Source organism: Castor canadensis, chromosome 1 (genome assembly GCF_047511655.1).
Source record: "Castor canadensis chromosome 1, mCasCan1.hap1v2, whole genome shotgun sequence".
Taxonomy (NCBI): Eukaryota; Metazoa; Chordata; class Mammalia; order Rodentia; family Castoridae; genus Castor; species Castor canadensis.
This window is the reverse complement of record NC_133386.1, coordinates 84,292,425-84,436,603: the sequence shown is the minus strand read 5'-3', so window position 1 is coordinate 84,436,603 and position 144,179 is coordinate 84,292,425.

Sequence of the window (144,179 nt, the reverse complement as noted above, 5' to 3'; positions counted from 1 at the left end):
CAATCATTCACACTCCCGCACCCAAGCACCAACGCCCACTCAATCCCAAACTCACTGACACACTCACTTGCAAACGCCTGCCCATTCTCACACACCTCCCCACACCAAAACACAATGTCACACACTAACTCATTCACACTAACTCTCGCACCCATGAACAAAGTAATTCATGTTCAAATACACATGTACACACAGATGCCGTCACACATTCACTCACATACACCCACCAACACCCCAAAACTCACACTCACACTCACCCACACATGACTCCCTTGCAATCACATGCACACCTACAGAGAAAAAAATTCCAGACGCTCGCACACTCACATTTACACTCCCGCACAGTCACTTACACACACATTCAAAACTCACACGCTCATACACCTACACGTTTACACATTTACTCTGTCTCGCACTCACACACAAACACCCTCCAAAGCATTTGAATCCATACTCAGACACACATGCCAACCCACTAAGACACATCACACAAATACACACACTCACCCCTCACATACACATTCAAACACACATAGACACACAAGCCAACTCACAAAAACAAAATTCTCACATTGACTCTGTCACTCACACTCACACACTCAACACCACATGCAATCACACACACACAGAAACACAAACACACACGGGAATACGCTCTCTCGCATTCACTGAAACACACATTTATACACCCTCTTACACACCCACACACACAGAAATACAGACTCACAAACATGTGCCCATACAATCACACATATGCACCCCGTCATTCACTCACACATTCATACTCACTCACACTCAAAAACAGACTCACACACACACACACACACACAGAAATACATACTCACAAATATACGCACATACAGTCACACCTATGTCCCCACTCTTACTCCGACTCACACACTCATACCCCCTTACTCAAAAATAGACTCACACCTCTACACACACAAAAATACACACTCACAAACAGGTACATACAATATCACATATGTACCCCCTTTCAATCACTCAAACATTTATACTCACTCACACTCAAAAAGAGATTCAAACACCTACCCACACACAAATACCCACTCACAAGCATATACACCTACAAACACAAATGCCCACATGCACAGATGACAACACACACTCACGCACACCCATACAAACCCATGAACACAAACACTCACACACCCACCCTCACACCAAACGCATTCACATGCTTTCACACTCACACACACACACCCTTGAATTCATACTCTGACCCATAAGCCAACCCACTAAGACCCATCAGTCACACACACCCACACAAAACTCACACACATTGAAATACGTACTGAAACACAGAAGCCAACTCCCACGAATAAAACTCTCACGCAGACTGTCAGTGACACACACTCACCGACACATGCTATCAAACGTACACACACAAACACACACACTCTCACACATTCCCTCAAACTCAGATACAAACACCCACACTTACACACTCACACACACAGAAGTACACACTCACAAGTAAACACACATACAATCACACATAGGTACCCACTCTCACTCTCACTCACACAGTCATACTCACTTACTTAAAAATAGACTCACACCTATACACACACAAAAAGGCACACTCACAAGCATATACACGTCAAAACACAAACACACATGCCAACACACAGTCACACATTACACACGTATAGAAATACACACTCACATATATACGCTCCTACAATCACACATTATGCACACCTGTCACTCACTCACACATTCGTACTCACTCACACTCAAAAATAGACTCACACACCTACACACACACAGAAATACACACTCACAAATATACACACATACAATCACACAATTTACCCACTCTAACTCTGACTCACACAGTCATACTCACTCACTCAAACATAGACTCACACCTACACACACACAAGAATATACACTCCCAGGCATATACACATGCAAACACAAACACACATGCACCGATGCCAACAGTCACACACACCTTTACACACTTAGAAACACAGAAGTCACACACTCACCTCACAAACCTATGTACATGCCATATCACATATGTACCCCCTTTCAGTCACTCACACATTTATACTCACTCACACTCAAAAATAATCTCAAACACCTACACACACAAATACGCACTCACAAGCCTATACACATACAAACATAAACACACACATACGCAGATGCCAACACACCTGCACACACCCATACACACACTCAAAAGCACACACACATTCACCCTCACACACATATGAACATACACGTACACACAAATGCACGCGTACAAACACAACACACCGACACATAACGCAAAACACAGTATTGTACACATCACACACCAGCACACACAAAAACCCTTACACAAAATCATTCATATACATACACCCTTGGACACAAGCACTCACACACCTGCATACACACTTACACAGTAAGTCACAAACACTCACACTCATAAATAGGCTCACACACCTACACACACAGAAATACACACTCAACACTATACGCACATACAATCACACATATGTACCTACTCTCGCTCTCACTCACATACTCATACGTACTCAAAAGTGGACTCACACCTATACACACACAAAAATACACACTCACAAGCATATACACATGAAAACACAAACACACATACACAGATGCCAACACACAGTCACACACACCCTTACACACTTATAACCACACAAGTCACACACTCACCCTCACACACACTTCCACACCTATGAACATACAAATGCAGACATTCACACTCTCTCACACACACACTCACCCACAAACTCACCCACAATATTGAATCGATACTCAAACCCGAGCCAACACACTGACACACATCACAAACGCACACCCGTTCCCATCTCACACACACACACGTACACACCCATACACACACACACTGACTCATTCACAAACACTCACAGCCATACACACTCAGATATGTACACGGACACACACCCAAACGTCCACAATCACAAACATATATGCACACGCTCATTCATGCACATATTTACAAATTCACGCTCAAATGTAATCAGACACATACAAACACAGAAACACACACAGATATAAACAAACACTAACACACATGTGAACACACAAAGGAGACAACACACACAAACCCTACCCTCACATTCACACACTCACAGAAAAACACAATCACACTTAGAAAACACACGTGCATACGCAGACATGTGAATACACCCAAGCCAACACAGTAACATACAAATGCACTCATTCACTGACTCTCATACTCACCCACATATCTCCCACTGCATGCACTCACACTCATACACACACACACGCACACACTCACACCAACGCACACAAGAACCAACCTCACACAATCATTCACACTCCCGCACCCAAGCACCAACGCCCACTCAATCCCAAACTCACTGACACACTCACTTGCAAACGCCTGCACATTCTCACACACCTCCCCACACCAAAACACAATGTCACACACTAACTCATTCACACTAACTCTCGCACCCATGAACAAAGAAATTCATGTTCAAATACACATGTACACACAGATGCAGTCACACATTCACTCACATACACCCACCAACACCCAAAAACTCACACTCACCCACACATGACTCCCTTGCAATCACATGCACACCTATAGAGAAAAAATTCCAGACGCTCGCACACTCACATTTACACTCCCGCACAGTCACTTACACACACATTCAAAACTCACACGCTCATACACCTACACGTTTACACATTTACTCTGTCTCGCACTCACACACAAACACCCTCCAAAGCATTTGAATCCATACTCAGACACACATGCCAACCCACTAAGACACATCACACAAATACACACACTCACCGCTCACATACACTTTCAAACACACACAAACACACAAGCCAACTCACAAAAACAAAATTCTCACATTGACTCTGTCACTCACACTCACACACTCAACACCACATGCAATCACACACACACAGAAACACAAACACACACGGGAATACGCTCTCTCGCATTCACTGAAACACACATTTATGCACCCTCTTACACACCCACACACACAGAAATACGGACTCACAAACATAGGCCCGTACAATCACACCTATGTACCCCGTCATTCACTCACACATCCATACTCACTCACACTCAAAAACAGACTCACACACCCACACCCACACACAGAAATACATACTCACAAATATACGCACATACAGTCACACCTATGTCCCCACTCTTACTCCGACTCACACACTCATACCCACTTACTCAAAAGTAGACTCACACCTATACACACACAAAAATACACACTCACAAACAGGTACATACAACATCACATATGTACCCCCTTTCAGTCACTCAAACATTTATACTCACTCACACTCAAAAATAGATTCAAACACCTACACACACACAAATACCCACTCACAAGCATATACACATACAAACACAAATGCCCACATGCACAGATGACAACACACACTCATGCACACCCATACAAACCCATGAACACCAACACTCACACACCCACCCTCACACCAAACGCATTCACATGCTTTCACACTCACACACACAAACACACACACACCCTTGAATTCATACTCTGACCCATAAGCCAACCCACTAAGACCCATCAGTCACACACACCCACACATAACTCACACACATTGAAATACGTACTGAAACACAGAAGCCAACTCCCACGAATAAAACTCTCACGCAGACTGTCACTGACACACACTCACCGACACATGCTATCAAACGTACACACACAAACACAGACACACTCTCTCACATTCCCTCAAACTCAGATACAAACACCCACACTTACACACTCACACACGCAGAAATACGCACTCACAAGTAAACACACATACAATCACACATAGGTACCCACTCTCACTCTCACTCACACAGTCATACGCACTTACTTAAAAATTGACTCACACCTATACACACACAAAAAGGCACACTCACAAGCATATACACGTAAAAACACAAGCACACATGCCAACACACAGTCACACATTACACACGTACAGAAATACACACTCACATATATACGCACATACAATCACACATTATGCACACCTGTCACTCACTCACACCTTCGTACTCACTCGCACTCAAAAGTAGACTCACACACCTACACACACACAGAAATACACACTCACAAATATACACACATACAATCACACAATTTACCCACTCTAACTCTGACTCACACAGTCATACTCACTCAAAGATAGACTCACACCTATACACACACAAGAATATACACTCCCAGGCATATACACATGAAAACACAAACACACATGCACCGATGCCCACAGTCACACACACCTTTACACACTTATAAACACAGAAGTCACACACTCACCTCACAAACATATGTACATGCCATATCACATATGTACCCCCTTTCAGTCACTCACACATTTATACTCACTCACACTCAAAAATAATCTCAAACACCTACACACACAAATACGCACTCACAAGCCTATGCACAACATACAAACGTAAACACACACATACACAGATGCCAACACACCTGCACACACCCATACACACACTCAAAAGCACACACACATTCACCCTCACACACATATGAACCTACACGTACACACAAATGCACGAGTACAAACACAAACACAACACACAGACACATAACGCAAAACACAATATTGTACACATCACACACCAGCACACACAAAAACCCTTACACAAAAACATTCATATACATACACCCTTGGACACAAGCACTCACACACCAACATACACACTTACACAGTAAGTCACAAACACTCACACTCAAAAATAGGCTCACACACCTACACACACACAGAAATACACACTCAACACTATACGCACATACAATCACACATATGTACCTACTCTCGCTCTCACTCACATATTCATACGTACTCAAAAATGGACTCGCACCTATACACACACAAAATTACACACTCACAAGCATATACACATGAAAACACAAACACACATACACAGATGCCAACACACAGTCACACACACCCTTACACACTTATAACCACACAAGTCACACACTCACCCTCACACACACTTACACACATATGAACATACACATGCAGACATTCACACTCTCTCACACACACACTCACCCACAAACTCACCCACAATATTGAATCGATACTCAAACCCGAGCCAACACACTGACACACATCACAAACGCACACCCGTTCCCATCTCACACACACACACGTACACACCCATACACACACACACTGACTCATTCACAAACACTCACAGCCATACACACTCAGATATGTACACGTACACACACCCAAACGTCCACAATCACAAACATAGATGCACACGCTCATTCAGGCACATATTTACAAATTCACACTCAAATGTAATCAGACACGTACAAACACAGAAACACACACAGATATAAACAAACACTAACACACATGCGAACACACACAGGAGACAACACACACACCCCTACCCTCACATTCACACACTCACAGAAAAACACAATCACACTTAAAAAACACACGTGCATACGGAGACATGTGAATACACCCAAGCCAACACAGTAACATACAAATGCACTCATTCACTGACTCTCATACTCACCCACATATCTCCCACTGCATGCACTCACACACATACACACACACGCACACACTCACACCAACGCACACAATAACCAACCTCACACAATCATTCACACTCCCGCACCCAAGTACCAATGCACACTCAATCCCAAACTCACTGACACACTCACTTGCAAACGCCTGCACATTCTCACACACCTCCCCACACCAAAACACAATGTCACACACTAACTCATTCACACTAACTCTCGCACCCATGAACAAAGAAATTCATGTTCAAATACACATGTACACACAGATGCAGTCACACATTCACTCACATACACCCACCAACACCCCAAAACTCACACTCACCCACACAAGACTCCCTTGCAATCACATGCACACCTACAGAGAAAAAATTCCAGACGCTCGCACACTCACATTTACACTCCCGCACAGTCACTTACACACACATTCAAAACTCACACGCTCATACACCTACACGTTTACACATTTACTCTGTCTCGCACTCACACACAAACACCCTCCAAAGCATTTGAATCCATACTCAGACACACATGCCAACCCACTAAGACACATCACACAAATACACACACTCACCGCTCACATACACTTTCAAACACACACAAACACACAAGCCAACTCACAAAAACAAAATTCTCACATTGACTCTGTCACTCACACTCACACACTCAACACCACATGCAATCACACACACACAGAAACACAAACACACACGGGAATACGCTCCCTCGCATTCACTGAAACACACATTTATGCACCCTCTTACACACCCACACACACAGAAATACGGACTCACAAACCAGGCCCGTACAATCACACCTATGTACCCCGTCATTCACTCACACATCCATACTCACTCACACTCAAAAACAGACTCACACACCCACACCCACACACAGAAATACATACTCACAAATATACGCACATACAGTCACACCTATGTCCCCACTCTTACTCCGACTCACACACTCATACCCACTTACTCAAAAGTAGACTCACACCTATACACACACAAAAATACACACTCACAAACAGGTACATACAACATCACATATGTACCCCCTTTCAGTCACTCAAACATTTATACTCACTCACACTCAAAAATAGATTCAAACACCTACACACACACAAATACCCACTCACAAGCATATACACATACAAACACAAATGCCCACATGCACAGATGACAACACACACTCATGCACACCCATACAAACCCATGAACACCAACACTCACACACCCACCCTCACACCAAACGCATTCACATGCTTTCACACTCACACACACAAACACACACACACTCTTGAATTCATACTCTGACCCATAAGCCAACCCACTAAGACCCATCAGTCACACACACCCACACATAACTCACACACATTGAAATACGTACTGAAACACAGAAGCCAACTCCCACGAATAAAACTCTCACGCAGACTGTCACTGACACACACTCACCGACACATGCTATCAAACGTACACACACAAACACAGACACACTCTCTCACATTCCCTCAAACTCAGATACAAACACCCACACTTACACACTCACACACGCAGAAATACGCACTCACAAGTAAACACACATACAATCACACATAGGTACCCACTCTCACTCTCACTCACACAGTCATACGCACTTACTTAAAAATTGACTCACACCTATACACACACAAAAAGGCACACTCACAAGCATATACACGTAAAAACACAAGCACACATGCCAACACACAGTCACACATTACACACGTACAGAAATACACACTCACATATATACGCACATACAATCACACATTATGCACACCTGTCACTCACTCACACCTTCGTACTCACTCGCACTCAAAAGTAGACTCACACACCTACACACACACAGAAATACACACTCACAAATATACACACATACAATCACACAATTTACCCACTCTAACTCTGACTCACACAGTCATACTCACTCAAAGATAGACTCACACCTATACACACACACAAGAATATACACTCCCAGGCATATACACATGAAAACACAAACACACATGCACCGATGCCCACAGTCACACACACCTTTACACACTTATAAACACAGAAGTCACACACTCACCTCACAAACATATGTACATGCCATATCACATATGTACCCCCTTTCAGTCACTCACACATTTATACTCACTCACACTCAAAATTAATCTCAAACACCTACACACACAAATACGCACTCACAAGCCTATGCACAACATACAAACGTAAACACACACATACACAGATGCCAACACACCTGCACACACCCATACACACACTCAAAAGCACACACACATTCACCCTCACACACATATGAACCTACACGTACACACAAATGCACGAGTACAAACACAAACACAACACACAGACACATAACGCAAAACACAATATTGTACACATCACACACCAGCACACACAAAAACCCTTACACAAAAACATTCATATACATACACCCTTGGACACAAGCACTCACACACCAACATACACACTTACACAGTAAGTCACAAACACTCACACTCAAAAATAGGCTCACACACCTACACACACACAGAAATACACACTCAACACTATACGCACATACAATCACACATATGTACCTACTCTCGCTCTCACTCACATATTCATACGTACTCAAAAATGGACTCGCACCTATACACACACAAAATTACACACTCACAAGCATATACACATGAAAACACAAACACACATACACAGATGCCAACACACAGTCACACACACCCTTACACACTTATAACCACACAAGTCACACACTCACCCTCACACACACTTACACACATATGAACATACACATGCAGACATTCACACTCTCTCACACACACACTCACCCACAAACTCACCCACAATATTGAATCGATACTCAAACCCGAGCCAACACACTGACACACATCACAAACGCACACCCGTTCCCATCTCACACACACACACGTACACACCCATACACACACACACTGACTCATTCACAAACACTCACAGCCATACACACTCAGATATGTACACGTACACACACCCAAACGTCCACAATCACAAACATAGATGCACACGCTCATTCAGGCACATATTTACAAATTCACACTCAAATGTAATCAGACACGTACAAACACAGAAACACACACAGATATAAACAAACACTAACACACATGCGAACACACACAGGAGACAACACACACACCCCTACCCTCACATTCACACACTCACAGAAAAACACAATCACACTTAAAAAACACACGTGCATACGGAGACATGTGAATACACCCAAGCCAACACAGTAACATACAAATGCACTCATTCACTGACTCTCATACTCACCCACATATCTCCCACTGCATGCACTCACACACATACACACACACGCACACACTCACACCAACGCACACAATAACCAACCTCACACAATCATTCACACTCCCGCACCCAAGTACCAATGCACACTCAATCCCAAACTCACTGACACGCTCACTTGCAAACGCCTGCACATTCTCACACACCTCCCCACACCAAAACACAATGTCACACACTAACTCATTCACACTAACTCTCGCACCCATGAACAAAGAAATTCATGTTCAAATACACATGTACACACAGATGCAGTCACACATTCACTCACATACACCCACCAACACCCCAAAACTCACACTCACCCACACAAGACTCCCTTGCAATCACATGCACACCTACAGAGAAAAAATTCCAGACGCTCGCACACTCACATTTACACTCCCGCACAGTCACTTACACACACATTCAAAACTCACACGCTCATACACCTACACGTTTACACATTTACTCTGTCTCGCACTCACACACAAACACCCTCCAAAGCATTTGAATCCATACTCAGACACACATGCCAACCCACTAAGACACATCACACAAATACACACACTCACCCCTCACATACACATTCAAACACACATAGACACACAAGCCAACTCACAAAAACAAAATTCTCACATTGACTCTGTCACTCACACTCACACACTCAACACCACATGCAATCACACACACACAGAAACACAAACACACACGGGAATACGCTCTCTCGCATTCACTGAAACACACATTTATACACCCTCTTACACACCCACACACACAGAAATACAGACTCACAAACATGTGCCCATACAATCACACATATGCACCCCGTCATTCACTCACACATTCATACTCACTCACACTCAAAAACAGACTCACACACACACACACACACACAGAAATACATACTCACAAATATACGCACATACAGTCACACCTATGTCCCCACTCTTACTCCGACTCACACACTCATACCCCCTTACTCAAAAATAGACTCACACCTCTACACACACAAAAATACACACTCACAAACAGGTACATACAATATCACATATGTACCCCCTTTCAATCACTCAAACATTTATACTCACTCACACTCAAAAAGAGATTCAAACACCTACCCACACACAAATACCCACTCACAAGCATATACACCTACAAACACAAATGCCCACATGCACAGATGACAACACACACTCACGCACACCCATACAAACCCATGAACACAAACACTCACACACCCACCCTCACACCAAACGCATTCACATGCTTTCACACTCACACACACACACCCTTGAATTCATACTCTGACCCATAAGCCAACCCACTAAGACCCATCAGTCACACACACCCACACAAAACTCACACACATTGAAATACGTACTGAAACACAGAAGCCAACTCCCACGAATAAAACTCTCACGCAGACTGTCAGTGACACACACTCACCGACACATGCTATCAAACGTACACACACAAACACACACACTCTCACACATTCCCTCAAACTCAGATACAAACACCCACACTTACACACTCACACACACAGAAGTACACACTCACAAGTAAACACACATACAATCACACATAGGTACCCACTCTCACTCTCACTCACACAGTCATACTCACTTACTTAAAAATAGACTCACACCTATACACACACAAAAAGGCACACTCACAAGCATATACACGTCAAAACACAAACACACATGCCAACACACAGTCACACATTACACACGTATAGAAATACACACTCACATATATACGCTCCTACAATCACACATTATGCACACCTGTCACTCACTCACACATTCGTACTCACTCACACTCAAAAATAGACTCACACACCTACACACACACAGAAATACACACTCACAAATATACACACATACAATCACACAATTTACCCACTCTAACTCTGACTCACACAGTCATACTCACTCACTCAAACATAGACTCACACCTACACACACACAAGAATATACACTCCCAGGCATATACACATGCAAACACAAACACACATGCACCGATGCCAACAGTCACACACACCTTTACACACTTAGAAACACAGAAGTCACACACTCACCTCACAAACCTATGTACATGCCATATCACATATGTACCCCCTTTCAGTCACTCACACATTTATACTCACTCACACTCAAAAATAATCTCAAACACCTACACACACAAATACGCACTCACAAGCCTATACACATACAAACATAAACACACACATACGCAGATGCCAACACACCTGCACACACCCATACACACACTCAAAAGCACACACACATTCACCCTCACACACATATGAACATACACGTACACACAAATGCACGCGTACAAACACAACACACCGACACATAACGCAAAACACAGTATTGTACACATCACACACCAGCACACACAAAAACCCTTGCACAAAATCATTCATATACATACACCCTTGGACACAAGCACTCACACACCTGCATACACACTTACACAGTAAGTCACAAACACTCACACTCAAAAATAGGCTCACACACCTACACACACACAGAAATACACACTCAACACTATACGCACATACAATCACACATATGTACCTACTCTCGCTCTCACTCACATATTCATACGTACTCAAAAATGGACTCGCACCTATACACACACAAAATTACACACTCACAAGCATATACACATGAAAACACAAACACACATACACAGATGCCAACACACAGTCACACACACCCTTACACACTTATAACCACACAAGTCACACACTCACCCTCACACACACTTACACACATATGAACATACACATGCAGACATTCACACTCTCTCACACACACACTCACCCACAAACTCACCCACAATATTGAATCGATACTCAAACCCGAGCCAACACACTGACACACATCACAAACGCACACCCGTTCCCATCTCACACACACACACGTACACACCCATACACACACACACTGACTCATTCACAAACACTCACAGCCATACACACTCAGATATGTACACGTACACACACCCAAACGTCCACAATCACAAACATAGATGCACACGCTCATTCAGGCACATATTTACAAATTCACACTCAAATGTAATCAGACACGTACAAACACAGAAACACACACAGATATAAACAAACACTAACACACATGCGAACACACACAGGAGACAACACACACACCCCTACCCTCACATTCACACACTCACAGAAAAACACAATCACACTTAAAAAACACACGTGCATACGGAGACATGTGAATACACCCAAGCCAACACAGTAACATACAAATGCACTCATTCACTGACTCTCATACTCACCCACATATCTCCCACTGCATGCACTCACACACATACACACACACGCACACACTCACACCAACGCACACAATAACCAACCTCACACAATCATTCACACTCCCGCACCCAAGTACCAATGCACACTCAATCCCAAACTCACTGACACACTCACTTGCAAACGCCTGCACATTCTCACACACCTCCCCACACCAAAACACAATGTCACACACTAACTCATTCACACTAACTCTCGCACCCATGAACAAAGAAATTCATGTTCAAATACACATGTACACACAGATGCAGTCACACATTCACTCACATACACCCACCAACACCCCAAAACTCACACTCACCCACACAAGACTCCCTTGCAATCACATGCACACCTACAGAGAAAAAATTCCAGACGCTCGCACACTCACATTTACACTCCCGCACAGTCACTTACACACACATTCAAAACTCACACGCTCATACACCTACACGTTTACACATTTACTCTGTCTCGCACTCACACACAAACACCCTCCAAAGCATTTGAATCCATACTCAGACACACATGCCAACCCACTAAGACACATCACACAAATACACACACTCACCGCTCACATACACTTTCAAACACACACAAACACACAAGCCAACTCACAAAAACAAAATTCTCACATTGACTCTGTCACTCACACTCACACACTCAACACCACATGCAATCACACACACACAGAAACACAAACACACACGGGAATACGCTCCCTCGCATTCACTGAAACACACATTTATGCACCCTCTTACACACCCACACACACAGAAATACGGACTCACAAACCAGGCCCGTACAATCACACCTATGTACCCCGTCATTCACTCACACATCCATACTCACTCACACTCAAAAACAGACTCACACACCCACACCCACACACAGAAATACATACTCACAAATATACGCACATACAGTCACACCTATGTCCCCACTCTTACTCCGACTCACACACTCATACCCACTTACTCAAAAGTAGACTCACACCTATACACACACAAAAATACACACTCACAAACAGGTACATACAACATCACATATGTACCCCCTTTCAGTCACTCAAACATTTATACTCACTCACACTCAAAAATAGATTCAAACACCTACACACACACAAATACCCACTCACAAGCATATACACATACAAACACAAATGCCCACATGCACAGATGACAACACACACTCATGCACACCCATACAAACCCATGAACACCAACACTCACACACCCACCCTCACACCAAACGCATTCACATGCTTTCACACTCACACACACAAACACACACACACTCTTGAATTCATACTCTGACCCATAAGCCAACCCACTAAGACCCATCAGTCACACACACCCACACATAACTCACACACATTGAAATACGTACTGAAACACAGAAGCCAACTCCCACGAATAAAACTCTCACGCAGACTGTCACTGACACACACTCACCGACACATGCTCTCAAACGTACACACACAAACACAGACACACTCTCTCACATTCCCTCAAACTCAGATACAAACACCCACACTTACACACTCACACACGCAGAAATACGCACTCACAAGTAAACACACATACAATCACACATAGGTACCCACTCTCACTCTCACTCACACAGTCATACGCACTTACTTAAAAATTGACTCACACCTATACACACACAAAAAGGCACACTCACAAGCATATACACGTAAAAACACAAGCACACATGCCAACACACAGTCACACATTACACACGTACAGAAATACACACTCACATATATACGCACATACAATCACACATTATGCACACCTGTCACTCACTCACACCTTCGTACTCACTCGCACTCAAAAGTAGACTCACACACCTACACACACACAGAAATACACACTCACAAATATACACACATACAATCACACAATTTACCCACTCTAACTCTGACTCACACAGTCATACTCACTCAAAGATAGACTCACACCTATACACACACACAAGAATATACACTCCCAGGCATATACACATGAAAACACAAACACACATGCACCGATGCCCACAGTCACACACACCTTTACACACTTATAAACACAGAAGTCACACACTCACCTCACAAACATATGTACATGCCATATCACATATGTACCCCCTTTCAGTCACTCACACATTTATACTCACTCACACTCAAAATTAATCTCAAACACCTACACACACAAATACGCACTCACAAGCCTATGCACAACATACAAACGTAAACACACACATACACAGATGCCAACACACCTGCACACACCCATACACACACTCAAAAGCACACACACATTCACCCTCACACACATATGAACCTACACGTACACACAAATGCACGAGTACAAACACAAACACAACACACAGACACATAACGCAAAACACAATATTGTACACATCACACACCAGCACACACAAAAACCCTTACACAAAAACATTCATATACATACACCCTTGGACACAAGCACTCACACACCAACATACACACTTACACAGTAAGTCACAAACACTCACACTCAAAAATAGGCTCACACACCTACACACACACAGAAATACACACTCAACACTATACGCACATACAATCACACATATGTACCTACTCTCGCTCTCACTCACATATTCATACGTACTCAAAAATGGACTCGCACCTATACACACACAAAATTACACACTCACAAGCATATACACATGAAAACACAAACACACATACACAGATGCCAACACACAGTCACACACACCCTTACACACTTATAACCACACAAGTCACACACTCACCCTCACACACACTTACACACATATGAACATACACATGCAGACATTCACACTCTCTCACACACACACTCACCCACAAACTCACCCACAATATTGAATCGATACTCAAACCCGAGCCAACACACTGACACACATCACAAACGCACACCCGTTCCCATCTCACACACACACACGTACACACCCATACACACACACACTGACTCATTCACAAACACTCACAGCCATACACACTCAGATATGTACACGTACACACACCCAAACGTCCACAATCACAAACATAGATGCACACGCTCATTCAGGCACATATTTACAAATTCACACTCAAATGTAATCAGACACGTACAAACACAGAAACACACACAGATATAAACAAACACTAACACACATGCGAACACACACAGGAGACAACACACACACCCCTACCCTCACATTCACACACTCACAGAAAAACACAATCACACTTAAAAAACACACGTGCATACGGAGACATGTGAATACACCCAAGCCAACACAGTAACATACAAATGCACTCATTCACTGACTCTCATACTCACCCACATATCTCCCACTGCATGCACTCACACACATACACACACACGCACACACTCACACCAACGCACACAATAACCAACCTCACACAATCATTCACACTCCCGCACCCAAGTACCAATGCACACTCAATCCCAAACTCACTGACACGCTCACTTGCAAACGCCTGCACATTCTCACACACCTCCCCACACCAAAACACAATGTCACACACTAACTCATTCACACTAACTCTCGCACCCATGAACAAAGAAATTCATGTTCAAATACACATGTACACACAGATGCAGTCACACATTCACTCACATACACCCACCAACACCCCAAAACTCACACTCACCCACACAAGACTCCCTTGCAATCACATGCACACCTACAGAGAAAAAATTCCAGACGCTCGCACACTCACATTTACACTCCCGCACAGTCACTTACACACACATTCAAAACTCACACGCTCATACACCTACACGTTTACACATTTACTCTGTCTCGCACTCACACACAAACACCCTCCAAAGCATTTGAATCCATACTCAGACACACATGCCAACCCACTAAGACACATCACACAAATACACACACTCACCCCTCACATACACATTCAAACACACATAGACACACAAGCCAACTCACAAAAACAAAATTCTCACATTGACTCTGTCACTCACACTCACACACTCAACACCACATGCAATCACACACACACAGAAACACAAACACACACGGGAATACGCTCTCTCGCATTCACTGAAACACACATTTATACACCCTCTTACACACCCACACACACAGAAATACAGACTCACAAACATGTGCCCATACAATCACACATATGCACCCCGTCATTCACTCACACATTCATACTCACTCACACTCAAAAACAGACTCACACACACACACACACACACAGAAATACATACTCACAAATATACGCACATACAGTCACACCTATGTCCCCACTCTTACTCCGACTCACACACTCATACCCCCTTACTCAAAAATAGACTCACACCTCTACACACACAAAAATACACACTCACAAACAGGTACATACAATATCACATATGTACCCCCTTTCAATCACTCAAACATTTATACTCACTCACACTCAAAAAGAGATTCAAACACCTACCCACACACAAATACCCACTCACAAGCATATACACCTACAAACACAAATGCCCACATGCACAGATGACAACACACACTCACGCACACCCATACAAACCCATGAACACAAACACTCACACACCCACCCTCACACCAAACGCATTCACATGCTTTCACACTCACACACACACACCCTTGAATTCATACTCTGACCCATAAGCCAACCCACTAAGACCCATCAGTCACACACACCCACACAAAACTCACACACATTGAAATACGTACTGAAACACAGAAGCCAACTCCCACGAATAAAACTCTCACGCAGACTGTCAGTGACACACACTCACCGACACATGCTATCAAACGTACACACACAAACACACACACTCTCACACATTCCCTCAAACTCAGATACAAACACCCACACTTACACACTCACACACACAGAAGTACACACTCACAAGTAAACACACATACAATCACACATAGGTACCCACTCTCACTCTCACTCACACAGTCATACTCACTTACTTAAAAATAGACTCACACCTATACACACACAAAAAGGCACACTCACAAGCATATACACGTCAAAACACAAACACACATGCCAACACACAGTCACACATTACACACGTATAGAAATACACACTCACATATATACGCTCCTACAATCACACATTATGCACACCTGTCACTCACTCACACATTCGTACTCACTCACACTCAAAAATAGACTCACACACCTACACACACACAGAAATACACACTCACAAATATACACACATACAATCACACAATTTACCCACTCTAACTCTGACTCACACAGTCATACTCACTCACTCAAACATAGACTCACACCTACACACACACAAGAATATACACTCCCAGGCATATACACATGCAAACACAAACACACATGCACCGATGCCAACAGTCACACACACCTTTACACACTTAGAAACACAGAAGTCACACACTCACCTCACAAACCTATGTACATGCCATATCACATATGTACCCCCTTTCAGTCACTCACACATTTATACTCACTCACACTCAAAAATAATCTCAAACACCTACACACACAAATACGCACTCACAAGCCTATACACATACAAACATAAACACACACATACGCAGATGCCAACACACCTGCACACACCCATACACACACTCAAAAGCACACACACATTCACCCTCACACACATATGAACATACACGTACACACAAATGCACGCGTACAAACACAACACACCGACACATAACGCAAAACACAGTATTGTACACATCACACACCAGCACACACAAAAACCCTTGCACAAAATCATTCATATACATACACCCTTGGACACAAGCACTCACACACCTGCATACACACTTACACAGTAAGTCACAAACACTCACACTCATAAATAGGCTCACACACCTACACACACAGAAATACACACTCAACACTATACGCACATACAATCACACATATGTACCTACTCTCGCTCTCACTCACATACTCATACGTACTCAAAAGTGGACTCACACCTATACACACACAAAAATACACACTCACAAGCATATACACATGAAAACACAAACACACATACACAGATGCCAACACACAGTCACACACACCCTTACACACTTATAACCACACAAGTCACACACTCACCCTCACACACACTTCCACACCTATGAACATACAAATGCAGACATTCACACTCTCTCACACACACACTCACCCACAAACTCACCCACAATATTGAATCGATACTCAAACCCGAGCCAACACACTGACACACATCACAAACGCACACCCGTTCCCATCTCACACACACACACGTACACACCCATACACACACACACTGACTCATTCACAAACACTCACAGCCATACACACTCAGATATGTACACGGACACACACCCAAACGTCCACAATCACAAACATATATGCACACGCTCATTCATGCACATATTTACAAATTCACGCTCAAATGTAATCAGACACATACAAACACAGAAACACACACAGATATAAACAAACACTAACACACATGTGAACACACAAAGGAGACAACACACACAAACCCTACCCTCACATTCACACACTCACAGAAAAACACAATCACACTTAGAAAACACACGTGCATACGCAGACATGTGAATACACCCAAGCCAACACAGTAACATACAAATGCACTCATTCACTGACTCTCATACTCACCCACATATCTCCCACTGCATGCACTCACACACATACACACACACACGCACACACTCACACCAACGCACACAAGAACCAACCTCACACAATCATTCACACTCCCGCACCCAAGCACCAACGCACACTCAATCCCAAACTCACTGACACACTCACTTGCAAACGCCTGCACATTCTCACACACCTCCCCACACCAAAACACAATGTCACACACTAACTCATTCACACTAACTCTCGCACCCATGAACAAAGAAATTCATGTTCAAATACACATGTACACACAGATGCAGTCACACATTCACTCACATACACCCACCAACACCCAAAAACTCACACTCACCCACACATGACTCCCTTGCAATCACATGCACACCTACAGAGAAAAAAATTCCAGACGCTCGCACACTCACATTTACACTCCCGCACAGTCACTTACACACACATTCAAAACTCACACGCTCATACACCTACACGTTTACACATTTACTCTGTCTCGCACTCACACACAAACACCCTCCAAAGCATTTGAATCCATACTCAGACACACATGCCAACCCACTAAGACACATCACACAAATACACACACTCACCCCTCACATACACATTCAAACACACATAGACACACAAGCCAACTCACAAAAACAAAATTCTCACATTGACTCTGTCACTCACACTCACACACTCAACACCACATGCAATCACACACACACAGAAACACAAACACACACGGGAATACGCTCTCTCGCATTCACTGAAACACACATTTATACACCCTCTTACACACCCACACACACAGAAATACAGACTCACAAACATGTGCCCATACAATCACACATATGCACCCCGTCATTCACTCACACATTCATACTCACTCACACTCAAAAACAGACTCACACACACACACACACACACAGAAATACATACTCACAAATATACGCACATACAGTCACACCTATGTCCCCACTCTTACTCCGACTCACACACTCATACCCCCTTACTCAAAAATAGACTCACACCTCTACACACACAAAAATACACACTCACAAACAGGTACATACAATATCACATATGTACCCCCTTTCAATCACTCAAACATTTATACTCACTCACACTCAAAAAGAGATTCAAACACCTACCCACACACAAATACCCACTCACAAGCATATACACCTACAAACACAAATGCCCACATGCACAGATGACAACACACACTCACGCACACCCATACAAACCCATGAACACAAACACTCACACACCCACCCTCACACCAAACGCATTCACATGCTTTCACACTCACACACACACACCCTTGAATTCATACTCTGACCCATAAGCCAACCCACTAAGACCCATCAGTCACACACACCCACACAAAACTCACACACATTGAAATACGTACTGAAACACAGAAGCCAACTCCCACGAATAAAACTCTCACGCAGACTGTCAGTGACACACACTCACCGACACATGCTATCAAACGTACACACACAAACACACACACTCTCACACATTCCCTCAAACTCAGATACAAACACCCACACTTACACACTCACACACACAGAAGTACACACTCACAAGTAAACACACATACAATCACACATAGGTACCCACTCTCACTCTCACTCACACAGTCATACGCACTTACTTAAAAATTGACTCACACCTATACACACACAAAAAGGCACACTCACAAGCATATACACGTAAAAACACAAGCACACATGCCAACACACAGTCACACATTACACACGTACAGAAATACACACTCACATATATACGCACATACAATCACACATTATGCACACCTGTCACTCACTCACACCTTCGTACTCACTCGCACTCAAAAGTAGACTCACACACCTACACACACACAGAAATACACACTCACAAATATACACACATACAATCACACAATTTACCCACTCTAACTCTGACTCACACAGTCATACTCACTCAAAGATAGACTCACACCTATACACACACACAAGAATATACACTCCCAGGCATATACACATGAAAACACAAACACACATGCACCGATGCCCACAGTCACACACACCTTTACACACTTAGAAACACAGAAGTCACACACTCACCTCACAAACATATGTACATGCCATATCACATATGTACCCCCTTTCAGTCACTCACACATTTATACTCACTCACACTCAAAAATAATCTCAAACACCTACACACACAAATACGCACTCACAAGCCTATGCACAACATACAAACGTAAACACACACATACACAGATGCCAACACACCTGCACACACCCATACACACACTCAAAAGCACACACACATTCACCCTCACACACATATGAACCTACACGTACACACAAATGCACGAGTACAAACACAAACACAACACACAGACACATAACGCAAAACACAGTATTGTACACATCACACACCAGCACACACAAAAACCCTTACACAAAAACATTCATATACATACACCCTTGGACACAAACACTCACACACCAACATACACACTTACACAGTAAGTCACAAACACTCACACTCAAAAATAGGCTCACACACCTACACACACACAGAAATACACACTCAACACTATACGCACATACAATCACACATATGTACCTACTCTCGCTCTCACTCACATATTCATACGTACTCAAAAATGGACTCGCACCTATACACACACAAAAATACACACTCACAAGCATATACACATGAAAACACAAACACACATACACAGATGCCAACACACAGTCACACACACCCTTACACACTTATAACCACACAAGTCACACACTCACCCTCACACACACTTCCACACCTATGAACATACACATGCAGACATTCACACTCTCTCACACACACACTCACCCACAAACTCACCCACAATATTGAATCGATACTCAAACCCGAGGCAACACACTGACACACATCACAAACGCACACCCGTTCCCATCTCACACACACACACGTACACACCCATACACACACACACTGACTCATTCACAAACACTCACTGCCATACACACTCAGATATGTACACGTACACACACCCAAACGTCCACAATCACAAACATATATGCACACGCTCATTCATGCACATATTTACAAATTCACGCTCAAATGTAATCAGACACGTACAAACACAGAAACACACACAGATATAAACAAACACTAACACACATGTGAACACACACAGGAGACAACACACACACCCCTACCCTCACATTCACACACTCACAGAAAAACACAATCACACTTAAAAAACACACGTGCATACGCAGACATGTGAATACACCCAAGCCAACACAGTAACATACAAATGCACTCATTCACTGACTCTCATACTCACCCACATATCTCCCACTGCATGCACTCACACACATACACACACACACGCACACACTCACACCAACGCACACAAGAACCAACCTCACACAATCATTCACACTCCCGCACCCAAGCACCAACGCCCACTCAATCCCAAACTCACTGACACACTCACTTGCAAACGCCTGCCCATTCTCACACACCTCCCCACACCAAAACACAATGTCACACACTAACTCATTCACACTAACTCTCGCACCCATGAACAAAGTAATTCATGTTCAAATACACATGTACACACAGATGCCGTCACACATTCACTCACATACACCCACCAACACCCCAAAACTCACACTCACACTCACCCACACATGACTCCCTTGCAATCACATGCACACCTACAGAGAAAAAAATTCCAGACGCTCGCACACTCACATTTACACTCCCGCACAGTCACTTACACACACATTCAAAACTCACACGCTCATACACCTACACGTTTACACATTTACTCTGTCTCGCACTCACACACAAACACCCTCCAAAGCATTTGAATCCATACTCAGACACACATGCCAACCCACTAAGACACATCACACAAATACACACACTCACCCCTCACATACACATTCAAACACACATAGACACACAAGCCAACTCACAAAAACAAAATTCTCACATTGACTCTGTCACTCACACTCACACACTCAACACCACATGCAATCACACACACACAGAAACACAAACACACACGGGAATACGCTCTCTCGCATTCACTGAAACACACATTTATACACCCTCTTACACACCCACACACACAGAAATACAGACTCACAAACATGTGCCCATACAATCACACATATGCACCCCGTCATTCACTCACACATTCATACTCACTCACACTCAAAAACAGACTCACACACACACACACACACACAGAAATACATACTCACAAATATACGCACATACAGTCACACCTATGTCCCCACTCTTACTCCGACTCACACACTCATACCCCCTTACTCAAAAATAGACTCACACCTCTACACACACAAAAATACACACTCACAAACAGGTACATACAATATCACATATGTACCCCCTTTCAATCACTCAAACATTTATACTCACTCACACTCAAAAAGAGATTCAAACACCTACCCACACACAAATACCCACTCACAAGCATATACACCTACAAACACAAATGCCCACATGCACAGATGACAACACACACTCACGCACACCCATACAAACCCATGAACACAAACACTCACACACCCACCCTCACACCAAACGCATTCACATGCTTTCACACTCACACACACACACCCTTGAATTCATACTCTGACCCATAAGCCAACCCACTAAGACCCATCAGTCACACACACCCACACAAAACTCACACACATTGAAATACGTACTGAAACACAGAAGCCAACTCCCACGAATAAAACTCTCACGCAGACTGTCAGTGACACACACTCACCGACACATGCTATCAAACGTACACACACAAACACACACACTCTCACACATTCCCTCAAACTCAGATACAAACACCCACACTTACACACTCACACACACAGAAGTACACACTCACAAGTAAACACACATACAATCACACATAGGTACCCACTCTCACTCTCACTCACACAGTCATACTCACTTACTTAAAAATAGACTCACACCTATACACACACAAAAAGGCACACTCACAAGCATATACACGTCAAAACACAAACACACATGCCAACACACAGTCACACATTACACACGTATAGAAATACACACTCACATATATACGCTCCTACAATCACACATTATGCACACCTGTCACTCACTCACACATTCGTACTCACTCACACTCAAAAATAGACTCACACACCTACACACACACAGAAATACACACTCACAAATATACACACATACAATCACACAATTTACCCACTCTAACTCTGACTCACACAGTCATACTCACTCAAAGATAGACTCACACCTATACACACACAAGAATATACACTCCCAGGCATATACACATGAAAACACAAACACACATGCACCGATGCCCACAGTCACACACACCTTTACACACTTATAAACACAGAAGTCACACACTCACCTCACAAACATATGTACATGCCATATCACATATGTACCCCTTTCAGTCACTCACACATTTATACTCACTCACACTCAAAAATAATCTCAAACACCTACACACACAAATACGCACTCACAAGCCTATGCACAACATACAAACGTAAACACACACATACACAGATGCCAACACACCTGCACACACCCATACACACACTCAAAAGCACACACACATTCACCCTCACACACATATGAACCTACACGTACACACAAATGCACGAGTACAAACACAAACACAACACACAGACACATAACGCAAAACACAATATTGTACACATCACACACCAGCACACACAAAAACCCTTACACAAAAACATTCATATACATACACCCTTGGACACAAGCACTCACACACCAACATACACACTTACACAGTAAGTCACAAACACTCACACTCAAAAATAGGCTCACACACCTACACACACACAGAAATACACACTCAACACTATACGCACATACAATCACACATATGTACCTACTCTCGCTCTCACTCACATATTCATACGTACTCAAAAATGGACTCGCACCTATACACACACAAAATTACACACTCACAAGCATATACACATGAAAACACAAACACACATACACAGATGCCAACACACAGTCACACACACCCTTACACACTTATAACCACACAAGTCACACACTCACCCTCACACACACTTACACACATATGAACATACACATGCAGACATTCACACTCTCTCACACACACACTCACCCACAAACTCACCCACAATATTGAATCGATACTCAAACCCGAGCCAACACACTGACACACATCACAAACGCACACCCGTTCCCATCTCACACACACACACGTACACACCCATACACACACACACTGACTCATTCACAAACACTCACAGCCATACACACTCAGATATGTACACGTACACACACCCAAACGTCCACAATCACAAACATAGATGCACACGCTCATTCAGGCACATATTTACAAATTCACACTCAAATGTAATCAGACACGTACAAACACAGAAACACACACAGATATAAACAAACACTAACACACATGCGAACACACACAGGAGACAACACACACAAACCCTACCCTCACATTCACACACTCACAGAAAAACACAATCACACTTAAAAAACACACGTGCATACGGAGACATGTGAATACACCCAAGCCAACACAGTAACATACAAATGCACACATTCACTGACTCTCATACTCACCCACATATCTCCCACTGCATGCACTCACACACATACACACACACGCACACACTCACACCAACGCACACAATAACCAACCTCACACAATCATTCACACTCCCGCACCCAAGTACCAATGCACACTCAATCCCAAACTCACTGACACGCTCACTTGCAAACGCCTGCACATTCTCACACACCTCCCCACACCAAAACACAATGTCACACACTAACTCATTCACACTAACTCTCGCACCCATGAACAAAGAAATTCATGTTCAAATACACATGTACACACAGATGCAGTCACACATTCACTCACATACACCCACCAACACCCCAAAACTCACACTCACCCACACAAGACTCCCTTGCAATCACATGCACACCTACAGAGAAAAAATTCCAGACGCTCGCACACTCACATTTACACTCCCGCACAGTCACTTACACACACATTCAAAACTCACACGCTCATACACCTACACGTTTACACATTTACTCTGTCTCGCACTCACACACAAACACCCTCCAAAGCATTTGAATCCATACTCAGACACACATGCCAACCCACTAAGACACATCACACAAATACACACACTCACCGCTCACATACACTTTCAAACACACACAAACACACAAGCCAACTCACAAAAACAAAATTCTCACATTGACTCTGTCACTCACACTCACACACTCAACACCACATGCAATCACACACACACAGAAACACAAACACACACGGGAATACGCTCCCTCGCATTCACTGAAACACACATTTATGCACCCTCTTACACACCCACACACACAGAAATACGGACTCACAAACCAGGCCCGTACAATCACACCTATGTACCCCGTCATTCACTCACACATCCATACTCACTCACACTCAAAAACAGACTCACACACCCACACCCACACACAGAAATACATACTCACAAATATACGCACATACAGTCACACCTATGTCCCCACTCTTACTCCGACTCACACACTCATACCCACTTACTCAAAAGTAGACTCACACCTATACACACACAAAAATACACACTCACAAACAGGTACATACAACATCACATATGTACCCCCTTTCAGTCACTCAAACATTTATACTCACTCACACTCAAAAATAGATTCAAACACCTACACACACACAAATACCCACTCACAAGCATATACACATACAAACACAAATGCCCACATGCACAGATGACAACACACACTCATGCACACCCATACAAACCCATGAACACCAACACTCACACACCCACCCTCACACCAAACGCATTCACATGCTTTCACACTCACACACACAAACACACACACACTCTTGAATTCATACTCTGACCCATAAGCCAACCCACTAAGACCCATCAGTCACACACACCCACACATAACTCACACACATTGAAATACGTACTGAAACACAGAAGCCAACTCCCACGAATAAAACTCTCACGCAGACTGTCACTGACACACACTCACCGACACATGCTATCAAACGTACACACACAAACACAGACACACTCTCTCACATTCCCTCAAACTCAGATACAAACACCCACACTTACACACTCACACACGCAGAAATACGCACTCACAAGTAAACACACATACAATCACACATAGGTACCCACTCTCACTCTCACTCACACAGTCATACGCACTTACTTAAAAATTGACTCACACCTATACACACACAAAAAGGCACACTCACAAGCATATACACGTAAAAACACAAGCACACATGCCAACACACAGTCACACATTACACACGTACAGAAATACACACTCACATATATACGCACATACAATCACACATTATGCACACCTGTCACTCACTCACACCTTCGTACTCACTCGCACTCAAAAGTAGACTCACACACCTACACACACACAGAAATACACACTCACAAATATACACACATACAATCACACAATTTACCCACTCTAACTCTGACTCACACAGTCATACTCACTCAAAGATAGACTCACACCTATACACACACACAAGAATATACACTCCCAGGCATATACACATGAAAACACAAACACACATGCACCGATGCCCACAGTCACACACACCTTTACACACTTAGAAACACAGAAGTCACACACTCACCTCACAAACATATGTACATGCCATATCACATATGTACCCCCTTTCAGTCACTCACACATTTATACTCACTCACACTCAAAAATAATCTCAAACACCTACACACACAAATACGCACTCACAAGCCTATGCACAACATACAAACGTAAACACACACATACACAGATGCCAACACACCTGCACACACCCATACACACACTCAAAAGCACACACACATTCACCCTCACACACATATGAACCTACACGTACACACAAATGCACGAGTACAAACACAAACACAACACACAGACACATAACGCAAAACACAGTATTGTACACATCACACACCAGCACACACAAAAACCCTTACACAAAAACATTCATATACATACACCCTTGGACACAAACACTCACACACCAACATACACACTTACACAGTAAGTCACAAACACTCACACTCAAAAATAGGCTCACACACCTACACACACACAGAAATACACACTCAACACTATACGCACATACAATCACACATATGTACCTACTCTCGCTCTCACTCACATATTCATACGTACTCAAAAATGGACTCGCACCTATACACACACAAAATTACACACTCACAAGCATATACACATGAAAACACAAACACACATACACAGATGCCAACACACAGTCACACACACCCTTACACACTTATAACCACACAAGTCACACACTCACCCTCACACACACTTACACACATATGAACATACACATGCAGACATTCACACTCTCTCACACACACACTCACCCACAAACTCACCCACAATATTGAATCGATACTCAAACCCGAGGCAACACACTGACACACATCACAAACGCACACCCGTTCCCATCTCACACACACACACGTACACACCCATACACACACACACTGACTCATTCACAAACACTCACTGCCATACACACTCAGATATGTACACGTACACACACCCAAACGTCCACAATCACAAACATAGATGCACACGCTCATTCATGCACATATTTACAAATTCACAATCAAATGTAATCAGACACGTACAAACACAGAAACACACACAGATATAAACAAACACTAACACACATGTGAACACACACAGGAGACAACACACACACCCCTACCCTCACATTCACACACTCACAGAAAAACACAATCACACTTAAAAAACACACGTGCATACGCAGACATGTGAATACACCCAAGCCAACACAGTAACATACAAATGCACTCATTCACTGACTCTCATACTCACCCACATATCTCCCACTGCATGCACTCACACACATACACACACACACGCACACACTCACACCAACGCACACAAGAACCAACCTCACACAATCATTCACACTCCCGCACCCAAGCACCAATGCACACTCAATCCCAAACTCACTGACACACTCACTTGCAAACGCCTGCCCATTCTCACACACCTCCCCACACCAAAACACAATGTCACACACTAACTCATTCACACTAACTCTCGCACCCATGAACAAAGTAATTCATGTTCAAATACACATGTACACACAGATGCAGTCACACATTCACTCACATACACCCACCAACACCCCAAAACTCACACTCACACTCACCCACACATGACTCCCTTGCAATCACATGCACACCTACAGAGAAAAAAATTCCAGACGCTCGCACACTCACATTTACACTCCCGCACAGTCACTTACACACACATTCAAAACTCACACGCTCATACACCTACACGTTTACACATTTACTCTGTCTCGCACTCACACACAAACACCCTCCAAAGCATTTGAATCCATACTCAGACACACATGCCAACCCACTAAGACACATCACACAAATACACACACTCACCCCTCACATACACATTCAAACACACATAGACACACAAGCCAACTCACAAAAACAAAATTCTCACATTGACTCTGTCACTCACACTCACACACTCAACACCACATGCAATCACACACACACAGAAACACAAACACACACGGGAATACGCTCTCTCGCATTCACTGAAACACACATTTATACACCCTCTTACACACCCACACACACAGAAATACAGACTCACAAACATGTGCCCATACAATCACACATATGCACCCCGTCATTCACTCACACATTCATACTCACTCACACTCAAAAACAGACTCACACACACACACACACACACACAGAAATACATACTCACAAATATACGCACATACAGTCACACCTATGTCCCCACTCTTACTCCGACTCACACACTCATACCCCCTTACTCAAAAATAGACTCACACCTCTACACACACAAAAATACACACTCACAAACAGGTACATACAATATCACATATGTACCCCCTTTCAATCACTCAAACATTTATACTCACTCACACTCAAAAAGAGATTCAAACACCTACCCACACACAAATACCCACTCACAAGCATATACACCTACAAACACAAATGCCCACATGCACAGATGACAACACACACTCACGCACACCCATACAAACCCATGAACACAAACACTCACACACCCACCCTCACACCAAACGCATTCACATGCTTTCACACTCACACACACACACCCTTGAATTCATACTCTGACCCATAAGCCAACCCACTAAGACCCATCAGTCACACACACCCACACAAAACTCACACACATTGAAATACGTACTGAAACACAGAAGCCAACTCCCACGAATAAAACTCTCACGCAGACTGTCAGTGACACACACTCACCGACACATGCTATCAAACGTACACACACAAACACACACACTCTCACACATTCCCTCAAACTCAGATACAAACACCCACACTTACACACTCACACACACAGAAGTACACACTCACAAGTAAACACACATACAATCACACATAGCTACCCACTCTCACTCTCACTCACACAGTCATACTCACTTACTTAAAAATAGACTCACACCTATACACACACAAAAAGGCACACTCACAAGCATATACACGTCAAAACACAAACACACATGCCAACACACAGTCACACATTACACACGTATAGAAATACACACTCACATATATACGCTCCTACAATCACACATTATGCACACCTGTCACTCACTCACACATTCGTACTCACTCACACTCAAAAATAGACTCACACACCTACACACACACAGAAATACACACTCACAAATATACACACATACAATCACACAATTTACCCACTCTAACTCTGACTCACACAGTCATACTCACTCACTCAAACATAGACTCACACCTACACACACACAAGAATATACACTCCCAGGCATATACACATGCAAACACAAACACACATGCACCGATGCCAACAGTCACACACACCTTTACACACTTAGAAACACAGAAGTCACACACTCACCTCACAAACCTATGTACATGCCATATCACATATGTACCCCCTTTCAGTCACTCACACATTTATACTCACTCACACTCAAAAATAATCTCAAACACCTACACACACAAATACGCACTCACAAGCCTATACACATACAAACATAAACACACACATACGCAGATGCCAACACACCTGCACACACCCATACACACACTCAAAAGCACACACACATTCACCCTCACACACATATGAACATACACGTACACACAAATGCACGCGTACAAACACAACACACCGACACATAACGCAAAACACAGTATTGTACACATCACACACCAGCACACACAAAAACCCTTACACAAAATCATTCATATACATACACCCTTGGACACAAGCACTCACACACCTGCATACACACTTACACAGTAAGTCACAAACACTCACACTCATAAATAGGCTCACACACCTACACACACAGAAATACACACTCAACACTATACGCACATACAATCACACATATGTACCTACTCTCGCTCTCACTCACATACTCATACGTACTCAAAAGTGGACTCACACCTATACACACACAAAAATACACACTCACAAGCATATACACATGAAAACACAAACACACATACACAGATGCCAACACACAGTCACACACACCCTTACACACTTATAACCACACAAGTCACACACTCACCCTCACACACACTTCCACACCTATGAACATACAAATGCAGACATTCACACTCTCTCACACACACACTCACCCACAAACTCACCCACAATATTGAATCGATACTCAAACCCGAGCCAACACACTGACACACATCACAAACGCACACCCGTTCCCATCTCACACACACACACGTACACACCCATACACACACACACTGACTCATTCACAAACACTCACAGCCATACACACTCAGATATGTACACGGACACACACCCAAACGTCCACAATCACAAACATATATGCACACGCTCATTCATGCACATATTTACAAATTCACGCTCAAATGTAATCAGACACATACAAACACAGAAACACACACAGATATAAACAAACACTAACACACATGTGAACACACAAAGGATACAACACACACAAACCCTACCCTCACATTCACACACTCACAGAAAAACACAATCACACTTAGAAAACACACGTGCATACGCAGACATGTGAATACACCCAAGCCAACACAGTAACATACAAATGCACTCATTCACTGACTCTCATACTCACCCACATATCTCCCACTGCATGCACTCACACACATACACACACACACGCACACACTCACACCAACGCACACAAGAACCAACCTCACACAATCATTCACACTCCCGCACCCAAGCACCAACGCCCACTCAATCCCAAACTCACTGACACACTCACTTGCAAACGCCTGCCCATTCTCACACACCTCCCCACACCAAAACACAATGTCACACACTAACTCATTCACACTAACTCTCGCACCCATGAACAAAGAAATTCATGTTCAAATACACATGTACACACAGATGCAGTCACACATTCACTCACATACACCCACCAACACCCAAAAACTCACACTCACCCACACATGACTCCCTTGCAATCACATGCACACCTATAGAGAAAAAATTCCAGACGCTCGCACACTCACATTTACACTCCCGCACAGTCACTTACACACACATTCAAAACTCACACGCTCATACACCTACACGTTTACACATTTACTCTGTCTCGCACTCACACACAAACACCCTCCAAAGCATTTGAATCCATACTCAGACACACATGCCAACCCACTAAGACACATCACACAAATACACACACTCACCGCTCACATACACTTTCAAACACACACAAACACACAAGCCAACTCACAAAAACAAAATTCTCACATTGACTCTGTCACTCACACTCACACACTCAACACCACATGCAATCACACACACACAGAAACACAAACACACACGGGAATACGCTCTCTCGCATTCACTGAAACACACATTTATGCACCCTCTTACACACCCACACACACAGAAATACGGACTCACAAACATAGGCCCGTACAATCACACCTATGTACCCCGTCATTCACTCACACATCCATACTCACTCACACTCAAAAACAGACTCACACACCCACACCCACACACAGAAATACATACTCACAAATATACGCACATACAGTCACACCTATGTCCCCACTCTTACTCCGACTCACACACTCATACCCACTTACTCAAAAGTAGACTCACACCTATACACACACAAAAATACACACTCACAAACAGGTACATACAACATCACATATGTACCCCCTTTCAGTCACTCAAACATTTATACTCACTCACACTCAAAAATAGATTCAAACACCTACACACACACAAATACCCACTCACAAGCATATACACATACAAACACAAATGCCCACATGCACAGATGACAACACACACTCATGCACACCCATACAAACCCATGAACACCAACACTCACACACCCACCCTCACACCAAACGCATTCACATGCTTTCACACTCACACACACAAACACACACACACCCTTGAATTCATACTCTGACCCATAAGCCAACCCACTAAGACCCATCAGTCACACACACCCACACATAACTCACACACATTGAAATACGTACTGAAACACAGAAGCCAACTCCCACGAATAAAACTCTCACGCAGACTGTCACTGACACACACTCACCGACACATGCTATCAAACGTACACACACAAACACAGACACACTCTCTCACATTCCCTCAAACTCAGATACAAACACCCACACTTACACACTCACACACGCAGAAATATGCACTCACAAGTATACACACATACAATCACACATAGGTACCCACTCTCACTCTCACTCACACAGTCATACGCACTTACTTAAAAATTGACTCACACCTATACACACACAAAAAGGCACACTCACAAGCATATACACGTAAAAACACAAGCACACATGCCAACACACAGTCACACATTACACACGTACAGAAATACACACTCACATATATACGCACATACAATCACACATTATGCACACCTGTCACTCACTCACACCTTCGTACTCACTCGCACTCAAAAGTAGACTCACACACCTACACACACACAGAAATACACACTCACAAATATACACACATACAATCACACAATTTACCCACTCTAACTCTGACTCACACAGTCATACTCACTCAAAGATAGACTCACACCTATACACACACACAAGAATATACACTCCCAGGCATATACACATGAAAACACAAACACACATGCACCGATGCCCACAGTCACACACACCTTTACACACTTAGAAACACAGAAGTCACACACTCACCTCACAAACATATGTACATGCCATATCACATATGTACCCCCTTTCAGTCACTCACACATTTATACTCACTCACACTCAAAAATAATCTCAAACAGCTACACACACAAATACGCACTCAGAAGCCTATGCACATACAAACATAATCACACACATACACAGATGCCAACACACCTGCACACACCCATACACACACTCAAAAGCACACACACATTCACCCTCACACACATATGAACCTACACGTACACACAAATGCACGAGTACAAACACAAACACAACACACAGACACATAACGCAAAACACAGTATTGTACACATCACACACCAGCACACACAAAAACCCTTACACAAAAACATTCATATACATACACCCTTGGACACAAGCACTCACACACCAACATACACACTTACACAGTAAGTCACAAACACTCACACTCAAAAATAGGCTCACACACCTACACACACACAGAAATACACACTCAACACTATACGCACATACAATCACACATATGTACCTACTCTCGCTCTCACTCACATATTCATACGTACTCAAAAATGGACTCGCACCTATACACACACAAAATTACACACTCACAAGCATATACACATGAAAACACAAACACACATACACAGATGCCAACACACAGTCACACACACCCTTACACACTTATAACCACACAAGTCACACACTCACCCTCACACACACTTACACACATATGAACATACACATGCAGACATTCACACTCTCTCACACACACACTCACCCACAAACTCACCCACAATATTGAATCGATACTCAAACCCGAGGCAACACACTGACACACATCACAAACGCACACCCATTCCCATCTCACACACACACACGTACACACCCATACACACACACACTGACTCATTCACAAACACTCACTGCCATACACACTCAGATATGTACACGTACACACACCCAAACGTCCACAATCACAAACATAGATGCACACGCTCATTCATGCACATATTTACAAATTCACACTCAAATGTAATCAGACACGTACAAACACAGAAACACACACAGATATAAACAAACACTAACACACATGTGAACACACACAGGAGACAACACACACACCCCTACCCTCACATTCACACACTCACAGAAAAACACAATCACACTTAAAAAACACACGTGCATACGCAGACATGTGAATACACCCAAGCCAACACAGTAACATACAAATGCACTCATTCACTGACTCTCATACTCACCCACATATCTCCCACTGCATGCACTCACACACATACACACACACACGCACACACTCACACCAACGCACACAAGAACCAACCTCACACAATCATTCACACTCCCGCACCCAAGCACCAACGCCCACTCAATCCCAAACTCACTGACACACTCACTTGCAAACGCCTGCCCATTCTCACACACCTCCCCACACCAAAACACAATGTCACACACTAACTCATTCACACTAACTCTCGCACCCATGAACAAAGAAATTCATGTTCAAATACACATGTACACACAGATGCAGTCACACATTCACTCACATACACCCACCAACACCCCAAAACTCACACTCACACTCACCCACACATGACTCCCTTGCAATCACATGCACACCTACAGAGAAAAAAATTCCAGACGCTCGCACACTCACATTTACACTCCCGCACAGTCACTTACACACACATTCAAAACTCACACGCTCATACACCTACACGTTTACACATTTACTCTGTCTCGCACTCACACACAAACACCCTCCAAAGCATTTGAATCCATACTCAGACACACATGCCAACCCACTAAGACACATCACACAAATACACACACTCACCCCTCACATACACATTCAAACACACATAGACACACAAGCCAACTCACAAAAACAAAATTCTCACATTGACTCTGTCACTCACACTCACACACTCAACACCACATGCAATCACACACACACAGAAACACAAACACACACGGGAATACGCTCTCTCGCATTCACTGAAACACACATTTATACACCCTCTTACACACCCACACACACAGAAATACAGACTCACAAACATGTGCCCATACAATCACACATATGCACCCCGTCATTCACTCACACATTCATACTCACTCACACTCAAAAACAGACTCACACACACACACACACACACACAGAAATACATACTCACAAATATACGCACATACAGTCACACCTATGTCCCCACTCTTACTCCGACTCACACACTCATACCCCCTTACTCAAAAATAGACTCACACCTCTACACACACAAAAATACACACTCACAAACAGGTACATACAATATCACATATGTACCCCCTTTCAATCACTCAAACATTTATACTCACTCACACTCAAAAAGAGATTCAAACACCTACCCACACACAAATACCCACTCACAAGCATATACACCTACAAACACAAATGCCCACATGCACAGATGACAACACACACTCACGCACACCCATACAAACCCATGAACACAAACACTCACACACCCACCCTCACACCAAACGCATTCACATGCTTTCACACTCACACACACACACCCTTGAATTCATACTCTGACCCATAAGCCAACCCACTAAGACCCATCAGTCACACACACCCACACAAAACTCACACACATTGAAATACGTACTGAAACACAGAAGCCAACTCCCACGAATAAAACTCTCACGCAGACTGTCAGTGACACACACTCACCGACACATGCTATCAAACGTACACACACAAACACACACACTCTCACACATTCCCTCAAACTCAGATACAAACACCCACACTTACACACTCACACACACAGAAGTACACACTCACAAGTAAACACACATACAATCACACATAGGTACCCACTCTCACTCTCACTCACACAGTCATACTCACTTACTTAAAAATAGACTCACACCTATACACACACAAAAAGGCACACTCACAAGCATATACACGTCAAAACACAAACACACATGCCAACACACAGTCACACATTACACACGTATAGAAATACACACTCACATATATACGCTCCTACAATCACACATTATGCACACCTGTCACTCACTCACACATTCGTACTCACTCACACTCAAAAATAGACTCACACACCTACACACACACAGAAATACACACTCACAAATATACACACATACAATCACACAATTTACCCACTCTAACTCTGACTCACACAGTCATACTCACTCACTCAAACATAGACTCACACCTACACACACACAAGAATATACACTCCCAGGCATATACACATGCAAACACAAACACACATGCACCGATGCCAACAGTCACACACACCTTTACACACTTAGAAACACAGAAGTCACACACTCACCTCACAAACCTATGTACATGCCATATCACATATGTACCCCCTTTCAGTCACTCACACATTTATACTCACTCACACTCAAAAATAATCTCAAACACCTACACACACAAATACGCACTCACAAGCCTATACACATACAAACATAAACACACACATACGCAGATGCCAACACACCTGCACACACCCATACACACACTCAAAAGCACACACACATTCACCCTCACACACATATGAACATACACGTACACACAAATGCACGCGTACAAACACAACACACCGACACATAACGCAAAACACAGTATTGTACACATCACACACCAGCACACACAAAAACCCTTACACAAAATCATTCATATACATACACCCTTGGACACAAGCACTCACACACCTGCATACACACTTACACAGTAAGTCACAAACACTCACACTCATAAATAGGCTCACACACCTACACACACAGAAATACACACTCAACACTATACGCACATACAATCACACATATGTACCTACTCTCGCTCTCACTCACATACTCATACGTACTCAAAAGTGGACTCACACCTATACACACACAAAAATACACACTCACAAGCATATACACATGAAAACACAAACACACATACACAGATGCCAACACACAGTCACACACACCCTTACACACTTATAACCACACAAGTCACACACTCACCCTCACACACACTTCCACACCTATGAACATACAAATGCACACATTCACACTCTCTCACACACACACTCACCCACAAACTCACCCACAATATTGAATCGATACTCAAACCCGAGCCAACACACTGACACACATCACAAACGCACACCCGTTCCCATCTCACACACACACACGTACACACCCATACACACACACACTGACTCATTCACAAACACTCACAGCCATACACACTCAGATATGTACACGTACACACACCCAAACGTCCACAATCACAAACATAGATGCACACGCTCATTCAGGCACATATTTACAAATTCACGCTCAAATGTAATCAGACACGTACAAACACAGAAACACACACAGATATAAACAAACACTAACACACATGCGAACACACACAGGAGACAACACACACAAACCCTACCCTCACATTCACACACTCACAGAAAAACACAATCACACTTAGAAAACACACGTGCATACGGAGACATGTGAATACACCCAAGCCAACACAGTAACATACAAATGCACTCATTCACTGACTCTCATACTCACCCACATATCTCCCACTGCATGCACTCACACACATACACACACACACGCACACACTCACACCAACGCACACAAGAACCAACCTCACACAATCATTCACACTCCCGCACCCAAGTACCAATGCACACTCAATCCCAAACTCACTGACACACTCACTTGCAAACGCCTGCACATTCTCACACACCTCCCCACACCAAAACACAATGTCACACACTAACTCATTCACACTAACTCTCGCACCCATGAACAAAGAAATTCATGTTCAAATACACATGTACACACAGATGCAGTCACACATTCACTCACATACACCCACCAACACCCAAAAACTCACACTCACCCACACATGACTCCCTTGCAATCACATGCACACCTACAGAGAAAAAATTCCAGACGCTCGCACACTCACATTTACACTCCCGCACAGTCACTTACACACACATTCAAAACTCACACGCTCATACACCTACACGTTTACACATTTACTCTGTCTCGCACTCACACACAAACACCCTCCAAAGCATTTGAATCCATACTCAGACACACATGCCAACCCACTAAGACACATCACACAAATACACACACTCACCGCTCACATACACTTTCAAACACACACAAACACACAAGCCAACTCACAAAAACAAAATTCTCACATTGACTCTGTCACTCACACTCACACACTCAACACCACATGCAATCACACACACACAGAAACACAAACACACACGGGAATACGCTCCCTCGCATTCACTGAAACACACATTTATGCACCCTCTTACACACCCACACACACAGAAATACGGACTCACAAACCAGGCCCGTACAATCACACCTATGTACCCCGTCATTCACTCACACATCCATACTCACTCACACTCAAAAACAGACTCACACACCCACACCCACACACAGAAATACATACTCACAAATATACGCACATACAGTCACACCTATGTCCCCACTCTTACTCCGACTCACACACTCATACCCACTTACTCAAAAGTAGACTCACACCTATACACACACAAAAATACACACTCACAAACAGGTACATACAACATCACATATGTACCCCCTTTCAGTCACTCAAACATTTATACTCACTCACACTCAAAAATAGATTCAAACACCTACACACACACAAATACCCACTCACAAGCATATACACATACAAACACAAATGCCCACATGCACAGATGACAACACACACTCATGCACACCCATACAAACCCATGAACACCAACACTCACACACCCACCCTCACACCAAACGCATTCACATGCTTTCACACTCACACACACAAACACACACACACTCTTGAATTCATACTCTGACCCATAAGCCAACCCACTAAGACCCATCAGTCACACACACCCACACATAACTCACACACATTGAAATACGTACTGAAACACAGAAGCCAACTCCCACGAATAAAACTCTCACGCAGACTGTCACTGACACACACTCACCGACACATGCTATCAAACGTACACACACAAACACAGACACACTCTCTCACATTCCCTCAAACTCAGATACAAACACCCACACTTACACACTCACACACGCAGAAATACGCACTCACAAGTAAACACACATACAATCACACATAGGTACCCACTCTCACTCTCACTCACACAGTCATACGCACTTACTTAAAAATTGACTCACACCTATACACACACAAAAAGGCACACTCACAAGCATATACACGTAAAAACACAAGCACACATGCCAACACACAGTCACACATTACACACGTACAGAAATACACACTCACATATATACGCACATACAATCACACATTATGCACACCTGTCACTCACTCACACCTTCGTACTCACTCGCACTCAAAAGTAGACTCACACACCTACACACACACAGAAATACACACTCACAAATATACACACATACAATCACACAATTTACCCACTCTAACTCTGACTCACACAGTCATACTCACTCAAAGATAGACTCACACCTATACACACACACAAGAATATACACTCCCAGGCATATACACATGAAAACACAAACACACATGCACCGATGCCCACAGTCACACACACCTTTACACACTTAGAAACACAGAAGTCACACACTCACCTCACAAACATATGTACATGCCATATCACATATGTACCCCCTTTCAGTCACTCACACATTTATACTCACTCACACTCAAAATTAATCTCAAACACCTACACACACAAATACGCACTCACAAGCCTATGCACAACATACAAACGTAAACACACACATACACAGATGCCAACACACCTGCACACACCCATACACACACTCAAAAGCACACACACATTCACCCTCACACACATATGAACCTACACGTACACACAAATGCACGAGTACAAACACAAACACAACACACAGACACATAACGCAAAACACAATATTGTACACATCACACACCAGCACACACAAAAACCCTTACACAAAAACATTCATATACATACACCCTTGGACACAAGCACTCACACACCAACATACACACTTACACAGTAAGTCACAAACACTCACACTCAAAAATAGGCTCACACACCTACACACACACAGAAATACACACTCAACACTATACGCACATACAATCACACATATGTACCTACTCTCGCTCTCACTCACATATTCATACGTACTCAAAAATGGACTCGCACCTATACACACACAAAATTACACACTCACAAGCATATACACATGAAAACACAAACACACATACACAGATGCCAACACACAGTCACACACACCCTTACACACTTATAACCACACAAGTCACACACTCACCCTCACACACACTTACACACATATGAACATACACATGCAGACATTCACACTCTCTCACACACACACTCACCCACAAACTCACCCACAATATTGAATCGATACTCAAACCCGAGCCAACACACTGACACACATCACAAACGCACACCCGTTCCCATCTCACACACACACACGTACACACCCATACACACACACACTGACTCATTCACAAACACTCACAGCCATACACACTCAGATATGTACACGTACACACACCCAAACGTCCACAATCACAAACATAGATGCACACGCTCATTCAGGCACATATTTACAAATTCACACTCAAATGTAATCAGACACGTACAAACACAGAAACACACACAGATATAAACAAACACTAACACACATGCGAACACACACAGGAGACAACACACACACCCCTACCCTCACATTCACACACTCACAGAAAAACACAATCACACTTAAAAAACACACGTGCATACGGAGACATGTGAATACACCCAAGCCAACACAGTAACATACAAATGCACTCATTCACTGACTCTCATACTCACCCACATATCTCCCACTGCATGCACTCACACACATACACACACACGCACACACTCACACCAACGCACACAATAACCAACCTCACACAATCATTCACACTCCCGCACCCAAGTACCAATGCACACTCAATCCCAAACTCACTGACACGCTCACTTGCAAACGCCTGCACATTCTCACACACCTCCCCACACCAAAACACAATGTCACACACTAACTCATTCACACTAACTCTCGCACCCATGAACAAAGAAATTCATGTTCAAATACACATGTACACACAGATGCAGTCACACATTCACTCACATACACCCACCAACACCCCAAAACTCACACTCACCCACACAAGACTCCCTTGCAATCACATGCACACCTACAGAGAAAAAATTCCAGACGCTCGCACACTCACATTTACACTCCCGCACAGTCACTTACACACACATTCAAAACTCACACGCTCATACACCTACACGTTTACACATTTACTCTGTCTCGCACTCACACACAAACACCCTCCAAAGCATTTGAATCCATACTCAGACACACATGCCAACCCACTAAGACACATCACACAAATACACACACTCACCCCTCACATACACATTCAAACACACATAGACACACAAGCCAACTCACAAAAACAAAATTCTCACATTGACTCTGTCACTCACACTCACACACTCAACACCACATGCAATCACACACACACAGAAACACAAACACACACGGGAATACGCTCTCTCGCATTCACTGAAACACACATTTATACACCCTCTTACACACCCACACACACAGAAATACAGACTCACAAACATGTGCCCATACAATCACACATATGCACCCCGTCATTCACTCACACATTCATACTCACTCACACTCAAAAACAGACTCACACACACACACACACACACAGAAATACATACTCACAAATATACGCACATACAGTCACACCTATGTCCCCACTCTTACTCCGACTCACACACTCATACCCCCTTACTCAAAAATAGACTCACACCTCTACACACACAAAAATACACACTCACAAACAGGTACATACAATATCACATATGTACCCCCTTTCAATCACTCAAACATTTATACTCACTCACACTCAAAAAGAGATTCAAACACCTACCCACACACAAATACCCACTCACAAGCATATACACCTACAAACACAAATGCCCACATGCACAGATGACAACACACACTCACGCACACCCATACAAACCCATGAACACAAACACTCACACACCCACCCTCACACCAAACGCATTCACATGCTTTCACACTCACACACACACACCCTTGAATTCATACTCTGACCCATAAGCCAACCCACTAAGACCCATCAGTCACACACACCCACACAAAACTCACACACATTGAAATACGTACTGAAACACAGAAGCCAACTCCCACGAATAAAACTCTCACGCAGACTGTCAGTGACACACACTCACCGACACATGCTATCAAACGTACACACACAAACACACACACTCTCACACATTCCCTCAAACTCAGATACAAACACCCACACTTACACACTCACACACACAGAAGTACACACTCACAAGTAAACACACATACAATCACACATAGGTACCCACTCTCACTCTCACTCACACAGTCATACTCACTTACTTAAAAATAGACTCACACCTATACACACACAAAAAGGCACACTCACAAGCATATACACGTCAAAACACAAACACACATGCCAACACACAGTCACACATTACACACGTATAGAAATACACACTCACATATATACGCTCCTACAATCACACATTATGCACACCTGTCACTCACTCACACATTCGTACTCACTCACACTCAAAAATAGACTCACACACCTACACACACACAGAAATACACACTCACAAATATACACACATACAATCACACAATTTACCCACTCTAACTCTGACTCACACAGTCATACTCACTCACTCAAACATAGACTCACACCTACACACACACAAGAATATACACTCCCAGGCATATACACATGCAAACACAAACACACATGCACCGATGCCAACAGTCACACACACCTTTACACACTTAGAAACACAGAAGTCACACACTCACCTCACAAACCTATGTACATGCCATATCACATATGTACCCCCTTTCAGTCACTCACACATTTATACTCACTCACACTCAAAAATAATCTCAAACACCTACACACACAAATACGCACTCACAAGCCTATACACATACAAACATAAACACACACATACGCAGATGCCAACACACCTGCACACACCCATACACACACTCAAAAGCACACACACATTCACCCTCACACACATATGAACGTACACGTACACACAAATGCACGCGTACAAACACAACACACCGACACATAACGCAAAACACAGTATTGTACACATCACACACCAGCACACACAAAAACCCTTGCACAAAATCATTCATATACATACACCCTTGGACACAAGCACTCACACACCTGCATACACACTTACACAGTAAGTCACAAACACTCACACTCATAAATAGGCTCACACACCTACACACACAGAAATACACACTCAACACTATACGCACATACAATCACACATATGTACCTACTCTCGCTCTCACTCACATACTCATACGTACTCAAAAGTGGACTCACACCTATACACACACAAAAATACACACTCACAAGCATATACACATGAAAACACAAACACACATACACAGATGCCAACACACAGTCACACACACCCTTACACACTTATAACCACACAAGTCACACACTCACCCTCACACACACTTCCACACATATGAACATACAAATGCAGACATTCACACTCTCTCACACACACACTCACCCACAAACTCACCCACAATATTGAATCGATACTCAAACCCGAGCCAACACACTGACACACATCACAAACGCACACCCGTTCCCATCTCACACACACACACGTACACACCCATACACACACACACTGACTCATTCACAAACACTCACAGCCATACACACTCAGATATGTACACGGACACACACCCAAACGTCCACAATCACAAACATATATGCACACGCTCATTCATGCACATATTTACAAATTCACGCTCAAATGTAATCAGACACATACAAACACAGAAACACACACAGATATAAACAAACACTAACACACATGTGAACACACAAAGGAGACAACACACACAAACCCTACCCTCACATTCACACACTCACAGAAAAACACAATCACACTTAGAAAACACACGTGCATACGCAGACATGTGAATACACCCAAGCCAACACAGTAACATACAAATGCACTCATTCACTGACTCTCATACTCACCCACATATCTCCCACTGCATGCACTCACACACATACACACACACACGCACACACTCACACCAACGCACACAAGAACCAACCTCACACAATCATTCACACTCCCGCACCCAAGCACCAACGCACACTCAATCCCAAACTCACTGACACACTCACTTGCAAACGCCTGCACATTCTCACACACCTCCCCACACCAAAACACAATGTCACACACTAACTCATTCACACTAACTCTCGCACCCATGAACAAAGAAATTCATGTTCAAATACACATGTACACAAAGATGCAGTCACACATTCACTCACATACACCCACCAACACCCAAAAACTCACACTCACCCACACATGACTCCCTTGCAATCACATGCACACCTACAGAGAAAAAAATTCCAGACGCTCGCACACTCACATTTACACTCCCGCACAGTCACTTACACACACATTCAAAACTCACACGCTCATACACCTACACGTTTACACATTTACTCTGTCTCGCACTCACACACAAACACCCTCCAAAGCATTTGAATCCATACTCAGACACACATGCCAACCCACTAAGACACATCACACAAATACACACACTCACCCCTCACATACACATTCAAACACACATAGACACACAAGCCAACTCACAAAAACAAAATTCTCACATTGACTCTGTCACTCACACTCACACACTCAACACCACATGCAATCACACACACACAGAAACACAAACACACACGGGAATACGCTCTCTCGCATTCACTGAAACACACATTTATACACCCTCTTACACACCCACACACACAGAAATACAGACTCACAAACATGTGCCCATACAATCACACATATGCACCCCGTCATTCACTCACACATTCATACTCACTCACACTCAAAAACAGACTCACACACACACACACACACACAGAAATACATACTCACAAATATACGCACATACAGTCACACCTATGTCCCCACTCTTACTCCGACTCACACACTCATACCCCCTTACTCAAAAATAGACTCACACCTCTACACACACAAAAATACACACTCACAAACAGGTACATACAATATCACATATGTACCCCCTTTCAATCACTCAAACATTTATACTCACTCACACTCAAAAAGAGATTCAAACACCTACCCACACACAAATACCCACTCACAAGCATATACACCTACAAACACAAATGCCCACATGCACAGATGACAACACACACTCACGCACACCCATACAAACCCATGAACACAAACACTCACACACCCACCCTCACACCAAACGCATTCACATGCTTTCACACTCACACACACACACCCTTGAATTCATACTCTGACCCATAAGCCAACCCACTAAGACCCATCAGTCACACACACCCACACAAAACTCACACACATTGAAATACGTACTGAAACACAGAAGCCAACTCCCACGAATAAAACTCTCACGCAGACTGTCAGTGACACACACTCACCGACACATGCTATCAAACGTACACACACAAACACACACACTCTCACACATTCCCTCAAACTCAGATACAAACACCCACACTTACACACTCACACACACAGAAGTACACACTCACAAGTAAACACACATACAATCACACATAGGTACCCACTCTCACTCTCACTCACACAGTCATACGCACTTACTTAAAAATTGACTCACACCTATACACACACAAAAAGGCACACTCACAAGCATATACACGTAAAAACACAAGCACACATGCCAACACACAGTCACACATTACACACGTACAGAAATACACACTCACATATATACGCACATACAATCACACATTATGCACACCTGTCACTCACTCACACCTTCGTACTCACTCGCACTCAAAAGTAGACTCACACACCTACACACACACAGAAATACACACTCACAAATATACACACATACAATCACACAATTTACCCACTCTAACTCTGACTCACACAGTCATACTCACTCAAAGATAGACTCACACCTATACACACACACAAGAATATACACTCCCAGGCATATACACATGAAAACACAAACACACATGCACCGATGCCCACAGTCACACACACCTTTACACACTTAGAAACACAGAAGTCACACACTCACCTCACAAACATATGTACATGCCATATCACATATGTACCCCCTTTCAGTCACTCACACATTTATACTCACTCACACTCAAAAATAATCTCAAACACCTACACACACAAATACGCACTCACAAGCCTATGCACAACATACAAACGTAAACACACACATACACAGATGCCAACACACCTGCACACACCCATACACACACTCAAAAGCACACACACATTCACCCTCACACACATATGAACCTACACGTACACACAAATGCACGAGTACAAACACAAACACAACACACAGACACATAACGCAAAACACAGTATTGTACACATCACACACCAGCACACACAAAAACCCTTACACAAAAACATTCATATACATACACCCTTGGACACAAACACTCACACACCAACATACACACTTACACAGTAAGTCACAAACACTCACACTCAAAAATAGGCTCACACACCTACACACACACAGAAATACACACTCAACACTATACGCACATACAATCACACATATGTACCTACTCTCGCTCTCACTCACATATTCATACGTACTCAAAAATGGACTCGCACCTATACACACACAAAAATACACACTCACAAGCATATACACATGAAAACACAAACACACATACACAGATGCCAACACACAGTCACACACACCCTTACACACTTATAACCACACAAGTCACACACTCACCCTCACACACACTTCCACACCTATGAACATACACATGCAGACATTCACACTCTCTCACACACACACTCACCCACAAACTCACCCACAATATTGAATCGATACTCAAACCCGAGGCAACACACTGACACACATCACAAACGCACACCCGTTCCCATCTCACACACACACACGTACACACCCATACACACACACACTGACTCATTCACAAACACTCACTGCCATACACACTCAGATATGTACACGTACACACACCCAAACGTCCACAATCACAAACATATATGCACACGCTCATTCATGCACATATTTACAAATTCACGCTCAAATGTAATCAGACACGTACAAACACAGAAACACACACAGATATAAACAAACACTAACACACATGTGAACACACACAGGAGACAACACACACACCCCTACCCTCACATTCACACACTCACAGAAAAACACAATCACACTTAAAAAACACACGTGCATACGCAGACATGTGAATACACCCAAGCCAACACAGTAACATACAAATGCACTCATTCACTGACTCTCATACTCACCCACATATCTCCCACTGCATGCACTCACACACATACACACACACACGCACACACTCACACCAACGCACACAAGAACCAACCTCACACAATCATTCACACTCCCGCACCCAAGCACCAACGCCCACTCAATCCCAAACTCACTGACACACTCACTTGCAAACGCCTGCCCATTCTCACACACCTCCCCACACCAAAACACAATGTCACACACTAACTCATTCACACTAACTCTCGCACCCATGAACAAAGTAATTCATGTTCAAATACACATGTACACACAGATGCCGTCACACATTCACTCACATACACCCACCAACACCCCAAAACTCACACTCACACTCACCCACACATGACTCCCTTGCAATCACATGCACACCTACAGAGAAAAAAATTCCAGACGCTCGCACACTCACATTTACACTCCCGCACAGTCACTTACACACACATTCAAAACTCACACGCTCATACACCTACACGTTTACACATTTACTCTGTCTCGCACTCACACACAAACACCCTCCAAAGCATTTGAATCCATACTCAGACACACATGCCAACCCACTAAGACACATCACACAAATACACACACTCACCCCTCACATACACATTCAAACACACATAGACACACAAGCCAACTCACAAAAACAAAATTCTCACATTGACTCTGTCACTCACACTCACACACTCAACACCACATGCAATCACACACACACAGAAACACAAACACACACGGGAATACGCTCTCTCGCATTCACTGAAACACACATTTATACACCCTCTTACACACCCACACACACAGAAATACAGACTCACAAACATGTGCCCATACAATCACACATATGCACCCCGTCATTCACTCACACATTCATACTCACTCACACTCAAAAACAGACTCACACACACACACACACACACAGAAATACATACTCACAAATATACGCACATACAGTCACACCTATGTCCCCACTCTTACTCCGACTCACACACTCATACCCCCTTACTCAAAAATAGACTCACACCTCTACACACACAAAAATACACACTCACAAACAGGTACATACAATATCACATATGTACCCCCTTTCAATCACTCAAACATTTATACTCACTCACACTCAAAAAGAGATTCAAACACCTACCCACACACAAATACCCACTCACAAGCATATACACCTACAAACACAAATGCCCACATGCACAGATGACAACACACACTCACGCACACCCATACAAACCCATGAACACAAACACTCACACACCCACCCTCACACCAAACGCATTCACATGCTTTCACACTCACACACACACACCCTTGAATTCATACTCTGACCCATAAGCCAACCCACTAAGACCCATCAGTCACACACACCCACACAAAACTCACACACATTGAAATACGTACTGAAACACAGAAGCCAACTCCCACGAATAAAACTCTCACGCAGACTGTCAGTGACACACACTCACCGACACATGCTATCAAACGTACACACACAAACACACACACTCTCACACATTCCCTCAAACTCAGATACAAACACCCACACTTACACACTCACACACACAGAAGTACACACTCACAAGTAAACACACATACAATCACACATAGGTACCCACTCTCACTCTCACTCACACAGTCATACTCACTTACTTAAAAATAGACTCACACCTATACACACACAAAAAGGCACACTCACAAGCATATACACGTCAAAACACAAACACACATGCCAACACACAGTCACACATTACACACGTATAGAAATACACACTCACATATATACGCTCCTACAATCACACATTATGCACACCTGTCACTCACTCACACATTCGTACTCACTCACACTCAAAAATAGACTCACACACCTACACACACACAGAAATACACACTCACAAATATACACACATACAATCACACAATTTACCCACTCTAACTCTGACTCACACAGTCATACTCACTCACTCAAACATAGACTCACACCTACACACACACAAGAATATACACTCCCAGGCATATACACATGCAAACACAAACACACATGCACCGATGCCAACAGTCACACACACCTTTACACACTTAGAAACACAGAAGTCACACACTCACCTCACAAACCTATGTACATGCCATATCACATATGTACCCCCTTTCAGTCACTCACACATTTATACTCACTCACACTCAAAAATAATCTCAAACACCTACACACACAAATACGCACTCACAAGCCTATACACATACAAACATAAACACACACATACGCAGATGCCAACACACCTGCACACACCCATACACACACTCAAAAGCACACACACATTCACCCTCACACACATATGAACATACACGTACACACAAATGCACGCGTACAAACACAACACACCGACACATAACGCAAAACACAGTATTGTACACATCACACACCAGCACACACAAAAACCCTTACACAAAATCATTCATATACATACACCCTTGGACACAAGCACTCACACACCTGCATACACACTTACACAGTAAGTCACAAACACTCACACTCATAAATAGGCTCACACACCTACACACACAGAAATACACACTCAACACTATACGCACATACAATCACACATATGTACCTACTCTCGCTCTCACTCACATACTCATACGTACTCAAAAGTGGACTCACACCTATACACACACAAAAATACACACTCACAAGCATATACACATGAAAACACAAACACACATACACAGATGCCAACACACAGTCACACACACCCTTACACACTTATAACCACACAAGTCACACACTCACCCTCACACACACTTCCACACCTATGAACATACAAATGCAGACATTCACACTCTCTCACACACACACTCACCCACAAACTCACCCACAATATTGAATCGATACTCAAACCCGAGCCAACACACTGACACACATCACAAACGCACACCCGTTCCCATCTCACACACACACACGTACACACCCATACACACACACACTGACTCATTCACAAACACTCACAGCCATACACACTCAGATATGTACACGGACACACACCCAAACGTCCACAATCACAAACATATATGCACACGCTCATTCATGCACATATTTACAAATTCACGCTCAAATGTAATCAGACACATACAAACACAGAAACACACACAGATATAAACAAACACTAACACACATGTGAACACACAAAGGAGACAACACACACAAACCCTACCCTCACATTCACACACTCACAGAAAAACACAATCACACTTAGAAAACACACGTGCATACGCAGACATGTGAATACACCCAAGCCAACACAGTAACATACAAATGCACTCATTCACTGACTCTCATACTCACCCACATATCTCCCACTGCATGCACTCACACTCATACACACACACACGCACACACTCACACCAACGCACACAAGAACCAACCTCACACAATCATTCACACTCCCGCACCCAAGCACCAACGCCCACTCAATCCCAAACTCACTGACACACTCACTTGCAAACGCCTGCACATTCTCACACACCTCCCCACACCAAAACACAATGTCACACACTAACTCATTCACACTAACTCTCGCACCCATGAACAAAGAAATTCATGTTCAAATACACATGTACACACAGATGCAGTCACACATTCACTCACATACACCCACCAACACCCAAAAACTCACACTCACCCACACATGACTCCCTTGCAATCACATGCACACCTATAGAGAAAAAATTCCAGACGCTCGCACACTCACATTTACACTCCCGCACAGTCACTTACACACACATTCAAAACTCACACGCTCATACACCTACACGTTTACACATTTACTCTGTCTCGCACTCACACACAAACACCCTCCAAAGCATTTGAATCCATACTCAGACACACATGCCAACCCACTAAGACACATCACACAAATACACACACTCACCGCTCACATACACTTTCAAACACACACAAACACACAAGCCAACTCACAAAAACAAAATTCTCACATTGACTCTGTCACTCACACTCACACACTCAACACCACATGCAATCACACACACACAGAAACACAAACACACACGGGAATACGCTCTCTCGCATTCACTGAAACACACATTTATGCACCCTCTTACACACCCACACACACAGAAATACGGACTCACAAACATAGGCCCGTACAATCACACCTATGTACCCCGTCATTCACTCACACATCCATACTCACTCACACTCAAAAACAGACTCACACACCCACACCCACACACAGAAATACATACTCACAAATATACGCACATACAGTCACACCTATGTCCCCACTCTTACTCCGACTCACACACTCATACCCACTTACTCAAAAGTAGACTCACACCTATACACACACAAAAATACACACTCACAAACAGGTACATACAACATCACATATGTACCCCCTTTCAGTCACTCAAACATTTATACTCACTCACACTCAAAAATAGATTCAAACACCTACACACACACAAATACCCACTCACAAGCATATACACATACAAACACAAATGCCCACATGCACAGATGACAACACACACTCATGCACACCCATACAAACCCATGAACACCAACACTCACACACCCACCCTCACACCAAACGCATTCACATGCTTTCACACTCACACACACAAACACACACACACCCTTGAATTCATACTCTGACCCATAAGCCAACCCACTAAGACCCATCAGTCACACACACCCACACATAACTCACACACATTGAAATACGTACTGAAACACAGAAGCCAACTCCCACGAATAAAACTCTCACGCAGACTGTCACTGACACACACTCACCGACACATGCTATCAAACGTACACACACAAACACAGACACACTCTCTCACATTCCCTCAAACTCAGATACAAACACCCACACTTACACACTCACACACGCAGAAATACGCACTCACAAGTAAACACACATACAATCACACATAGGTACCCACTCTCACTCTCACTCACACAGTCATACGCACTTACTTAAAAATTGACTCACACCTATACACACACAAAAAGGCACACTCACAAGCATATACACGTAAAAACACAAGCACACATGCCAACACACAGTCACACATTACACACGTACAGAAATACACACTCACATATATACGCACATACAATCACACATTATGCACACCTGTCACTCACTCACACCTTCGTACTCACTCGCACTCAAAAGTAGACTCACACACCTACACACACACAGAAATACACACTCACAAATATACACACATACAATCACACAATTTACCCACTCTAACTCTGACTCACACAGTCATACTCACTCAAAGATAGACTCACACCTATACACACACAAGAATATACACTCCCAGGCATATACACATGAAAACACAAACACACATGCACCGATGCCCACAGTCACACACACCTTTACACACTTAGAAACACAGAAGTCACACACTCACCTCACAAACATATGTACATGCCATATCACATATGTACCCCCTTTCAGTCACTCACACATTTATACTCACTCACACTCAAAAATAATCTCAAACACCTACACACACAAATACGCACTCACAAGCCTATGCACAACATACAAACGTAAACACACACATACACAGATGCCAACACACCTGCACACACCCATACACACACTCAAAAGCACACACACATTCACCCTCACACACATATGAACCTACACGTACACACAAATGCACGAGTACAAACACAAACACAACACACAGACACATAACGCAAAACACAATATTGTACACATCACACACCAGCACACACAAAAACCCTTACACAAAAACATTCATATACATACACCCTTGGACACAAGCACTCACACACCAACATACACACTTACACAGTAAGTCACAAACACTCACACTCAAAAATAGGCTCACACACCTACACACACACAGAAATACACACTCAACACTATACGCACATACAATCACACATATGTACCTACTCTCGCTCTCACTCACATATTCATACGTACTCAAAAATGGACTCGCACCTATACACACACAAAATTACACACTCACAAGCATATACACATGAAAACACAAACACACATACACAGATGCCAACACACAGTCACACACACCCTTACACACTTATAACCACACAAGTCACACACTCACCCTCACACACACTTACACACATATGAACATACACATGCAGACATTCACACTCTCTCACACACACACTCACCCACAAACTCACCCACAATATTGAATCGATACTCAAACCCGAGCCAACACACTGACACACATCACAAACGCACACCCGTTCCCATCTCACACACACACACGTACACACCCATACACACACACACTGACTCATTCACAAACACTCACAGCCATACACACTCAGATATGTACACGTACACACACCCAAACGTCCACAATCACAAACATAGATGCACACGCTCATTCAGGCACATATTTACAAATTCACACTCAAATGTAATCAGACACGTACAAACACAGAAACACACACAGATATAAACAAACACTAACACACATGCGAACACACACAGGAGACAACACACACACCCCTACCCTCACATTCACACACTCACAGAAAAACACAATCACACTTAAAAAACACACGTGCATACGGAGACATGTGAATACACCCAAGCCAACACAGTAACATACAAATGCACTCATTCACTGACTCTCATACTCACCCACATATCTCCCACTGCATGCACTCACACACATACACACACACGCACACACTCACACCAACGCACACAATAACCAACCTCACACAATCATTCACACTCCCGCACCCAAGTACCAATGCACACTCAATCCCAAACTCACTGACACACTCACTTGCAAACGCCTGCACATTCTCACACACCTCCCCACACCAAAACACAATGTCACACACTAACTCATTCACACTAACTCTCGCACCCATGAACAAAGAAATTCATGTTCAAATACACATGTACACACAGATGCAGTCACACATTCACTCACATACACCCACCAACACCCCAAAACTCACACTCACCCACACAAGACTCCCTTGCAATCACATGCACACCTACAGAGAAAAAATTCCAGACGCTCGCACACTCACATTTACACTCCCGCACAGTCACTTACACACACATTCAAAACTCACACGCTCATACACCTACACGTTTACACATTTACTCTGTCTCGCACTCACACACAAACACCCTCCAAAGCATTTGAATCCATACTCAGACACACATGCCAACCCACTAAGACACATCACACAAATACACACACTCACCGCTCACATACACTTTCAAACACACACAAACACACAAGCCAACTCACAAAAACAAAATTCTCACATTGACTCTGTCACTCACACTCACACACTCAACACCACATGCAATCACACACACACAGAAACACAAACACACACGGGAATACGCTCCCTCGCATTCACTGAAACACACATTTATGCACCCTCTTACACACCCACACACACAGAAATACGGACTCACAAACCAGGCCCGTACAATCACACCTATGTACCCCGTCATTCACTCACACATCCATACTCACTCACACTCAAAAACAGACTCACACACCCACACCCACACACAGAAATACATACTCACAAATATACGCACATACAGTCACACCTATGTCCCCACTCTTACTCCGACTCACACACTCATACCCACTTACTCAAAAGTAGACTCACACCTATACACACACAAAAATACACACTCACAAACAGGTACATACAACATCACATATGTACCCCCTTTCAGTCACTCAAACATTTATACTCACTCACACTCAAAAATAGATTCAAACACCTACACACACACAAATACCCACTCACAAGCATATACACATACAAACACAAATGCCCACATGCACAGATGACAACACACACTCATGCACACCCATACAAACCCATGAACACCAACACTCACACACCCACCCTCACACCAAACGCATTCACATGCTTTCACACTCACACACACAAACACACACACACTCTTGAATTCATACTCTGACCCATAAGCCAACCCACTAAGACCCATCAGTCACACACACCCACACATAACTCACACACATTGAAATACGTACTGAAACACAGAAGCCAACTCCCACGAATAAAACTCTCACGCAGACTGTCACTGACACACACTCACCGACACATGCTATCAAACGTACACACACAAACACAGACACACTCTCTCACATTCCCTCAAACTCAGATACAAACACCCACACTTACACACTCACACACGCAGAAATACGCACTCACAAGTAAACACACATACAATCACACATAGGTACCCACTCTCACTCTCACTCACACAGTCATACGCACTTACTTAAAAATTGACTCACACCTATACACACACAAAAAGGCACACTCACAAGCATATACACGTAAAAACACAAGCACACATGCCAACACACAGTCACACATTACACACGTACAGAAATACACACTCACATATATACGCACATACAATCACACATTATGCACACCTGTCACTCACTCACACCTTCGTACTCACTCGCACTCAAAAGTAGACTCACACACCTACACACACACAGAAATACACACTCACAAATATACACACATACAATCACACAATTTACCCACTCTAACTCTGACTCACACAGTCATACTCACTCAAAGATAGACTCACACCTATACACACACACAAGAATATACACTCCCAGGCATATACACATGAAAACACAAACACACATGCACCGATGCCCACAGTCACACACACCTTTACACACTTATAAACACAGAAGTCACACACTCACCTCACAAACATATGTACATGCCATATCACATATGTACCCCCTTTCAGTCACTCACACATTTATACTCACTCACACTCAAAATTAATCTCAAACACCTACACACACAAATACGCACTCACAAGCCTATGCACAACATACAAACGTAAACACACACATACACAGATGCCAACACACCTGCACACACCCATACACACACTCAAAAGCACACACACATTCACCCTCACACACATATGAACCTACACGTACACACAAATGCACGAGTACAAACACAAACACAACACACAGACACATAACGCAAAACACAATATTGTACACATCACACACCAGCACACACAAAAACCCTTACACAAAAACATTCATATACATACACCCTTGGACACAAGCACTCACACACCAACATACACACTTACACAGTAAGTCACAAACACTCACACTCAAAAATAGGCTCACACACCTACACACACACAGAAATACACACTCAACACTATACGCACATACAATCACACATATGTACCTACTCTCGCTCTCACTCACATATTCATACGTACTCAAAAATGGACTCGCACCTATACACACACAAAATTACACACTCACAAGCATATACACATGAAAACACAAACACACATACACAGATGCCAACACACAGTCACACACACCCTTACACACTTATAACCACACAAGTCACACACTCACCCTCACACACACTTACACACATATGAACATACACATGCAGACATTCACACTCTCTCACACACACACTCACCCACAAACTCACCCACAATATTGAATCGATACTCAAACCCGAGCCAACACACTGACACACATCACAAACGCACACCCGTTCCCATCTCACACACACACACGTACACACCCATACACACACACACTGACTCATTCACAAACACTCACAGCCATACACACTCAGATATGTACACGTACACACACCCAAACGTCCACAATCACAAACATAGATGCACACGCTCATTCAGGCACATATTTACAAATTCACACTCAAATGTAATCAGACACGTACAAACACAGAAACACACACAGATATAAACAAACACTAACACACATGCGAACACACACAGGAGACAACACACACACCCCTACCCTCACATTCACACACTCACAGAAAAACACAATCACACTTAAAAAACACACGTGCATACGGAGACATGTGAATACACCCAAGCCAACACAGTAACATACAAATGCACTCATTCACTGACTCTCATACTCACCCACATATCTCCCACTGCATGCACTCACACACATACACACACACGCACACACTCACACCAACGCACACAATAACCAACCTCACACAATCATTCACACTCCCGCACCCAAGTACCAATGCACACTCAATCCCAAACTCACTGACACGCTCACTTGCAAACGCCTGCACATTCTCACACACCTCCCCACACCAAAACACAATGTCACACACTAACTCATTCACACTAACTCTCGCACCCATGAACAAAGAAATTCATGTTCAAATACACATGTACACACAGATGCAGTCACACATTCACTCACATACACCCACCAACACCCCAAAACTCACACTCACCCACACAAGACTCCCTTGCAATCACATGCACACCTACAGAGAAAAAATTCCAGACGCTCGCACACTCACATTTACACTCCCGCACAGTCACTTACACACACATTCAAAACTCACACGCTCATACACCTACACGTTTACACATTTACTCTGTCTCGCACTCACACACAAACACCCTCCAAAGCATTTGAATCCATACTCAGACACACATGCCAACCCACTAAGACACATCACACAAATACACACACTCACCGCTCACATACACTTTCAAACACACACAAACACACAAGCCAACTCACAAAAACAAAATTCTCACATTGACTCTGTCACTCACACTCACACACTCAACACCACATGCAATCACACACACACAGAAACACAAACACACACGGGAATACGCTCTCGCATTCACTGAAACACACATTTATGCACCCTCTTACACACCCACACACACAGAAATACGGACTCACAAACATAGGCCCGTACAATCACACCTATGTACCCCGTCATTCACTCACACATCCATACTCACTCACACTCAAAAACAGACTCACACACCCACACCCACACACAGAAATACATACTCACAAATATACGCACATACAGTCACACCTATGTCCCCACTCTTACTCCGACTCACACACTCATACCCACTTACTCAAAAGTAGACTCACATCTATACACACACAAAAATACACACTCACAAACAGGTACATACAACATCACATATGTACCCCCTTTCAGTCACTCAAACATTTATACTCACTCACACTCAAAAATAGATTCAAACACCTACACACACACAAATACCCACTCACAAGCATATACACATACAAACACAAATGCCCACATGCACAGATGACAACACACACTCATGCACACCCATACAAACCCATGAACACCAACACTCACACACCCACCCTCACACCAAACGCATTCACATGCTTTCACACTCACACACACAAACACACACACACCCTTGAATTCATACTCTGACCCATAAGCCAACCCACTAAGACCCATCAGTCACACACACCCACACATAACTCACACACATTGAAATACGTACTGAAACACAGAAGCCAACTCCCACGAATAAAACTCTCACGCAGACTGTCACTGACACACACTCACCGACACATGCTATCAAACGTACACACACAAACACAGACACACTCTCTCACATTCCCTCAAACTCAGATACAAACACCCACACTTACACACTCACACACGCAGAAATACGCACTCACAAGTAAACACACATACAATCACACATAGGTACCCACTCTCACTCTCACTCACACAGTCATACGCACTTACTTAAAAATTGACTCACACCTATACACACACAAAAAGGCACACTCACAAGCATATACACGTAAAAACACAAGCACACATGCCAACACACAGTCACACATTACACACGTACAGAAATACACACTCACATATATACGCACATACAATCACACATTATGCACACCTGTCACTCACTCACACCTTCGTACTCACTCGCACTCAAAAGTAGACTCACACACCTACACACACACAGAAATACACACTCACAAATATACACACATACAATCACACAATTTACCCACTCTAACTCTGACTCACACAGTCATACTCACTCAAAGATAGACTCACACCTATACACACACACAAGAATATACACTCCCAGGCATATACACATGAAAACACAAACACACATGCACCGATGCCCACAGTCACACACACCTTTACACACTTAGAAACACAGAAGTCACACACTCACCTCACAAACATATGTACATGCCATATCACATATGTACCCCCTTTCAGTCACTCACACATTTATACTCACTCACACTCAAAAATAATCTCAAACACCTACACACACAAATACGCACTCACAAGCCTATGCACAACATACAAACGTAAACACACAGATACACAGATGCCAACACACCTGCACACACCCATACACACACTCAAAAGCACACACACATTCACCCTCACACACATATGAACCTACACGTACACACAAATGCACGAGTACAAACACAAACACAACACACAGACACATAACGCAAAACACAGTATTGTACACATCACACACCAGCACACACAAAAACCCTTACACAAAAACATTCATATACATACACCCTTGGACACAAACACTCACACACCAACATACACACTTACACAGTAAGTCACAAACACTCACACTCAAAAATAGGCTCACACACCTACACACACACAGAAATACACACTCAACACTATACGCACATACAATCACACATATGTACCTACTCTCGCTCTCACTCACATATTCATACGTACTCAAAAATGGACTCGCACCTATACACACACAAAATTACACACTCACAAGCATATACACATGAAAACACAAACACACATACACAGATGCCAACACACAGTCACACACACCCTTACACACTTATAACCACACAAGTCACACACTCACCCTCACACACACTTACACACATATGAACATACACATGCAGACATTCACACTCTCTCACACACACACTCACCCACAAACTCACCCACAATATTGAATCGATACTCAAACCCGAGGCAACACACTGACACACATCACAAACGCACACCCGTTCCCATCTCACACACACACACGTACACACCCATACACACACACACTGACTCATTCACAAACACTCACTGCCATACACACTCAGATATGTACACGTACACACACCCAAACGTCCACAATCACAAACATAGATGCACACGCTCATTCATGCACATATTTACAAATTCACAATCAAATGTAATCAGACACGTACAAACACAGAAACACACACAGATATAAACAAACACTAACACACATGTGAACACACACAGGAGACAACACACACACCCCTACCCTCACATTCACACACTCACAGAAAAACACAATCACACTTAAAAAACACACGTGCATACGCAGACATGTGAATACACCCAAGCCAACACAGTAACATACAAATGCACTCATTCACTGACTCTCATACTCACCCACATATCTCCCACTGCATGCACTCACACACATACACACACACACGCACACACTCACACCAACGCACACAAGAACCAACCTCACACAATCATTCACACTCCCGCACCCAAGCACCAATGCACACTCAATCCCAAACTCACTGACACACTCACTTGCAAACGCCTGCCCATTCTCACACACCTCCCCACACCAAAACACAATGTCACACACTAACTCATTCACACTAACTCTCGCACCCATGAACAAAGTAATTCATGTTCAAATACACATGTACACACAGATGCAGTCACACATTCACTCACATACACCCACCAACACCCCAAAACTCACACTCACACTCACCCACACATGACTCCCTTGCAATCACATGCACACCTACAGAGAAAAAAATTCCAGACGCTCGCACACTCACATTTACACTCCCGCACAGTCACTTACACACACATTCAAAACTCACACGCTCATACACCTACACGTTTACACATTTACTCTGTCTCGCACTCACACACAAACACCCTCCAAAGCATTTGAATCCATACTCAGACACACATGCCAACCCACTAAGACACATCACACAAATACACACACTCACCCCTCACATACACATTCAAACACACATAGACACACAAGCCAACTCACAAAAACAAAATTCTCACATTGACTCTGTCACTCACACTCACACACTCAACACCACATGCAATCACACACACACAGAAACACAAACACACACGGGAATACGCTCTCTCGCATTCACTGAAACACACATTTATACACCCTCTTACACACCCACACACACAGAAATACAGACTCACAAACATGTGCCCATACAATCACACATATGCACCCCGTCATTCACTCACACATTCATACTCACTCACACTCAAAAACAGACTCACACACACACACACACACACACAGAAATACATACTCACAAATATACGCACATACAGTCACACCTATGTCCCCACTCTTACTCCGACTCACACACTCATACCCCCTTACTCAAAAATAGACTCACACCTCTACACACACAAAAATACACACTCACAAACAGGTACATACAATATCACATATGTACCCCCTTTCAATCACTCAAACATTTATACTCACTCACACTCAAAAAGAGATTCAAACACCTACCCACACACAAATACCCACTCACAAGCATATACACCTACAAACACAAATGCCCACATGCACAGATGACAACACACACTCACGCACACCCATACAAACCCATGAACACAAACACTCACACACCCACCCTCACACCAAACGCATTCACATGCTTTCACACTCACACACACACACCCTTGAATTCATACTCTGACCCATAAGCCAACCCACTAAGACCCATCAGTCACACACACCCACACAAAACTCACACACATTGAAATACGTACTGAAACACAGAAGCCAACTCCCACGAATAAAACTCTCACGCAGACTGTCAGTGACACACACTCACCGACACATGCTATCAAACGTACACACACAAACACACACACTCTCACACATTCCCTCAAACTCAGATACAAACACCCACACTTACACACTCACACACACAGAAGTACACACTCACAAGTAAACACACATACAATCACACATAGGTACCCACTCTCACTCTCACTCACACAGTCATACTCACTTACTTAAAAATAGACTCACACCTATACACACACAAAAAGGCACACTCACAAGCATATACACGTCAAAACACAAACACACATGCCAACACACAGTCACACATTACACACGTATAGAAATACACACTCACATATATACGCTCCTACAATCACACATTATGCACACCTGTCACTCACTCACACATTCGTACTCACTCACACTCAAAAATAGACTCACACACCTACACACACACAGAAATACACACTCACAAATATACACACATACAATCACACAATTTACCCACTCTAACTCTGACTCACACAGTCATACTCACTCACTCAAACATAGACTCACACCTACACACACACAAGAATATACACTCCCAGGCATATACACATGCAAACACAAACACACATGCACCGATGCCAACAGTCACACACACCTTTACACACTTAGAAACACAGAAGTCACACACTCACCTCACAAACCTATGTACATGCCATATCACATATGTACCCCCTTTCAGTCACTCACACATTTATACTCACTCACACTCAAAAATAATCTCAAACACCTACACACACAAATACGCACTCACAAGCCTATACACATACAAACATAAACACACACATACGCAGATGCCAACACACCTGCACACACCCATACACACACTCAAAAGCACACACACATTCACCCTCACACACATATGAACATACACGTACACACAAATGCACGCGTACAAACACAACACACCGACACATAACGCAAAACACAGTATTGTACACATCACACACCAGCACACACAAAAACCCTTGCACAAAATCATTCATATACATACACCCTTGGACACAAGCACTCACACACCTGCATACACACTTACACAGTAAGTCACAAACACTCACACTCATAAATAGGCTCACACACCTACACACACAGAAATACACACTCAACACTATACGCACATACAATCACACATATGTACCTACTCTCGCTCTCACTCACATACTCATACGTACTCAAAAGTGGACTCACACCTATACACACACAAAAATACACACTCACAAGCATATACACATGAAAACACAAACACACATACACAGATGCCAACACACAGTCACACACACCCTTACACACTTATAACCACACAAGTCACACACTCACCCTCACACACACTTCCACACCTATGAACATACAAATGCAGACATTCACACTCTCTCACACACACACTCACCCACAAACTCACCCACAATATTGAATCGATACTCAAACCCGAGCCAACACACTGACACACATCACAAACGCACACCCGTTCCCATCTCACACACACACACGTACACACCCATACACACACACACTGACTCATTCACAAACACTCACAGCCATACACACTCAGATATGTACACGGACACACACCCAAACGTCCACAATCACAAACATATATGCACACGCTCATTCATGCACATATTTACAAATTCACGCTCAAATGTAATCAGACACGTACAAACACAGAAACACACACAGATATAAACAAACACTAACACACATGTGAACACACAAAGGAGACAACACACACAAACCCTACCCTCACATTCACACACTCACAGAAAAACACAATCACACTTAGAAAACACACGTGCATACGCAGACATGTGAATACACCCAAGCCAACACAGTAACATACAAATGCACTCATTCACTGACTCTCATACTCACCCACATATCTCCCACTGCATGCACTCACACACATACACACACACACGCACACACTCACACCAACGCACACAAGAACCAACCTCACACAATCATTCACACTCCCGCACCCAAGCACCAACGCCCACTCAATCCCAAACTCACTGACACACTCACTTGCAAACGCCTGCCCATTCTCACACACCTCCCCACACCAAAACACAATGTCACACACTAACTCATTCACACTAACTCTCGCACCCATGAACAAAGAAATTCATGTTCAAATACACATGTACACACAGATGCAGTCACACATTCACTCACATACACCCACCAACACCCAAAAACTCACACTCACCCACACATGACTCCCTTGCAATCACATGCACACCTATAGAGAAAAAATTCCAGACGCTCGCACACTCACATTTACACTCCCGCACAGTCACTTACACACACATTCAAAACTCACACGCTCATACACCTACACGTTTACACATTTACTCTGTCTCGCACTCACACACAAACACCCTCCAAAGCATTTGAATCCATACTCAGACACACATGCCAACCCACTAAGACACATCACACAAATACACACACTCACCGCTCACATACACTTTCAAACACACACAAACACACAAGCCAACTCACAAAAACAAAATTCTCACATTGACTCTGTCACTCACACTCACACACTCAACACCACATGCAATCACACACACACAGAAACACAAACACACACGGGAATACGCTCTCTCGCATTCACTGAAACACACATTTATGCACCCTCTTACACACCCACACACACAGAAATACGGACTCACAAACATAGGCCCGTACAATCACACCTATGTACCCCGTCATTCACTCACACATCCATACTCACTCACACTCAAAAACAGACTCACACACCCACACCCACACACAGAAATACATACTCACAAATATACGCACATACAGTCACACCTATGTCCCCACTCTTACTCCGACTCACACACTCATACCCACTTACTCAAAAGTAGACTCACACCTATACACACACAAAAATACACACTCACAAACAGGTACATACAACATCACATATGTACCCCCTTTCAGTCACTCAAACATTTATACTCACTCACACTCAAAAATAGATTCAAACACCTACACACACACAAATACCCACTCACAAGCATATACACATACAAACACAAATGCCCACATGCACAGATGACAACACACACTCATGCACACCCATACAAACCCATGAACACCAACACTCACACACCCACCCTCACACCAAACGCATTCACATGCTTTCACACTCACACACACAAACACACACACACCCTTGAATTCATACTCTGACCCATAAGCCAACCCACTAAGACCCATCAGTCACACACACCCACACATAACTCACACACATTGAAATACGTACTGAAACACAGAAGCCAACTCCCACGAATAAAACTCTCACGCAGACTGTCACTGACACACACTCACCGACACATGCTATCAAACGTACACACACAAACACAGACACACTCTCTCACATTCCCTCAAACTCAGATACAAACACCCACACTTACACACTCACACACGCAGAAATATGCACTCACAAGTATACACACATACAATCACACATAGGTACCCACTCTCACTCTCACTCACACAGTCATACGCACTTACTTAAAAATTGACTCACACCTATACACACACAAAAAGGCACACTCACAAGCATATACACGTAAAAACACAAGCACACATGCCAACACACAGTCACACATTACACACGTACAGAAATACACACTCACATATATACGCACATACAATCACACATTATGCACACCTGTCACTCACTCACACCTTCGTACTCACTCGCACTCAAAAGTAGACTCACACACCTACACACACACAGAAATACACACTCACAAATATACACACATACAATCACACAATTTACCCACTCTAACTCTGACTCACACAGTCATACTCACTCAAAGATAGACTCACACCTATACACACACACAAGAATATACACTCCCAGGCATATACACATGAAAACACAAACACACATGCACCGATGCCCACAGTCACACACACCTTTACACACTTAGAAACACAGAAGTCACACACTCACCTCACAAACATATGTACATGCCATATCACATATGTACCCCCTTTCAGTCACTCACACATTTATACTCACTCACACTCAAAAATAATCTCAAACAGCTACACACACAAATACGCACTCAGAAGCCTATGCACATACAAACATAATCACACACATACACAGATGCCAACACACCTGCACACACCCATACACACACTCAAAAGCACACACACATTCACCCTCACACACATATGAACCTACACGTACACACAAATGCACGAGTACAAACACAAACACAACACACAGACACATAACGCAAAACACAGTATTGTACACATCACACACCAGCACACACAAAAACCCTTACACAAAAACATTCATATACATACACCCTTGGACACAAGCACTCACACACCAACATACACACTTACACAGTAAGTCACAAACACTCACACTCAAAAATAGGCTCACACACCTACACACACACAGAAATACACACTCAACACTATACGCACATACAATCACACATATGTACCTACTCTCGCTCTCACTCACATATTCATACGTACTCAAAAATGGACTCGCACCTATACACACACAAAATTACACACTCACAAGCATATACACATGAAAACACAAACACACATACACAGATGCCAACACACAGTCACACACACCCTTACACACTTATAACCACACAAGTCACACACTCACCCTCACACACACTTACACACATATGAACATACACATGCAGACATTCACACTCTCTCACACACACACTCACCCACAAACTCACCCACAATATTGAATCGATACTCAAACCCGAGGCAACACACTGACACACATCACAAACGCACACCCATTCCCATCTCACACACACACACGTACACACCCATACACACACACACTGACTCATTCACAAACACTCACTGCCATACACACTCAGATATGTACACGTACACACACCCAAACGTCCACAATCACAAACATAGATGCACACGCTCATTCATGCACATATTTACAAATTCACACTCAAATGTAATCAGACACGTACAAACACAGAAACACACACAGATATAAACAAACACTAACACACATGTGAACACACACAGGAGACAACACACACACCCCTACCCTCACATTCACACACTCACAGAAAAACACAATCACACTTAAAAAACACACGTGCATACGCAGACATGTGAATACACCCAAGCCAACACAGTAACATACAAATGCACTCATTCACTGACTCTCATACTCACCCACATATCTCCCACTGCATGCACTCACACACATACACACACACACGCACACACTCACACCAACGCACACAAGAACCAACCTCACACAATCATTCACACTCCCGCACCCAAGCACCAACGCCCACTCAATCCCAAACTCACTGACACACTCACTTGCAAACGCCTGCCCATTCTCACACACCTCCCCACACCAAAACACAATGTCACACACTAACTCATTCACACTAACTCTCGCACCCATGAACAAAGAAATTCATGTTCAAATACACATGTACACACAGATGCAGTCACACATTCACTCACATACACCCACCAACACCCCAAAACTCACACTCACACTCACCCACACATGACTCCCTTGCAATCACATGCACACCTACAGAGAAAAAAATTCCAGACGCTCGCACACTCACATTTACACTCCCGCACAGTCACTTACACACACATTCAAAACTCACACGCTCATACACCTACACGTTTACACATTTACTCTGTCTCGCACTCACACACAAACACCCTCCAAAGCATTTGAATCCATACTCAGACACACATGCCAACCCACTAAGACACATCACACAAATACACACACTCACCCCTCACATACACATTCAAACACACATAGACACACAAGCCAACTCACAAAAACAAAATTCTCACATTGACTCTGTCACTCACACTCACACACTCAACACCACATGCAATCACACACACACAGAAACACAAACACACACGGGAATACGCTCTCTCGCATTCACTGAAACACACATTTATACACCCTCTTACACACCCACACACACAGAAATACAGACTCACAAACATGTGCCCATACAATCACACATATGCACCCCGTCATTCACTCACACATTCATACTCACTCACACTCAAAAACAGACTCACACACACACACACACACACACAGAAATACATACTCACAAATATACGCACATACAGTCACACCTATGTCCCCACTCTTACTCCGACTCACACACTCATACCCCCTTACTCAAAAATAGACTCACACCTCTACACACACAAAAATACACACTCACAAACAGGTACATACAATATCACATATGTACCCCCTTTCAATCACTCAAACATTTATACTCACTCACACTCAAAAAGAGATTCAAACACCTACCCACACACAAATACCCACTCACAAGCATATACACCTACAAACACAAATGCCCACATGCACAGATGACAACACACACTCACGCACACCCATACAAACCCATGAACACAAACACTCACACACCCACCCTCACACCAAACGCATTCACATGCTTTCACACTCACACACACACACCCTTGAATTCATACTCTGACCCATAAGCCAACCCACTAAGACCCATCAGTCACACACACCCACACAAAACTCACACACATTGAAATACGTACTGAAACACAGAAGCCAACTCCCACGAATAAAACTCTCACGCAGACTGTCAGTGACACACACTCACCGACACATGCTATCAAACGTACACACACAAACACACACACTCTCACACATTCCCTCAAACTCAGATACAAACACCCACACTTACACACTCACACACACAGAAGTACACACTCACAAGTAAACACACATACAATCACACATAGGTACCCACTCTCACTCTCACTCACACAGTCATACTCACTTACTTAAAAATAGACTCACACCTATACACACACAAAAAGGCACACTCACAAGCATATACACGTCAAAACACAAACACACATGCCAACACACAGTCACACATTACACACGTATAGAAATACACACTCACATATATACGCTCCTACAATCACACATTATGCACACCTGTCACTCACTCACACATTCGTACTCACTCACACTCAAAAATAGACTCACACACCTACACACACACAGAAATACACACTCACAAATATACACACATACAATCACACAATTTACCCACTCTAACTCTGACTCACACAGTCATACTCACTCACTCAAACATAGACTCACACCTACACACACACAAGAATATACACTCCCAGGCATATACACATGCAAACATAAACACACATGCACCGATGCCAACAGTCACACACACCTTTACACACTTAGAAACACAGAAGTCACACACTCACCTCACAAACCTATGTACATGCCATATCACATATGTACCCCCTTTCAGTCACTCACACATTTATACTCACTCACACTCAAAAATAATCTCAAACACCTACACACACAAATACGCACTCACAAGCCTATACACATACAAACATAAACACACACATACGCAGATGCCAACACACCTGCACACACCCATACACACACTCAAAAGCACACACACATTCACCCTCACACACATATGAACATACACGTACACACAAATGCACGCGTACAAACACAACACACCGACACATAACGCAAAACACAGTATTGTACACATCACACACCAGCACACACAAAAACCCTTACACAAAATCATTCATATACATACACCCTTGGACACAAGCACTCACACACCTGCATACACACTTACACAGTAAGTCACAAACACTCACACTCATAAATAGGCTCACACACCTACACACACAGAAATACACACTCAACACTATACGCACATACAATCACACATATGTACCTACTCTCGCTCTCACTCACATATTCATACGTACTCAAAAATGGACTCGCACCTATACACACACAAAATTACACACTCACAATCATATACACATGAAAACACAAACACACATACACAGATGCCAACACACAGTCACACACACCCTTACACACTTATAACCACACAAGTCACACACTCACCCTCACACACACTTACACACATATGAACATACACATGCAGACATTCACACTCTCTCACACACACACTCACCCACAAACTCACCCACAATATTGAATCGATACTCAAACCCGAGGCAACACACTGACACACATCACAAACGCACACCCATTCCCATCTCACACACACACACGTACACACCCATACACACACACACTGACTCATTCACAAACACTCACTGCCATACACACTCAGATATGTACACGTACACACACCCAAACGTCCACAATCACAAACATAGATGCACACGCTCATTCATGCACATATTTACAAATTCACAATCAAATGTAATCAGACACGTACAAACACAGAAACACACACAGATATAAACAAACACTAACACACATGTGAACACACACAGGAGACAACACACACACCCCTACCCTCACATTCACACACTCACAGAAAAACACAATCACACTTAAAAAACACACGTGCATACGCAGACATGTGAATACACCCAAGCCAACACAGTAACATACAAATGCACTCATTCACTGACTCTCATACTCACCCACATATCTCCCACTGCATGCACTCACACACATACACACACACACGCACACACTCACACCAACGCACACAAGAACCAACCTCACACAATCATTCACACTCCCGCACCCAAGCACCAACGCCCACTCAATCCCAAACTCACTGACACACTCACTTGCAAACGCCTGCCCATTCTCACACACCTCCCCACACCAAAACACAATGTCACACACTAACTCATTCACACTAACTCTCGCACCCATGAACAAAGTAATTCATGTTCAAATACACATGTACACACAGATGCCGTCACACATTCACTCACATACACCCACCAACACCCCAAAACTCACACTCACACTCACCCACACATGACTCCCTTGCAATCACATGCACACCTACAGAGAAAAAAATTCCAGACGCTCGCACACTCACATTTACACTCCCGCACAGTCACTTACACACACATTCAAAACTCACACGCTCATACACCTACACGTTTACACATTTACTCTGTCTCGCACTCACACACAAACACCCTCCAAAGCATTTGAATCCATACTCAGACACACATGCCAACCCACTAAGACACATCACACAAATACACACACTCACCCCTCACATACACATTCAAACACACATAGACACACAAGCCAACTCACAAAAACAAAATTCTCACATTGACTCTGTCACTCACACTCACACACTCAACACCACATGCAATCACACACACACAGAAACACAAACACACACGGGAATACGCTCTCTCGCATTCACTGAAACACACATTTATACACCCTCTTACACACCCACACACACAGAAATACAGACTCACAAACATGTGCCCATACAATCACACATATGCACCCCGTCATTCACTCACACATTCATACTCACTCACACTCAAAAACAGACTCACACACACACACACACACACACAGAAATACATACTCACAAATATACGCACATACAGTCACACCTATGTCCCCACTCTTACTCCGACTCACACACTCATACCCCCTTACTCAAAAATAGACTCACACCTCTACACACACAAAAATACACACTCACAAACAGGTACATACAATATCACATATGTACCCCCTTTCAATCACTCAAACATTTATACTCACTGACACTCAAAAAGAGATTCAAACACCTACCCACACACAAATACCCACTCACAAGCATATACACCTACAAACACAAATGCCCACATGCACAGATGACAACACACACTCACGCACACCCATACAAACCCATGAACACAAACACTCACACACCCACCCTCACACCAAACGCATTCACATGCTTTCACACTCACACACACACACCCTTGAATTCATACTCTGACCCATAAGCCAACCCACTAAGACCCATCAGTCACACACACCCACACAAAACTCACACACATTGAAATACGTACTGAAACACAGAAGCCAACTCCCACGAATAAAACTCTCACGCAGACTGTCAGTGACACACACTCACCGACACATGCTATCAAACGTACACACACAAACACACACACTCTCACACATTCCCTCAAACTCAGATACAAACACCCACACTTACACACTCACACACACAGAAGTACACACTCACAAGTAAACACACATACAATCACACATAGGTACCCACTCTCACTCTCACTCACACAGTCATACTCACTTACTTAAAAATAGACTCACACCTATACACACACAAAAAGGCACACTCACAAGCATATACACGTCAAAACACAAACACACATGCCAACACACAGTCACACATTACACACGTATAGAAATACACACTCACATATATACGCTCCTACAATCACACATTATGCACACCTGTCACTCACTCACACATTCGTACTCACTCACACTCAAAAATAGACTCACACACCTACACACACACAGAAATACACACTCACAAATATACACACATACAATCACACAATTTACCCACTCTAACTCTGACTCACACAGTCATACTCACTCACTCAAACATAGACTCACACCTACACACACACAAGAATATACACTCCCAGGCATATACACATGCAAACACAAACACACATGCACCGATGCCAACAGTCACACACACCTTTACACACTTAGAAACACAGAAGTCACACACTCACCTCACAAACCTATGTACATGCCATATCACATATGTACCCCCTTTCAGTCACTCACACATTTATACTCACTCACACTCAAAAATAATCTCAAACACCTACACACACAAATACGCACTCACAAGCCTATACACATACAAACATAAACACACACATACGCAGATGCCAACACACCTGCACACACCCATACACACACTCAAAAGCACACACACATTCACCCTCACACACATATGAACATACACGTACACACAAATGCACGCGTACAAACACAACACACCGACACATAACGCAAAACACAGTATTGTACACATCACACACCAGCACACACAAAAACCCTTGCACAAAATCATTCATATACATACACCCTTGGACATAAGCACTCACACACCTGCATACACACTTACACAGTAAGTCACAAACACTCACACTCATAAATAGGCTCACACACCTACACACACAGAAATACACACTCAACACTATACGCACATACAATCACACATATGTACCTACTCTCGCTCTCACTCACATACTCATACGTACTCAAAAGTGGACTCACACCTATACACACACAAAAATACACACTCACAAGCATATACACATGAAAACACAAACACACATACACAGATGCCAACACACAGTCACACACACCCTTACACACTTATAACCACACAAGTCACACACTCACCCTCACACACACTTCCACACCTATGAACATACAAATGCAGACATTCACACTCTCTCACACACACACTCACCCACAAACTCACCCACAATATTGAATCGATACTCAAACCCGAGCCAACACACTGACACACATCACAAACGCACACCCGTTCCCATCTCACACACACACACGTACACACCCATACACACACACACTGACTCATTCACAAACACTCACAGCCATACACACTCAGATATGTACACGGACACACACCCAAACGTCCACAATCACAAACATATATGCACACGCTCATTCATGCACATATTTACAAATTCACGCTCAAATGTAATCAGACACATACAAACACAGAAACACACACAGATATAAACAAACACTAACACACATGTGAACACACAAAGGAGACAACACACACAAACCCTACCCTCACATTCACACACTCACAGAAAAACACAATCACACTTAGAAAACACACGTGCATACGCAGACATGTGAATACACCCAAGCCAACACAGTAACATACAAATGCACTCATTCACTGACTCTCATACTCACCCACATATCACCCACTGCATGCACTCACACACATACACACACACACGCACACACTCACACCAACGCACACAAGAACCAACCTCACACAATCATTCACACTCCCGCACCCAAGCACCAACGCCCACTCAATCCCAAACTCACTGACACACTCACTTGCAAACGCCTGCCCATTCTCACACACCTCCCCACACCAAAACACAATGTCACACACTAACTCATTCACACTAACTCTCGCACCCATGAACAAAGAAATTCATGTTCAAATACACATGTACACACAGATGCAGTCACACATTCACTCACATACACCCACCAACACCCAAAAACTCACACTCACCCACACATGACTCCCTTGCAATCACATGCACACCTATAGAGAAAAAATTCCAGACGCTCGCACACTCACATTTACACTCCCGCACAGTCACTTACACACACATTCAAAACTCACACGCTCATACACCTACACGTTTACACATTTACTCTGTCTCGCACTCACACACAAACACCCTCCAAAGCATTTGAATCCATACTCAGACACACATGCCAACCCACTAAGACACATCACACAAATACACACACTCACCGCTCACATACACTTTCAAACACACACAAACACACAAGCCAACTCACAAAAACAAAATTCTCACATTGACTCTGTCACTCACACTCACACACTCAACACCACATGCAATCACACACACACAGAAACACAAACACACACGGGAATACGCTCTCTCGCATTCACTGAAACACACATTTATGCACCCTCTTACACACCCACACACACAGAAATACGGACTCACAAACATAGGCCCGTACAATCACACCTATGTACCCCGTCATTCACTCACACATCCATACTCACTCACACTCAAAAACAGACTCACACACCCACACCCACACACAGAAATACATACTCACAAATATACGCACATACAGTCACACCTATGTCCCCACTCTTACTCCGACTCACACACTCATACCCACTTACTCAAAAGTAGACTCACACCTATACACACACAAAAATACACACTCACAAACAGGTACATACAACATCACATATGTACCCCCTTTCAGTCACTCAAACATTTATACTCACTCACACTCAAAAATAGATTCAAACACCTACACACACACAAATACCCACTCACAAGCATATACACATACAAACACAAATGCCCACATGCACAGATGACAACACACACTCATGCACACCCATACAAACCCATGAACACCAACACTCACACACCCACCCTCACACCAAACGCATTCACATGCTTTCACACTCACACACACAAACACACACACACCCTTGAATTCATACTCTGACCCATAAGCCAACCCACTAAGACCCATCAGTCACACACACCCACACATAACTCACACACATTGAAATACGTACTGAAACACAGAAGCCAACTCCCACGAATAAAACTCTCACGCAGACTGTCACTGACACACACTCACCGACACATGCTATCAAACGTACACACACAAACACAGACACACTCTCTCACATTCCCTCAAACTCAGATACAAACACCCACACTTACACACTCACACACGCAGAAATATGCACTCACAAGTATACACACATACAATCACACATAGGTACCCACTCTCACTCTCACTCACACAGTCATACGCACTTACTTAAAAATTGACTCACACCTATACACACACAAAAAGGCACACTCACAAGCATATACACGTAAAAACACAAGCACACATGCCAACACACAGTCACACATTACACACGTACAGAAATACACACTCACATATATACGCACATACAATCACACATTATGCACACCTGTCACTCACTCACACCTTCGTACTCACTCGCACTCAAAAGTAGACTCACACACCTACACACACACAGAAATACACACTCACAAATATACACACATACAATCACACAATTTACCCACTCTAACTCTGACTCACACAGTCATACTCACTCAAAGATAGACTCACACCTATACACACACACAAGAATATACACTCCCAGGCATATACACATGAAAACACAAACACACATGCACCGATGCCCACAGTCACACACACCTTTACACACTTAGAAACACAGAAGTCACACACTCACCTCACAAACATATGTACATGCCATATCACATATGTACCCCCTTTCAGTCACTCACACATTTATACTCACTCACACTCAAAAATAATCTCAAACAGCTACACACACAAATACGCACTCAGAAGCCTATGCACATACAAACGTAATCACACACATACACAGATGCCAACACACCTGCACACACCCATACACACACTCAAAAGCACACACACATTCACCCTCACACACATATGAACCTACACGTACACACAAATGCACGAGTACAAACACAAACACAACACACAGACACATAACGCAAAACACAGTATTGTACACATCACACACCAGCACACACAAAAACCCTTACACAAAAACATTCATATACATACACCCTTGGACACAAGCACTCACACACCAACATACACACTTACACAGTAAGTCACAAACACTCACACTCAAAAATAGGCTCACACACCTACACACACACAGAAATACACACTCAACACTATACGCACATACAATCACACATATGTACCTACTCTCGCTCTCACTCACATATTCATACGTACTCAAAAATGGACTCGCACCTATACACACACAAAATTACACACTCACAAGCATATACACATGAAAACACAAACACACATACACAGATGCCAACACACAGTCACACACACCCTTACACACTTATAACCACACAAGTCACACACTCACCCTCACACACACTTACACACATATGAACATACACATGCAGACATTCACACTCTCTCACACACACACTCACCCACAAACTCACCCACAATATTGAATCGATACTCAAACCCGAGGCAACACACTGACACACATCACAAACGCACACCCATTCCCATCTCACACACACACACGTACACACCCATACACACACACACTGACTCATTCACAAACACTCACTGCCATACACACTCAGATATGTACACGTACACACACCCAAACGTCCACAATCACAAACATAGATGCACACGCTCATTCATGCACATATTTACAAATTCACACTCAAATGTAATCAGACACGTACAAACACAGAAACACACACAGATATAAACAAACACTAACACACATGTGAACACACACAGGAGACAACACACACACCCCTACCCTCACATTCACACACTCACAGAAAAACACAATCACACTTAAAAAACACACGTGCATACGCAGACATGTGAATACACCCAAGCCAACACAGTAACATACAAATGCACTCATTCACTGACTCTCATACTCACCCACATATCTCCCACTGCATGCACTCACACACATACACACACACACGCACACACTCACACCAACGCACACAAGAACCAACCTCACACAATCATTCACACTCCCGCACCCAAGCACCAACGCCCACTCAATCCCAAACTCACTGACACACTCACTTGCAAACGCCTGCCCATTCTCACACACCTCCCCACACCAAAACACAATGTCACACACTAACTCATTCACACTAACTCTCGCACCCATGAACAAAGAAATTCATGTTCAAATACACATGTACACACAGATGCAGTCACACATTCACTCACATACACCCACCAACACCCCAAAACTCACACTCACACTCACCCCCACATGACTCCCTTGCAATCACATGCACACCTACAGAGAAAAAAATTCCAGACGCTCGCACACTCACATTTACACTCCCGCACAGTCACTTACACACACATTCAAAACTCACACGCTCATACACCTACACGTTTACACATTTACTCTGTCTCGCACTCACACACAAACACCCTCCAAAGCATTTGAATCCATACTCAGACACACATGCCAACCCACTAAGACACATCACACAAATACACACACTCACCCCTCACATACACATTCAAACACACATAGACACACAAGCCAACTCACAAAAACAAAATTCTCACATTGACTCTGTCACTCACACTCACACACTCAACACCACATGCAATCACACACACACAGAAACACAAACACACACGGGAATACGCTCTCTCGCATTCACTGAAACACACATTTATACACCCTCTTACACACCCACACACACAGAAATACAGACTCACAAACATGTGCCCATACAATCACACATATGCACCCCGTCATTCACTCACACATTCATACTCACTCACACTCAAAAACAGACTCACACACACACACACACACACACAGAAATACATACTCACAAATATACGCACATACAGTCACACCTATGTCCCCACTCTTACTCCGACTCACACACTCATACCCCCTTACTCAAAAATAGACTCACACCTCTACACACACAAAAATACACACTCACAAACAGGTACATACAATATCACATATGTACCCCCTTTCAATCACTCAAACATTTATACTCACTCACACTCAAAAAGAGATTCAAACACCTACCCACACACAAATACCCACTCACAAGCATATACACCTACAAACACAAATGCCCACATGCACAGATGACAACACACACTCACGCACACCCATACAAACCCATGAACACAAACACTCACACACCCACCCTCACACCAAACGCATTCACATGCTTTCACACTCACACACACACACCCTTGAATTCATACTCTGACCCATAAGCCAACCCACTAAGACCCATCAGTCACACACACCCACACAAAACTCACACACATTGAAATACGTACTGAAACACAGAAGCCAACTCCCACGAATAAAACTCTCACGCAGACTGTCAGTGACACACACTCACCGACACATGCTATCAAACGTACACACACAAACACACACACTCTCACACATTCCCTCAAACTCAGATACAAACACCCACACTTACACACTCACACACACAGAAGTACACACTCACAAGTAAACACACATACAATCACACATAGGTACCCACTCTCACTCTCACTCACACAGTCATACTCACTTACTTAAAAATAGACTCACACCTATACACACACAAAAAGGCACACTCACAAGCATATACACGTCAAAACACAAACACACATGCCAACACACAGTCACACATTACACACGTATAGAAATACACACTCACATATATACGCTCCTACAATCACACATTATGCACACCTGTCACTCACTCACACATTCGTACTCACTCACACTCAAAAATAGACTCACACACCTACACACACACAGAAATACACACTCACAAATATACACACATACAATCACACAATTTACCCACTCTAACTCTGACTCACACAGTCATACTCACTCACTCAAACATAGACTCACACCTACACACACACAAGAATATACACTCCCAGGCATATACACATGCAAACACAAACACACATGCACCGATGCCAACAGTCACACACACCTTTACACACTTAGAAACACAGAAGTCACACACTCACCTCACAAACCTATGTACATGCCATATCACATATGTACCCCCTTTCAGTCACTCACACATTTATACTCACTCACACTCAAAAATAATCTCAAACACCTACACACACAAATACGCACTCACAAGCCTATACACATACAAACATAAACACACACATACGCAGATGCCAACACACCTGCACACACCCATACACACACTCAAAAGCACACACACATTCACCCTCACACACATATGAACATACACGTACACACAAATGCACGCGTACAAACACAACACACCGACACATAACGCAAAACACAGTATTGTACACATCACACACCAGCACACACAAAAACCCTTACACAAAATCATTCATATACATACACCCTTGGACACAAGCACTCACACACCTGCATACACACTTACACAGTAAGTCACAAACACTCACACTCATAAATAGGCTCACACACCTACACACACAGAAATACACACTCAACACTATACGCACATACAATCACACATATGTACCTACTCTCGCTCTCACTCACATATTCATACGTACTCAAAAATGGACTCGCACCTATACACACACAAAATTACACACTCACAATCATATACACATGAAAACACAAACACACATACACAGATGCCAACACACAGTCACACACACCCTTACACACTTATAACCACACAAGTCACACACTCACCCTCACACACACTTCCACACCTATGAACATACAAATGCAGACATTCACACTCTCTCACACACACACTCACCCACAAACTCACCCACAATATTGAATCGATACTCAAACCCGAGCCAACACACTGACACACATCACAAACGCACACCCGTTCCCATCTCACACACACACACGTACACACCCATACACACACACACTGACTCATTCACAAACACTCACAGCCATACACACTCAGATATGTACACGGACACACACCCAAACGTCCACAATCACAAACATATATGCACACGCTCATTCATGCACATATTTACAAATTCACGCTCAAATGTAATCAGACACATACAAACACAGAAACACACACAGATATAAACAAACACTAACACACATGTGAACACACAAAGGAGACAACACACACAAACCCTACCCTCACATTCACACACTCACAGAAAAACACAATCACACTTAGAAAACACACGTGCATACGCAGACATGTGAATACACCCAAGCCAACACAGTAACATACAAATGCACTCATTCACTGACTCTCATACTCACCCACATATCTCCCACTGCATGCACTCACACACATACACACACACACGCACACACTCACACCAACGCACACAAGAACCAACCTCACACAATCATTCACACTCCCGCACCCAAGCACCAACGCCCACTCAATCCCAAACTCACTGACACACTCACTTGCAAACGCCTGCCCATTCTCACACACCTCCCCACACCAAAACACAATGTCACACACTAACTCATTCACACTAACTCTCGCACCCATGAACAAAGAAATTCATGTTCAAATACACATGTACACACAGATGCAGTCACACATTCACTCACATACACCCACCAACACCCAAAAACTCACACTCACCCACACATGACTCCCTTGCAATCACATGCACACCTATAGAGAAAAAATTCCAGACGCTCGCACACTCACATTTACACTCCCGCACAGTCACTTACACACACATTCAAAACTCACACGCTCATACACCTACACGTTTACACATTTACTCTGTCTCGCACTCACACACAAACACCCTCCAAAGCATTTGAATCCATACTCAGACACACATGCCAACCCACTAAGACACATCACACAAATACACACACTCACCGCTCACATACACTTTCAAACACACACAAACACACAAGCCAACTCACAAAAACAAAATTCTCACATTGACTCTGTCACTCACACTCACACACTCAACACCACATGCAATCACACACACACAGAAACACAAACACACACGGGAATACGCTCTCTCGCATTCACTGAAACACACATTTATGCACCCTCTTACACACCCACACACACAGAAATACGGACTCACAAACATAGGCCCGTACAATCACACCTATGTACCCCGTCATTCACTCACACATCCATACTCACTCACACTCAAAAACAGACTCACACACCCACACCCACACACAGAAATACATACTCACAAATATACGCACATACAGTCACACCTATGTCCCCACTCTTACTCCGACTCACACACTCATACCCACTTACTCAAAAGTAGACTCACACCTATACACACACAAAAATACACACTCACAAACAGGTACATACAACATCACATATGTACCCCCTTTCAGTCACTCAAACATTTATACTCACTCACACTCAAAAATAGATTCAAACACCTACACACACACAAATACCCACTCACAAGCATATACACATACAAACACAAATGCCCACATGCACAGATGACAACACACACTCATGCACACCCATACAAACCCATGAACACCAACACTCACACACCCACCCTCACACCAAACGCATTCACATGCTTTCACACTCACACACACAAACACACACACACCCTTGAATTCATACTCTGACCCATAAGCCAACCCACTAAGACCCATCAGTCACACACACCCACACAAAACTCACACACATTGAAATACGTACTGAAACACAGAAGCCAACTCCCACGAATAAAACTCTCACGCAGACTGTCAGTGACACACACTCACCGACACATGCTATCAAACGTACACACACAAACACACACACTCTCACACATTCCCTCAAACTCAGATACAAACACCCACACTTACACACTCACACACACAGAAGTACACACTCACAAGTAAACACACATACAATCACACATAGGTACCCACTCTCACTCTCACTCACACAGTCATACTCACTTACTTAAAAATAGACTCACACCTATACACACACAAAAAGGCACACTCACAAGCATATACACGTCAAAACACAAACACACATGCCAACACACAGTCACACATTACACACGTATAGAAATACACACTCACATATATACGCTCCTACAATCACACATTATGCACACCTGTCACTCACTCACACATTCGTACTCACTCACACTCAAAAATAGACTCACACACCTACACACACACAGAAATACACACTCACAAATATACACACATACAATCACACAATTTACCCACTCTAACTCTGACTCACACAGTCATACTCACTCACTCAAACATAGACTCACACCTACACACACACAAGAATATACACTCCCAGGCATATACACATGCAAACACAAACACACATGCACCGATGCCAACAGTCACACACACCTTTACACACTTAGAAACACAGAAGTCACACACTCACCTCACAAACCTATGTACATGCCATATCACATATGTACCCCCTTTCAGTCACTCACACATTTATACTCACTCACACTCAAAAATAATCTCAAACACCTACACACACAAATACGCACTCACAAGCCTATACACATACAAACATAAACACACACATACGCAGATGCCAACACACCTGCACACACCCATACACACACTCAAAAGCACACACACATTCACCCTCACACACATATGAACATACACGTACACACAAATGCACGCGTACAAACACAACACACCGACACATAACGCAAAACACAGTATTGTACACATCACACACCAGCACACACAAAAACCCTTGCACAAAATCATTCATATACATACACCCTTGGACATAAGCACTCACACACCTGCATACACACTTACACAGTAAGTCACAAACACTCACACTCATAAATAGGCTCACACACCTACACACACAGAAATACACACTCAACACTATACGCACATACAATCACACATATGTACCTACTCTCGCTCTCACTCACATACTCATACGTACTCAAAAGTGGACTCACACCTATACACACACAAAAATACACACTCACAAGCATATACACATGAAAACACAAACACACATACACAGATGCCAACACACAGTCACACACACCCTTACACACTTATAACCACACAAGTCACACACTCACCCTCACACACACTTCCACACCTATGAACATACAAATGCAGACATTCACACTCTCTCACACACACACTCACCCACAAACTCACCCACAATATTGAATCGATACTCAAACCCGAGCCAACACACTGACACACATCACAAACGCACACCCGTTCCCATCTCACACACACACACGTACACACCCATACACACACACACTGACTCATTCACAAACACTCACAGCCATACACACTCAGATATGTACACGGACACACACCCAAACGTCCACAATCACAAACATATATGCACACGCTCATTCATGCACATATTTACAAATTCACGCTCAAATGTAATCAGACACATACAAACACAGAAACACACACAGATATAAACAAACACTAACACACATGTGAACACACAAAGGAGACAACACACACAAACCCTACCCTCACATTCACACACTCACAGAAAAACACAATCACACTTAGAAAACACACGTGCATACGCAGACATGTGAATACACCCAAGCCAACACAGTAACATACAAATGCACTCATTCACTGACTCTCATACTCACCCACATATCTCCCACTGCATGCACTCACACACATACACACACACACGCACACACTCACACCAACGCACACAAGAACCAACCTCACACAATCATTCACACTCCCGCACCCAAGCACCAACGCCCACTCAATCCCAAACACACTGACACACTCACTTGCAAACGCCTGCCCATTCTCACACACCTCCCCACACCAAAACACAATGTCACACACTAACTCATTCACACTAACTCTCGCACCCATGAACAAAGAAATTCATGTTCAAATACACATGTACACACAGATGCAGTCACACATTCACTCACATACACCCACCAACACCCAAAAACTCACACTCACCCACACATGACTCCCTTGCAATCACATGCACACCTATAGAGAAAAAATTCCAGACGCTCGCACACTCACATTTACACTCCCGCACAGTCACTTACACACACATTCAAAACTCACACGCTCATACACCTACACGTTTACACATTTACTCTGTCTCGCACTCACACACAAACACCCTCCAAAGCATTTGAATCCATACTCAGACACACATGCCAACCCACTAAGACACATCACACAAATACACACACTCACCGCTCACATACACTTTCAAACACACACAAACACACAAGCCAACTCACAAAAACAAAATTCTCACATTGACTCTGTCACTCACACTCACACACTCAACACCACATGCAATCACACACACACAGAAACACAAACACACACGGGAATACGCTCTCTCGCATTCACTGAAACACACATTTATGCACCCTCTTACACACCCACACACACAGAAATACGGACTCACAAACATAGGCCCGTACAATCACACCTATGTACCCCGTCATTCACTCACACATCCATACTCACTCACACTCAAAAACAGACTCACACACCCACACCCACACACAGAAATACATACTCACAAATATACGCACATACAGTCACACCTATGTCCCCACTCTTACTCCGACTCACACACTCATACCCACTTACTCAAAAGTAGACTCACACCTATACACACACAAAAATACACACTCACAAACAGGTACATACAACATCACATATGTACCCCCTTTCAGTCACTCAAACATTTATACTCACTCACACTCAAAAATAGATTCAAACACCTACACACACACAAATACCCACTCACAAGCATATACACATACAAACACAAATGCCCACATGCACAGATGACAACACACACTCATGCACACCCATACAAACCCATGAACACCAACACTCACACACCCACCCTCACACCAAACACATTCACATGCTTTCACACTCACACACACAAACACACACACACCCTTGAATTCATACTCTGACCCATAAGCCAACCCACTAAGACCCATCAGTCACACACACCCACACATAACTCACACACATTGAAATACGTACTGAAACACAGAAGCCAACTCCCACGAATAAAACTCTCACGCAGACTGTCACTGACACACACTCACCGACACATGCTATCAAACGTACACACACAAACACAGACACACTCTCTCACATTCCCTCAAACTCAGATACAAACACCCACACTTACACACTCACACACGCAGAAATATGCACTCACAAGTATACACACATACAATCACACATAGGTACCCACTCTCACTCTCACTCACACAGTCATACGCACTTACTTAAAAATTGACTCACACCTATACACACACAAAAAGGCACACTCACAAGCATATACACGTAAAAACACAAGCACACATGCCAACACACAGTCACACATTACACACGTACAGAAATACACACTCACATATATACGCACATACAATCACACATTATGCACACCTGTCACTCACTCACACCTTCGTACTCACTCGCACTCAAAAGTAGACTCACACACCTACACACACACAGAAATACACACTCACAAATATACACACATACAATCACACAATTTACCCACTCTAACTCTGACTCACACAGTCATACTCACTCAAAGATAGACTCACACCTATACACACACACAAGAATATACACTCCCAGGCATATACACATGAAAACACAAACACACATGCACCGATGCCCACAGTCACACACACCTTTACACACTTAGAAACACAGAAGTCACACACTCACCTCACAAACATATGTACATGCCATATCACATATGTACCCCCTTTCAGTCACTCACACATTTATACTCACTCACACTCAAAAATAATCTCAAACAGCTACACACACAAATACGCACTCAGAAGCCTATGCACATACAAACGTAATCACACACATACACAGATGCCAACACACCTGCACACACCCATACACACACTCAAAAGCACACACACATTCACCCTCACACACATATGAACCTACACGTACACACAAATGCACGAGTACAAACACAAACACAACACACAGACACATAACGCAAAACACAGTATTGTACACATCACACACCAGCACACACAAAAACCCTTACACAAAAACATTCATATACATACACCCTTGGACACAAGCACTCACACACCAACATACACACTTACACAGTAAGTCACAAACACTCACACTCAAAAATAGGCTCACACACCTACACACACACAGAAATACACACTCAACACTATACGCACATACAATCACACATATGTACCTACTCTCGCTCTCACTCACATATTCATACGTACTCAAAAATGGACTCGCACCTATACACACACAAAATTACACACTCACAAGCATATACACATGAAAACACAAACACACATACACAGATGCCAACACACAGTCACACACACCCTTACACACTTATAACCACACAAGTCACACACTCACCCTCACACACACTTACACACATATGAACATACACATGCAGACATTCACACTCTCTCACACACACACTCACCCACAAACTCACCCACAATATTGAATCGATACTCAAACCCGAGGCAACACACTGACACACATCACAAACGCACACCCATTCCCATCTCACACACACACACGTACACACCCATACACACACACACTGACTCATTCACAAACACTCACTGCCATACACACTCAGATATGTACACGTACACACACCCAAACGTCCACAATCACAAACATAGATGCACACGCTCATTCATGCACATATTTACAAATTCACACTCAAATGTAATCAGACACGTACAAACACAGAAACACACACAGATATAAACAAACACTAACACACATGTGAACACACACAGGAGACAACACACACACCCCTACCCTCACATTCACACACTCACAGAAAAACACAATCACACTTAAAAAACACACGTGCATACGCAGACATGTGAATACACCCAAGCCAACACAGTAACATACAAATGCACTCATTCACTGACTCTCATACTCACCCACATATCTCCCACTGCATGCACTCACACACATACACACACACACGCACACACTCACACCAACGCACACAAGAACCAACCTCACACAATCATTCACACTCCCGCACCCAAGCACCAACGCCCACTCAATCCCAAACTCACTGACACACTCACTTGCAAACGCCTGCCCATTCTCACACACCTCCCCACACCAAAACACAATGTCACACACTAACTCATTCACACTAACTCTCGCACCCATGAACAAAGAAATTCATGTTCAAATACACATGTACACACAGATGCAGTCACACATTCACTCACATACACCCACCAACACCCCAAAACTCACACTCACACTCACCCCCACATGACTCCCTTGCAATCACATGCACACCTACAGAGAAAAAAATTCCAGACGCTCGCACACTCACATTTACACTCCCGCACAGTCACTTACACACACATTCAAAACTCACACGCTCATACACCTACACGTTTACACATTTACTCTGTCTCGCACTCACACACAAACACCCTCCAAAGCATTTGAATCCATACTCAGACACACATGCCAACCCACTAAGACACATCACACAAATACACACACTCACCCCTCACATACACATTCAAACACACATAGACACACAAGCCAACTCACAAAAACAAAATTCTCACATTGACTCTGTCACTCACACTCACACACTCAACACCACATGCAATCACACACACACAGAAACACAAACACACACGGGAATACGCTCTCTCGCATTCACTGAAACACACATTTATACACCCTCTTACACACCCACACACACAGAAATACAGACTCACAAACATGTGCCCATACAATCACACATATGCACCCCGTCATTCACTCACACATTCATACTCACTCACACTCAAAAACAGACTCACACACACACACACACACACACAGAAATACATACTCACAAATATACGCACATACAGTCACACCTATGTCCCCACTCTTACTCCGACTCACACACTCATACCCCCTTACTCAAAAATAGACTCACACCTCTACACACACAAAAATACACACTCACAAACAGGTACATACAATATCACATATGTACCCCCTTTCAATCACTCAAACATTTATACTCACTCACACTCAAAAAGAGATTCAAACACCTACCCACACACAAATACCCACTCACAAGCATATACACCTACAAACACAAATGCCCACATGCACAGATGACAACACACACTCACGCACACCCATACAAACCCATGAACACAAACACTCACACACCCACCCTCACACCAAACGCATTCACATGCTTTCACACTCACACACACACACCCTTGAATTCATACTCTGACCCATAAGCCAACCCACTAAGACCCATCAGTCACACACACCCACACAAAACTCACACACATTGAAATACGTACTGAAACACAGAAGCCAACTCCCACGAATAAAACTCTCACGCAGACTGTCAGTGACACACACTCACCGACACATGCTATCAAACGTACACACACAAACACACACACTCTCACACATTCCCTCAAACTCAGATACAAACACCCACACTTACACACTCACACACACAGAAGTACACACTCACAAGTAAACACACATACAATCACACATAGGTACCCACTCTCACTCTCACTCACACAGTCATACTCACTTACTTAAAAATAGACTCACACCTATACACACACAAAAAGGCACACTCACAAGCATATACACGTCAAAACACAAACACACATGCCAACACACAGTCACACATTACACACGTATAGAAATACACACTCACATATATACGCTCCTACAATCACACATTATGCACACCTGTCACTCACTCACACATTCGTACTCACTCACACTCAAAAATAGACTCACACACCTACACACACACAGAAATACACACTCACAAATATACACACATACAATCACACAATTTACCCACTCTAACTCTGACTCACACAGTCATACTCACTCACTCAAACATAGACTCACACCTACACACACACAAGAATATACACTCCCAGGCATATACACATGCAAACACAAACACACATGCACCGATGCCAACAGTCACACACACCTTTACACACTTAGAAACACAGAAGTCACACACTCACCTCACAAACCTATGTACATGCCATATCACATATGTACCCCCTTTCAGTCACTCACACATTTATACTCACTCACACTCAAAAATAATCTCAAACACCTACACACACAAATACGCACTCACAAGCCTATACACATACAAACATAAACACACACATACGCAGATGCCAACACACCTGCACACACCCATACACACACTCAAAAGCACACACACATTCACCCTCACACACATATGAACATACACGTACACACAAATGCACGCGTACAAACACAACACACCGACACATAACGCAAAACACAGTATTGTACACATCACACACCAGCACACACAAAAACCCTTGCACAAAATCATTCATATACATACACCCTTGGACACAAGCACTCACACACCTGCATACACACTTACACAGTAAGTCACAAACACTCACACTCATAAATAGGCTCACACACCTACACACACAGAAATACACACTCAACACTATACGCACATACAATCACACATATGTACCTACTCTCGCTCTCACTCACATACTCATACGTACTCAAAAGTGGACTCACACCTATACACACACAAAAATACACACTCACAAGCATATACACATGAAAACACAAACACACATACACAGATGCCAACACACAGTCACACACACCCTTACACACTTATAACCACACAAGTCACACACTCACCCTCACACACACTTCCACACATATGAACATACAAATGCAGACATTCACACTCTCTCACACACACACTCACCCACAAACTCACCCACAATATTGAATCGATACTCAAACCCGAGCCAACACACTGACACACATCACAAACGCACACCCGTTCCCATCTCACACACACACACGTACACACCCATACACACACACACTGACTCATTCACAAACACTCACAGCCATACACACTCAGATATGTACACGGACACACACCCAAACGTCCACAATCACAAACATATATGCACACGCTCATTCATGCACATATTTACAAATTCACGCTCAAATGTAATCAGACACATACAAACACAGAAACACACACAGATATAAACAAACACTAACACACATGTGAACACACAAAGGAGACAACACACACAAACCCTACCCTCACATTCACACACTCACAGAAAAACACAATCACACTTAGAAAACACACGTGCATACGCAGACATGTGAATACACCCAAGCCAACACAGTAACATACAAATGCACTCATTCACTGACTCTCATACTCACCCACATATCTCCCACTGCATGCACTCACACACATACACACACACACGCACACACTCACACCAACGCACACAAGAACCAACCTCACACAATCATTCACACTCCCGCACCCAAGCACCAACGCACACTCAATCCCAAACTCACTGACACACTCACTTGCAAACGCCTGCACATTCTCACACACCTCCCCACACCAAAACACAATGTCACACACTAACTCATTCACACTAACTCTCGCACCCATGAACAAAGAAATTCATGTTCAAATACACATGTACACACAGATGCAGTCACACATTCACTCACATACACCCACCAACACCCAAAAACTCACACTCACCCACACATGACTCCCTTGCAATCACATGCACACCTACAGAGAAAAAAATTCCAGACGCTCGCACACTCACATTTACACTCCCGCACAGTCACTTACACACACATTCAAAACTCACACGCTCATACACCTACACGTTTACACATTTACTCTGTCTCGCACTCACACACAAACACCCTCCAAAGCATTTGAATCCATACTCAGACACACATGCCAACCCACTAAGACACATCACACAAATACACACACTCACCCCTCACATACACATTCAAACACACATAGACACACAAGCCAACTCACAAAAACAAAATTCTCACATTGACTCTGTCACTCACACTCACACACTCAACACCACATGCAATCACACACACACAGAAACACAAACACACACGGGAATACGCTCTCTCGCATTCACTGAAACACACATTTATACACCCTCTTACACACCCACACACACAGAAATACAGACTCACAAACATGTGCCCATACAATCACACATATGCACCCCGTCATTCACTCACACATTCATACTCACTCACACTCAAAAACAGACTCACACACACACACACACACACAGAAATACATACTCACAAATATACGCACATACAGTCACACCTATGTCCCCACTCTTACTCCGACTCACACACTCATACCCCCTTACTCAAAAATAGACTCACACCTCTACACACACAAAAATACACACTCACAAACAGGTACATACAATATCACATATGTACCCCCTTTCAATCACTCAAACATTTATACTCACTCACACTCAAAAAGAGATTCAAACACCTACCCACACACAAATACCCACTCACAAGCATATACACCTACAAACACAAATGCCCACATGCACAGATGACAACACACACTCACGCACACCCATACAAACCCATGAACACAAACACTCACACACCCACCCTCACACCAAACGCATTCACATGCTTTCACACTCACACACACACACCCTTGAATTCATACTCTGACCCATAAGCCAACCCACTAAGACCCATCAGTCACACACACCCACACAAAACTCACACACATTGAAATACGTACTGAAACACAGAAGCCAACTCCCACGAATAAAACTCTCACGCAGACTGTCAGTGACACACACTCACCGACACATGCTATCAAACGTACACACACAAACACACACACTCTCACACATTCCCTCAAACTCAGATACAAACACCCACACTTACACACTCACACACACAGAAGTACACACTCACAAGTAAACACACATACAATCACACATAGGTACCCACTCTCACTCTCACTCACACAGTCATACTCACTTACTTAAAAATAGACTCACACCTATACACACACAAAAAGGCACACTCACAAGCATATACACGTCAAAACACAAACACACATGCCAACACACAGTCACACATTACACACGTATAGAAATACACACTCACATATATACGCTCCTACAATCACACATTATGCACACCTGTCACTCACTCACACATTCGTACTCACTCACACTCAAAAATAGACTCACACACCTACACACACACAGAAATACACACTCACAAATATACACACATACAATCACACAATTTACCCACTCTAACTCTGACTCACACAGTCATACTCACTCACTCAAACATAGACTCACACCTACACACACACAAGAATATACACTCCCAGGCATATACACATGCAAACACAAACACACATGCACCGATGCCAACAGTCACACACACCTTTACACACTTAGAAACACAGAAGTCACACACTCACCTCACAAACCTATGTACATGCCATATCACATATGTACCCCCTTTCAGTCACTCACACATTTATACTCACTCACACTCAAAAATAATCTCAAACACCTACACACACAAATACGCACTCACAAGCCTATACACATACAAACATAAACACACACATACGCAGATGCCAACACACCTGCACACACCCATACACACACTCAAAAGCACACACACATTCACCCTCACACACATATGAACATACACGTACACACAAATGCACGCGTACAAACACAACACACCGACACATAACGCAAAACACAGTATTGTACACATCACACACCAGCACACACAAAAACCCTTGCACAAAATCATTCATATACATACACCCTTGGACACAAGCACTCACACACCTGCATACACACTTACACAGTAAGTCACAAACACTCACACTCATAAATAGGCTCACACACCTACACACACAGAAATACACACTCAACACTATACGCACATACAATCACACATATGTACCTACTCTCGCTCTCACTCACATACTCATACGTACTCAAAAGTGGACTCACACCTATACACACACAAAAATACACACTCACAAGCATATACACATGAAAACACAAACACACATACACAGATGCCAACACACAGTCACACACACCCTTACACACTTATAACCACACAAGTCACACACTCACCCTCACACACACTTCCACACATATGAACATACAAATGCAGACATTCACACTCTCTCACACACACACTCACCCACAAACTCACCCACAATATTGAATCGATACTCAAACCCGAGCCAACACACTGACACACATCACAAACGCACACCCGTTCCCATCTCACACACACACACGTACACACCCATACACACACACACTGACTCATTCACAAACACTCACAGCCATACACACTCAGATATGTACACGGACACACACCCAAACGTCCACAATCACAAACATAGATGCACACGCTCATTCATGCACATATTTACAAATTCACGCTCAAATGTAATCAGACACATACAAACACAGAAACACACACAGATATAAACAAACACTAACACACATGTGAACACACAAAGGAGACAACACACACAAACCCTACCCTCACATTCACACACTCACAGAAAAACACAATCACACTTAGAAAACACACGTGCATACGCAGACATGTGAATACACCCAAGCCAACACAGTAACATACAAATGCACTCATTCACTGACTCTCATACTCACCCACATATCTCCCACTGCATGCACTCACACACATACACACACACACGCACACACTCACACCAACGCACACAAGAACCAACCTCACACAATCATTCACACTCCCGCACCCAAGCACCAACGCACACTCAATCCCAAACTCACTGACACACTCACTTGCAAACGCCTGCACATTCTCACACACCTCCCCACACCAAAACACAATGTCACACACTAACTCATTCACACTAACTCTCGCACCCATGAACAAAGAAATTCATGTTCAAATACACATGTACACACAGATGCAGTCACACATTCACTCACATACACCCACCAACACCCAAAAACTCACACTCACCCACACATGACTCCCTTGCAATCACATGCACACCTACAGAGAAAAAAATTCCAGACGCTCGCACACTCACATTTACACTCCCGCACAGTCACTTACACACACATTCAAAACTCACACGCTCATACACCTACACGTTTACACATTTACTCTGTCTCGCACTCACACACAAACACCCTCCAAAGCATTTGAATCCATACTCAGACACACATGCCAACCCACTAAGACACATCACACAAATACACACACTCACCCCTCACATACACATTCAAACACACATAGACACACAAGCCAACTCACAAAAACAAAATTCTCACATTGACTCTGTCACTCACACTCACACACTCAACACCACATGCAATCACACACACACAGAAACACAAACACACACGGGAATACGCTCTCTCGCATTCACTGAAACACACATTTATACACCCTCTTACACACCCACACACACAGAAATACAGACTCACAAACATGTGCCCATACAATCACACATATGCACCCCGTCATTCACTCACACATTCATACTCACTCACACTCAAAAACAGACTCACACACACACACACACACACAGAAATACATACTCACAAATATACGCACATACAGTCACACCTATGTCCCCACTCTTACTCCGACTCACACACTCATACCCCCTTACTCAAAAATAGACTCACACCTCTACACACACAAAAATACACACTCACAAACAGGTACATACAATATCACATATGTACCCCCTTTCAATCACTCAAACATTTATACTCACTCACACTCAAAAAGAGATTCAAACACCTACCCACACACAAATACCCACTCACAAGCATATACACCTACAAACACAAATGCCCACATGCACAGATGACAACACACACTCACGCACACCCATACAAACCCATGAACACAAACACTCACACACCCACCCTCACACCAAACGCATTCACATGCTTTCACACTCACACACACACACCCTTGAATTCATACTCTGACCCATAAGCCAACCCACTAAGACCCATCAGTCACACACACCCACACAAAACTCACACACATTGAAATACGTACTGAAACACAGAAGCCAACTCCCACGAATAAAACTCTCACGCAGACTGTCAGTGACACACACTCACCGACACATGCTATCAAACGTACACACACAAACACACACACTCTCACACATTCCCTCAAACTCAGATACAAACACCCACACTTACACACTCACACACACAGAAGTACACACTCACAAGTAAACACACATACAATCACACATAGCTACCCACTCTCACTCTCACTCACACAGTCATACTCACTTACTTAAAAATAGACTCACACCTATACACACACAAAAAGGCACACTCACAAGCATATACACGTCAAAACACAAACACACATGCCAACACACAGTCACACATTACACACGTATAGAAATACACACTCACATATATACGCTCCTACAATCACACATTATGCACACCTGTCACTCACTCACACATTCGTACTCACTCACACTCAAAAATAGACTCACACACCTACACACACACAGAAATACACACTCACAAATATACACACATACAATCACACAATTTACCCACTCTAACTCTGACTCACACAGTCATACTCACTCACTCAAACATAGACTCACACCTACACACACACAAGAATATACACTCCCAGGCATATACACATGCAAACACAAACACACATGCACCGATGCCAACAGTCACACACACCTTTACACACTTAGAAACACAGAAGTCACACACTCACCTCACAAACCTATGTACATGCCATATCACATATGTACCCCCTTTCAGTCACTCACACATTTATACTCACTCACACTCAAAAATAATCTCAAACACCTACACACACAAATACGCACTCACAAGCCTATACACATACAAACATAAACACACACATACGCAGATGCCAACACACCTGCACACACCCATACACACACTCAAAAGCACACACACATTCACCCTCACACACATATGAACATACACGTACACACAAATGCACGCGTACAAACACAACACACCGACACATAACGCAAAACACAGTATTGTACACATCACACACCAGCACACACAAAAACCCTTACACAAAATCATTCATATACATACACCCTTGGACACAAGCACTCACACACCTGCATACACACTTACACAGTAAGTCACAAACACTCACACTCATAAATAGGCTCACACACCTACACACACAGAAATACACACTCAACACTATACGCACATACAATCACACATATGTACCTACTCTCGCTCTCACTCACATACTCATACGTACTCAAAAGTGGACTCACACCTATACACACACAAAAATACACACTCACAAGCATATACACATGAAAACACAAACACACATACACAGATGCCAACACACAGTCACACACACCCTTACACACTTATAACCACACAAGTCACACACTCACCCTCACACACACTTCCACACCTATGAACATACAAATGCAGACATTCACACTCTCTCACACACACACTCACCCACAAACTCACCCACAATATTGAATCGATACTCAAACCCGAGCCAACACACTGACACACATCACAAACGCACACCCGTTCCCATCTCACACACACACACGTACACACCCATACACACACACACTGACTCATTCACAAACACTCACAGCCATACACACTCAGATATGTACACGGACACACACCCAAACGTCCACAATCACAAACATATATGCACACGCTCATTCATGCACATATTTACAAATTCACGCTCAAATGTAATCAGACACGTACAAACACAGAAACACACACAGATATAAACAAACACTAACACACATGTGAACACACAAAGGAGACAACACACACAAACCCTACCCTCACATTCACACACTCACAGAAAAACACAATCACACTTAGAAAACACACGTGCATACGCAGACATGTGAATACACCCAAGCCAACACAGTAACATACAAATGCACTCATTCACTGACTCTCATACTCACCCACATATCTCCCACTGCATGCACTCACACACATACACACACACACGCACACACTCACACCAACGCACACAAGAACCAACCTCACACAATCATTCACACTCCCGCACCCAAGCACCAACGCCCACTCAATCCCAAACTCACTGACACACTCACTTGCAAACGCCTGCCCATTCTCACACACCTCCCCACACCAAAACACAATGTCACACACTAACTCATTCACACTAACTCTCGCACCCATGAACAAAGAAATTCATGTTCAAATACACATGTACACACAGATGCAGTCACACATTCACTCACATACACCCACCAACACCCAAAAACTCACACTCACCCACACATGACTCCCTTGCAATCACATGCACACCTATAGAGAAAAAATTCCAGACGCTCGCACACTCACATTTACACTCCCGCACAGTCACTTACACACACATTCAAAACTCACACGCTCATACACCTACACGTTTACACATTTACTCTGTCTCGCACTCACACACAAACACCCTCCAAAGCATTTGAATCCATACTCAGACACACATGCCAACCCACTAAGACACATCACACAAATACACACACTCACCGCTCACATACACTTTCAAACACACACAAACACACAAGCCAACTCACAAAAACAAAATTCTCACATTGACTCTGTCACTCACACTCACACACTCAACACCACATGCAATCACACACACACAGAAACACAAACACACACGGGAATACGCTCTCTCGCATTCACTGAAACACACATTTATGCACCCTCTTACACACCCACACACACAGAAATACGGACTCACAAACATAGGCCCGTACAATCACACCTATGTACCCCGTCATTCACTCACACATCCATACTCACTCACACTCAAAAACAGACTCACACACCCACACCCACACACAGAAATACATACTCACAAATATACGCACATACAGTCACACCTATGTCCCCACTCTTACTCCGACTCACACACTCATACCCACTTACTCAAAAGTAGACTCACACCTATACACACACAAAAATACACACTCACAAACAGGTACATACAACATCACATATGTACCCCCTTTCAGTCACTCAAACATTTATACTCACTCACACTCAAAAATAGATTCAAACACCTACACACACACAAATACCCACTCACAAGCATATACACATACAAACACAAATGCCCACATGCACAGATGACAACACACACTCATGCACACCCATACAAACCCATGAACACCAACACTCACACACCCACCCTCACACCAAACGCATTCACATGCTTTCACACTCACACACACAAACACACACACACCCTTGAATTCATACTCTGACCCATAAGCCAACCCACTAAGACCCATCAGTCACACACACCCACACATAACTCACACACATTGAAATACGTACTGAAACACAGAAGCCAACTCCCACGAATAAAACTCTCACGCAGACTGTTACTGACACACACTCACCGACACATGCTATCAAACGTACACACACAAACACAGACACACTCTCTCACATTCCCTCAAACTCAGATACAAACACCCACACTTACACACTCACACACGCAGAAATATGCACTCACAAGTATACACACATACAATCACACATAGGTACCCACTCTCACTCTCACTCACACAGTCATACGCACTTACTTAAAAATTGACTCACACCTATACACACACAAAAAGGCACACTCACAAGCATATACACGTAAAAACACAAGCACACATGCCAACACACAGTCACACATTACACACGTACAGAAATACACACTCACATATATACGCACATACAATCACACATTATGCACACCTGTCACTCACTCACACCTTCGTACTCACTCGCACTCAAAAGTAGACTCACACACCTACACACACACAGAAATACACACTCACAAATATACACACATACAATCACACAATTTACCCACTCTAACTCTGACTCACACAGTCATACTCACTCAAAGATAGACTCACACCTATACACACACACAAGAATATACACTCCCAGGCATATACACATGAAAACACAAACACACATGCACCGATGCCCACAGTCACACACACCTTTACACACTTAGAAACACAGAAGTCACACACTCACCTCACAAACATATGTACATGCCATATCACATATGTACCCCCTTTCAGTCACTCACACATTTATACTCACTCACACTCAAAAATAATCTCAAACAGCTACACACACAAATACGCACTCAGAAGCCTATGCACATACAAACATAATCACACACATACACAGATGCCAACACACCTGCACACACCCATACACACACTCAAAAGCACACACACATTCACCCTCACACACATATGAACCTACACGTACACACAAATGCACGAGTACAAACACAAACACAACACACAGACACATAACGCAAAACACAGTATTGTACACATCACACACCAGCACACACAAAAACCCTTACACAAAAACATTCATATACATACACCCTTGGACACAAGCACTCACACACCAACATACACACTTACACAGTAAGTCACAAACACTCACACTCAAAAATAGGCTCACACACCTACACACACACAGAAATACACACTCAACACTATACGCACATACAATCACACATATGTACCTACTCTCGCTCTCACTCACATATTCATACGTACTCAAAAATGGACTCGCACCTATACACACACAAAATTACACACTCACAAGCATATACACATGAAAACACAAACACACATACACAGATGCCAACACACAGTCACACACACCCTTACACACTTATAACCACACAAGTCACACACTCACCCTCACACACACTTACACACATATGAACATACACATGCAGACATTCACACTCTCTCACACACACACTCACCCACAAACTCACCCACAATATTGAATCGATACTCAAACCCGAGGCAACACACTGACACACATCACAAACGCACACCCATTCCCATCTCACACACACACACGTACACACCCATACACACACACACTGACTCATTCACAAACACTCACTGCCATACACACTCAGATATGTACACGTACACACACCCAAACGTCCACAATCACAAACATAGATGCACACGCTCATTCATGCACATATTTACAAATTCACACTCAAATGTAATCAGACACGTACAAACACAGAAACACACACAGATATAAACAAACACTAACACACATGTGAACACACACAGGAGACAACACACACACCCCTACCCTCACATTCACACACTCACAGAAAAACACAATCACACTTAAAAAACACACGTGCATACGCAGACATGTGAATACACCCAAGCCAACACAGTAACATACAAATGCACTCATTCACTGACTCTCATACTCACCCACATATCTCCCACTGCATGCACTCACACACATACACACACACACGCACACACTCACACCAACGCACACAAGAACCAACCTCACACAATCATTCACACTCCCGCACCCAAGCACCAACGCCCACTCAATCCCAAACTCACTGACACACTCACTTGCAAACGCCTGCCCATTCTCACACACCTCCCCACACCAAAACACAATGTCACACACTAACTCATTCACACTAACTCTCGCACCCATGAACAAAGAAATTCATGTTCAAATACACATGTACACACAGATGCAGTCACACATTCACTCACATACACCCACCAACACCCCAAAACTCACACTCACACTCACCCACACATGACTCCCTTGCAATCACATGCACACCTACAGAGAAAAAAATTCCAGACGCTCGCACACTCACATTTACACTCCCGCACAGTCACTTACACACACATTCAAAACTCACACGCTCATACACCTACACGTTTACACATTTACTCTGTCTCGCACTCACACACAAACACCCTCCAAAGCATTTGAATCCATACTCAGACACACATGCCAACCCACTAAGACACATCACACAAATACACACACTCACCCCTCACATACACATTCAAACACACATAGACACACAAGCCAACTCACAAAAACAAAATTCTCACATTGACTCTGTCACTCACACTCACACACTCAACACCACATGCAATCACACACACACAGAAACACAAACACACACGGGAATACGCTCTCTCGCATTCACTGAAACACACATTTATACACCCTCTTACACACCCACACACACAGAAATACAGACTCACAAACATGTGCCCATACAATCACACATATGCACCCCGTCATTCACTCACACATTCATACTCACTCACACTCAAAAACAGACTCACACACACACACACACACACACAGAAATACATACTCACAAATATACGCACATACAGTCACACCTATGTCCCCACTCTTACTCCGACTCACACACTCATACCCCCTTACTCAAAAATAGACTCACACCTCTACACACACAAAAATACACACTCACAAACAGGTACATACAATATCACATATGTACCCCCTTTCAATCACTCAAACATTTATACTCACTCACACTCAAAAAGAGATTCAAACACCTACCCACACACAAATACCCACTCACAAGCATATACACCTACAAACACAAATGCCCACATGCACAGATGACAACACACACTCACGCACACCCATACAAACCCATGAACACAAACACTCACACACCCACCCTCACACCAAACGCATTCACATGCTTTCACACTCACACACACACACCCTTGAATTCATACTCTGACCCATAAGCCAACCCACTAAGACCCATCAGTCACACACACCCACACAAAACTCACACACATTGAAATACGTACTGAAACACAGAAGCCAACTCCCACGAATAAAACTCTCACGCAGACTGTCAGTGACACACACTCACCGACACATGCTATCAAACGTACACACACAAACACACACACTCTCACACATTCCCTCAAACTCAGATACAAACACCCACACTTACACACTCACACACACAGAAGTACACACTCACAAGTAAACACACATACAATCACACATAGGTACCCACTCTCACTCTCACTCACACAGTCACACTCACTTACTTAAAAATAGACTCACACCTATACACACACAAAAAGGCACACTCACAAGCATATACACGTCAAAACACAAACACACATGCCAACACACAGTCACACATTACACACGTATAGAAATACACACTCACATATATACGCTCCTACAATCACACATTATGCACACCTGTCACTCACTCACACATTCGTACTCACTCACACTCAAAAATAGACTCACACACCTACACACACACAGAAATACACACTCACAAATATACACACATACAATCACACAATTTACCCACTCTAACTCTGACTCACACAGTCATACTCACTCACTCAAACATAGACTCACACCTACACACACACAAGAATATACACTCCCAGGCATATACACATGCAAACATAAACACACATGCACCGATGCCAACAGTCACACACACCTTTACACACTTAGAAACACAGAAGTCACACACTCACCTCACAAACCTATGTACATGCCATATCACATATGTACCCCCTTTCAGTCACTCACACATTTATACTCACTCACACTCAAAAATAATCTCAAACACCTACACACACAAATACGCACTCACAAGCCTATACACATACAAACATAAACACACACATACGCAGATGCCAACACACCTGCACACACCCATACACACACTCAAAAGCACACACACATTCACCCTCACACACATATGAACATACACGTACACACAAATGCACGCGTACAAACACAACACACCGACACATAACGCAAAACACAGTATTGTACACATCACACACCAGCACACACAAAAACCCTTACACAAAATCATTCATATACATACACCCTTGGACACAAGCACTCACACACCTGCATACACACTTACACAGTAAGTCACAAACACTCACACTCATAAATAGGCTCACACACCTACACACACAGAAATACACACTCAACACTATACGCACATACAATCACACATATGTACCTACTCTCGCTCTCACTCACATATTCATACGTACTCAAAAATGGACTCGCACCTATACACACACAAAATTACACACTCACAATCATATACACATGAAAACACAAACACACATACACAGATGCCAACACACAGTCACACACACCCTTACACACTTATAACCACACAAGTCACACACTCACCCTCACACACACTTACACACATATGAACATACACATGCAGACATTCACACTCTCTCACACACACACTCACCCACAAACTCACCCACAATATTGAATCGATACTCAAACCCGAGGCAACACACTGACACACATCACAAACGCACACCCATTCCCATCTCACACACACACACGTACACACCCATACACACACACACTGACTCATTCACAAACACTCACTGCCATACACACTCAGATATGTACACGTACACACACCCAAACGTCCACAATCACAAACATAGATGCACACGCTCATTCATGCACATATTTACAAATTCACACTCAAATGTAATCAGACACGTACAAACACAGAAACACACACAGATATAAACAAACACTAACACACATGTGAACACACACAGGAGACAACACACACACCCCTACCCTCACATTCACACACTCACAGAAAAACACAATCACACTTAAAAAACACACGTGCATACGCAGACATGTGAATACACCCAAGCCAACACAGTAACATACAAATGCACTCATTCACTGACTCTCATACTCACCCACATATCTCCCACTGCATGCACTCACACACATACACACACACACGCACACACTCACACCAACGCACACAAGAACCAACCTCACACAATCATTCACACTCCCGCACCCAAGCACCAACGCCCACTCAATCCCAAACTCACTGACACACTCACTTGCAAACGCCTGCCCATTCTCACACACCTCCCCACACCAAAACACAATGTCACACACTAACTCATTCACACTAACTCTCGCACCCATGAACAAAGTAATTCATGTTCAAATACACATGTACACACAGATGCCGTCACACATTCACTCACATACACCCACCAACACCCCAAAACTCACACTCACACTCACCCACACATGACTCCCTTGCAATCACATGCACACCTACAGAGAAAAAAATTCCAGACGCTCGCACACTCACATTTACACTCCCGCACAGTCACTTACACACACATTCAAAACTCACACGCTCATACACCTACACGTTTACACATTTACTCTGTCTCGCACTCACACACAAACACCCTCCAAAGCATTTGAATCCATACTCAGACACACATGCCAACCCACTAAGACACATCACACAAATACCCACACTCACCCCTCACATACACATTCAAACACACATAGACACACAAGCCAACTCACAAAAACAAAATTCTCACATTGACTCTGTCACTCACACTCACACACTCAACACCACATGCAATCACACACACACAGAAACACAAACACACACGGGAATACGCTCTCTCGCATTCACTGAAACACACATTTATACACCCTCTTACACACCCACACACACAGAAATACAGACTCACAAACATGTGCCCATACAATCACACATATGCACCCCGTCATTCACTCACACATTCATACTCACTCACACTCAAAAACAGACTCACACACACACACACACACACAGAAATACATACTCACAAATATACGCACATACAGTCACACCTATGTCCCCACTCTTACTCCGACTCACACACTCATACCCCCTTACTCAAAAATAGACTCACACCTCTACACACACAAAAATACACACTCACAAACAGGTACATACAATATCACATATGTACCCCCTTTCAATCACTCAAACATTTATACTCACTCACACTCAAAAAGAGATTCAAACACCTACCCACACACAAATACCCACTCACAAGCATATACACCTACAAACACAAATGCCCACATGCACAGATGACAACACACACTCACGCACACCCATACAAACCCATGAACACAAACACTCACACACCCACCCTCACACCAAACGCATTCACATGCTTTCACACTCACACACACACACCCTTGAATTCATACTCTGACCCATAAGCCAACCCACTAAGACCCATCAGTCACACACACCCACACAAAACTCACACACATTGAAATACGTACTGAAACACAGAAGCCAACTCCCACGAATAAAACTCTCACGCAGACTGTCAGTGACACACACTCACCGACACATGCTATCAAACGTACACACACAAACACACACACTCTCACACATTCCCTCAAACTCAGATACAAACACCCACACTTACACACTCACACACACAGAAGTACACACTCACAAGTAAACACACATACAATCACACATAGGTACCCACTCTCACTCTCACTCACACAGTCATACTCACTTACTTAAAAATAGACTCACACCTATACACACACAAAAAGGCACACTCACAAGCATATACACGTCAAAACACAAACACACATGCCAACACACAGTCACACATTACACACGTATAGAAATACACACTCACATATATACGCTCCTACAATCACACATTATGCACACCTGTCACTCACTCACACATTCGTACTCACTCACACTCAAAAATAGACTCACACACCTACACACACACAGAAATACACACTCACAAATATACACACATACAATCACACAATTTACCCACTCTAACTCTGACTCACACAGTCATACTCACTCACTCAAACATAGACTCACACCTACACACACACAAGAATATACACTCCCAGGCATATACACATGCAAACACAAACACACATGCACCGATGCCAACAGTCACACACACCTTTACACACTTAGAAACACAGAAGTCACACACTCACCTCACAAACCTATGTACATGCCATATCACATATGTACCCCCTTTCAGTCACTCACACATTTATACTCACTCACACTCAAAAATAATCTCAAACACCTACACACACAAATACGCACTCACAAGCCTATACACATACAAACATAAACACACACATACGCAGATGCCAACACACCTGCACACACCCATACACACACTCAAAAGCACACACACATTCACCCTCACACACATATGAACATACACGTACACACAAATGCACGCGTACAAACACAACACACCGACACATAACGCAAAACACAGTATTGTACACATCACACACCAGCACACACAAAAACCCTTGCACAAAATCATTCATATACATACACCCTTGGACATAAGCACTCACACACCTGCATACACACTTACACAGTAAGTCACAAACACTCACACTCATAAATAGGCTCACACACCTACACACACAGAAATACACACTCAACACTATACGCACATACAATCACACATATGTACCTACTCTCGCTCTCACTCACATACTCATACGTACTCAAAAGTGGACTCACACCTATACACACACAAAAATACACACTCACAAGCATATACACATGAAAACACAAACACACATACACAGATGCCAACACACAGTCACACACACCCTTACACACTTATAACCACACAAGTCACACACTCACCCTCACACACACTTCCACACCTATGAACATACAAATGCAGACATTCACACTCTCTCACACACACACTCACCCACAAACTCACCCACAATATTGAATCGATACTCAAACCCGAGCCAACACACTGACACACATCACAAACGCACACCCGTTCCCATCTCACACACACACACGTACACACCCATACACACACACACTGACTCATTCACAAACACTCACAGCCATACACACTCAGATATGTACACGGACACACACCCAAACGTCCACAATCACAAACATATATGCACACGCTCATTCATGCACATATTTACAAATTCACGCTCAAATGTAATCAGACACATACAAACACAGAAACACACACAGATATAAACAAACACTAACACACATGTGAACACACAAAGGAGACAACACACACAAACCCTACCCTCACATTCACACACTCACAGAAAAACACAATCACACTTAGAAAACACACGTGCATACGCAGACATGTGAATACACCCAAGCCAACACAGTAACATACAAATGCACTCATTCACTGACTCTCATACTCACCCACATATCTCCCACTGCATGCACTCACACACATACACACACACACGCACACACTCACACCAACGCACACAAGAACCAACCTCACACAATCATTCACACTCCCGCACCCAAGCACCAACGCCCACTCAATCCCAAACTCACTGACACACTCACTTGCAAACGCCTGCCCATTCTCACACACCTCCCCACACCAAAACACAATGTCACACACTAACTCATTCACACTAACTCTCGCACCCATGAACAAAGAAATTCATGTTCAAATACACATGTACACACAGATGCAGTCACACATTCACTCACATACACCCACCAACACCCAAAAACTCACACTCACCCACACATGACTCCCTTGCAATCACATGCACACCTATAGAGAAAAAATTCCAGACGCTCGCACACTCACATTTACACTCCCGCACAGTCACTTACACACACATTCAAAACTCACACGCTCATACACCTACACGTTTACACATTTACTCTGTCTCGCACTCACACACAAACACCCTCCAAAGCATTTGAATCCATACTCAGACACACATGCCAACCCACTAAGACACATCACACAAATACACACACTCACCGCTCACATACACTTTCAAACACACACAAACACACAAGCCAACTCACAAAAACAAAATTCTCACATTGACTCTGTCACTCACACTCACACACTCAACACCACATGCAATCACACACACACAGAAACACAAACACACACGGGAATACGCTCTCTCGCATTCACTGAAACACACATTTATGCACCCTCTTACACACCCACACACACAGAAATACGGACTCACAAACATAGGCCCGTACAATCACACCTATGTACCCCGTCATTCACTCACACATCCATACTCACTCACACTCAAAAACAGACTCACACACCCACACCCACACACAGAAATACATACTCACAAATATACGCACATACAGTCACACCTATGTCCCCACTCTTACTCCGACTCACACACTCATACCCACTTACTCAAAAGTAGACTCACACCTATACACACACAAAAATACACACTCACAAACAGGTACATACAACATCACATATGTACCCCCTTTCAGTCACTCAAACATTTATACTCACTCACACTCAAAAATAGATTCAAACACCTACACACACACAAATACCCACTCACAAGCATATACACATACAAACACAAATGCCCACATGCACAGATGACAACACACACTCATGCACACCCATACAAACCCATGAACACCAACACTCACACACCCACCCTCACACCAAACGCATTCACATGCTTTCACACTCACACACACAAACACACACACACCCTTGAATTCATACTCTGACCCATAAGCCAACCCACTAAGACCCATCAGTCACACACACCCACACATAACTCACACACATTGAAATACGTACTGAAACACAGAAGCCAACTCCCACGAATAAAACTCTCACGCAGACTGTCACTGACACACACTCACCGACACATGCTATCAAACGTACACACACAAACACAGACACACTCTCTCACATTCCCTCAAACTCAGATACAAACACCCACACTTACACACTCACACACGCAGAAATATGCACTCACAAGTATACACACATACAATCACACATAGGTACCCACTCTCACTCTCACTCACACAGTCATACGCACTTACTTAAAAATTGACTCACACCTATACACACACAAAAAGGCACACTCACAAGCATATACACGTAAAAACACAAGCACACATGCCAACACACAGTCACACATTACACACGTACAGAAATACACACTCACATATATACGCACATACAATCACACATTATGCACACCTGTCACTCACTCACACCTTCGTACTCACTCGCACTCAAAAGTAGACTCACACACCTACACACACACAGAAATACACACTCACAAATATACACACATACAATCACACAATTTACCCACTCTAACTCTGACTCACACAGTCATACTCACTCAAAGATAGACTCACACCTATACACACACACAAGAATATACACTCCCAGGCATATACACATGAAAACACAAACACACATGCACCGATGCCCACAGTCACACACACCTTTACACACTTAGAAACACAGAAGTCACACACTCACCTCACAAACATATGTACATGCCATATCACATATGTACCCCCTTTCAGTCACTCACACATTTATACTCACTCACACTCAAAAATAATCTCAAACAGCTACACACACAAATACGCACTCAGAAGCCTATGCACATACAAACGTAATCACACACATACACAGATGCCAACACACCTGCACACACCCATACACACACTCAAAAGCACACACACATTCACCCTCACACACATATGAACCTACACGTACACACAAATGCACGAGTACAAACACAAACACAACACACAGACACATAACGCAAAACACAGTATTGTACACATCACACACCAGCACACACAAAAACCCTTACACAAAAACATTCATATACATACACCCTTGGACACAAGCACTCACACACCAACATACACACTTACACAGTAAGTCACAAACACTCACACTCAAAAATAGGCTCACACACCTACACACACACAGAAATACACACTCAACACTATACGCACATACAATCACACATATGTACCTACTCTCGCTCTCACTCACATATTCATACGTACTCAAAAATGGACTCGCACCTATACACACACAAAATTACACACTCACAAGCATATACACATGAAAACACAAACACACATACACAGATGCCAACACACAGTCACACACACCCTTACACACTTATAACCACACAAGTCACACACTCACCCTCACACACACTTACACACATATGAACATACACATGCAGACATTCACACTCTCTCACACACACACTCACCCACAAACTCACCCACAATATTGAATCGATACTCAAACCCGAGGCAACACACTGACACACATCACAAACGCACACCCATTCCCATCTCACACACACACACGTACACACCCATACACACACACACTGACTCATTCACAAACACTCACTGCCATACACACTCAGATATGTACACGTACACACACCCAAACGTCCACAATCACAAACATAGATGCACACGCTCATTCATGCACATATTTACAAATTCACACTCAAATGTAATCAGACACGTACAAACACAGAAACACACACAGATATAAACAAACACTAACACACATGTGAACACACACAGGAGACAACACACACACCCCTACCCTCACATTCACACACTCACAGAAAAACACAATCACACTTAAAAAACACACGTGCATACGCAGACATGTGAATACACCCAAGCCAACACAGTAACATACAAATGCACTCATTCACTGACTCTCATACTCACCCACATATCTCCCACTGCATGCACTCACACACATACACACACACACGCACACACTCACACCAACGCACACAAGAACCAACCTCACACAATCATTCACACTCCCGCACCCAAGCACCAACGCCCACTCAATCCCAAACTCACTGACACACTCACTTGCAAACGCCTGCCCATTCTCACACACCTCCCCACACCAAAACACAATGTCACACACTAACTCATTCACACTAACTCTCGCACCCATGAACAAAGAAATTCATGTTCAAATACACATGTACACACAGATGCAGTCACACATTCACTCACATACACCCACCAACACCCCAAAACTCACACTCACACTCACCCCCACATGACTCCCTTGCAATCACATGCACACCTACAGAGAAAAAAATTCCAGACGCTCGCACACTCACATTTACACTCCCGCACAGTCACTTACACACACATTCAAAACTCACACGCTCATACACCTACACGTTTACACATTTACTCTGTCTCGCACTCACACACAAACACCCTCCAAAGCATTTGAATCCATACTCAGACACACATGCCAACCCACTAAGACACATCACACAAATACACACACTCACCCCTCACATACACATTCAAACACACATAGACACACAAGCCAACTCACAAAAACAAAATTCTCACATTGACTCTGTCACTCACACTCACACACTCAACACCACATGCAATCACACACACACAGAAACACAAACACACACGGGAATACGCTCTCTCGCATTCACTGAAACACACATTTATACACCCTCTTACACACCCACACACACAGAAATACAGACTCACAAACATGTGCCCATACAATCACACATATGCACCCCGTCATTCACTCACACATTCATACTCACTCACACTCAAAAACAGACTCACACACACACACACACACACACAGAAATACATACTCACAAATATACGCACATACAGTCACACCTATGTCCCCACTCTTACTCCGACTCACACACTCATACCCCCTTACTCAAAAATAGACTCACACCTCTACACACACAAAAATACACACTCACAAACAGGTACATACAATATCACATATGTACCCCCTTTCAATCACTCAAACATTTATACTCACTCACACTCAAAAAGAGATTCAAACACCTACCCACACACAAATACCCACTCACAAGCATATACACCTACAAACACAAATGCCCACATGCACAGATGACAACACACACTCACGCACACCCATACAAACCCATGAACACAAACACTCACACACCCACCCTCACACCAAACGCATTCACATGCTTTCACACTCACACACACACACCCTTGAATTCATACTCTGACCCATAAGCCAACCCACTAAGACCCATCAGTCACACACACCCACACAAAACTCACACACATTGAAATACGTACTGAAACACAGAAGCCAACTCCCACGAATAAAACTCTCACGCAGACTGTCAGTGACACACACTCACCGACACATGCTATCAAACGTACACACACAAACACACACACTCTCACACATTCCCTCAAACTCAGATACAAACACCCACACTTACACACTCACACACACAGAAGTACACACTCACAAGTAAACACACATACAATCACACATAGGTACCCACTCTCACTCTCACTCACACAGTCATACTCACTTACTTAAAAATAGACTCACACCTATACACACACAAAAAGGCACACTCACAAGCATATACACGTCAAAACACAAACACACATGCCAACACACAGTCACACATTACACACGTATAGAAATACACACTCACATATATACGCTCCTACAATCACACATTATGCACACCTGTCACTCACTCACACATTCGTACTCACTCACACTCAAAAATAGACTCACACACCTACACACACACAGAAATACACACTCACAAATATACACACATACAATCACACAATTTACCCACTCTAACTCTGACTCACACAGTCATACTCACTCACTCAAACATAGACTCACACCTACACACACACAAGAATATACACTCCCAGGCATATACACATGCAAACACAAACACACATGCACCGATGCCAACAGTCACACACACCTTTACACACTTAGAAACACAGAAGTCACACACTCACCTCACAAACCTATGTACATGCCATATCACATATGTACCCCCTTTCAGTCACTCACACATTTATACTCACTCACACTCAAAAATAATCTCAAACACCTACACACACAAATACGCACTCACAAGCCTATACACATACAAACATAAACACACACATACGCAGATGCCAACACACCTGCACACACCCATACACACACTCAAAAGCACACACACATTCACCCTCACACACATATGAACATACACGTACACACAAATGCACGCGTACAAACACAACACACCGACACATAACGCAAAACACAGTATTGTACACATCACACACCAGCACACACAAAAACCCTTACACAAAATCATTCATATACATACACCCTTGGACACAAGCACTCACACACCTGCATACACACTTACACAGTAAGTCACAAACACTCACACTCATAAATAGGCTCACACACCTACACACACAGAAATACACACTCAACACTATACGCACATACAATCACACATATGTACCTACTCTCGCTCTCACTCACATATTCATACGTACTCAAAAATGGACTCGCACCTATACACACACAAAATTACACACTCACAATCATATACACATGAAAACACAAACACACATACACAGATGCCAACACACAGTCACACACACCCTTACACACTTATAACCACACAAGTCACACACTCACCCTCACACACACTTACACACATATGAACATACACATGCAGACATTCACACTCTCTCACACACACACTCACCCACAAACTCACCCACAATATTGAATCGATACTCAAACCCGAGGCAACACACTGACACACATCACAAACGCACACCCATTCCCATCTCACACACACACACGTACACACCCATACACACACACACTGACTCATTCACAAACACTCACTGCCATACACACTCAGATATGTACACGTACACACACCCAAACGTCCACAATCACAAACATAGATGCACACGCTCATTCATGCACATATTTACAAATTCACAATCAAATGTAATCAGACACGTACAAACACAGAAACACACACAGATATAAACAAACACTAACACACATGTGAACACACACAGGAGACAACACACACACCCCTACCCTCACATTCACACACTCACAGAAAAACACAATCACACTTAAAAAACACACGTGCATACGCAGACATGTGAATACACCCAAGCCAACACAGTAACATACAAATGCACTCATTCACTGACTCTCATACTCACCCACATATCTCCCACTGCATGCACTCACACACATACACACACACACGCACACACTCACACCAACGCACACAAGAACCAACCTCACACAATCATTCACACTCCCGCACCCAAGCACCAACGCCCACTCAATCCCAAACTCACTGACACACTCACTTGCAAACGCCTGCCCATTCTCACACACCTCCCCACACCAAAACACAATGTCACACACTAACTCATTCACACTAACTCTCGCACCCATGAACAAAGTAATTCATGTTCAAATACACATGTACACACAGATGCCGTCACACATTCACTCACATACACCCACCAACACCCCAAAACTCACACTCACACTCACCCACACATGACTCCCTTGCAATCACATGCACACCTACAGAGAAAAAAATTCCAGACGCTCGCACACTCACATTTACACTCCCGCACAGTCACTTACACACACATTCAAAACTCACACGCTCATACACCTACACGTTTACACATTTACTCTGTCTCGCACTCACACACAAACACCCTCCAAAGCATTTGAATCCATACTCAGACACACATGCCAACCCACTAAGACACATCACACAAATACACACACTCACCCCTCACATACACATTCAAACACACATAGACACACAAGCCAACTCACAAAAACAAAATTCTCACATTGACTCTGTCACTCACACTCACACACTCAACACCACATGCAATCACACACACACAGAAACACAAACACACACGGGAATACGCTCTCTCGCATTCACTGAAACACACATTTATACACCCTCTTACACACCCACACACACAGAAATACAGACTCACAAACATGTGCCCATACAATCACACATATGCACCCCGTCATTCACTCACACATTCATACTCACTCACACTCAAAAACAGACTCACACACACACACACACACACAGAAATACATACTCACAAATATACGCACATACAGTCACACCTATGTCCCCACTCTTACTCCGACTCACACACTCATACCCCCTTACTCAAAAATAGACTCACACCTCTACACACACAAAAATACACACTCACAAACAGGTACATACAATATCACATATGTACCCCCTTTCAATCACTCAAACATTTATACTCACTCACACTCAAAAAGAGATTCAAACACCTACCCACACACAAATACCCACTCACAAGCATATACACCTACAAACACAAATGCCCACATGCACAGATGACAACACACACTCACGCACACCCATACAAACCCATGAACACAAACACTCACACACCCACCCTCACACCAAACGCATTCACATGCTTTCACACTCACACACACACACCCTTGAATTCATACTCTGACCCATAAGCCAACCCACTAAGACCCATCAGTCACACACACCCACACAAAACTCACACACATTGAAATACGTACTGAAACACAGAAGCCAACTCCCACGAATAAAACTCTCACGCAGACTGTCAGTGACACACACTCACCGACACATGCTATCAAACGTACACACACAAACACACACACTCTCACACATTCCCTCAAACTCAGATACAAACACCCACACTTACACACTCACACACACAGAAGTACACACTCACAAGTAAACACACATACAATCACACATAGGTACCCACTCTCACTCTCACTCACACAGTCATACTCACTTACTTAAAAATAGACTCACACCTATACACACACAAAAAGGCACACTCACAAGCATATACACGTCAAAACACAAACACACATGCCAACACACAGTCACACATTACACACGTATAGAAATACACACTCACATATATACGCTCCTACAATCACACATTATGCACACCTGTCACTCACTCACACATTCGTACTCACTCACACTCAAAAATAGACTCACACACCTACACACACACAGAAATACACACTCACAAATATACACACATACAATCACACAATTTACCCACTCTAACTCTGACTCACACAGTCATACTCACTCACTCAAACATAGACTCACACCTACACACACACAAGAATATACACTCCCAGGCATATACACATGCAAACACAAACACACATGCACCGATGCCAACAGTCACACACACCTTTACACACTTAGAAACACAGAAGTCACACACTCACCTCACAAACCTATGTACATGCCATATCACATATGTACCCCCTTTCAGTCACTCACACATTTATACTCACTCACACTCAAAAATAATCTCAAACACCTACACACACAAATACGCACTCACAAGCCTATACACATACAAACATAAACACACACATACGCAGATGCCAACACACCTGCACACACCCATACACACACTCAAAAGCACACACACATTCACCCTCACACACATATGAACATACACGTACACACAAATGCACGCGTACAAACACAACACACCGACACATAACGCAAAACACAGTATTGTACACATCACACACCAGCACACACAAAAACCCTTACACAAAATCATTCATATACATACACCCTTGGACACAAGCACTCACACACCTGCATACACACTTACACAGTAAGTCACAAACACTCACACTCATAAATAGGCTCACACACCTACACACACAGAAATACACACTCAACACTATACGCACATACAATCACACATATGTACCTACTCTCGCTCTCACTCACATACTCATACGTACTCAAAAGTGGACTCACACCTATACACACACAAAAATACACACTCACAAGCATATACACATGAAAACACAAACACACATACACAGATGCCAACACACAGTCACACACACCCTTACACACTTATAACCACACAAGTCACACACTCACCCTCACACACACTTCCACACCTATGAACATACAAATGCAGACATTCACACTCTCTCACACACACACTCACCCACAAACTCACCCACAATATTGAATCGATACTCAAACCCGAGCCAACACACTGACACACATCACAAACGCACACCCGTTCCCATCTCACACACACACACGTACACACCCATACACACACACACTGACTCATTCACAAACACTCACAGCCATACACACTCAGATATGTACACGGACACACACCCAAACGTCCACAATCACAAACATATATGCACACGCTCATTCATGCACATATTTACAAATTCACGCTCAAATGTAATCAGACACATACAAACACAGAAACACACACAGATATAAACAAACACTAACACACATGTGAACACACAAAGGAGACAACACACACAAACCCTACCCTCACATTCACACACTCACAGAAAAACACAATCACACTTAGAAAACACACGTGCATACGCAGACATGTGAATACACCCAAGCCAACACAGTAACATACAAATGCACTCATTCACTGACTCTCATACTCACCCACATATCTCCCACTGCATGCACTCACACTCATACACACACACACGCACACACTCACACCAACGCACACAAGAACCAACCTCACACAATCATTCACACTCCCGCACCCAAGCACCAACGCCCACTCAATCCCAAACTCACTGACACACTCACTTGCAAACGCCTGCACATTCTCACACACCTCCCCACACCAAAACACAATGTCACACACTAACTCATTCACACTAACTCTCGCACCCATGAACAAAGAAATTCATGTTCAAATACACATGTACACACAGATGCAGTCACACATTCACTCACATACACCCACCAACACCCAAAAACTCACACTCACCCACACATGACTCCCTTGCAATCACATGCACACCTATAGAGAAAAAATTCCAGACGCTCGCACACTCACATTTACACTCCCGCACAGTCACTTACACACACATTCAAAACTCACACGCTCATACACCTACACGTTTACACATTTACTCTGTCTCGCACTCACACACAAACACCCTCCAAAGCATTTGAATCCATACTCAGACACACATGCCAACCCACTAAGACACATCACACAAATACACACACTCACCGCTCACATACACTTTCAAACACACACAAACACACAAGCCAACTCACAAAAACAAAATTCTCACATTGACTCTGTCACTCACACTCACACACTCAACACCACATGCAATCACACACACACAGAAACACAAACACACACGGGAATACGCTCTCTCGCATTCACTGAAACACACATTTATGCACCCTCTTACACACCCACACACACAGAAATACGGACTCACAAACATAGGCCCGTACAATCACACCTATGTACCCCGTCATTCACTCACACATCCATACTCACTCACACTCAAAAACAGACTCACACACCCACACCCACACACAGAAATACATACTCACAAATATACGCACATACAGTCACACCTATGTCCCCACTCTTACTCCGACTCACACACTCATACCCACTTACTCAAAAGTAGACTCACACCTATACACACACAAAAATACACACTCACAAACAGGTACATACAACATCACATATGTACCCCCTTTCAGTCACTCAAACATTTATACTCACTCACACTCAAAAATAGATTCAAACACCTACACACACACAAATACCCACTCACAAGCATATACACATACAAACACAAATGCCCACATGCACAGATGACAACACACACTCATGCACACCCATACAAACCCATGAACACCAACACTCACACACCCACCCTCACACCAAACGCATTCACATGCTTTCACACTCACACACACAAACACACACACACCCTTGAATTCATACTCTGACCCATAAGCCAACCCACTAAGACCCATCAGTCACACACACCCACACATAACTCACACACATTGAAATACGTACTGAAACACAGAAGCCAACTCCCACGAATAAAACTCTCACGCAGACTGTCACTGACACACACTCACCGACACATGCTATCAAACGTACACACACAAACACAGACACACTCTCTCACATTCCCTCAAACTCAGATACAAACACCCACACTTACACACTCACACACGCAGAAATACGCACTCACAAGTAAACACACATACAATCACACATAGGTACCCACTCTCACTCTCACTCACACAGTCATACGCACTTACTTAAAAATTGACTCACACCTATACACACACAAAAAGGCACACTCACAAGCATATACACGTAAAAACACAAGCACACATGCCAACACACAGTCACACATTACACACGTACAGAAATACACACTCACATATATACGCACATACAATCACACATTATGCACACCTGTCACTCACTCACACCTTCGTACTCACTCGCACTCAAAAGTAGACTCACACACCTACACACACACAGAAATACACACTCACAAATATACACACATACAATCACACAATTTACCCACTCTAACTCTGACTCACACAGTCATACTCACTCAAAGATAGACTCACACCTATACACACACAAGAATATACACTCCCAGGCATATACACATGAAAATACAAACACACATGCACCGATGCCCACAGTCACACACACCTTTACACACTTATAAACACAGAAGTCACACACTCACCTCACAAACATATGTACATGCCATATCACATATGTACCCCCTTTCAGTCACTCACACATTTATACTCACTCACACTCAAAAATAATCTCAAACACCTACACACACAAATACGCACTCACAAGCCTATGCACAACATACAAACGTAAACACACACATACACAGATGCCAACACACCTGCACACACCCATACACACACTCAAAAGCACACACACATTCACCCTCACACACATATGAACCTACACGTACACACAAATGCACGAGTACAAACACAAACACAACACACAGACACATAACGCAAAACACAATATTGTACACATCACACACCAGCACACACAAAAACCCTTACACAAAAACATTCATATACATACACCCTTGGACACAAGCACTCACACACCAACATACACACTTACACAGTAAGTCACAAACACTCACACTCAAAAATAGGCTCACACACCTACACACACACAGAAATACACACTCAACACTATACGCACATACAATCACACATATGTACCTACTCTCGCTCTCACTCACATATTCATACGTACTCAAAAATGGACTCGCACCTATACACACACAAAATTACACACTCACAAGCATATACACATGAAAACACAAACACACATACACAGATGCCAACACACAGTCACACACACCCTTACACACTTATAACCACACAAGTCACACACTCACCCTCACACACACTTACACACATATGAACATACACATGCAGACATTCACACTCTCTCACACACACACTCACCCACAAACTCACCCACAATATTGAATCGATACTCAAACCCGAGCCAACACACTGACACACATCACAAACGCACACCCGTTCCCATCTCACACACACACACGTACACACCCATACACACACACACTGACTCATTCACAAACACTCACAGCCATACACACTCAGATATGTACACGTACACACACCCAAACGTCCACAATCACAAACATAGATGCACACGCTCATTCAGGCACATATTTACAAATTCACACTCAAATGTAATCAGACACGTACAAACACAGAAACACACACAGATATAAACAAACACTAACACACATGCGAACACACACAGGAGACAACACACACACCCCTACCCTCACATTCACACACTCACAGAAAAACACAATCACACTTAAAAAACACACGTGCATACGGAGACATGTGAATACACCCAAGCCAACACAGTAACATACAAATGCACTCATTCACTGACTCTCATACTCACCCACATATCTCCCACTGCATGCACTCACACACATACACACACACGCACACACTCACACCAATGCACACAATAACCAACCTCACACAATCATTCACACTCCCGCACCCAAGTACCAATGCACACTCAATCCCAAACTCACTGACACACTCACTTGCAAACGCCTGCACATTCTCACACACCTCCCCACACCAAAACACAATGTCACACACTAACTCATTCACACTAACTCTCGCACCCATGAACAAAGAAATTCATGTTCAAATACACATGTACACACAGATGCAGTCACACATTCACTCACATACACCCACCAACACCCCAAAACTCACACTCACCCACACAAGACTCCCTTGCAATCACATGCACACCTACAGAGAAAAAATTCCAGACGCTCGCACACTCACATTTACACTCCCGCACAGTCACTTACACACACATTCAAAACTCACACGCTCATACACCTACACGTTTACACATTTACTCTGTCTCGCACTCACACACAAACACCCTCCAAAGCATTTGAATCCATACTCAGACACACATGCCAACCCACTAAGACACATCACACAAATACACACACTCACCGCTCACATACACTTTCAAACACACACAAACACACAAGCCAACTCACAAAAACAAAATTCTCACATTGACTCTGTCACTCACACTCACACACTCAACACCACATGCAATCACACACACACAGAAACACAAACACACACGGGAATACGCTCCCTCGCATTCACTGAAACACACATTTATGCACCCTCTTACACACCCACACACACAGAAATACGGACTCACAAACCAGGCCCGTACAATCACACCTATGTACCCCGTCATTCACTCACACATCCATACTCACTCACACTCAAAAACAGACTCACACACCCACACCCACACACAGAAATACATACTCACAAATATACGCACATACAGTCACACCTATGTCCCCACTCTTACTCCGACTCACACACTCATACCCACTTACTCAAAAGTAGACTCACACCTATACACACACAAAAATACACACTCACAAACAGGTACATACAACATCACATATGTACCCCCTTTCAGTCACTCAAACATTTATACTCACTCACACTCAAAAATAGATTCAAACACCTACACACACACAAATACCCACTCACAAGCATATACACATACAAACACAAATGCCCACATGCACAGATGACAACACACACTCATGCACACCCATACAAACCCATGAACACCAACACTCACACACCCACCCTCACACCAAACGCATTCACATGCTTTCACACTCACACACACAAACACACACACACTCTTGAATTCATACTCTGACCCATAAGCCAACCCACTAAGACCCATCAGTCACACACACCCACACATAACTCACACACATTGAAATACGTACTGAAACACAGAAGCCAACTCCCACGAATAAAACTCTCACGCAGACTGTCACTGACACACACTCACCGACACATGCTATCAAACGTACACACACAAACACAGACACACTCTCTCACATTCCCTCAAACTCAGATACAAACACCCACACTTACACACTCACACACGCAGAAATACGCACTCACAAGTAAACACACATACAATCACACATAGGTACCCACTCTCACTCTCACTCACACAGTCATACGCACTTACTTAAAAATTGACTCACACCTATACACACACAAAAAGGCACACTCACAAGCATATACACGTAAAAACACAAGCACACATGCCAACACACAGTCACACATTACACACGTACAGAAATACACACTCACATATATACGCACATACAATCACACATTATGCACACCTGTCACTCACTCACACCTTCGTACTCACTCGCACTCAAAAGTAGACTCACACACCTACACACACACAGAAATACACACTCACAAATATACACACATACAATCACACAATTTACCCACTCTAACTCTGACTCACACAGTCATACTCACTCAAAGATAGACTCACACCTATACACACACACAAGAATATACACTCCCAGGCATATACACATGAAAACACAAACACACATGCACCGATGCCCACAGTCACACACACCTTTACACACTTATAAACACAGAAGTCACACACTCACCTCACAAACATATGTACATGCCATATCACATATGTACCCCCTTTCAGTCACTCACACATTTATACTCACTCACACTCAAAATTAATCTCAAACACCTACACACACAAATACGCACTCACAAGCCTATGCACAACATACAAACGTAAACACACACATACACAGATGCCAACACACCTGCACACACCCATACACACACTCAAAAGCACACACACATTCACCCTCACACACATATGAACCTACACGTACACACAAATGCACGAGTACAAACACAAACACAACACACAGACACATAACGCAAAACACAATATTGTACACATCACACACCAGCACACACAAAAACCCTTACACAAAAACATTCATATACATACACCCTTGGACACAAGCACTCACACACCAACATACACACTTACACAGTAAGTCACAAACACTCACACTCAAAAATAGGCTCACACACCTACACACACACAGAAATACACACTCAACACTATACGCACATACAATCACACATATGTACCTACTCTCGCTCTCACTCACATATTCATACGTACTCAAAAATGGACTCGCACCTATACACACACAAAATTACACACTCACAAGCATATACACATGAAAACACAAACACACATACACAGATGCCAACACACAGTCACACACACCCTTACACACTTATAACCACACAAGTCACACACTCACCCTCACACACACTTACACACATATGAACATACACATGCAGACATTCACACTCTCTCACACACACACTCACCCACAAACTCACCCACAATATTGAATCGATACTCAAACCCGAGCCAACACACTGACACACATCACAAACGCACACCCGTTCCCATCTCACACACACACACGTACACACCCATACACACACACACTGACTCATTCACAAACACTCACAGCCATACACACTCAGATATGTACACGTACACACACCCAAACGTCCACAATCACAAACATAGATGCACACGCTCATTCAGGCACATATTTACAAATTCACACTCAAATGTAATCAGACACGTACAAACACAGAAACACACACAGATATAAACAAACACTAACACACATGCGAACACACACAGGAGACAACACACACACCCCTACCCTCACATTCACACACTCACAGAAAAACACAATCACACTTAAAAAACACACGTGCATACGGAGACATGTGAATACACCCAAGCCAACACAGTAACATACAAATGCACTCATTCACTGACTCTCATACTCACCCACATATCTCCCACTGCATGCACTCACACACACACACACACACGCACACACTCACACCAACGCACACAATAACCAACCTCACACAATCATTCACACTCCCGCACCCAAGTACCAATGCACACTCAATCCCAAACTCACTGACACGCTCACTTGCAAACGCCTGCACATTCTCACACACCTCCCCACACCAAAACACAATGTCACACACTAACTCATTCACACTAACTCTCGCACCCATGAACAAAGAAATTCATGTTCAAATACACATGTACACACAGATGCAGTCACACATTCACTCACATACACCCACCAACACCCCAAAACTCACACTCACCCACACAAGACTCCCTTGCAATCACATGCACACCTACAGAGAAAAAATTCCAGACGCTCGCACACTCACATTTACACTCCCGCACAGTCACTTACACACACATTCAAAACTCACACGCTCATACACCTACACGTTTACACATTTACTCTGTCTCGCACTCACACACAAACACCCTCCAAAGCATTTGAATCCATACTCAGACACACATGCCAACCCACTAAGACACATCACACAAATACACACACTCACCGCTCACATACACTTTCAAACACACACAAACACACAAGCCAACTCACAAAAACAAAATTCTCACATTGACTCTGTCACTCACACTCACACACTCAACACCACATGCAATCACACACACACAGAAACACAAACACACACGGGAATACGCTCTCGCATTCACTGAAACACACATTTATGCACCCTCTTACACACCCACACACACAGAAATACGGACTCACAAACATAGGCCCGTACAATCACACCTATGTACCCCGTCATTCACTCACACATCCATACTCACTCACACTCAAAAACAGACTCACACACCCACACCCACACACAGAAATACATACTCACAAATATACGCACATACAGTCACACCTATGTCCCCACTCTTACTCCGACTCACACACTCATACCCACTTACTCAAAAGTAGACTCACATCTATACACACACAAAAATACACACTCACAAACAGGTACATACAACATCACATATGTACCCCCTTTCAGTCACTCAAACATTTATACTCACTCACACTCAAAAATAGATTCAAACACCTACACACACACAAATACCCACTCACAAGCATATACACATACAAACACAAATGCCCACATGCACAGATGACAACACACACTCATGCACACCCATACAAACCCATGAACACCAACACTCACACACCCACCCTCACACCAAACGCATTCACATGCTTTCACACTCACACACACAAACACACACACACCCTTGAATTCATACTCTGACCCATAAGCCAACCCACTAAGACCCATCAGTCACACACACCCACACATAACTCACACACATTGAAATACGTACTGAAACACAGAAGCCAACTCCCACGAATAAAACTCTCACGCAGACTGTCACTGACACACACTCACCGACACATGCTATCAAACGTACACACACAAACACAGACACACTCTCTCACATTCCCTCAAACTCAGATACAAACACCCACACTTACACACTCACACACGCAGAAATACGCACTCACAAGTAAACACACATACAATCACACATAGGTACCCACTCTCACTCTCACTCACACAGTCATACGCACTTACTTAAAAATTGACTCACACCTATACACACACAAAAAGGCACACTCACAAGCATATACACGTAAAAACACAAGCACACATGCCAACACACAGTCACACATTACACACGTACAGAAATACACACTCACATATATACGCACATACAATCACACATTATGCACACCTGTCACTCACTCACACCTTCGTACTCACTCGCACTCAAAAGTAGACTCACACACCTACACACACACAGAAATACACACTCACAAATATACACACATACAATCACACAATTTACCCACTCTAACTCTGACTCACACAGTCATACTCACTCAAAGATAGACTCACACCTATACACACACACAAGAATATACACTCCCAGGCATATACACATGAAAACACAAACACACATGCACCGATGCCCACAGTCACACACACCTTTACACACTTAGAAACACAGAAGTCACACACTCACCTCACAAACATATGTACATGCCATATCACATATGTACCCCCTTTCAGTCACTCACACATTTATACTCACTCACACTCAAAAATAATCTCAAACACCTACACACACAAATACGCACTCACAAGCCTATGCACAACATACAAACGTAAACACACACATACACAGATGCCAACACACCTGCACACACCCATACACACACTCAAAAGCACACACACATTCACCCTCACACACATATGAACCTACACGTACACACAAATGCACGAGTACAAACACAAACACAACACACAGACACATAACGCAAAACACAATATTGTACACATCACACACCAGCACACACAAAAACCCTTACACAAAAACATTCATATACATACACCCTTGGACACAAGCACTCACACACCAACATACACACTTACACAGTAAGTCACAAACACTCACACTCAAAAATAGGCTCACACACCTACACACACACAGAAATACACACTCAACACTATACGCACATACAATCACACATATGTACCTACTCTCGCTCTCACTCACATATTCATACGTACTCAAAAATGGACTCGCACCTATACACACACAAAATTACACACTCACAAGCATATACACATGAAAACACAAACACACATACACAGATGCCAACACACAGTCACACACACCCTTACACACTTATAACCACACAAGTCACACACTCACCCTCACACACACTTACACACATATGAACATACACATGCAGACATTCACACTCTCTCACACACACACTCACCCACAAACTCACCCACAATATTGAATCGATACTCAAACCCGAGCCAACACACTGACACACATCACAAACGCACACCCGTTCCCATCTCACACACACACACGTACACACCCATACACACACACACTGACTCATTCACAAACACTCACAGCCATACACACTCAGATATGTACACGTACACACACCCAAACGTCCACAATCACAAACATAGATGCACACGCTCATTCAGGCACATATTTACAAATTCACACTCAAATGTAATCAGACACGTACAAACACAGAAACACACACAGATATAAACAAACACTAACACACATGCGAACACACACAGGAGACAACACACACACCCCTACCCTCACATTCACACACTCACAGAAAAACACAATCACACTTAAAAAACACACGTGCATACGGAGACATGTGAATACACCCAAGCCAACACAGTAACATACAAATGCACTCATTCACTGACTCTCATACTCACCCACATATCTCCCACTGCATGCACTCACACACATACACACACACGCACACACTCACACCAACGCACACAATAACCAACCTCACACAATCATTCACACTCCCGCACCCAAGTACCAATGCACACTCAATCCCAAACTCACTGACACGCTCACTTGCAAACGCCTGCACATTCTCACACACCTCCCCACACCAAAACACAATGTCACACACTAACTCATTCACACTAACTCTCGCACCCATGAACAAAGAAATTCATGTTCAAATACACATGTACACACAGATGCAGTCACACATTCACTCACATACACCCACCAACACCCCAAAACTCACACTCACCCACACAAGACTCCCTTGCAATCACATGCACACCTACAGAGAAAAAATTCCAGACGCTCGCACACTCACATTTACACTCCCGCACAGTCACTTACACACACATTCAAAACTCACACGCTCATACACCTACACGTTTACACATTTACTCTGTCTCGCACTCACACACAAACACCCTCCAAAGCATTTGAATCCATACTCAGACACACATGCCAACCCACTAAGACACATCACACAAATACACACACTCACCGCTCACATACACTTTCAAACACACACAAACACACAAGCCAACTCACAAAAACAAAATTCTCACATTGACTCTGTCACTCACACTCACACACTCAACACCACATGCAATCACACACACACAGAAACACAAACACACACGGGAATACGCTCTCTCGCATTCACTGAAACACACATTTATGCACCCTCTTACACACCCACACACACAGAAATACGGACTCACAAACATAGGCCCGTACAATCACACCTATGTACCCCGTCATTCACTCACACATCCATACTCACTCACACTCAAAAACAGACTCACACACCCACACCCACACACAGAAATACATACTCACAAATATACGCACATACAGTCACACCTATGTCCCCACTCTTACTCCGACTCACACACTCATACCCACTTACTCAAAAGTAGACTCACACCTATACACACACAAAAATACACACTCACAAACAGGTACATACAACATCACATATGTACCCCCTTTCAGTCACTCAAACATTTATACTCACTCACACTCAAAAATAGATTCAAACACCTACACACACACAAATACCCACTCACAAGCATATACACATACAAACACAAATGCCCACATGCACAGATGACAACACACACTCATGCACACCCATACAAACCCATGAACACCAACACTCACACACCCACCCTCACACCAAACGCATTCACATGCTTTCACACTCACACACACAAACACACACACACCCTTGAATTCATACTCTGACCCATAAGCCAACCCACTAAGACCCATCAGTCACACACACCCACACATAACTCACACACATTGAAATACGTACTGAAACACAGAAGCCAACTCCCACGAATAAAACTCTCACGCAGACTGTCACTGACACACACTCACCGACACATGCTATCAAACGTACACACACAAACACAGACACACTCTCTCACATTCCCTCAAACTCAGATACAAACACCCACACTTACACACTCACACACGCAGAAATACGCACTCACAAGTAAACACACATACAATCACACATAGGTACCCACTCTCACTCTCACTCACACAGTCATACGCACTTACTTAAAAATTGACTCACACCTATACACACACAAAAAGGCACACTCACAAGCATATACACGTAAAAACACAAGCACACATGCCAACACACAGTCACACATTACACACGTACAGAAATACACACTCACATATATACGCACATACAATCACACATTATGCACACCTGTCACTCACTCACACCTTCGTACTCACTCGCACTCAAAAGTAGACTCACACACCTACACACACACAGAAATACACACTCACAAATATACACACATACAATCACACAATTTACCCACTCTAACTCTGACTCACACAGTCATACTCACTCAAAGATAGACTCACACCTATACACACACAAGAATATACACTCCCAGGCATATACACATGAAAATACAAACACACATGCACCGATGCCCACAGTCACACACACCTTTACACACTTATAAACACAGAAGTCACACACTCACCTCACAAACATATGTACATGCCATATCACATATGTACCCCCTTTCAGTCACTCACACATTTATACTCACTCACACTCAAAAATAATCTCAAACACCTACACACACAAATACGCACTCACAAGCCTATGCACAACATACAAACGTAAACACACACATACACAGATGCCAACACACCTGCACACACCCATACACACACTCAAAAGCACACACACATTCACCCTCACACACATATGAACCTACACGTACACACAAATGCACGAGTACAAACACAAACACAACACACAGACACATAACGCAAAACACAATATTGTACACATCACACACCAGCACACACAAAAACCCTTACACAAAAACATTCATATACATACACCCTTGGACACAAGCACTCACACACCAACATACACACTTACACAGTAAGTCACAAACACTCACACTCAAAAATAGGCTCACACACCTACACACACACAGAAATACACACTCAACACTATACGCACATACAATCACACATATGTACCTACTCTCGCTCTCACTCACATATTCATACGTACTCAAAAATGGACTCGCACCTATACACACACAAAATTACACACTCACAAGCATATACACATGAAAACACAAACACACATACACAGATGCCAACACACAGTCACACACACCCTTACACACTTATAACCACACAAGTCACACACTCACCCTCACACACACTTACACACATATGAACATACACATGCAGACATTCACACTCTCTCACACACACACTCACCCACAAACTCACCCACAATATTGAATCGATACTCAAACCCGAGCCAACACACTGACACACATCACAAACGCACACCCGTTCCCATCTCACACACACACACGTACACACCCATACACACACACACTGACTCATTCACAAACACTCACAGCCATACACACTCAGATATGTACACGTACACACACCCAAACGTCCACAATCACAAACATAGATGCACACGCTCATTCAGGCACATATTTACAAATTCACACTCAAATGTAATCAGACACGTACAAACACAGAAACACACACAGATATAAACAAACACTAACACACATGCGAACACACACAGGAGACAACACACACACCCCTACCCTCACATTCACACACTCACAGAAAAACACAATCACACTTAAAAAACACACGTGCATACGGAGACATGTGAATACACCCAAGCCAACACAGTAACATACAAATGCACTCATTCACTGACTCTCATACTCACCCACATATCTCCCACTGCATGCACTCACACACATACACACACACGCACACACTCACACCAATGCACACAATAACCAACCTCACACAATCATTCACACTCCCGCACCCAAGTACCAATGCACACTCAATCCCAAACTCACTGACACACTCACTTGCAAACGCCTGCACATTCTCACACACCTCCCCACACCAAAACACAATGTCACACACTAACTCATTCACACTAACTCTCGCACCCATGAACAAAGAAATTCATGTTCAAATACACATGTACACACAGATGCAGTCACACATTCACTCACATACACCCACCAACACCCCAAAACTCACACTCACCCACACAAGACTCCCTTGCAATCACATGCACACCTACAGAGAAAAAATTCCAGACGCTCGCACACTCACATTTACACTCCCGCACAGTCACTTACACACACATTCAAAACTCACACGCTCATACACCTACACGTTTACACATTTACTCTGTCTCGCACTCACACACAAACACCCTCCAAAGCATTTGAATCCATACTCAGACACACATGCCAACCCACTAAGACACATCACACAAATACACACACTCACCGCTCACATACACTTTCAAACACACACAAACACACAAGCCAACTCACAAAAACAAAATTCTCACATTGACTCTGTCACTCACACTCACACACTCAACACCACATGCAATCACACACACACAGAAACACAAACACACACGGGAATACGCTCCCTCGCATTCACTGAAACACACATTTATGCACCCTCTTACACACCCACACACACAGAAATACGGACTCACAAACCAGGCCCGTACAATCACACCTATGTACCCCGTCATTCACTCACACATCCATACTCACTCACACTCAAAAACAGACTCACACACCCACACCCACACACAGAAATACATACTCACAAATATACGCACATACAGTCACACCTATGTCCCCACTCTTACTCCGACTCACACACTCATACCCACTTACTCAAAAGTAGACTCACACCTATACACACACAAAAATACACACTCACAAACAGGTACATACAACATCACATATGTACCCCCTTTCAGTCACTCAAACATTTATACTCACTCACACTCAAAAATAGATTCAAACACCTACACACACACAAATACCCACTCACAAGCATATACACATACAAACACAAATGCCCACATGCACAGATGACAACACACACTCATGCACACCCATACAAACCCATGAACACCAACACTCACACACCCACCCTCACACCAAACGCATTCACATGCTTTCACACTCACACACACAAACACACACACACTCTTGAATTCATACTCTGACCCATAAGCCAACCCACTAAGACCCATCAGTCACACACACCCACACATAACTCACACACATTGAAATACGTACTGAAACACAGAAGCCAACTCCCACGAATAAAACTCTCACGCAGACTGTCACTGACACACACTCACCGACACATGCTATCAAACGTACACACACAAACACAGACACACTCTCTCACATTCCCTCAAACTCAGATACAAACACCCACACTTACACACTCACACACGCAGAAATACGCACTCACAAGTAAACACACATACAATCACACATAGGTACCCACTCTCACTCTCACTCACACAGTCATACGCACTTACTTAAAAATTGACTCACACCTATACACACACAAAAAGGCACACTCACAAGCATATACACGTAAAAACACAAGCACACATGCCAACACACAGTCACACATTACACACGTACAGAAATACACACTCACATATATACGCACATACAATCACACATTATGCACACCTGTCACTCACTCACACCTTCGTACTCACTCGCACTCAAAAGTAGACTCACACACCTACACACACACAGAAATACACACTCACAAATATACACACATACAATCACACAATTTACCCACTCTAACTCTGACTCACACAGTCATACTCACTCAAAGATAGACTCACACCTATACACACACACAAGAATATACACTCCCAGGCATATACACATGAAAACACAAACACACATGCACCGATGCCCACAGTCACACACACCTTTACACACTTATAAACACAGAAGTCACACACTCACCTCACAAACATATGTACATGCCATATCACATATGTACCCCCTTTCAGTCACTCACACATTTATACTCACTCACACTCAAAATTAATCTCAAACACCTACACACACAAATACGCACTCACAAGCCTATGCACAACATACAAACGTAAACACACACATACACAGATGCCAACACACCTGCACACACCCATACACACACTCAAAAGCACACACACATTCACCCTCACACACATATGAACCTACACGTACACACAAATGCACGAGTACAAACACAAACACAACACACAGACACATAACGCAAAACACAATATTGTACACATCACACACCAGCACACACAAAAACCCTTACACAAAAACATTCATATACATACACCCTTGGACACAAGCACTCACACACCAACATACACACTTACACAGTAAGTCACAAACACTCACACTCAAAAATAGGCTCACACACCTACACACACACAGAAATACACACTCAACACTATACGCACATACAATCACACATATGTACCTACTCTCGCTCTCACTCACATATTCATACGTACTCAAAAATGGACTCGCACCTATACACACACAAAATTACACACTCACAAGCATATACACATGAAAACACAAACACACATACACAGATGCCAACACACAGTCACACACACCCTTACACACTTATAACCACACAAGTCACACACTCACCCTCACACACACTTACACACATATGAACATACACATGCAGACATTCACACTCTCTCACACACACACTCACCCACAAACTCACCCACAATATTGAATCGATACTCAAACCCGAGCCAACACACTGACACACATCACAAACGCACACCCGTTCCCATCTCACACACACACACGTACACACCCATACACACACACACTGACTCATTCACAAACACTCACAGCCATACACACTCAGATATGTACACGTACACACACCCAAACGTCCACAATCACAAACATAGATGCACACGCTCATTCAGGCACATATTTACAAATTCACACTCAAATGTAATCAGACACGTACAAACACAGAAACACACACAGATATAAACAAACACTAACACACATGCGAACACACACAGGAGACAACACACACACCCCTACCCTCACATTCACACACTCACAGAAAAACACAATCACACTTAAAAAACACACGTGCATACGGAGACATGTGAATACACCCAAGCCAACACAGTAACATACAAATGCACTCATTCACTGACTCTCATACTCACCCACATATCTCCCACTGCATGCACTCACACACACACACACACACGCACACACTCACACCAACGCACACAATAACCAACCTCACACAATCATTCACACTCCCGCACCCAAGTACCAATGCACACTCAATCCCAAACTCACTGACACGCTCACTTGCAAACGCCTGCACATTCTCACACACCTCCCCACACCAAAACACAATGTCACACACTAACTCATTCACACTAACTCTCGCACCCATGAACAAAGAAATTCATGTTCAAATACACATGTACACACAGATGCAGTCACACATTCACTCACATACACCCACCAACACCCCAAAACTCACACTCACCCACACAAGACTCCCTTGCAATCACATGCACACCTACAGAGAAAAAATTCCAGACGCTCGCACACTCACATTTACACTCCCGCACAGTCACTTACACACACATTCAAAACTCACACGCTCATACACCTACACGTTTACACATTTACTCTGTCTCGCACTCACACACAAACACCCTCCAAAGCATTTGAATCCATACTCAGACACACATGCCAACCCACTAAGACACATCACACAAATACACACACTCACCGCTCACATACACTTTCAAACACACACAAACACACAAGCCAACTCACAAAAACAAAATTCTCACATTGACTCTGTCACTCACACTCACACACTCAACACCACATGCAATCACACACACACAGAAACACAAACACACACGGGAATACGCTCTCGCATTCACTGAAACACACATTTATGCACCCTCTTACACACCCACACACACAGAAATACGGACTCACAAACATAGGCCCGTACAATCACACCTATGTACCCCGTCATTCACTCACACATCCATACTCACTCACACTCAAAAACAGACTCACACACCCACACCCACACACAGAAATACATACTCACAAATATACGCACATACAGTCACACCTATGTCCCCACTCTTACTCCGACTCACACACTCATACCCACTTACTCAAAAGTAGACTCACATCTATACACACACAAAAATACACACTCACAAACAGGTACATACAACATCACATATGTACCCCCTTTCAGTCACTCAAACATTTATACTCACTCACACTCAAAAATAGATTCAAACACCTACACACACACAAATACCCACTCACAAGCATATACACATACAAACACAAATGCCCACATGCACAGATGACAACACACACTCATGCACACCCATACAAACCCATGAACACCAACACTCACACACCCACCCTCACACCAAACGCATTCACATGCTTTCACACTCACACACACAAACACACACACACCCTTGAATTCATACTCTGACCCATAAGCCAACCCACTAAGACCCATCAGTCACACACACCCACACATAACTCACACACATTGAAATACGTACTGAAACACAGAAGCCAACTCCCACGAATAAAACTCTCACGCAGACTGTCACTGACACACACTCACCGACACATGCTATCAAACGTACACACACAAACACAGACACACTCTCTCACATTCCCTCAAACTCAGATACAAACACCCACACTTACACACTCACACACGCAGAAATACGCACTCACAAGTAAACACACATACAATCACACATAGGTACCCACTCTCACTCTCACTCACACAGTCATACGCACTTACTTAAAAATTGACTCACACCTATACACACACAAAAAGGCACACTCACAAGCATATACACGTAAAAACACAAGCACACATGCCAACACACAGTCACACATTACACACGTACAGAAATACACACTCACATATATACGCACATACAATCACACATTATGCACACCTGTCACTCACTCACACCTTCGTACTCACTCGCACTCAAAAGTAGACTCACACACCTACACACACACAGAAATACACACTCACAAATATACACACATACAATCACACAATTTACCCACTCTAACTCTGACTCACACAGTCATACTCACTCAAAGATAGACTCACACCTATACACACACACAAGAATATACACTCCCAGGCATATACACATGAAAACACAAACACACATGCACCGATGCCCACAGTCACACACACCTTTACACACTTAGAAACACAGAAGTCACACACTCACCTCACAAACATATGTACATGCCATATCACATATGTACCCCCTTTCAGTCACTCACACATTTATACTCACTCACACTCAAAAATAATCTCAAACACCTACACACACAAATACGCACTCACAAGCCTATGCACAACATACAAACGTAAACACACACATACACAGATGCCAACACACCTGCACACACCCATACACACACTCAAAAGCACACACACATTCACCCTCACACACATATGAACCTACACGTACACACAAATGCACGAGTACAAACACAAACACAACACACAGACACATAACGCAAAACACAATATTGTACACATCACACACCAGCACACACAAAAACCCTTACACAAAAACATTCATATACATACACCCTTGGACACAAGCACTCACACACCAACATACACACTTACACAGTAAGTCACAAACACTCACACTCAAAAATAGGCTCACACACCTACACACACACAGAAATACACACTCAACACTATACGCACATACAATCACACATATGTACCTACTCTCGCTCTCACTCACATATTCATACGTACTCAAAAATGGACTCGCACCTATACACACACAAAATTACACACTCACAAGCATATACACATGAAAACACAAACACACATACACAGATGCCAACACACAGTCACACACACCCTTACACACTTATAACCACACAAGTCACACACTCACCCTCACACACACTTACACACATATGAACATACACATGCAGACATTCACACTCTCTCACACACACACTCACCCACAAACTCACCCACAATATTGAATCGATACTCAAACCCGAGCCAACACACTGACACACATCACAAACGCACACCCGTTCCCATCTCACACACACACACGTACACACCCATACACACACACACTGACTCATTCACAAACACTCACAGCCATACACACTCAGATATGTACACGTACACACACCCAAACGTCCACAATCACAAACATAGATGCACACGCTCATTCAGGCACATATTTACAAATTCACACTCAAATGTAATCAGACACGTACAAACACAGAAACACACACAGATATAAACAAACACTAACACACATGCGAACACACACAGGAGACAACACACACACCCCTACCCTCACATTCACACACTCACAGAAAAACACAATCACACTTAAAAAACACACGTGCATACGGAGACATGTGAATACACCCAAGCCAACACAGTAACATACAAATGCACTCATTCACTGACTCTCATACTCACCCACATATCTCCCACTGCATGCACTCACACACATACACACACACGCACACACTCACACCAACGCACACAATAACCAACCTCACACAATCATTCACACTCCCGCACCCAAGTACCAATGCACACTCAATCCCAAACTCACTGACACGCTCACTTGCAAACGCCTGCACATTCTCACACACCTCCCCACACCAAAACACAATGTCACACACTAACTCATTCACACTAACTCTCGCACCCATGAACAAAGAAATTCATGTTCAAATACACATGTACACACAGATGCAGTCACACATTCACTCACATACACCCACCAACACCCCAAAACTCACACTCACCCACACAAGACTCCCTTGCAATCACATGCACACCTACAGAGAAAAAATTCCAGACGCTCGCACACTCACATTTACACTCCCGCACAGTCACTTACACACACATTCAAAACTCACACGCTCATACACCTACACGTTTACACATTTACTCTGTCTCGCACTCACACACAAACACCCTCCAAAGCATTTGAATCCATACTCAGACACACATGCCAACCCACTAAGACACATCACACAAATACACACACTCACCGCTCACATACACTTTCAAACACACACAAACACACAAGCCAACTCACAAAAACAAAATTCTCACATTGACTCTGTCACTCACACTCACACACTCAACACCACATGCAATCACACACACACAGAAACACAAACACACACGGGAATACGCTCTCTCGCATTCACTGAAACACACATTTATGCACCCTCTTACACACCCACACACACAGAAATACGGACTCACAAACATAGGCCCGTACAATCACACCTATGTACCCCGTCATTCACTCACACATCCATACTCACTCACACTCAAAAACAGACTCACACACCCACACCCACACACAGAAATACATACTCACAAATATACGCACATACAGTCACACCTATGTCCCCACTCTTACTCCGACTCACACACTCATACCCACTTACTCAAAAGTAGACTCACACCTATACACACACAAAAATACACACTCACAAACAGGTACATACAACATCACATATGTACCCCCTTTCAGTCACTCAAACATTTATACTCACTCACACTCAAAAATAGATTCAAACACCTACACACACACAAATACCCACTCACAAGCATATACACATACAAACACAAATGCCCACATGCACAGATGACAACACACACTCATGCACACCCATACAAACCCATGAACACCAACACTCACACACCCACCCTCACACCAAACGCATTCACATGCTTTCACACTCACACACACAAACACACACACACCCTTGAATTCATACTCTGACCCATAAGCCAACCCACTAAGACCCATCAGTCACACACACCCACACATAACTCACACACATTGAAATACGTACTGAAACACAGAAGCCAACTCCCACGAATAAAACTCTCACGCAGACTGTCACTGACACACACTCACCGACACATGCTATCAAACGTACACACACAAACACAGACACACTCTCTCACATTCCCTCAAACTCAGATACAAACACCCACACTTACACACTCACACACGCAGAAATACGCACTCACAAGTAAACACACATACAATCACACATAGGTACCCACTCTCACTCTCACTCACACAGTCATACGCACTTACTTAAAAATTGACTCACACCTATACACACACAAAAAGGCACACTCACAAGCATATACACGTAAAAACACAAGCACACATGCCAACACACAGTCACACATTACACACGTACAGAAATACACACTCACATATATACGCACATACAATCACACATTATGCACACCTGTCACTCACTCACACCTTCGTACTCACTCGCACTCAAAAGTAGACTCACACACCTACACACACACAGAAATACACACTCACAAATATACACACATACAATCACACAATTTACCCACTCTAACTCTGACTCACACAGTCATACTCACTCAAAGATAGACTCACACCTATACACACACAAGAATATACACTCCCAGGCATATACACATGAAAATACAAACACACATGCACCGATGCCCACAGTCACACACACCTTTACACACTTATAAACACAGAAGTCACACACTCACCTCACAAACATATGTACATGCCATATCACATATGTACCCCCTTTCAGTCACTCACACATTTATACTCACTCACACTCAAAAATAATCTCAAACACCTACACACACAAATACGCACTCACAAGCCTATGCACAACATACAAACGTAAACACACACATACACAGATGCCAACACACCTGCACACACCCATACACACACTCAAAAGCACACACACATTCACCCTCACACACATATGAACCTACACGTACACACAAATGCACGAGTACAAACACAAACACAACACACAGACACATAACGCAAAACACAATATTGTACACATCACACACCAGCACACACAAAAACCCTTACACAAAAACATTCATATACATACACCCTTGGACACAAGCACTCACACACCAACATACACACTTACACAGTAAGTCACAAACACTCACACTCAAAAATAGGCTCACACACCTACACACACACAGAAATACACACTCAACACTATACGCACATACAATCACACATATGTACCTACTCTCGCTCTCACTCACATATTCATACGTACTCAAAAATGGACTCGCACCTATACACACACAAAATTACACACTCACAAGCATATACACATGAAAACACAAACACACATACACAGATGCCAACACACAGTCACACACACCCTTACACACTTATAACCACACAAGTCACACACTCACCCTCACACACACTTACACACATATGAACATACACATGCAGACATTCACACTCTCTCACACACACACTCACCCACAAACTCACCCACAATATTGAATCGATACTCAAACCCGAGCCAACACACTGACACACATCACAAACGCACACCCGTTCCCATCTCACACACACACACGTACACACCCATACACACACACACTGACTCATTCACAAACACTCACAGCCATACACACTCAGATATGTACACGTACACACACCCAAACGTCCACAATCACAAACATAGATGCACACGCTCATTCAGGCACATATTTACAAATTCACACTCAAATGTAATCAGACACGTACAAACACAGAAACACACACAGATATAAACAAACACTAACACACATGCGAACACACACAGGAGACAACACACACACCCCTACCCTCACATTCACACACTCACAGAAAAACACAATCACACTTAAAAAACACACGTGCATACGGAGACATGTGAATACACCCAAGCCAACACAGTAACATACAAATGCACTCATTCACTGACTCTCATACTCACCCACATATCTCCCACTGCATGCACTCACACACATACACACACACGCACACACTCACACCAATGCACACAATAACCAACCTCACACAATCATTCACACTCCCGCACCCAAGTACCAATGCACACTCAATCCCAAACTCACTGACACACTCACTTGCAAACGCCTGCACATTCTCACACACCTCCCCACACCAAAACACAATGTCACACACTAACTCATTCACACTAACTCTCGCACCCATGAACAAAGAAATTCATGTTCAAATACACATGTACACACAGATGCAGTCACACATTCACTCACATACACCCACCAACACCCCAAAACTCACACTCACCCACACAAGACTCCCTTGCAATCACATGCACACCTACAGAGAAAAAATTCCAGACGCTCGCACACTCACATTTACACTCCCGCACAGTCACTTACACACACATTCAAAACTCACACGCTCATACACCTACACGTTTACACATTTACTCTGTCTCGCACTCACACACAAACACCCTCCAAAGCATTTGAATCCATAC